General features: G+C 37.5%; 2 protein-coding genes and 2 pseudogenes across 11 annotated transcripts; 3 read left to right on the top strand and 1 right to left on the bottom strand.

The window, feature by feature from the left end:
- The first annotated feature begins 28,806 nt into the window (after window positions 1-28,806).
- Window positions 28,807-62,534, top strand: GPR160 (G protein-coupled receptor 160). 2 transcript variants are annotated; one of them, XM_033125647.1, is made up of 3 exons: window positions 28,807-29,091; window positions 55,970-56,263; window positions 58,378-62,534. In XM_033125647.1, exon 3 carries the CDS (start codon window positions 58,448-58,450, stop codon window positions 59,462-59,464), a length of 1,017 nt encoding a protein of 338 aa, XP_032981538.1. In that variant the 5' UTR covers window positions 28,807-29,091; window positions 55,970-56,263; window positions 58,378-58,447; the 3' UTR covers window positions 59,465-62,534. The 2 variants fall into 2 exon arrangements, with proteins under 2 accessions (XP_032981538.1, XP_032981532.1); XM_033125641.1 differs by lacking the exon at window positions 28,807-29,091 and having other exon boundaries at window positions 56,191-56,255.
- On the top strand, window positions 46,894-47,437 carry LOC117032848 (60S acidic ribosomal protein P0-like; annotated as a pseudogene).
- Window positions 62,535-62,922: 388 nt separating the features above from the next.
- On the bottom strand, window positions 62,923-134,446 carry PHC3 (polyhomeotic homolog 3). Of its 9 annotated transcripts, XR_004424880.1 has the most exons (17): window positions 134,403-134,446; window positions 131,769-131,934; window positions 127,910-128,065; window positions 126,723-126,800; window positions 111,076-111,234; window positions 108,895-108,993; window positions 101,605-101,848; window positions 95,447-96,318; window positions 95,113-95,160; window positions 90,981-91,131; window positions 86,668-86,921; window positions 83,052-83,211; window positions 78,822-78,936; window positions 75,121-75,253; window positions 74,795-75,026; window positions 74,489-74,617; window positions 69,555-69,678 (listed from the first exon to the last, which is right to left on the bottom strand). XR_004424880.1 is itself a non-coding variant. In XM_033125571.1 (16 exons), the coding sequence occupies exons 1-16, from the start codon at window positions 134,414-134,416 to the stop codon at window positions 69,524-69,526; spliced, it is 3,036 nt and encodes a 1,011-aa protein (XP_032981462.1). In that variant the 5' UTR covers window positions 134,417-134,446; the 3' UTR covers window positions 62,923-69,523. The 9 variants fall into 9 exon arrangements, 8 of the variants coding, with proteins under 8 accessions (XP_032981462.1, XP_032981469.1, XP_032981476.1 ...); XM_033125571.1 differs by lacking the exon at window positions 74,489-74,617 and having other exon boundaries at window positions 62,923-69,678; XM_033125578.1 differs by lacking the exon at window positions 74,489-74,617 and having other exon boundaries at window positions 62,923-69,678; window positions 127,910-128,053.
- LOC117033474 (transcription elongation factor A protein-like 4) lies at window positions 86,798-90,448 on the top strand (annotated as a pseudogene).
- Window positions 134,447-144,179: the final 9,733 nt, after the last annotated feature.

Genomic DNA, 144,179 nt, shown 5'->3' with positions numbered 1-144,179 from the left:
TGTCTTTTTCTGGTTTTAGGATCAGAGTAATAGTGGCCTCATAAAATGTGCTTAGGAGCCTTCCCTCCTGGATTTTTTGGAATAGTTTGAGGAGAATAGGTGTTAATTCTTTTTGGAATGTTTTGTAAAATTCACCTGTGAAGCCATCTGGTCCAGGGTTTTTGTTTGTTGAGCGCTTGTTGATTACTGATTCAATTTCTTTGGTAGTAATCGGTCTGTTTAGAGTTTCTGTTTCTTTTTTATTCAGTTTTGGAAGATTGTATATGCTTCTAGAAATATATCCATTTCTTCCAGATTGTCTAATTTGTTGGCATATAATTGCCCGTAGTATTTTCTTAAAATTTTCTGTATTTCTGTGGTATTTGTTGTCACTTCTCCTCTTTTTATTTCTGATTTTATTAATTTGGGTCCTTTATCTCTTTTTTCTTGGTGAATCTGTCCAAGGGTTTGTTGATTTTGTTTATCTTTTCAAAAAACCAGCTCTTGGTTTCATTGATCTTTTGTATTTTTTTTTTGTCTGTATTTCATTTATTTCCTCTCTGATCTTTATTATCTCCTTCCTTGAACTCCCTTTGAGCTTGTTTTGCTGTTCTTTTTCCAGTTCCCTTAGGTGTTATACACATTTTAAGAAAGGAAGATGCTGTATTAAAATTGTAATACTTCCTGGAAGTAAAATCAATCATTCCCAAAAACATCTTTTGAATGAATGTCATACTGCACATCGCTACCATAATTCAATTCAACTTCTAAAAATAATACATAGATAGCATCACTTAAAATGTGTATACATGTTTTTGGCATCCCCAGTGTATTCTTCTAAACCCTTACATGTGTAACTGGTCTGAGGTGGGGAAAGGTATTAAATAAATGGGATCATGCCATATGTACTGTGCACTTGGAATATGCAAAAATTGATGATCTGGACAAAGAACGTGTTCAATGAAACGACAGAATTAACATTTTTCAGGAGAACAAATCATTGACCAGCTTACAATTTTAAATTATATTTCTGCTCATCAACTTAAAGCTTCAAAATGTAAACTTATGCAAACCTTAGATTAAATACATGCCCAATGCATGTTACAGACAGATTTCACATTACAGTGTGTTTGGTAATCAACATGAGAAGGGATTAGAAGAGGAAGATTTTATGATTAACTTTCCCTTATCTTCAAATATATATCTTCACCTATTACAATTATGGCACTTAACCCTGCAAAAAGTCAACAGCAGTAACAAGCAAATTAGTCTACAACTGTGCAATGAGTATGTAGAAATGTTTACATAGTCTCTGCAATATCTATCAGACTTCATGACTGTTAGAGAGCTGTTTGGATGCTGTGCAAAGTAAGATATTGCATCTTCATCCCTCCTCTGTAGTTACATATAATCTGAAAGGTTTACAAGATTGAAACTTAACCTTTAATAACTTTTTGTCTCACTAATCTTTACTAAAAGAAGCCTCAGAGCTCTCCACTTCTCAAATTTCTGTGTACTTTCTTGTACCTCACCTTCCATCCTACCCCCAACTTAGTCTCTTTCCAAAGGATGGGCACAAATTTTATTTCTTGAAAACAGCATATTGCAAGGACTCTGAAGATGTCTAGTGCTTCCCTCTGTCTCAAACCAAAGTGACTCATTAAATAACAGTGTGGAGGGGAGCATGGAATGTTTGTTTCAAAGGTTCCATCGATGCCACGCCACAATTTATAAACAGATAATTTCCCTGTAGGAGGGGAACCAACTCTTGGGAAATAAGCTCAAATTTTCAGGCCATTGTCACCTCATCTTCCTGATTGAGAGGAGTGTGGTGATCACAAGGGACAAAAGAAATGCCACTTAGACTCACAATATAGACCGTAGACTGCTTTTTCAAGAGGTAATTACCGTTTTCTGCAGCTCTCAGGAGGCAGGTCACCTGAAGAATCTGGAAACTGGGAGACCTGATCCACCATCCCTTCTTTTCTTCAGTCAGTCAACATTTACCAAGCCCCTACTATGTACCAAACAGTGGAAACACAAACCTGAGGAACCTGTAGTCCCTTCCCCCGAGGAGCTCACAGTCCAGGGAAGAGCAAACAACAAGCTCTGCCCATACACGACCAAACGTGGTGCAGAAGGAGACCCATCTTCTACCCCAAGAGGTGCAATCAGTACCACTTCAGGTTTCCAGACAGACGGGAATAAGGCAACTACAAAGCCGAAGCCTGTGTGCCCTAGAGACAAAACTGGTGCTGTGGGGCTTTGAGGGAGAGGTCACGCAGGAGAGATTGGGGAGGCAAAAAGAGAAGAGTGACGAGATAGCGCTTACCCAACAAGCAAGAATTTTACAGCTGCCATCACTCATTCCCTGTGTTTCCTTTTTACTGTTAACAAATGATTTCCAGAATTGGGCATGTTGCCCTCCAGGAGTTTCCAGATCCGACTGTTGGAATAGAAAGGAAGGCAGCAAAAGAAAAACTCCTTGGTCCTTTTCGTGATACAGGCTTCCGGCACAGGGCCTTCACATCTGGGACAATATCAAATAAGCATTCGATTTCTCTCTTAAGTATCTTGTGTTTATCATGGTTAAAGTTAAACCTGCTTAAAATAAGATCCAACAGGATACTCATTTTGTTCACCCCACCCCCACCTGCACATTACAAAGAGGAAGCGACTCAAGACATTGTTCTATGCTGCTGAGAACAATTCCATTCCTTCCCGTTGGCTGGTTTTTTGTTTGTTTGTTTTTTCTTGATACAAACGTGTAATTATGGGAATTTTTTCTTCATACAGATTTGTGCTATAAAACTTAGTACCTCCTGTAGCAACACAAGATCCCCCTGCAGACCAAGGCGGCCAAGAATTGTGCATTTATGAGACAGTGGTTTGCTCCAATGTTGAATATGACCAACATCCTACTGCCTTTTAATGTTGCTACGAAAACAGCTTCATTGGAAAATTAAGAAATGCACACATGGTCAACGAGTATTTTAAAATAAACTTTTAATGCTAAGTGTCACATACCTAAAGAAAAGGGCACAAATCATAAGTGTGTGACTCAGTGAATTGTCACAAAGTGAACACCCCCACGCGACATCAGACCGAGAAGCAGAACGTCAGTACCTAGCCACCTGGCTCCTCCACTCCCCACCGTGCTCGCTTTTGACCGCGTGGACTAATTTTGCCTGTTTTTAACTTCCTGTAAATGGAATCATATACTCTTTTGTCTTGGACTTTTCAGCACTGTGGGATCCATACAGTATGTCACAGCAGTTCCTTCATTTCCTTTGCAACGATGATTAATCACGTCCTGGATGGGAGAAAGAACTACACAAATGAGAGCAAGGTTTCCCTCGGGCTGGGACTCCAAGTGCAGCTCCATGTCCTCATCTCCCCAGTCTCACGTTGGATGAACAGAGCCGAGCCACTATTATCCACTGAGGGTGGACCCATGGCTACAAGAGTAATTTCCTGAGAACTCGCTGACCATTGTACCTCCATCTTTATTAAGAATGTTTCCATTCCCTTCACTGTGAATTCCACTAGTATTTGCTGAGCACGTTATGTGTAAATCCTTGTGCAGTGAGTGCTGCAGAGATAATAATCACAGCCATGTAGCTCACACTAAAGGAAGGAGCCATAAGACTCAGACCCACATAACTCACTCAAGGACGTAATCTGATTAGAGATGATAAGAGAGAGGCAGGTGCTTTGGAGTTTTCAAGTCAGAGGAAATCATACTCATTTGATGAATAAGAAAAAGGCTTTGAGAGGGTGTTTGAGACCGGAAGGACCAGTGGGATTAACAGGATGATTGGAAATATTCCAGGCCAAGGCTATTATTATCCTGAGTAAAAACAAACAAACAAATAAGCAAACAAAAACAGACAGACAATGGGGCACTTGTGGAAAATGCTGTGTCCTGATTATCTTAATTGTAGGGAATATTAGGGATTGAGTCTAGAAAGCCAGGTGGGAATTATATTGCAGGGCATTATAAATGTCAAGTAAGGAAGGAATTTATTCCAGTGGCATATTCCACTGCTGTCTGCACGTCAGCCTACAAATGTGTTCAGAACCCCGTTTTCCAACAACTAACTTCTGTCTACTTTGCTTCTCTCTCTAGTGTCTTTCTCTCTCCTTTCACTCCTGTCCTTTTTAAGAATTCTTATTTTCCACTTCAATTTAACCCACTGTAAACTGTTTTCTGGACCCAACGGTCTTTTGAAATTAGTGCTGCTGAGATCTCTGTCTGTCTCAGAGTTCTTGGATGTGAAGAACCGAAGCAACTCTGGCTAGGGGAAGCAGAAGTGGGATTCGTGGGGAAGGACGCTGAATGGCTCCCAGGATTGAAGAGGTGGGGAAAGTATGCTTAGCAAACAGGAAGGAACCAAGAAATATCTGGCAGCCTAGGACCCAGCCACCAGGACAGGACTCAGGTTTTCGTTGCCATTGAGTCCTCACACCTCAGCTCGGCTTGATCGATCTGACTGCCTCAACTTTTTGCATCACTCTTTCACGAGTCAGGGTCCTGGGTGGAAGTATCCTTCTGGCTGAGCTTGGATCGTGGAGCTAGCCTCTCATCCAAGGATCAGGGAGAAGAACAATTCACCCTTATCTCTCAGCTATTTAGCGAGAGGCACAATTCCCTAAATAGTAAGGTATTCGGATAAGTATAACCTCTCCCAACTGTTAAACCAGATAGCCTCTTTCTAGCCTTCATCCCCTTTTATCTCTGCATCCTGTCACCAATGCCTCACTTCCCACGCTGTAAACTTCTCTCTTCCCTCAGCAGCCAGAATATGGCTTTTTCCTGTTTTCTTCTCTGCTTCTGGCCATTCCTTGTCTTCTATCTGCCTCTTAAAGGCTGGGGCTCCCCAAATCTCTTCTCCGTGGTCCATACTCATAATATACACTCTCTCAAGAGATTATATTTATTTCCTTCGCTCCAAATGTGACCCTAAATCTTTTGTTCTGGCCTTGATTCTCATTCTGAGTGAAGTCCCATGGACACCTCATTGTCAACGTGTCCCAAATGGAACTTTACTCTCCATCCCTGCAGGGCTGTACCCCTTAGTGACCTCAAGTAACAACTGGCCCAACTAGAAATTCAGCCATCTTCAGTGCCCATGTAAAATCAGTCACCAAATTCTATTCATTCTACTTCAAAAATGTCCCTTTATTTACTGAAGTATTTAAAAGGTCTTGGCTCTGCCATTCTGCTTCCCAATTTCCTCAAGCCTTTACCATCTCCAGTCTGGATGAGGGTGATGGTATGAAGGCTTGAGATGGGGTAGACGGAAAATGGCTAAGAAGTTGAAGAATGCAATGATGGATTGTGGAGGAAAAAGGACAGAGTCTAAGAGGATTTCAGGTTTCTGGCCTGAGCAACTGAACAAACCAAAAGACAACAGTGGGTCTTTAGAAGAACATGTACCGTGTTTCTCTGAACAAAAGACTGAGTCTCATATTAATTTTTGCTCCAAAAGACGCAGTAGGGCTTATGTTCAGGGGATGTCATCCTGAAAAATCATGCTGGGGCTTATTTTCCTGTTAGGTCTTACTTTCGGGGAAACACGGTAGTTTGGAAGATAGGGCAAGATAGTGTAGTTGTGAGCATGTTGTTTTTGAGATAGGATATCCATATGGGAATGTCCAGTAGGCCGTTGATAGAATAATGTACATGTTGAGAGAAAGGACAGCATTAGGGCCCTGGTTGTTGGAGACATCAGATCAGCCGTCAGCTAGTGGATAAAATCATGAAACTGGATGAGATTAACAACAGGGAGCAAAGAGAGAGGGAAGAACATTGAGCCAAGCTTGGACCCCGGAGATGTCGCCGTTTCAGAAACAGCAGAGAAAGAGGAGCCCATCATGGAGGCTGTCACCAAAGGCCAGGGATGGAGAGTCAGGGACCCGGCTACTAAGAGTGGAGTCAAATGCAGCGAGGGTTTGCAAAATGCACGTGAGCGTAGCACTTGCAAGAGCAATTTCATCAGAGGCTGGGAAAGAGCCAGACAGCAGTAAATTCAAGAGAGAATGAATGGGGGATGGCAAATAGTAAGTGCAATCTCAAGACCCCAGAGAAAGGAAAGGATAGAGAAGTAAGTAGGGGGAAGGCGGATTAAAGCACCGCCCCCCTTTTCTCAAGGGTGGGAAAGACTGAAACTTTTCAGGTAGAGATTGAGAGCATGAGTGCGCAGGAGAGAGAAAGCAAGCTTGAGAGAGAAACCGAAAATACATGGAGGAGATGGGCCGTGTGTGACTGATGGCGCCACAGCCAGGACAGACATAAGGGAGGAAAGCAGGAGTCCTACATACGGTCTCACCAGCTTCTGTATTTCAGGGTCTTCAAGAATATTTTCTTTTCTCTCTCTTTTGAAAGTTTAACTTTGTATTATATTCACATTGTTCAAAACCAAACATTATAAAAGGCACACAAAACACCCCTCTTACTCTGGCATCTGCCCAAGTTCCCTCCCACTCCACCCTGTCCCCGATATGTCTCCTTCCAGAGTTTCTTTATCCATATGTGATGAAGGACAAATATAGATTCTTATTTTCACTCACTTCTTTCCCCACCCCATTTGTTGTTATACAAGGCACACCCTATACCCTCCTTTCTGGATCTTACAGACTGTCACTTAACAGTCCATCTTGGCAAATCATTCCATATCATTGCATAGAGAGCTGCCTTCTTTCAAGAGCATTTTCCTATGTGCTGATGTCATCAGTGACGGAGAAGCTTGCTGTACGTCTTCATGCCGTTCGGTTGAACTACCCGTCAACCATCATATTTAGGCACTTCATTTTCTGAGTACAGCAGGTTTGACCACAATTTTCTGGAAACATTAACCAGTTCTGGTCTTTTCTATGTTCCAAATCAGCTAGAAGAGTAACGAATTTAAACTAACATCAAAGATTAATACTCCACATGGGAAGACACGATGCTGCCACATTTCAGAAAAAAAGAAATGCCCTGTTGCAGGTGGAGTGGGGAAAACGTAAAGAAATCTGTTTTGGGATTAACATCAGGAAATCAGCGGAACTACATAGCTGATAATGGTCAGAAACTTGGGAACTTGGAGGACTAGGATGGGACAGCTGATTCAGGTTTAGCGACAGGAAATGTCACTATCAGCTAAGGGCAAATGCAGAAGTGGAGCTGGTGGTGGCCACAAGTGCAGAGCTGAGTGAAAATCCGAGCTGCCAAACATGTTACTATTTCTCACCTCCTAGACTGATGACTTGAAGTGATTGCTTTGAAATATAATAAGCAGAAGCATTACCGTGTTTCCCCGAAAATAAGACCTAGCTGGACAGTCAGCTCTAATGTGTCTTTTAGAGCAAAAATTAATATAAGACCCAGTATTATATTATATTAGGTTATGTTATGTTGTATTATATTACATTATATTATTATATTAAAGACCCGGTCTTATTTCACTATTTCACTAGTATAGTGAAATAAGACCGGGTCTTATATTAATTTTTGCTGCAAAAGATGCATTAGAGCTGATTGTCCGGCTAGGTCTTATTTTTGGGGAAACACAGTAGCTGCCTCTCCAGAAATGTTTGCAGGGGAGAAGATTATTTGAATTGGACTTTGTGCTTTGACTAAATTTATAGGACTATATATCAATTTTAGCTATTGTAACAATAATACTGTGTAACAAATCACTCACAATTCAGTGGTTTTAGAAAACCAACCTGGACCTTGGATGTGGCAATGCATTTTTAGATACAACACCAAAAGCTCAGTTCACAAAAGAAAACGTTGATAAGTTGTTCTTCATTAATATTAAAACTTCTGCTCTGTGAGGACAGAGTGAACACACTGTGAAGAGAATGAAAACAAGCCACAGACTGGGAGAAAATATTTGCAAAGTTCCTATTTGATAAAGGACTTATATCCAAAATATGCACAGAACTCTTAAATGTCACCAATAAGAAAACAAACGACCCAGTTAACAAATGGGCCAAAAATCTGGACACCTCATCAGAGATGATAAACAGATGACAAACAGACATACGAAAAGATGCCCTACATCATCTGTCTTTAAGGAAAAGCAAATGAAAGCAACAGTGAGATACCACTATACACATATTCGGATGACTAAAACCCACTGACACCAAATGCTGGTGAAGATGTGGGACAACAGGAGCCTTCCTTCATTGCTGGTGGGAATGAAAAATGGTGAGCCACTTTGGAAGATAGTTTGACCATTTTTTAACAAAGCTAAGCAAACATAGGCTTGCCACAACAATCCAGCAATCACTCTCTAAATATTTACCCAAAGAAATTGAAAACTTATGTTTACACAAAAACCTGCACACAGATGTTTACAGCAGCTTTATGCATAGTTGCCAAAAATCAGAAGCCACCCAGATGTCCTTCTGTAGGTAAATGGATAAACAAACTGTAGTACCTCCGGACAATGCAATATTATCCAGCAGTGAAAAGAGATAAGCTATCAAACCATAAAAAGATATGGAGGAACCTTAAATGCATATTTCTGTGTGAAAGAAACCAGTCTGGAAAATGAAAAGCTGTTATGTAAAGACAGTAAACAGATCAGTGGTTGCCAGGGATTTGGGGGAGGTAGGGCAGTGGTAGGAACAGGTGGAGCACAGGATGTTCAGGACAGAGAAACTATTCTATATGATACTGCAACAGTGGCTGCCTGACATTATGTATTTGTCAAAATCCATAGGCCTGCATAACACAAAGAGGGAGCCATAATGTAAAACTATGCACTTTAGTTAATAATAATGTGTCTGTATTGGTTCATCAATTGTAACAAATGTACTGCACTAATGTAAGATACTAGTAAGAGGGGAGAGAAGAAGGGTAGTATATGAGAACTCTCTGTACTTTCTGCTGAGTATTTATGTAAACCTAAAACTGTTCTTTAGAAAAAGTCTATTGTGGTTTCTTTTTTCATAGTCAGCCTGTTAGGTACGTTTTACGCGTCAGATGTGGATTGGCTTAGCGACGCTGGGCTTGGGTAGGTGGCTTTGCTCCAAGCTGTGAGCCTGACTGGGCTTCACTTCTTACTGTGGGTTGGACTCAGGTCTACTCCACAAATGCTCATTCCAGGGCCCAGGCCAAAGGGCAGCGGCCATGCAGGGGAAGCTCTTTTCATGGTGTTGGCAAAAGCACAAGAGGGCAAGCCCAGGCATTCAAAGACAGGTCAGGCCACAACCACTAAAATTCCATTGGCCAAAGCAAGTCACAAAGTCAATCTCAAAGTCAACCTGTGGGAAATAGTCAATATCTCTAGTGGAGTTACGTGGCAAATGGCATAGTTACAAGGAGGCGTAAAGAATTGGAACCAATCATTCTAATTCTAACCCACAGAGACCTTCTCTTTTTAGATATCCCCTCTGTTTAGTGGCCAATAGACATTATTCTTCTGCCTTCACCCTTCACATGTACACCACGTATTTCACTGATTTGAAGAAGCCATTAGTTGTAAAACATATCCTTATTTTGTGTACCACTGAGAAAAAAATAATGCTGCCAATTAAGCTATGGTACAGTGCTTTAACAATAGGCCTGTTTTGCTCTGACATTCCTTTCATCTATTCTTAAAGAATGGTGATTGATTCTGTTTTCGGTTGCATGGCTTGGTGTATGATAAGCAGTCCCATTGAGCATGTGCAGTAACAAGATGTAACCCAGCTTCATCCACTTGAGGGATCTTCCTTTCTTAGGTCCTGGAGAGCATCTGGTTCCTGCTTTGTCCACAATATCAAATTTACAACTCACTAGTATCACCATACACGTTTCCATACCTGTAACTTTTCATTCTAATGCTGAATCATAGCATAATCACTTTGAACTTCCTTAAAGATATAAAGTCAACTCATTAAAAACTAACAATATAAAAACTCAGTTGACCTTCTAGCAATATGAATAACTATGGTCAAATTCACCCATGCGTACCGTGTTTCCTGGAAAATAAGACCTAGCCGGACAATCAGCTCTAATACATCTTTTGGAGCAAAACTTAATATAAGACCTGGTATTATATTATATTATTATATTCCAGTATTATATTATATTATATTATGTTACATTACACTATATTATATTAGACCCGGTCTTATGGTAAAATAAGACCGGATCTTATATTAAGTTTTGCTCCAAAAGACACCTTAGAGCTGATTGTCCAGCTAGGTCTTATTTTCGGGGAAACACGGTAGGTAATAATTAATTATATCACTGATAGTTCTTTCAAGACACATCCTCATTTGTGAGTTTTTAAAATGTGAAAACATGTACATGCTATAACAAATAAAGCAAATTTATACATTTACATATATCATGCACATTTGTAATATAGAATTTGATTCACCAGGAATGCTCCAAAGGAATTTTTTTACAAGAAAAACAATTAGAGAACATCATATTTCCCAGAGAATATAGGGGGACTTATATAATAATGAAATGGAAAAGTGTCTAGAAAAACACAATTTATCAAAATGAACATGAGAAAAAAACAGAAAATCTGATTAGTAACATAGCTTTTAAAGAAATTTAATCCCATTAAAAATGTTTTTTCCCACAAAGAAAACTCTATGGTCAGATGACTTCATAGAAATGCTTTCAAATATTTAAGGATAAAATAACACCAAGTTTTTATATTAAAATTTTCTTTTCTTAAAAAAGTTTCAAACATATGGAAAAGTTGAGTAATGAACCCAAGTGTTCCTTTACGTAGCTTAAATAATTAACAAAATCTGGCAATCTCATTATACTTTCTTTCCAGTGTTCCAGTGCCAAACAAAATGTGTATATTCCAGTATACCTAGTAAGAGTCTGTGACTTATACCTCATCAGCCTGGCCTGACGACCTTTCTGTCACTTGAACCAATCAAGGTCAGAATATCAGATGAGCCAGGTCTGGATTCTGTGCCCACTCCTGCTACTAGGGTGGGTCAACTCCTTTTAATCCAAAGGGACTTTTTGCACCAATATTATACAAACTCTTCCAGAAAATAGAAAAAACATTTTCCAACTAATTTTATGAGGCTAGTATAACTTGACATAAAAGTCTGACAAGGACATAAGAAAAAAGGGAAAGTAAAGACCAATTTTTGCCATGAACGTATATGCAAAAATCCTAAATGAAATAATAACAAATCAAATCCAGTGAAGCATTTTATATATATGTTTTTCAAAATGACAATTCACCCTTGCATTTCCAAAATAACCATACTCGTATGTGTGTGTATGAAACTGTACACACACATAAACAAGGTGAGTTATTCTAGAAATGCAAAGGTGATTTGTCATTTGAAAATAAGTCAATGTAATTCACTACTTTCACAGAAAAAAAGGAGAAAATCATATCATGTTTATATATTCAGAAGAAGCATTTGATAAAAAAAAAACTCTAGTCATAATTTTTGAAAATACTCTTAGCAAACTACAAATAGAAGAAAATTTTCTAAATCTGATAAAGCGTACCTACAGCATGATGGCTATAGTTAATAATCCTGTATTCTGTATTTGAAAGGTGCTAAGTGAGTAGACCTTAAAAGTTCTCACCACAAGAAAAAAAATTTGTTGCTAGGTGTGGTGATGGATGTTAACTAGACTTGTTGTGGTGATCAATTCACAATATATACAAATATTAAATCATTATGTTGTATATCTGAAATCAATGTTATGTCAATTATATCTCAATAAAGAAGGAAATAATACAAGTGAAAGGATAGGGAGCCACACCTTTAAAACACTAAAATAGAATACTGCCAACCTAGACTTCTACTACCTCAGTGAAAATATCTGCCAAAAACCAAGACAAAATAAAGACTTTCAAACATATAAAAGCTGAAAGAAGTCATTACCAACAGACCCACGTTGCAAGAAATGTAAAGAAAGTTATTCACACAGGAGGAAAAAATGATGCCGAATGGAAGTATGGATCTACACAAAGGAATAAAGAACAACCAAAACTAGCAGGATTGTTTACCACGTGCTCTGGGAACTCTGGGTTGTCCCCTTCCTGGAGCGCTGCACAGGCAAAGTATTTTCAAACGCTAAGATGTGATTGTCTTTTCATACTCATTCTCTCACAGTGTATAGTGGAGTTTTCTAGTGTGATACGGCAACAGAATAAATGCAAAGGCAGATGTGAGGATCTAGCTTTCTTCTGTTAAGCCAGACATTCAAGAGATTTGTTAAAAACGTAAAATAGTGCCACTCTTGTCATATTTTTTTTGAAAAATATATTTTTCATAAAAGCATGTTATTTATGTTAACCTGTAATCTCTTCCATTGTTGTTTTTAAATTAACACATATTACTAAATTTTCTGCCTTAAAGAATTTCTAATGCGGTAAATATTGATATAAATAATCCACAAAAACAGAACCTTTTTAGCATCCTCCATAATATGTAAGACTATTTAAGGAGTCCTGAGACCAAAAACTGTGAAAGCTGCTGTTCCAGAGCAGCTTAGCATTTAAAGGCCTTCGACAAAGATGCCTGGGAATAAGGATGGTTTGGTGACACATAGAGCCATGTGGTTTAAAAAAGGAAAAAAAAAAAGATGAAAGAAGGGCTTTAGAAATGGAGGCAGAGAGCACAGCGGCAGAAAACCTCAGTCTGGAGGTTTATACAACACGGAGGCGGGGCGCAAGCTTTGGGGGAGATTGTCCCGGGTGTAAATCATTTACCGGCTCGCTGTGGACCAGTTGTATCTGGCAAACATAATTGCCTAGCAACTTCAGCGACTAGATGTTTGAGACACAGATATGATTGCAGAGTATGGGCTGCATTTAATAATAATACCATGTAAGTTGCATCTGGTACCTGGGGACACCGTCCAAGTCCCTGGAGGCCTCACTCACGGCTACCTTTCTGCCGTCGTGTACCCATTTTACTTATAAAGAAATTGCAAACGTACAGAAAAAAGGGTGTGGACTTTGGATTCAGAGAGCCCTGGGCTCAAAATCTTGCCTAATTCCACCTTCCTGTAGAAATTGCTTGTGAGATCTTAACCATTTCAAGCTTGCACTGCCAGAAACAAACGTGCCATGACTTCAGTTAGACCTCTCTCCTACACCTCCATATGAGGATACAATGAGAAGACAGCCACTCGTAAACCAAGAAGAGGGCCTTCTCCAAGAACCTGACCACACTGGCCCTCGAATCTTAGACTTCCAGCCTCTAGAACTGGGAGAAATAAATGTGTGTTGTTTAAGCCTCCCCATCTATGATATTCTGTTACAGCAGCTTGAACAGACTAAGGCAGATGTGAAACATCTTTTCTTGTATTTACTGACCCTTTGCACATAGTTTTTTGAGAAATACATACCCTTGTCCATTTTTAAATTGTGTTGTCCTTTTATTGTTGAGTTGTATCTGGCAAGATAATTTTGAGGTACATGTTCTCTGCTGTCTGCAGAGTTCTCCATTTGGGATTAAGATCCATTTGTTCACTCTGGTAACTTGCTTGACAACACATGCTGTATTGGCACCTTCCCTTCTGTGTTAGTTTGCTAGAACTGCTGTAACAAAGTCCCACAGACTTTGTTTTAAGGGTGGCTTAAATAACAGAAATGTATTGTCACACAATTCTGGAGGCTAGAAGTCCAAGATGAAGATGTTAGCAGGGTTGGTTCCTTCTGAGAGCTGTGAGAAACAAATCCGTTCATTGCCTCTAACCTAGCTTCTAGTGACTTGATTGCAATCTCTGGTGTTCCTTGGCTTGTAGAAGCATCCGCTCCGATGTCTGCTTTCAAGTTCACATGGTGTTCTCTACCTGTGTGCCTGTCTGTGTCCAAACTTCCCCTTTTGATAAACACATCAGTCATATTGGATTAGGGCCCACCTTACTCCACACGACCTTATTCGAACTTAACTAATTACATGTGCAATAACCTATCCCCAAATAAGGTTACATTTTGAGGTACTGAAAAGTTAGGACTTCAACATGTTCATTTAGTGGGAGGCCGTATGTCAACCCACAACACCTTCCTTGTTTCAATTTCCTACTCCCCATTTCCTGTTTCCTGAGGTCACTGTCCAGTAAACAGCATACATTCAAATCCTCATCTTAGGGCCTGCTTCCAGGAGAGCTAAAGCCAAGACAGACAATCAGGAACTTGCTAAGTTTAAAAGCAAACATCACTCTCAAGTCTTCCAATCATCCCCTTCCCACAGGGTGGAAACTTTCCTTTCTAAAAGGATCAAGAGTTTGAACTAAAAATACTAAGTCTTTGGCTACTTTTCCTAAGAACTTAATGTAACTTGGTAACTCTAGGGGTGGAAGTCTTTGTCAATCAAGCTTTTGCAGTTTATTTGGTGATATTTTTAACTCATATCAAATGAGGTAGGTAGGTTAGAAAGAAAGGTTTTTACCAAAACGATGGAGATTGGGTCTGGAGATTGGGTCTAAAATTCTGGATAAAAATTGGGGACATTCCTCCAATGCCCACCACACATGCTTCTGATGCACTGGGGTTTCGGATTTCCCTACACACACCAAGCTCTCATATATCTGTCTGCTTTTGCCCAGGATATTTCCGCTGCCCCACCAACAATTCACAAGTTCTTACACTCCCTTTAAGTTCCAGCTCAAATGTCATTTCTTATTTTATTAGGTTGGTGCAAAAGTAATTGCGGTTTAAAAGGTTAAAAATAATTGCAAAAACCTCAACTACTTTTGCACCAACCTAATAAGTCGTTCCCAACTTAGTCTAATCAGAGTGATCACAGGACCTGTGGGGCAGCCAGCAGTCCAGATAAGCTGGTGGCCTGGAGCTCTTGGCAGCCATCTTGCCACCATATGGCACCGGAGAATGAAGCCAACATGTAGATGAGCAGACAAGAGAGGTGGAGAGCAGCCCAGTCTTGAAGACACCATTGAATTCCTGGATCAAACTACGCCACACCTTGCCAATCCCTTGACATTGCAGTGTCATGTGCCAAAGTATTTCACCTGCTTGCTTAACTCAATTTGAACTGGTTATTGCTTTTTAAACATGAATCCTAGAGATCTAAGACTGAATCATTCATGAGATACAACTTCCAAGACATGCACGGGATAGCTGTGGGGACTCTCAGCCATCTTCTTCACCACAGCAGGGGTCCTAGAATGACACAACACTTACGTCCTATGTCAAGTCTTTTCTGAGTAGAACATTTTGTTAATTAAGTCACATAATTTAGAAGTTCCTTTTATATTATAAACTCAAAAACAGCATTCCCTAATGTTTTAACCAAGGAATTTGGGGAGTCTAACATTTTCACAGCACTTAGTGGATATGCAATTAAAAATCTTGAGATATGATTTTTCCACTTCTTAGAATCTAGAATTTTAGAACTGGAGATTTGAAAGGTACAGAGTCTGCCCCTCTCATTTTACAGTTGGAGAAACATTTGCACAGACAGTTTAAAGGGCTTTGCAAAGGTCATGGTGCTAACGCAGGGGTGAGCACACAATGTGATATACAGATGATGTATTACAGAATTGTACACCTGAAACCTATGTAATTTTACTAACAATTGTCACCCCAATAAACTTTAATTTAAAAAAAAAAGTCATGGTGCTAGCTAATGGTGAAGCCAGAAGGATGGAACCCAGGTCTCCCACCCCCCATTCCAGGGCTGTTTCACTCCACTTCTAGCATAGTACTCGGCACATGGGAAGTGCCCAACTGATGAAGAAGTGATTGCTCACCCGGCGCTCACCTCAGGAGGGGATCTGAGAGCATCAGCTATGAGACTTCTCCAAAAGGACAGGGTAAGTGTTGGAAGAGCCTCCTAGCTGCAGGACTCCTGAGCTTAGGTGGCCTGTATTAGCTCCCTTAGCGCTGTTTTTTTTTTTTTTTTTTGTTTTTTTTTTTTTTTTTTTTTTTGTACAGGAGCTCAAATCTCAAGTAAACTGGTTTCTTGTAAGTCAGAGCTGATTCTCCAGAGTTGCTGCTGGCAAAAACAAACATCCTGGAAGCGACTGGGATTGAACTGGTGCTGCCCCCAACCCTTGTCTTGTATTGCTTCTCTGCAGAGCTAGGAGATCCAAAGAGCTGGATTTCTTGCTCTAAAATAGTAACATCCTGGTCTTTTGGGGAAAAACCACATCACCTCGAAGACTTTGGGTGGTCAGATGGAAAACAAGCTGACCGATGAGATGTCCCATGTTGAAGGATTGAAGGATGTATTGTTTTTAAGCCACCCTATCCCCTGAGTGATAGGAGATCACAGCCCTCCTGACAAAAAGTCCTGACCCGCGAAACTATAGTGTCCACCTCAGGAACCAAAAGCTCAGACCCAGACTAGACTTCTGACACTACAATTAGCCCCACTACAAAAGGCTTCTTGCGTGGCTTTTGGACCCTCCTCTTCTACTCTATTCCTCATTCTAGGGCTAAAATTATACCAGTGCATTTAGGGAGGGAGAAAGTGGCCTGCTGCAGACTCAGTCACCAAAAGCACTTGGAGCCCAACCCCAAATCCCTCCTTTTTGTTCAAGGAGTCCCAGCGGTAGCTCACAAATGCTCCCCAGTGGCCACAACAACGGTCCTTCTGTGCCTCTGCCATGCGACTTGCCCCTCCCCCATGCTCGGGGACCACTTGTGCCCTGCATGCATCCCTCCCTTGCCATGCTGCTGTCTCCCTTCCCACCATAGTTGCTGTCCTCATCATCACCCTCCTGCTGTCGGGTTGTCTTGTCCTGACTGCCCTTCTGCCTGGGTCCAGCAGTCACTGCTCTGCCCCTTGGAGCCTTCTACTCTCTGGTTTCACCACTTGTCACTGACAGGCTGTTTCATGAAGCATCTCCCTCTCTCACAGGATGTGACACCAGGCACCTAGTGGGTTGGACTGGAAGGTGAGGAGAGGGATGCACAGAACACTAGGCCTTCACACCCGTGCCCATCCAGGTGTCACATGGGTGAAGTCCTTGCTCATCAGGCACCCCCAGAAGGCTAAAGAGTAGTAATGACCCAGTTAAGTGAGGATCCAGCTTCAGCCCTACTAGCCAATAATTCATCCATCCATCCATCCATTGTTCAATACATATAAATCATTGATCAATATAAATGAGGCAGGCCGTTCTGAGAACTGAGGACACCGCTTTTAAAAAATGAATCCAGAGATCAATACAAGACAGGTGTAAGACAGACAAGGTCTCCAGGCCCTTAGAAGCCTATTTCCCAGTGAGGTGAAATAGACAATAAACAGATGCACAAACAACATAATTTTGGAGAGTAATAAATGTCCTCGAATAAATTATAGGGCTCAGAGAGCAAGGGAAGGGCGAGGTCAGTGCTTTGGATCAGGGTTAAGGAAGTTGCCTTAGAGGAGGTGACCTTTAAACAGATGCTTGGTGGAGAAGTGTTCCGTCACACAAAGAGTCTGGGAAATAGCTCCAGGCAGGGGACCGGCAGTGCCAGGGCTACAGGCAGGAAGGAAATCTGCCTGTTCAGATTGAGGCATCGTGAGTAAGGGGGAGGCTGGTGTGGATGAGGTGGGAGAGGCCAATAGGGCCAGAGCTCGAAGGGCTTTCTATGCCAGGTGCAGAGGGGAGGCTTGAAGCAGAGGAGCTGTACGGAAGGGCTCTGATGGAAAGGCCCCTCCGGCTGCTCTGGAGAGTGGACTACAGTAACAAGACTGGCAGAAGAGACGGGGGTGGCATGCGTTAGGTGACAGTGTGCAGATGGGGAGGGGCAGATTCAGAATATAGTATTAATAAGAGACAACCGGATTGCCTTAGGAGCATATTCTAAACACTTTCCATAGACTCTTCTATGCCTTGATTTGTAGTGGCTTCATCACTTAGGTGCAAAAAAAACTGAATCGGAGACTGTCCAAACTTAGTTTCCTAAGGCTGCTGTAACAAATTATCTCCAGTTTAGTGGGTGAAAACAACACAAAGGTATCATTTTACTTACTACAGCTGTGGAGATCGGAAGTCTGAAATGGGTCTAGCGCTGAAATCGAGATGTCAGCAGGGCTGGTTTCTGGAGGCTCCGGGGGAGAATCTGTTTCCTTGCCTTTCCAGCTTCTAGAGGCCACCTGCATTCCTCTATCTTCAAGGCCAACCCTGGCATCATTCCAGCTTCTGCTTCCATCGTCACATGTCCTTCTCTGGCTCTCCCGCTTCCTGCTTTCATTTATAAGGACCCTGCTGATTACACCGGCCCACTTAGAGAACGCAACATCATCTCCCCTCCTCCAGGTCCTTAACTTTTCCACTTCTGCACGGTCCCTTTTGACGCGTAAGGCAACCTAGTCACAGGTTCTGGGGATTAGAACATGGACATCTTTGAGGGGGGCATTATTCTGCCTACCACACTCCCGATAGATTTTTATTTCCTTGCTGCTTTCTTTATTGTCACATAGAAAAGTTTCTAAAACTCTGGCATCCTTTCTGTTAGCCATTCATTCCTTTCTTCTTCCCTTCCTTTATTCAACAAACATTTTCGGCACATCTACTATGAGCTAAGCACTCTGCCAGACATTGTGGGGAGACAACTGTGTATGCAGCCTCTACCCTCAAGTAATTTACAGTCAGCTTTCCTGAATAGCCTTGTTACTGGTCCAATTAAAGTGAGCTGGCTGGCCGGGGAGGAAACTGCAAAGGGTGCAGTCACCACGTTGCCACCTCCGCTGAGTTTCTGCCCTGAGTGAGGTCAGTAAAACACCCACAAAGACGCGGGAAGAAGCATCAGTGGATCCACCCAAAAAGGGGAGAGCTAACAACAAAAAGTGGGGGCCAAGATGTGAAGTTGTGGGTTTTGACTCTCCCTGCGTGGGCGCTGGTGCTGCAGGGGCCACTCACACACTCACCAGTGTCCTCATCTGCGACCTCTCGCCACGCCTCTCCTAGTGCAGCCTTCTGGAAAACACCTGAGCCATTTCTTGGCAACTCTTCCTGAGACTAAACCAGTCTTAGGAAATGCTTGACAAAACACTTGGCTCCCAACGAGTCCTTATCTCTTCGAGATACATACTGAAATATTTACAGATGAAATGATACACGTCTGGGATTTACTTCTGAATAAAACATGTGAGAGGAAGTGGGTGGGTATAGATGAGACAAGCTTGGCTGTGAGCTAATTGTTGAAGCTGGGTGATGGGAATGAAGGGGTTTGTTATACTATTTTTTTTGCATGTTTAAAATAAAAAAAAAAAGTTACGGGGGGCGGGGAGAAGGCCCCACATTTCACCTTATGTCCTTGAAACAAACTTAACATTTAGTTATATTTTACTGTTTAATAATTGCCTAGATTTAAAAAAATAAATGCAGGCATACAAATATTTGACAGAATAGTCCTTTTCTACAGTCACTAGAGTCAGAGCAAGGAAGAGAAAGTGCTAGATCCTTCCTGCTGCTCGTCTTGAAACAATAACGGTACTGTTCTTCAGAGAAGAAACCCATAAAACTCTGGAACATTATTCCAGTAATTGGATTTGAAGGGCTAAAGATATCATCTGGGAAAAGATAGTTTAACTTGATTAAGAGATCGTGGTGGCTCTCTACGATGGAGGCGATGAAGTGCCTTGACCTGTCTCAGAATTTTCATAATGGAATCCCTTTGGATCATGAAACTGTGGTTTGCAGACTCTGTACAAATCTGAGAAAAACAACCGTGAAATGGATCTAGCATTATCTTTGGAACACCTTCACCTGCTTTTTCAGCACTCCCATGAGGCGTATTGTGTAGTTGAAAGACCACAAACTTTGGAGCCAAAGAGTTGACTTACTTGCATCTCAGACACCTGCTGTGTGACTTTGGGCAAGTTACATAACCCCACCAGTTATATAACTTCACCAGACCTCAGTTTCCTCATCAATAAAATGGGCCTACTAACATCTACTTTGCCAGGAGCTGTGAGGATTATTAGTAATGTGTGTAAAATGCCTCTCCCACCACAGAACTCAAATTCATGGTAGGTTATTGTATTTATAATTGCATGGTCCTCTTTACCCCACTCCACATCTCCCAATTCGTAAGTGCCTAGAACATAGTATGAATTCAACAAATATTTGTTGAATAACATTAAACCTTGAGATGGTCGATAGAATTAATGGGAAATGTTAAGATTATACCAGAATTCTCCCCTTTGCAGGTCACTCATCCTTATGAGAGCTTCTCTAGCTAATTGCTCAAGCCAGAAAACAAAGACCTATTTGTGACAACTCCCTCTTCCTCCTTCTCACATCTAATCAATCACCAAATTCTGTTTCAGTTCTCACTTATCACTAGAATCGATTCACTTCCCTCAAATTCTACTGCTAGCACCTTAGTTCAAGGCTATCTTCTTTTTCATCTGGTCTGTAGCAAAGTTAGCTCTCCTCACATTTGTTCTTACTCGTCTATAATCCTTTCTTTTCACTGTAGCCAGACATATTTTTTTCTTTTTTGTTAATTACAGAAAAGTTTAAATGGTCACAAAAATAAAGGTGTATGGTAAGCTTCCATGTACCCATCATGCAGCTTCAACAATGATCAATGATTGGTCAATTTTGTTTCATGTACACCCCACCCACTTTCTCCAATATTCCTGGATTATTTGAAGCAAATTCCAGGAGTTGTAGCTTTTAAGGGGGATCTTTTCATGCATTCAGAATAAAATTCTAAATCCTTACATGACTTGCCATGATCTGATTCCTGTTGACTTTTCCAGCTATGGATCACAATTTGCTATTCCCCATCCCAGACCTGGACAAACCAGTCCTCGCTCAGTTCCTCCAAAATTTTATGTTGTCTCCTTATGGTCCTGAGGCCTTCAGGCTGGGCTGTTTCCAGTGTCCAGAAAGCCCATCTTTTCTCCTTGCTCCTCTTTCACCCTCTTTGCTCGGCTTCAGCTGCTCCTGCTCCTGCTATCAGCCTGCACACCATGGCCCACAAGGCCCCTAACAGACAGCTCTCTCAGTACCCTGTGCTTCTCCTGCAACTCTACACATGTCATTGGGGAAGTAGTTCACGCAAAGATGTCTCCCCTGTTAAAAATAAACTCTGTGGGCATAAGACTGTGTCTTATTTCCTCATGAGGCATCCTGCAACAGTTCAATACCTTCCTTATAGTAGGCACTTAATAAATATTTGTTGAATAAGGCCCCCAAGAAAGGTAAACACAAAAGCCACATCTATTTCATATTATAAATTGCTAATAGAACAGTGTCCTAAACCTTTTGTAACCACAAGGATAATGCTCAGACCTTTAATTCTAAGTGTGGTTTGTTATAGTCAATATGACTTTTTAAAAAGACTATGAGCTGAATTATGCTAGACACGGAGGATTCAACGAGTGAATAATACATGATCCTTCCTCCAAGAGGCTGAGTCTAATGGAAAAGACAGTCATTTAATTATTTGAAATTGGTAATTTCGCATGTATTATATATAGATGCCAGAATATTTAATTAGCCAGAGAATCTGTAAAGAGTCAGACAACTAAGGATAAACAGGAGTTAACTGTAAAAAACAACAGCTAACATTAGTAGTTCCTTCTTTGGGCCAGGTATGATACAAAGCATATTTCCATGTGATTTCATTTAATTCTTATGAAACCCTTGGAAATATGCCTTATTATACCCATTTTGCAGATTAAAAGGGGGAAAAAAATCACCAAGACATTAAAAACTTAGATAACTCTAAGTCACCCAGGATTTGAAAACTGGAGTCTAACCCTAAACTTTATGCTGAAGCTGACAAGTACCTGCTGACAATCTATGAGTATACTGCCTGCAGGAGAAAATAAAATAAAGGACACTTTGCAATTCATCAGTGCTTTCCACTGGGAGTGCTGGTTTCAGAGCTCTGTGTGCAACGCTTTCATAGGAAAACAACAGCTGTTGAAAACCTGTTACTGATAAGGCCATATTTCTATGAGCCAAAGCACTAACCACTGAATTTGGACTTTGTACCAAATTTTTCCTATAAAGAGAAATTAGCTAGAAACCCTCAAGCTGTGAAGCCACTGCCCTGCCGTGAGGCTTAGCCTATCTTCTCCACCAGATGGAAAGCTCTGCATTGTTTTCTTCATTGCACAGTATATCTTGTCTGCTTACCTTCTACACATGGGTACTGAGCAAGAGATTTTTTATATTTTAAAAGGGAGAAATTATTAGGGTATTGCAACGTGTGGACCTTGAAGCATGAGAAGAGTTTTTTGTCTTAATTATGCACATCTGAGAATTGTTTTTAACTTTTTATTAAGGAAAACTTTAATCATGTACAAAAGTAGACTGACTAACATAATAATCCCCAAATAACCATCACCCTGCTTCAACAATGATTAACTCGTAGCCAATAGTTTTCATTTACATTGCCTTTGACTTTTCCCCCTCTTTGTTTCATTTGAAGCACTTATGTTTAGGAATATTTTGAATGTTATGTTCTGTTGGTAAAATGTAGAATGTATGAAAATCAATAGACCAAATAAACATGACTTGGTCAGCAAGGTATTTGGGAAAACAGTTACAAGAAAGAGGAATAGGCTGTGCAGTGTTTTTTTTTTTTTTAATTAAAATTTATAGGGGTGACAATGGACAACAAAACTTACCTAGGTTCAAGTGTACAATTCCGTACTGCACCATCTATATATCACATTGTGTGCTCACCGCCCGGAGTCACTTCTCCTTCCATCACCATATATTTGACCCCCTTCATCCTCTTCTACCATCCCCTTACCCCCTAGGTTGTGTAGTTTTGATCACAGAAAAGACGGAGGACTGGCACAGATTATTGGGGCATTTGTACAGGCGACAATAATACACCATGAATGGAAAGTTTTGGTTACAGACAAGAAATGTGGTGGGTCTACCTGTCATGTGTCTTAAGCATACCATCTCTGTATTTTGTCCCCACACCCACCTCAGTAGGTTTACAAGCAACGTAGTTAAGTCATTTGTTTCAGGATCCAAATTGTCCCCCACCACAACCTCATCCCATCTTGCCTAAGCCATTGCTGCATGAAAAAAACAAAGACAAAACCCTAGAGGAGCACTGTGTGCAATCGAAATATGTTAGCCACATGTGTAATTTTATATTTTCTAGTAGACACATTGTAAAAAGTAAGAATAAAAAAATGAAATTAATGTTGGTATTATATGTTCTTTAACCTAATATATCTAAAATAGTAGCATTCTAATATGTTATCAATATAAAAATGATCATCAAGATATTTTTTACTAAGCCTTTCAAATGCAGTATTTTACAGTTTCAGCATATCTCAATTTGAAGCTAGCAATATTTTAAGTGCTTAGTAGCCATATGTTGACTAGTGGCTACTGTATTGGGCAGAGCAGGCCTAGAGACCCCAGGATAGGGAAGTCAACAGGTACTTTGCAATTTACTTGAAAATAATGCTACTAGAGATTTCTGGTAAAAGTTAAAATACAATGTAGAAATACTGGGCTTCTCCAGGAAATCTACTGAAATGAACAAGAGAAACAACCATAAAAAGATTAGACAAGTCCATCTACAAACAAAAAGAAATAAACTGCAAACTCCAAATCCAGGCTATGAAGAAATGTGCGTCTCTTCAGATCTCGAGCAAGATTATAGCAAGTAGAAAGGAATGTTAGCCATTCCTGAGAGGTTCTTTACTTACAGCAGTAGTGGTCAGTTCAGCAGCTCTGAGGACTGAAATCCTGCTTCTGTTATTTACACACTGTATAGCTTTGGGCGAGCTATTTCAATCTTCCTTGCCTCCGGTTTCCTCGTCTTTTAAACGGGGGTCATAAACTCTAGGCTAGTAATAAGGATTAAAGGAAGGAACACACGTCAAACACTGAGAACCCATGTTCACATAGCCCATGTTAACCTCTCCATAAACGTTAACCATGAAAAACAAAAACAAAACAACCCAACAGCAACTGAATTGGTGGGCAGACAGACGAATGTGAGAACTGAGCACAGTGGGGCTGATGCTAAAGCAGAATTCATAAGACCTGTTTTGTCTTCTCTGGGGTCTGTGTTCTATCTTAATGAAGTTGCCTGGGAGTGGGGAGGAGAAGAGAAGGAAACCAAAACTGGTTTTGCAGGTGCTGCCCAGAGTCCCATTACACAAAGTGAAACACAAAATCACTAGACAAAACACCTGTTATGTACGAATCAGTACAGTTGCCCGCAACGACAGCCCTGCTTGTGGCAACCCGCTCCACCTGCAGGGGAAATTATCCCACTGAGAAAAAGAACAACATAGGTAACCTGGAAAGAGCATTCTGAGCAGCATCCTCATTTTGAAGTTGTAAACTACAACCAGTTTCACTCCACTGACCCTCTCCAAATTGTTTTTGAACAAAAGGCAGACCCAGATACATATAACTGTTCACATATAGAGATGAGCCAAATACAGAAAGAATGCAACGTAAGCCATCCAAGAACCTATGCTTCATTGCAAAAGAGCTTCAGGAGGAGATATGACAGGACAGAGAGGAAGATGAAGTAAAATGGCATCAACCAGGAAAGACATGAAATGTAACATCGAAACCATTTTGGAAATAAAAATCACAATAGAAGCAGAAAGAAGTATAGATGTGTCTGAAAATAAATCAATGACTTGGAAGATGAACTTGAGAAAATATAGAAGCAGATGGAAAGAAAAGACAAGACATGATTAGAGATGGTAGATATGAGGAGAGATAACCCAGTGGTACCCATCAACCCTTCTTGGAAGTTACTTGCAAAATCTAGACAATCAAAAGACAGTTCAAAGTAAAGAATTCACGAATGGGAAAGACATTGCCTTAATTGACAGTTGGTGAGCAAAGAATCCATTTAAATATCAAACTAAGGTAAACAATAGCAAGAATGATCACTACAGAGCAGAATGTGTGGCAGGGCTGACAATGTCGATATAAACAACCAATCAGATGGTCTAGGAGGGAAAGCTGGGCATCTGGGCCCAGAGGCACGAGCGGTGGGGCCTTGTGGAGCAGCCATCAGAGTGTGGTTTGGGCACTCGTCCTGTCTGCAGAAGCACACCTGGCTGTTTGGTCTGCCCAGGAAGTCTGTGATCTTCCCTTTAAAAAACAAAAAGATTTTTTTTTTTTGCTTAAATTAGCCACAGTGGAGTCTGTTGTCATTAAGACTCTGACTGATTAACCATTCAAATAAAATTTAAGGAAGACAATACATGTGGTCAAAGTGGTGCGTTTGAGAGGAAACTGATGCTCATACACCGTTGGTAGGTATGTCGTTCCAATCTTTTAAAAGGGCAATTTGGCAGATATATTTAAACATAAATTTCTGTGACCCAGAAATTGTTCTTCTAGGAATTTAGCTTACATATTTAGACACACTTTAATTTACTCAACAAATATTTACAGACCACTGTGCTAGCTGCTAGAGATATTGCAATGAGCAAAACAAACAAAAAGTCTCTACTCCTCAAAAAAATAAATCTTTATTCTCTTGGGGTGGAGGGCAGACAGTAAACAGACAGTAATGAAGGTAAACATTTAAAAGATACGGTGTGTTGGAAGGTGAAAAGTACTAAGAGAAAAGGAAAAAGCAAGGATGGGGGACCAGGAAGTGTCAGGCACTTTGTAATTTCAGTGGTCAGGGAAGACTCTTATGGGAGTAAAGACCTGAAAGAGGTGGAAGATTAAATCATATGGTATTTGGAATAAGAGATTAAAAAAAAAAAAAAAAGGAGACAGCAGTGCAAAGGTCCTGAGGCAGAACCTACCTGGCACATGAAAACAACAGCAAAGAAGCTAGTGTGCTATGAGCAGAGAGTGAAATACGGAAGGAGGTGGTTCAGAGAGGTAATGGCAATGGGCGCAGACAAGTGGTGTGTCTGGCTTTATAGGCCAGATTTTTACTCTGAATGAGAGGGAAACCACTGGAAAGTTTTGAGCAGAGAGGGATAATTGACATTTAACATGACTATTCCAGCTGCTGCATTGCAGATGCGTTGACTCAGGACAAGGGCAAATACAGGGAACTGTTCAGGAGGCTGTTCCAATAATCCAGTCAAGAGATGGATGATGGCTTGGACCAGGGGTGGGAAGCAGTGGAGTGGGGAGAAGTGGTCAGCTTACATGAATGGACAAAACTGTAGGGATAAAGATGTCTAAGGTAATCTCATTTGTAGTTGAGAAAAACTAGAAATCACCTAAATATCCATTAACAGAATTCAGGTGAAATACATTATGTTACTTGTTTTTTTAACTTAAAAATTTCTGCAGTGATTGAAAGCATGTATTATTTTTTAAATTAAAAATCTAAGCAAATAATATTAATTTTTAATGCTATTCAATTTTAGCATAGAGGAATATGTTGAAGTTGCGAGAAAAGCATGTTTCCTGAACATTAAAACATCTTGTTTGTTTAAAAATACAAACCTGTAAGTATTGAAATTATAGTTTCTTATTTAAAAAAGTCATACAGAAATATGCGTCTGTAACTGTTAAACTAATGTGTCAGTAATTCATGACTAATCACTACAAAGCATGTGCTTCTCTTCTTTGTAAAAATTTTGTTAGAGTAAATATAGTCTAGGAAATGAGGAAACAAGAGGCTTTGTGACTTGTGGTTTTTAGTGAAACTTTAAGATTGACTTGCTGTTACCAATCATCCAAGATTTGAATATGCAAAAAAAGATTGTTTAAGGGGAAGTGGATATGTCATTCTGAATCTACATGTTGCCAAATATCCATTTGGTGGAGGTCAAAAACTGTTAGATGAAATTATCTCATTTATTAATCACTCACCACATGCCAGGCATTGTGGTTTGTGTTTTATGACAACTTCTAATTTTAACATAATCTAGTTTCACAAATTTACCCAAGGTCATTAGCTGAAAATATGGAAGAGCTGAAACTCTTACTCCGATTATCTCATGCCAAAACCCACCCTCTTTCTGCTATGACACTTTGCATTAGGTAGAGTTGGCTAGATTGAATTGTGAGGCCTTTCTTTGGAAAGAATAGTGTATCTATTAGAATTGCATTCAATTGCTTGTAACAAACCCTGACCAAGGATGATTTAAACAAGGGGATTATTTTTCTCATGTAATCAGACGTCTGTAGCTAAGCAGTTTGAGTACTTGCTGCTCCTTTTCTCTTTAGTGTTGCCCTGTGGTCATAAAATGGCTGATAAAACGGCCGCTCCCTCTCCAACCTCACAACTTCACAATCACCAGGCAACAGAAGGCCCGGCGGTGTCTGCATCCGGGAAGCAAAAACCTTCTCAGGACCCTCTAGGACCCTCCTGCATCTCACTGGCCAGAATTGAGTCATGTGACCGCCCCGCAAGGACTTCTGGGAAGGTGAGAATTTTAGTGCGGCGCGTTGCCTCCCTGAGCAAAATCTGAGTTCTCTTAGAAAAGAAGGGGGAATGGATATTGAAGAGGCAGTAAGCAGTGTCTGTCCCATAAAGAATACCTGACACATCAAGGATGTTAGGGGAGGAAGAGCTGCCTCCGAGGTGCTACTGGATTAAGTGGATTGTAGGGGCTCTGGGCACCACTGTTGATGAATTTTGCTTCAAGAGAGGCAGGGCAATGTAGTCTGTGTTCAAAGCAGCCCTGGGTTCAGCTGCAATTCTATTGAATTGCATTCTATTCTATTATGAAAGGAGAGAATGGGTATTGGGGAACAAGCAGGGGCTCTGCCACAGTCGCTCTCCCAGCCCCTGAGACAGCGTTCCCCTTGGGACGGAGTCTGATGTGCACAGCCGTATACTCCGTAATCTTCTAGACAGGAGGGGTCTGAGGGCAGTTAGTGACACGGGCTTTGTGAATGGGCGAGAGCAGTGGGCTTGGAGAATACTTGGGGATGCTAGGAGCATTTGATGACAAATTCGGCCTCCTGGATTGGCTTGGAAAGAGGCATTAAGAGTGCAGGCTGGCTCCTCAGAGACATCTCCTCCTGGCCCTGTCACTAGCAAGGCACCTCACCTTTCTGGTCCTCCGTTTCCTCTTCTGTAAAGGCGAGAAAACCTTTGCTGCCTTGTAGAGTTGGTGTGAGCCTGGGTTGAAGCGATGCACGTCCAGCTGCTGTTTTATGCTAGACACTCCATAGATGGCAGCTGTTAGTTTTGATAGAAACATGATCTGAACCCTACACGCCCCCGCTCTAACTCAGCTCGTATCCTCTCCTCAGCTATATTCACTCATCATTATGCTGTCAGAGAGCATGCGCACCATGTGAATCCTGCGGTCCTTCTTGCCTCAGCTCACCTCTTCCCTTCTCCAGTAATTCCTCTTTGACCTCCCCGGGTTGAGTCAAGCCCTTCCTCAGTCGCCCTACAGCCCATACTTAATTCTATCCCGGTTCTTATTGCACCCTCGGGTGGGCCTTTACTAAGTTCCTGTCCAGGTCAGTCCAGGTTCGCTGGGAGACTAAGAAAGGCCCAGGCCATTCCTCTTGTTCAACGCTCTGCATGAAAAGGAGGAGGGGGAAATTGGGCCCTATTTAAAATGTTTAAATGGCGAGTCCTAGGTGCTCAACAAATACCTGTTGAATATCAAATTAGCACTGTTGACCGAAAAAAGAATGCAACGTAAGTGTGCTATTTGCAGATTTTTATTTGAAAATCTGAATTCATAGTGCACTACAGGCGGACGCTTAGTGGCATGCACGTTTCAAGTTCTGTCACTTTGTGTATCCCAACCTAGAGACAACTGCCAATGACCTCCTTAACCACGTTGCTGGGGTGACGGAAGCTCCTTGGGCTGGGGCTGGAGCTTCAAGGCCTGGCACGTGGAGGGGAGTCTCACTGAGCGCCGAGCGCCTCCCACTCCTCCATCCCTCACCTTGGTGGTTTCAGTGGCGGTTTCGTCGGTTTTCGCTGCCCCGCCAGCAGGCGGCGCCCTCCGGCCGATCTGCCGCCGGGGTCGCGACGGGGCGTGCGCGCTCGAAGGCGGCCCACTGCCGACGCCGGCACTTCCTGGTCGGAGCTAGCACAGCGGCGGCCGCGGTCGCAACGGGGTCTTGGGGGCCGTGTTCGCCGCCCCGGCCCCTTCTCCCGGGAGCGCGCGGGGCGGGGCGGGCGTCCTGGCTCCTGCCCCTCCCTCGGCGGTCACCTGGGGCCGAGCGCAGCAGGTTCCCGTGCGGCCACTTCGTCGCTTGTCTGGTGGGGCGCCCAGCGTGGGGGACGCGGAGCACGAGCCGGAGCTGCCGCGCCCCGGGTGAGTGCGGGGAGCTGACGCCCGCTGCCTGTCGGTCCCGGGTCCCGGTGGTCAACGGCACCCGCCCGGCTCGCCGCTTCCCTGATGGGCGTTCTGCGCGTCGGGGGAGAGGAATTTCCCTTCCAGGGATTCAGAGGTTGGGGTTTCTCTACTACTTAGGGTCCTGGTGTGTATGTGTGGTGGTAGTGGCTGTGGTGGTGGGCGGGAGGGGGGGGCTTGACTGAAAGCCCGAGCTTGACAGGCGCCCGAGCCAGAGCGTTCAGTGTTGGGGGTTTTTGTGTAGCCTTCGCTCCTAGGGCGCCCGTGGGCTTGGGGCCTCGCGGGGATCGCAGATGGAATCTAGTGGTCTGGTTGGGCGTATACTCACACCCAGACGCTCGCACCTTCTGTTTCCAGGGATGATAGCTCTTAAACATGATAAGAACAGGTGATGTTTTACAAATAGGTATATGTAATATTTCCTCTCCTTTCTCGCGCATAGAGTTGAGTGTATACACACACTTGTATTCATTGGGGTCGGACTTTGCGCCCTCTCGCCTGGCCTTGGGAAGTTGGGGACTCTGCCCCTGCGCTCGCAGGGCTGTGGGATTAAGCCCTAGGGCTTTGCAGCGCTGTTTGTTTTTGGAAACCGTGGCGCCACGGTTGGTTCCTCTATGACCAGCCTAGGCTAGTTCGAAATTCTCTCCAGATAACCTGGGACCGCCCTCTGGAACTCGTTGGCTGAAGCTCTTTTTCTCACCTGGGCTTGTGGCCTTGGTAGGTGGCAGCAGGACTCGCCCCCCGCATTCCGGAGGCGACCGCGAAGAACGGGCTTGCAGGGGAAAAGTCCAGCTGGGAGGAAACGCGTTCGCTTCGCCCCACCCTATGCAAATGACTGGGGTGAGGAGCTTGAGGGGGTCCCTCAGACCCCACAGGTAAATCCACACATCACAACTGCAAAGGACGTGAATGAGTGGCTCTCAGAATTACTAATTCCTTTAAGTGAAATCGTTTTGCTTGTGCTTTTCAGATTTTTTTTTGGACTTATTGTATTATAAAAATGACTAATTTGTATCTGGGGTGCCAAAAAAAAATGTATACACATAACTTGTATTCATCTTTTGTTATCGGTATATATTATTACAATTTTAATACAATTTTTTCCTTAAAATGTGTATACATTTTTTTGGCACCATCTGTATATATCAGAATAGAATTATTGAGAATTGCCAGTGGGGACCAGCCTGACTGCTTTGAGAATCAGGGATTGGGAACCTGTGGTTTAAAAACTATTTAAGAGGCATAAGAGGACAGTGCAATGTGTGAGCCTTGGTTGGATCCTGATATGAGGAAAAAAGTTTTCTAAACATTGAACCAATAGAGGAAATTTGTGCTGGTTATTTGATAGCATTAAGGATATTAGTTTTGTTTAGTTATTTTAGGTAATGGTACCTCGATTACACTTTTTCAGAAAATCCTTATCTTTTAGAAATACATACTGAAATTGAAATATCAGTTGAGGATTTGCTTCGAAATAATCTGGTTTTGGGGAACACTGCTAGTGGAGAAGTGAGGGCGAACTAGGTGAAAGAAGATTGGTCATGAGTAATAGTTGAAGCTGGATGAAGAGTATGGGATATGAAATTCCTTACACAATTGTCTCTACGTTTGTGTGTTTGGCATTTTCCTTTAAAAGTACTACCACCATGTGTGAAGCTTTTTTGTAAAAGGTGGGTTTGGAAGGCACTGCTAGTGATTCTAGTTTCAAGGCCTTCCACAGACACTCACTCTTTTTAAATTGAGTGTAAAGCCTGCCTCTCCAGACTCATAGAAAATCTGCTTTCTCTCCACTCTGGCATGTCGCTTTATTTTGCTCAGAAAGCATAGGGTGTTTGCTGAGTGTGACAGAGCTGAGAGGATCAAGTTGATGCAGGTGGATGCTGGGTCAGCTTTTTTTATACAAAGGGCGTTAACAAGCCTGGGGGTTGAGTTGTCTCCAAACGGACAGGTTGTGTAACATGTGTTAGCAATTTTTCTGAACTGCCCAAATCCTTTCCACGTTATGCTCATGAAAAAACAGAGCTCAGAGTAGTGAGCACATCCATATATACGTAGGATTTGTGTACATTTCTGGAAGCATTGTATACATCAATAAAAAGTGTACATGATAAAACAAATCACAAGGTAAGTGGAGATCTACTTATTACCTGAAAGAGATTTTTATCTGTGTGCGGTTTTTTGTATGTCTGTACCTTGTTTGCTTCAGGCATCATGACATGCACATATTTAGCAAAGAACTGACTCCTAAAAAATTCTGTGCTATTCTTTTCCTTTCCAAGAACCCTACTTTGAAGAAGAGAGCCATGGGGAGTAATATCTATACTGTATGCATCCTACTTGCTCACCTCTGTCCCCCAGATTTATCATACAATTCCTACTGATTCTGTCATGCTTGATTAGTAATTTGGAAGAGTGATGATTATTTGAGGGAGCTATTAAAGTTTAGCAGAGGGAGGAAGGGGAGGTGTGCTCCTGCAAGATAAAGCCATATTTCTTAGTAGCTTCAGTGGAACGGATTTTAATGCCTTTTTGCTTGTAAGAGGAAACAAGCCAAGTGAATGTTGTCTGTGACAGTTGAAAGTTGAAGTCTCTCAGCCTAGACCTTGCCTAGTGCACATTTGCTAGTGTAAAAGAAAGTTGTAAAGGTGTTTGAAGAATTCATTGGAGGAAACACCAAAGCACACCCCAGTTTTCTCTCAATGTAGGGCAAAATGAGAGAACCAGTGAAAGTTCCTGTACAGTTGGAAAATACCACAGTGAATTCATGATGGTACTTAAGTGAAATTGTTTGGCTTGTCGGTCAGTTTTCTTTGTGTGAATAAAAGAAATATGCACCTGTTCACCTGTTAAGTGACATTTTTTTCTGCCTCGGTTCTCTAAAACAAGAGCATGGAGACAGAAAAGAAACTTTCCTGGCCCTTAAGTGACCAGGCAGTGACCTAACAGTGTGTACTTGCCTCTGTGTGAGGATGGTGGAGTTGGACTCTGGAGAGTAGGTGGCTAATGGCCATTTTAAGGAATTACCACAAATGTGACACCATCTCCTCCCTCCGTCGTTTTATTTAAGGGTATGAACACATAGAAAAGCAAATTACTTTTTGTTGACCTAGAAATGAGAGGAAAGGGTGTTGGTGATCAAGTCGGTAACCTAATGTGTAAGCGCTCTGCTTTCATCCACGTCACTTCATCCCATCCTATGAGCTGGAGCAGTGGAGCTGAAGGATTGTTTTAGTTTTTAACAGACGGGAACATTGAAATCTAAAGAAAATAGGTAAGACTTGTCAAGTCATTTCTTTAGAGACATGGGGAAGGAAATTTCACATTTGTTGAGCGTTCATAGTAGTCTTCACACACACATTTTTAGTTCTCACAAGTTGGGTATTGTCAGCCGAATTTTGCAGATGGAATTGTAGCTAAGAGTGGCTAACACGTAGTTCACTTGAAGTTTTGCAGCTAGTGAAAGTAGAGCCAGGATTTAAATTGAAATCTGTTGGACCTTCGAGTTGACGTATTTCCAGCCTCTGTGCTGTTGCACACACCTTTAGCAGACAGCAGAGCTACACACCCAGGAGTTGGTTGGTTAGTCTAGGCAAGCTATCTTTCTGCCACTCTCACCTGCCTTGGTTACAAACCCGGGACGTGGGCCACCTTCAACCAACAGGTATGTTTTATCAGGCCAGCATAGAGTTAAAAGGAAAACTGATCCAACGTAGAAAATTGGGAGCTTTCAAATATTCACCCCCAAGAATTCCTGAAGGCAGTACTGGAGCACGGCCTTCTCTCTAGAGAAGGCTGCAGTGCAGTGCCCTGGTCTCTCCCACTCCGTCAGTGTCCCCTACCCTTGAGGCTGGAGACTATAGCTCTTACACTGTTGTTCCTCTTGCAGTCAGAGGTCTTTGTCCAAAAATGGGATAATGAAAGAGAGGTTGAGAGCCTCTAGTTCCAAGAAAAATGGAAAAGGGCATATTCCTTTGAGGGAATGAAGAGTCTTGTGTTTACTCTGCAGCGCTTCCATGTCAGAAAAATATCAGTACGAGGTATTTTTCTCACACCCTGTTAGCTTTACTCATTTACATAGAACTTGAGAGTTTACTTCTGCAATACAACACAAATGGAGGACACGTGTGGGCCAGCCGCAGCAGAGAAGAGGAATGCCTCCAAAATCGCAACCCACTCACTGAGAAGATGGGTCTTGTGCACCTTGGGAGTTCCCCGGTGTCCCGTGGGGATGGGGCACAAAGAAGCCCTCTTTCTTGAAGCAGCCTGAGATTGGGGTCCAAATGGATCCTGAGCGTGTGCGTTGGCTCTCTGTAGCTGCTCTGAGGGTTCCCAGGACTTGTGAAGGTACTTGTCACTCTTCCTTCTCTGTGCACCCCTCTCGGTCTGTTGCTACGTACTGTACGGGAATAGCCGCCTGAGAGCTCTGTGGGAATAAGGAACTGAGGGCCTGTATTCTAGCCTTAGGGAGCCTTCTGTGATGCAGCGGCAAGGATGGCCTAATTTCCTCATCTTGAAAGGGGGTGCAGAAAGGGAAGAGGAGATACCACAAATGGAACCTTGTGGAATGGTTTTGAGGAAGTGTCACTAGAACTGGCAATCTAGGGATATACATTATGATGAAGAAAGAAACTGACTTCTGCCCTTCAAGGTTCTTTCAACTGTTCTAATAATTAAGTCTACATGAGACAGGTTATCAAGAGAAAATAAGCAAATTTAATTATACACATACACACGGGAACCCCACCTCCATGAAAGAGTCAGAGACCAACATACATGAGAGGTTTCTTGGGAGCCCACAGGCTCTTGATTGCCTTCTGCTCAAAATAATTCCCATGCCCAAGTAGCACATCTTGGGGAGTCTGGTTCTGAACCCCTTCAACATACCCCAGTGTGATAAGAAAAACAACAGCGGACGTCTGTAAGTGCAACGCCTTGTTTGGTTGAAAGAAGTCAGCTTAGGGACTGAGGTGTTTTGTATATTCGGAGCCATTGGTTGATTGAATCCTTTCAAGGAGAACTCTGGGATTCAGGTCTGTGGGTGCATGTTCCCTCAGGTAGGTGATCACTAACTCCCTGGTCAAATAGGCAGGTGGCAAGGGAAATTGGGCTGATTGATTATCTGCCAGAGCAAACAAAGTTGAGGGAGCCATCCTGAGTGTGCACCCCCAGCCAGATGGCTGGATTGCTTCTGGTTCTCCCACCACCTACCTGTGTAACCTTGATTATTTTTTTCACCACTCTGCCTGAGGTTTCCCCTGTGGAAAGCGGAAAGTACTAATGAGTAATACCTACTGTGTAGAGCTGAGGATTAAATGGCACTTCAGTGCCTGGCATGGAATAAGGCTTTGCTATGGGTTAGCTATTACTGTTGTTAGAGCGCTGCTTCCTTCACTTTTGCCTTTATTGGGGGGTTCCCCCCAACACTCCCCAAAAATAACTTTAGAAGGAAGGCTACAGGGTAGAAATGCTTTCCAGCTCTGACCTCCCTGTTTTTGGAGTGAGCCATGGGCTGCCGAACTGAGCTGCCTCGAGGCTTTAGGGAAATGTTCTCTGTGACAAACACAGGGAGTTTGGAGCAGCTGCAGCTTTGGACTGATGAAGAGAACTGGGCTGGAGCCCAGGGCTTTGAACCCAGAGCTTTGGCTCTGTTGTTTGGGGATTAAAATCCATACTGACTTTGGAAAAGAGGTCGAACCCTCTGGCATTCCGTGTGGGCACAGACTCCACCCTACTGTGGAAGAGTAAACTGGTGTTGGCGTGGAATAGCGGCAGACGCGGGGGCACGCAGCCCGTGGAGTCCTGTGCGTCTGGAGCATCTGCTGTCAGCTGAGGATCAGCACACCTCAGGAATGTCGTGAAGGCCTAATGAAAATGTTATGAAATCCTGACACAAGCACAGGGAAGTATTGTGTTCTACTTGCCTTTTAGTGGTGAAATCATAGCACAGGTCCACCGGCAGCTTTACGGATGCTGATAACTAATATTTACGTGGTATTTTACAGATAGTTTTTAAAAGGGCTGTCTAATTTGATCTTCGACCAATGGTGCAGGTTTATTTGTCTGCATTTGTGTCTACTGCCTTCGCTGCCTGTCAGAAGTACAAAAAGGAACTGAGATTCAGGCCAGAAATTAGCTCAGGGATGGGCACCTAGGAATGGGCTCTTCATGTTGCTGGTGGGAGAAGGCGTCTGAGTTTGTATTCCTTCTGCCCCCTAAGGAGTCGGGGGAGCTGCGGCACCCTGGGGAGGGAAAGAGTGAGAGCTGAGGTGTTCCCAGGAAACCGAAAGCATCCGTTGTGTCCGGGGAGGCTGAATGGAGGGGCAGCCAGTCCCCCCTGAGCAGCCAAGGCAGAGCTCACACCCCTGTTAGTAGCTCCTGCCCAGACCCATTGGTAGAAATGCCAGCCGGGAATCGGGAATTGGGGGAGGAGGGGCTGTGGTCTATTGGACTCCTTCCTCCTCTGCCCCAGGACCAGACGGTACTCAACCCGTTGCTTTTCTCCTCCCCCGCCCCAGCCAGGTATTCCAGTGAGATATCAACAGCCCCCTGCCTTTACCCCATCTCCCAGCTACCATGTTTCCCCGAAAATAAGACCTAGCCGGACCTTCAGCTCTAATGCGTCTTTTGGAGCAAAAATTAATATAAGACCTGGTCTTATTTTAATATAAGACCCGGTCTTATATAATGTCATATACTATAATATTATGTAATATATAATATAATACCGGGTATAATATAATACCGGATCTTATATTAATTTTTTTTTAATATTAAGTTTTGCTCCAAAACATGCATTAGAGCTGATGGTCTGGCGAGGTCTTATTTTCGGGGAAACACGGTATTAGGCCCCCAAGTCCTGCTCCCTTCTAACCAGCCCTAGAACGGGTTTCTCTCCACTGCCTCTACTGTTTTCAGTTGATATCCGTGTCTCTGTTGCCTCCTAATCCTCATAGGCTCCTTCCCTCTGTTCAGTTTATTTTATTCTGGAAAGTTGAAGGAGGAAAAAAATCATCTGTGATCCCAGGATCCAGAGATACTAACATTTTGGCGTATTTCCTTCTACTTTTGTTTTTTATAAATTTAATAAATTTTTGCATTTCATGAACCTTTAATTCATTTCATGTTAGCACTTTCACAAAGTTGTTACACTGTGATTAAAATTTACATTGTGTTTTTCCATGTCTTTACAAATACCATTTGTAATAATTGCATGCTATTTCAACCTATTTTAGTCCTTCTCTTAATATTAGGGAACTAAATGGTTGCTCTTTTTTTGATGTTGTAAATCATTCTAAGTCGAATATACATAAACCTTTGATTCTGTGATAGAATATATTTGGTCTTCATCCCTGGTTCCTGGTACAGAACTGGTGAGAGGAGAATCTTTGGTTATTCATAATAAGCCTCTTTCAACCTTATCTGAGTTTATGCTAATGGGGTGGAGTGGGGTGGAGGGCTGGTTGCCAGGGGAACCAAGGAGATGATAGGAGGCCTGGAGCTTGCATTCCCACCCGGTGACCTCCAGGATAGGGAGAGGGGCTGAAGATGGATTCAGTCACCAGTGGCCAATGATTTAATCCACCATGCCTATCCAGTGAAGCCTGTATGAAAACCTGAGCAGTGGAGTGTGGAGAGCTTCCAAGTTGGTGAGCACAGCGAGATGCTGGCTGTGCCCAGCCAGGCCATGGAAGCTCTGCACCCGTCCCGTACCTCGCCCTGTGCATCACTTCCGTTTGGCTGTTCCCGACTTGTCGTCTTTGTCATAAATCAGTAATAGTAAATGTCACCAAAAGCTCCCCAAAAGAATATTAGAAAGTGGAGAGACTTTAATCATGCGAACAGTTTGCAAACTGGGGAGATGCAGCCTCTGGCAGAAACCAAAGATGTGCTCTGCTGTGACAAAGGGAAGGCCACCTTTTATAGAGGAGGTTCCCACTCAGGTCCCCAGCTATGTTTTATGTAAATGAAGTATCCAAATCTGTAAGGTTCTGATTGGTCTGAATCACGCAGTCCTGATTGGTCAACATTGGGCGTCCTGTTTGGTTGGGATGAGGCAAGTATCAGTCCATAGGTCAAAAGACAGGACCGGGAGCTCACTCCCTTATAATAGTTGACTAGGCCTGTATAAACGAGCAGGGCATAGTGTGGGAAGGCCAGAGTTAAATCTGAGGTTTTCCCTGGTACATAAGAAGCCCCTGTCAGCAGCTGGCCGCCAGACTCTCATTATTTACAAAATTTGGGCCTTAAGTAGACTGGGGAGGCCATCTCAGCAGATAAATTTTTTTTCTCGGGGTCCACATCAGTTAAGTGTTTCCCTGAGTTCTGCGAGCCATTAAAGCAAATTATTGAACCTAAGGAGGGGGTCGTGGGAATTCCTGATTTATAGCCACTTGGTAGAAGTACAGCTGATAGCCTGGGACTTGGGACTGAGCCCTCAATCTGTGGGGTCTGTTCTAACTCGGGGTAGTTTGTGTTAGAATTGCTTGGTGTAGAAAAACCCACACATTTGGTGTTAGAAGTGTTGTGAGTAGAGACAGTGATTCTACCTTTTGATTCCATTTTACATTATTTGGGACAGATTCCTATGAATAATTACTGAACCAAAGGTTTTGAATCCTAAAAATTTTTCTTTTCATTTTGGAAAATCTGGTAAACAAAGGAATGTAGAAAGGAAATTCACACGCACACTCTCACTAATCAGAGGTATTCACCGTGACTAGCCTGGCGCTCTCCCTCCGGGATGTGTACCACCTACTGCCTGGCTTTTCCTGTGGGCCAGTAGCACAAGCATCACCTGGGAGCTTGTTAGAAATGCAGAACCCTAGGCCCATCCCGGACGTCCTGAATCAGAATCCATCTTTGAACAAGAGCTGCATTCAACTTTGAGAAGTATTGGTCTACAAGGCCATGACCTTACCAATCTGCTTACCAGGCAGGGGGCCTGGCACTAATTACCTCTGATCTGTGTAGATACATACATTTTTTTTCTTCTTTACTTGATATTGGGATAATACATTTTCTCCTCATTTCCCTTCAAGTTCTTCTGACTGGTCGAATAATTCAAACGACATACAGCAGGTGAACAGGAGAAAATCAAGTTTTAATACATTGTTACAGGGAATTCACTTAAGGGTGAATATTCCAAAGACAGTACGGCAAAATGAGGTATATACGCATATGTCCTTCAGAACTTAGGAGATGGAAGTTAGGCAATTCACAGGAAGATGAAGACTTACTGTCTAGTAAACAAATGTGTATCTATTGGGTCATCTTGAAACAGTGGGACAACAGAGAGCACTTTGATCAAATGGGCCTTGCTAGGTTTCTCCATGTTCGTCACCCCTAGTTCATATTAAAGTGTAGTCATTTTATGATGGTAGCTTCCTTCTTGAATCAAGTCCTTTGTCTGAATTCTTTCAGGCAGTGAGGGGAAAAGTCATAGGTTCTTCCTGAGCCCTTTGGGCCTTGGTTGTTTTCAGGTGATGTAATCTTCATGCCAGAGTGGCACATTTTGGGGGTGACTCTTCTGCACCACTGGTTTTCAACCTCCCATCCCCCATTCGGTAAGACTGAGGAAGAGAGCACATCCCCTCAGGAACCCTGATTCAGGGATCAGCAGAATCTCTGGGAGGCAGGGCGATTTCCATTATGTTCTCCTGAGAGAAGCCCTGATGTATATACAGCTTTATCTTGCTTCTGTCATTTAACATTTTATGTCAGCGTTTTCCAGTCCTTTAATTTTTCTGACAAGCTTAGTAGTCCATGTTAAGACTATTGTGTAATTCATTTGATTAACTTCCCTATTGTTAGGCATTTAGGTTGTTTTGGTTCTTTTGGGGCAGGAGAGTGTTCTGTAGACTATTGTAAGTATGCTGAAGTGAACTGCTCATGCAGTAATTACTTCCTTTAAGTCTGATTATTTCCTTGTGATAAATTACTGCAGTGGCCATACTGCGGCAAAAGGCATGAATATTTTAAGTGCTCCCTAAAATGTACCAGGAGTGTAGGAAGGGCCCTGGGCCGTGTGGTCTGGGCCGTGTCTTGCTCGTCATCACACCTCCAGGCCTGGCTGAGAGCAGACTAAGGTGTGAGGCTGAGGGAGACCCGAGTGGAAGGGAGTTACCAAAAGGGTGGATGGCTGCCTGTGCCACTGATGTTTCCTTCCTCCAGGCCTGAGTCCTGCGTTGTAATAAATGCCGCTGACCAGGCAGCAGCTTCCTTCAGGATGTGTTCCCGCCTTGGCCTTGTCTGCCAGTGGCTGGGGGGCAGGAGGTGGAGCGGATGGACCTACAGTTCATGTCTTCTGGAATCAAGTGTGACTCATTGATTCATAGTTTGTCTCATAGTAAGTCTTTTTTTTTTTTGTATTTTTAATCATTTAAAAATTTATTGAGGTACATATAGTAAAATGCACAGATCTTAATTGTTGCATTTTGATAAATGTATACACCCATGTCAACAAAATGCCTGTCAAGATAGAGAACATTTTCATGCTCCAGAAAGTTCTCTCGTGCCCCTTTGCAATCTTCCTACCCCAGAGCTTTGCCTGTTCTTAACTTCATGTAAATGGAATACAATACAATAATACAAAAAAGAGTAGACTCTTGTAAATGGAATACAGTATACAATAGGAGAACAAAAGTGGTGGCTTCTTTTGTCAACATGTTTCTGAGATTCATTCATCTTGTGTATTTTAGTAGTTTATTCTTTATTAATAGCTCATATTCCAGTCTTTGATTATACCACAATTTATTTATTCATTCTCCTTGGAAGACCGTTTGGATCGTTTCCCTTTTGGGGCTATTATGAATAAAGCTGCTCTGAACACCCTAATACAAGTCCTTTAAAACAAAACAGTTTTATTGAGGTATAATTTACGTGCCATAAAATCCTTTCATTGTAAGCATACAATTCTATGATATTTGTAGACTTGTACAACCATCACCACAATCTAATTGTAGAACTTGGCTGTCACCCCCAGCATTCCCTCATGCCAGTTTGCAGTCAGTCCCCACTATGCCCAGGCAGCCATTGATCTGCTTTCTGTCTCTGGCCTCTTTGGGGTATTGCGTATAAATGGAATCCAAGAATATGTAGTGTTTTGTGTCTGGCTTCTTTCACTTAGGATAATATCTTTGAGGTTCATCCATGTCATGTATCAGTACCTTGTTCCTTTGTATTGTTGCATAGTATCCAGTTTTATGGATACACCACATTTTGTTTATTCACCACTTGATGGACGTTGGAATTATTTCCAGGTTTGGGTCTTATAAATAAAGTTTCTATGAACATTCATGTACCAGTGTTTGTATAGACCTATATTTTTCTTTTTCTTGGGTAGAGTCTTAGTAGTGTAATAACTGGATCATGTATATGCTTAACTTTAAGAAACTCACACAAAAGTGGCTGTGTGAGGGTTTTGATTCCCCACATTCTGGCCAACATTCAGTATTGTTAGTTGTTTTGATTATAACCATTCTAATGGTTGTGTGGTGGTATTGCACGGCAGTTTTAATTTACATTTCCCTAATGATTAATGATGTTGAGCACCTTTCCATGTGCTTATTAGTCATTCATATATCTTTGGTGAAATGTCTAGTTAAGTCTTTCTCCCATTTTTAAAATTGGGTTATTTGTCACTGTCATCTTACTGAGTTTCAAAATATTTTAAATATTAAAGTAAAAATATTTGAATAAAAATATTTGAATATTTTTTAAAATTCTAGAGGCAAGTTCTTTATCGGATATATGATTTGCAAATATTTTCTCTGAATCTATGACTTTTTATTTTCTTAATGGTGCCTTATAAAGAAAAAAAATTTTAATTTTGTTGAAGTCTCAGTTATAAATTTCTTTTATAGTTTTTGTTTTTAATTACGTATCTAAGAAATATTTGCCTAACCTTGTATAAGTCTTTTTTTTAAATAGACTTTATCTTTTTTTTTTTTTTTTTTTTTTTTTAAGGAGGGCACAGCACACAGAGGGCCATGCAGGGATCGAACCGGCGGCAACCTTGGTCTTATTAGCACCACGCTCCAACCCACTGAGCTAACCCGCCACCCCTAGACTTTATCTTTTAAAGCAGTTTTAGATTCACAGCAAAATTGAACAGAAAATACAATTTCCTGAAGAGATTTCCCATATAGGTATATCCAGCCCCCACGCACGCCCCCACGTGTGCTCCCCCGTTATCAACATCCCACATCAGAGTGGTGTATTGGTTACACCTGGGGAACGCATGACACATCGTATCACCCAGAGTCCATAGCGTACATTACCGTTCACTCTTGGTGGTGTACATCCTATGGGTTTGGACAAATTTGTGACATGTACCCATCGTTCAAGTATCATGCCCAGTATTTTCACTGCCCTAAAAATCCTGTGTTCTGCCTGTTCATCTCCCCGCACTCCAAACCCTGTCATCCCAACCAGTGTCATCCCTCCCCACCAGTCCACAACATGATTGGGGTAGGTTGTCAGCCGCCACATTTGCTGTCTAGTGTTCTCCCTAGTCATAGGTCACTGGCCCTAATGACATGTATTCACGAGTAATTATAGTGCTCTACAGAGTGATACTAAATATCTCTGTGCTCCACCTATTCGTCCCTCCCTGGCCTCTAACCCCCGGCAGCCACTATCTTGGTACTGTCTCCATCGTTTCTTTTCCAGAATGTCATATATTTGGAAAGATACAGTAAATAGGTTTTTCAGATTGGCTTCTTTCACTTAATAATATACATTTAAGTTTCTTTCATGTCTTTCCATGGATTGATATCTGTTTGTTTTTTTAAGTGCTGAATAGACACAGTTTATTCACTTTCTGAAGGACATCTTGGTTGCTTCCAGCTTTGGGCAATTAGGAATACAGCTGCTATAAACACTCATGTCCAGATTTTTGTGTGGACATATTTTCAGCTCTTGTGGGTAAATACCAAGGAGCACGATTGCTGGGTTTATGAAAAAAAAAATGTTTAATTTTGTAAGAAACTGCCATACTGTCTTCCAAAGTGGCTGGACTATTTTGCATTCCCACCAGCAGAGAGTCCCCTTTTGCTCCACATCCTCTCCAGCATTTGGTGTGATGTACAAGTCTTCTTGTGGACACGTATTTTAATTCCTCCTGGATAAAATACCTACGAGTGGAAGTACTGGGTCATAGCATAGGTGTATGTTTAAGGGCCAAACCTCTCCAAAGGACTGTACCACTTTACATTCCTGTGTCTTTCCTAGTACTTGATATTGGTCTTTTTAATTTTAGCCATTTTGATGGATGTGAAGTTGTATGTCATGGTGGTTTTAATGCACCTTTTCCTGAGGACTAATTATGTTAAGCACCTTCTCACGTGCTAGTGACCATCTGTACATTTTTTTTGAAGTGTTTTCAAGTATTTTGCCCATTTTGTTTTGAGTTGTTTGTCTTTTTACTATTGATTTGTAGACATTGTATACATGTAGTCTGGTAGTATGGGCACCAGGCCTTTAAAGGTTAGATATATGTGTTGTGAGTATTTTCTCCCAGTGTGTTTGTTGCCTTTTCATTTTCTTATGAACAGAAGAGTTTAATTTTAATAAGTCCACTCTATTCAGTTTTTTCTTTGATGGTTATGTTTTGCTTAAGAAATCTTTACCAACCCTAAGGTTGCAAAGATATTTTCCTTTGTTTTCCTTCCAGAAGCTTTAGATAGAGTCTTAGATTTTATGTTTAGGCCAGTAAACCATCCTGAACTAATTTGTGTGTATGGTGCAAGGTGGGATTGAGGTCCTTCTTGTTCATACAGCTATGCAGTTGGTCCAGCATCATTTATTGAAAAGACTTTTTACTCCATCGCATTGCATTGGTACTTTCTTGTAAATCAAGTGGACTGTTTCAACTCTCTGCTCTGTTCTTTTTGTTCTTAAGCCAATAACACGCTATCTTCAGTTCTGTAGTTTATCAGTCTTGAAATTACGTAGTGTAAGCCCTCCAACTTTGTTCGTTTTCAAAATTTGTTGACTATGCTGGCTCCTTTCATTTCCATGTGCATTTTAGAATCAGCTTGTCAATTTCTATAAAAAAGCCTGGTTGGATTTTGATCAGGACTACGTTGAATCTGTCGGTCTGGGGAATACTGACGTGTTAATATGAATCTTCTTTAGGTCTAATACAGTTTTTCTTAGCAGTGTTTTACAGCTTTTAGCATGCATGTTTTATACATATTTAAAAAGACTTATTTCTATGTATTTTGTGTTTTTGAGTCTATTATAAATAAATGAGAGGGTGGCAAAAATATGTATACACATTTTAAGATAACATCGCTTAAAATGTGTATACATTTTTTTGGCACCCCTGGCATATCGTGTGTGTGTGTGTGTGTGTGTGTGTGTGTGTGTATGCAATTTTTTAAGTTGATCTGATCTGTGAACTTACTAAAATTAACTTATTCCAGTAAATTTTTGTAGATGGCTTGGGAGTTTTCTGTATATATAAATATCATCTACAAATATCTTTTCTAAACTCTATGCCCATTCCTTTTTTCTTACCTTACTAAACTGCCTGTGACATTCTAAAATGTTGAATAGAAGTGATCAGAGCAGATATCCTTGCTTTGTTCCTGATTTTCATGGTTCAGTTGTCAGTCTTTCACAATTAAGTATGATAATAGCTGTAGATTTTTCATATGTCTTACGTCAGGTTAAGGAAATTTCCTGCAATTTCTGCTTTGCTGAGAAGTTTTTATCATGAATGAGTGTTGAATTTTGTCAGAAGCTTTTTCTGCACCTTTCTAGATGATCATGTGGTTTGTTTTCCTTTATTCTGTTCATGTGACTATGTCTCTTTTTAATCTGTTGGGACTTTCTCCTCACCACAAATTAGGGAAGAGACGACTATTATTCATTTTTAACACTGGAACATCTTGGCATCATTCATAAAATGTGGATAGGTCCAGGAGCATAATTTAGACACTTTGAATCAGATGATCTCCATAAAACACTTTATAAAATAAAAAGCAGTGTTTGTATTTGGGTATAATTATTGACTTAGGCGGCCTATCTGCCCCCTAAACTTCTCTTATCTCTGAAACTTTCACCGTTGGTCTCCTGCTTTAAACAATCAGTCTGAGGATATGTGTATATTTTGCAAATCCTGAGGCAATAGAAACAGAACAGGTGACTGTTGTGGTAGCAGAGCGAGCGGGCGTGGGTCTGGGATGCAGTTGTAGAGACGTAAGGGAGACCCAGACCCTGGTCGCTGGGTAGGCTGTTCCAGGTGGTGTGAGGTGGGCACACGGTCTCCGTCAGGTGGCTGGCCTGGTTTACCTTCTCCGAAATGACAAGCAGAGCCATGGTTTCGGAAACCACAAACAACTGAACTTGAGCAGTGTCGCATCTCTCTGGTTTTGAGCATTCCAGGCGCCATGTTCAGTAGCTTGGGACTGCGAGTGAGGTCTCAGGAACTGCTGAGCACAGATTTCTGAGAGGCACTTTCTAGGTCCTTGGATGCTTAACCCCTTCCTTTGCTCAAGTGCAAGACTAAAGTTGATGGTAATCACCAAGGACTAGGAAGTGATCTCTAGTTCAAGTGCCCTTTGAAGACTAAACCTCTTTTATACGCTTGTTTGCTAAGCAGTCATTCCATATGTATTTGGACCTTTCTGGTGCTAGAAACACTAGCTTCCAAGCTAACGCATCGTACTTTGGAACAACTCGAATTCTTAGAACCCTTTAACTAATTTTCTTATGAAGCCCTTTCTCTCATTTGTTGACTTCTTTAGGTATATTCCTATTTACGAGTATTGATATCTATCTTAAAATTTGATAACAAAAACCGAACGACTAGTACAAGGTGTAGAGATGCCTTTCTCGTTAATTCTGAACATTGTACTTGTATTAATTCTTTTCCCACCAAAATGATGAAGAAGTGAATATATATGTACAATTTGTAGTTAAATAAGGCGACACAGTTCACAGTGTGAGGGAGGGATATATGAAAATATGCATCCCTACAATATCTCAAGCAAACATAGGGCACTGGGTAAAAATGAATGGTAGCTATATGGCAAACAGAATCATATCTGTGTAACCTAATTTTTTCAGGAATGTTGTAAGGATCTGGAGGAAGCAGGACGCATACTATATCTTGAGTTTCTCCAGCCATTGATTTAATTAAGGACAATGTAATCATTGGCGACCCAGGAAATCAGCAGCAACCCATCAGTTTAGCTCAGATGATACACCACAGTCAGATGGTGGGAGGTTATACTGAGACATCATCAAGGAAATGGTGCCCGAGTGGGACAGCTCTTTTCAGCTAACCTTTCAGAGTTCAGTCTGGGACCCAGTTTTGTTTAATCTGTTTTCATCCATGACCAGTAATGTATTGTGTGTATGTGCTGTTTCCAGAGATACTGGAAACAGAAGTCAAAATAACCTGGATAAATTGAGTACTTACAAATTGGACAAAGTCAAATGAAGGCTAATTCCTTTTTTAAGTAGGAGGTTCAAACTGGAGAAAGGTTGGCTTAGTGCCTGTTCCTGGCAGAAAACACCCCTGGGCCATGTGAATCCCAGTGTAGCTGAGCCGTCAATAACTGGGATGCAAGGACATGCAGAATAGCACCTCTCAGAAGTCAGTGCTCTGGTTAAAAATCCTCAGATGAGGCTGAGAGCAGGCAGAAGATACGGTGAAGGTTACGGTGGATTACATTTTGCGATAGGAGCCGGGATATATGCAGTAAGAGGAGAGGGGTATGAAAAAGAACTAGTAGAAGTATCTTGTATTAAGTGGGATGGGCTAAAATGCTGTAAAAATAGACCAAAAATGTAGTGGCTTAAACCGAGTACAAGTTTATTTCTCTTATGTAACAGTCCGAGATGGATATGTCAGAGGACCCAGGAGCCAGCTTAAAGGAACTCTGAAAGGACGCATTTGGGAAAATTGAGTCATTCAGGTGACAGTGGATTATAATACATGGAATAAAAATAAGTCCATGAATCCATAATACATGTCCAGGGGAATAAAGTTGGCAGCTCATACAAGCAGAATGAATCAGAGAATTAGAAAATCACTATTGGGGCAGCCGGATGGCTCAGTTGGTTGGAGCGCGAGCTCTTAACAATAAGGTAGCTGGTTCAATTCCCACATGGGATGGTGGGCTGCGCCCCCTGCAACTAAAGACTGAAAACGGCGACTGGACTTGGAGCTGAGCTGTGCCCTCCACAACTAGATTGAAGGACAGTGACTTGACTTGGAGCTGATGGGCCCTGGAGAAACACACTGTTCCTCAATATTCCTCAAAAAAAAAAAAGGAGGGAGGGAGGGAGGGAGGGAGGGAGGGGAGGGATCCTTTATAATTCCCAATATGGTAATTGATTTAGGCAAGGATGATAGATGGATGCTAAAACTCTTAGGTGAAACTTTGTTGTGGAACAGCATAGTCCAACATTCTCAAGGTATTACCCTAGAGGTTATTGATTACAAAAGGGAAAAGGCACCCCATAATAGAAAAATCTCGCAGACACTTCCTTAATTAGGTGATCTAACGTCACATGACCAGTGATGAGACAAACTGACATAATGAAACGCATAATTCAGAAAGCATTCTTGAGGAAAATGTTTATCTAGTACTGAGGCAACAATTACATGGACAAATCTAGATTGTGCAATGTTCTGCAAGACAATTGGCCTAGAGTCTTTAAAAATGCCAGTGTTGCTCTTACTAGGCGTCCTCATGAGAGTGCCATCATCCCTAAACCCCGCAGGGCAGTCCCCGACGCACCGCCGTGATGCCCAAGGAAGACAGGGCACCTGGAGGTCCAACCACTTACTTCCTTAGGATCATCAACTGTTGGGTCATTACCCAGACTGCCTCACCGTGGGAGCAGACAGTGTGGGCTCCGGGAGATGCCGCGGGTCGGCACGTCCCCCCTCGAGACCGATGGGCACAGGGCCATCCGAGGGCATCTGGAAAACATCCCAGCTCTAGAGACATCGTGGTCTCATATCCGGGGAGTGTGAGCTGTGTGTTCCCAAAGGAGGACCTCACTGAGATCAACGACGTGCTGCTGGCCAGTGAGGTGCCCTAGAAGTCAGTGTGCCAGCCTGGAACACTGCTTGGGGGCCTGAGAAGACCTCCTGCGTCCAGGCTGTGGGCATCACCACTAAAATCTCCACGGGCACCACTGAGATCCTGAGTGACGTGCAGCTGAGTGAGACGGGGGACAGGGAGCCAGCGAAGCCACACTGCAGGCCACGCTGAGCATGAGCGGGCTGGGCGTCCAGAGGTGCTCACAGTTGAAATTTCTGGGTTTGAAAAAAAAAATTTTATGAGCAATGCTGACCATCTTTTCTTATGTTAAATAGCCGTTTATCCTTTTTTTTCTAAGAATTGTCTCTTCAAATCCTTTGCTCATTTTACTGTTTCACTATTGGGTTTTTTATCTTTTTCCTGTTTGATTTCGGAGTTCTTTATAAATGAGGGAGATTAATATTTGATAAAGTTTTCCCAGTTTGTTGTTTTCTTTTGATTTTGCTATGGTTTCTATGCCAGGAAGTGGTGTTTATATTTGAGCTTACCAGTTCCTTAGAGTTGGTAGTATCTCTGGTTTCCAGTGTCGTGGAGGAGCCTGACTGCATTCTCATTCTTTTTAAATATCTTTTTACAGAAAAATAAGACACAGAATCAGAAAGCCTACACAACAATGTGCAGCTTAATGAATTATCATGAGGCAGACACCCTTGTAACTACCTCTCAGATAAGGGATAGAACTCGGCTCCAGAAGCTCCTTTCGGGTGACCTCTCCCAGAACCAACCCCTCTTCCCTATAATACAGTAAGCACTTGCTTGCATTTCAAAAAAATAGTTTTAGCACTCAAATATGTACCCCTGCATACTTTAGTTTAGTCTTACCCTGTCTTTTAAGTCTCTTTTACTCTGTAGATTACTTCTCCATTCCTTTTTTTGCCCCCTTGTTGTCCTATTGAAGAACTGGACCATTTGACCATTAGAGTTTTCCTGTGTGAATTTTGCTGATTGCACACTCATGCAACAGCTCAGTACGTCCTCTGTATTTGTGTCAGTATGTGCTCTGTGCTCTCTATTTCTTTTCCTTTTTTGAAACATAGCTTTATTGAAGTATGAGTGACATACACTAAGCTGTATGTATTTAATGTGTACAGTTTGATACCTTTTGCCATATGCCTACACCCATGAAAATACCACCACCGTCAGGATTGTGGACTCATTTATTATCCTCAAAGGTCCTTGTGCCCTTTGTGATTTCTCCCTCCTGCCCCTCCATATCTCCTTGGCAACTAATGGTCTGTCATTATAGACTGAGTGTTTTCTACGATTTTACATAAATGGAATCATGAAGCATGCATTCTTTTTCAGCCTGGCCTCTTTAACTCAGCATAATTATTTTGAGATTTCATCCGTGTTTTTGCATGTATTGATAGTTCCTTTTCATTGCTGAGTAGTATTCCATTGCATGGTATACCACCGTTTCGTTTATCCATTCACTTGTAGATAGAAATCTGGATTGTTTCCAGTTTTGTGTCCTCAGCATTTCTTGCAAATTGGTAGTTGAATCCAGAGATTTGATCGACTCAGGTTTGGTCTGGAGGAGGCACAAAATGTCTGGTTTCTCTCCCATTGTAATGAAAATAGCAGTAGTAATGAAAATAGATAATGTCTGCATCTATTAATTCATGGGTAGGAGGTTGGGGGAGAAGAGCTGGTTGCAAAATGGTGGAATTTAGAGTCTGCAATTTATTTTTCATTTACAAGTTGGAACACCCTTTGAAGAGGTACTTCTCCTCACCTACTACTTGGTTACCCAGTGGTACGTCTCCTATAAGTCAGGGTAAATGTGTTATTCTTTCCCTTAATTTACCCATTTTTAATTTATTCTCAATTCTGTATATGAAATCTTTTTTTGTTTTCTCTTGGGAAACTGGTAATCTCTTCTCTTTCTTATCATCGTTTTGAAATTTCTGATTTGCTTTGGTATGGGTCTGTTTTCTTCCGTTGAGATGACCACTGATGGACTTGTTCACTCTTGAAAAACCTTCAGTTCTAGAGAATAGTGTAGCTTTCTCTTCTTTGATTTCTTCCCCTTCAGTTTTTCTCTTTCTGTGACTTCCATTATTCAGATTTTGCACCTGCTGAATTGGTTCTCTTACCCTCTCGATTTTCTTATTGTGTTTTCTTGGAAATACCCTAAATTTTATTTTCTAACTCTTTTGTTCAGTTTATCATTTCTGGCATCATATTTTTCTTTCCTCGGACAGCTTTAATTTTGTTTTCTGTTGTTTTAAACAGTCTCCTTGTTTCATGGATGCAATATTTTCTCCCTGGAAACAATGAGTTTCTAAATAAAGTTTTCTTCTAGCATTGTATCTTTTTTCTCCAAGTTATTTTCTGCTTGCGGGTTTTGATTTTTCATAATAGAGATTTTATTTGAATGTCTGGGGATCTTTGGATGTCGTGTCATATTTATGGATAGGATATTATCTAGAATGTTTCCTTAGGGAAGACTCAGTATCATTCTCTTTATATATTTATTCCTGGGCTGATCACTAGAGAAGGATTTTTGGATCTTTATGTTTTGTGATAATGGTATTCCTGAAATTCAGGTGAGAAAAAGAAGGCTGGAGAAGTCTCAATTTCTAGTATGTGTATTTTTCCTCCGACTGCCTGTTTGCAGCATTGTACTCGTCCGTCTTGAATTCTTCCCACAGTCCAGAGACCCTGTTTTAACGCTTTCCAGGAGACAACACCTCCATTCTTAGTCCATAATTGGGGAGAGACAGTCACTTGTTGCACTGAGTCAGGGAAGGAAGACAGTTCAGCCCATCACAACAAAAATACCATTATCATGCCCCAAATTAATAATTCCTTAATATCCTCAAATTTCCAGTCACTGTTCAAATTTCAAGTTGTTGTCATTTATAAATGTAATGCTTTGTTCCAGTGAATTCAGATAAGTTCTACACATTGCACTTAGTTGCTACATCTTAAGTCTCGGTTAATATTGTGTGTTGTCGATACAATTTGAAGAAATACGTTGATTGTCCTGTAGAATTTGCCATCTGGCTTTTACTTACTGCATCCTGCGGGGTTAACATGCTCGTTTGTGCTCTATTTTTTTGTGGATAAATAGTTGAATCTACAGGCTGATCAAGTTCTAAGTTTTTGGCAAGTCTACGTCATGGCAATGGTGCGTCCTTCCTTCTCCCCCGTGGATGTTAGTAGCTGTTGATCATTGGCTGCCTCCATTAGTACGTCAGGGGTTGCAAAATGGAAATTTTCAAATTTTATTATTCCTTGCTCACTCTTTGGTTAGAGTACTTCTATAAAAGTAAACATCTCCTCACTTACTATTTTATCACCAAGTGGTACAGTTAGTTTATAAAAGGCAGGAAAAATGCTTGATTCTTTCCCTGTATTTACCAGTTTACAAACACAATGACTTGGTTCCTTGGTGTCCTCAATGACAAGTTACGTTTGCATGTTCATTTCAGAATCAGGTAACAACTCAATTTACTGTTATTGTAGTGGTATTATGAGAGGGAGTAAAAGTAATTACATTTATTCAAAAAGCCATCCTTCATTGGAAATTGTATCATAATTTATGTAGCCCATTTCCTGTTGTTGGATATTTAAATTAATCCCAGGTTTTTAATTGTATATCCAGTATTGTGAGATGTATATCCCTTAAAAATTTAGTAAAATACACTATTTTCAGTGTATAGTTTGAGTCCAAATATAGAACCTTTTAACCTCTATAGAAAGTTCCCCGGTACCCCTTTGCCCCCACTTGACCCCAGATTTCACTGATGGTTCATCTAGCCTTACAGATTTGTTTTGCTGTTCTAGAATTTCATATAGTTGGAATCACACAGACTGTATTCGTTTGTGTCAGGTTCTTTTCATTCAGCATGTTTTTGAGATTTATCCCTGTGTAGAATGTATCAGTAGTTCGTTCCTTTTTATTGCTGAGAAGTAGTCCATTGTGTAGATGTACTATTTGTTTATCCATTCTATTGATGGACACATGAAAGAGTTCCAGTTTGAAACCATGGTGAATAAAGCTGCTATACAGATTTGTGGACAAGTCTTTCTGTAGACACACGTTTTCATTTCTCTTGGGTAAATACGGAGCAGTAGGATTAATGGATGAAATGGTAGTTGGATGTTTGACATTGTAAGAAACCTCTGAACTGTTTAAACTGTGCCTGAGAAGTCTAGTTCTGTTTCTTTGTCTACACATGTATTGTCTTTTAAATTTTAGCTATTCTAATAGGTTTGCAGCAGTATCTCATTGTGGCTTTCATTTGCATTTCTCCAATGTTTCTGTTCAAATCTTTTGCCCATTTTCTAATGGGCTAATTGTCTTACTGAGCTGTAAGAGTCCTTTTATGTTCTGAATCCAAGTCATCGTAAATATGTTTTTCCAGATTGTAGCCTGCCTTTCCATTTTCTTAACTCTGCTTTCAAAAAGAAGTGTTTGTGTTTTAACAAAGTCCAGTTTGTCAACCTGTGTAATTTGCACGCGTGCACGTGCCTGTCCTAAGAAAGCGAGGCCTCTTGTAGTGAGTTGACTAGTGTGTCCCAAAATTCATGTCCATCCAGAATGTCACCTTATCTGGAAATAGATGTTTTGCAGATGTAATTAAGGTAAGGTCATGCTAGATTAGGCCATAAATCCCATAACCAGTGTTCTTATAAAAAGAGGAAAGGACACAGACTGAGGTGCACAGGGGGAGAATACTGTGTAAAGATGGAAGCAGAGATGGGTGTTCTGCTGTCAGCAGCCAAGGAATGCCAGGAGCCACCAGAAGCCGCTAGAGGCATAGAAGTGTTCTCCTCGAGATCCTTCAAAAGGAACACAGCTCTGCTGACACCTTGATTTCAGACTCTGAGACAATACATTTCTGTTGTTTTGAGCCACCCAGTGGTAATTTGTTATGCAGCCCTTGAAAACTAATACATCTATGGAGGATCAGAAAGATTTTTCTCCTGTTTTTTTCTGGAAATGTCAGTTTCACTTCTACCTTTGGTCTTATGATCTATTTTGAGTTTATTTTTGTGTACGGTATGAGGTAAGGGTTAAGGTTAATTTCTTCCCATTTGGATAATCACTTTCAAGCACCATTTTTAGGAAAGACTGTTCTTTTCCCCCACTGAATTACCTTGCACTTTTGTCGAACAGCAATTGGCGATAAATATGTGGGTGGGTCTACTACTGGATTCCCTTCTGTTCCATTAATTTTGGGGACTATCCTTATGTTAATAACACCCTCTTTATTTCTATACCTTTATAGCAAGTCTTAAAGTCAGGTAGTGTAAGACCTCCAACTTTGTGGTTCTTAAAAATTATTTGACTCTGCTAGGTCCTTTACGTTTCCATATAAATTGTAGAATCAGCTTGCCAATTTCTGCAAAAAAAAAACAAAAACCTTGCTGAAACCTCCAATCCATGGTATTTATCATGGATTTAGATCTTCTTTCTACAGTGTTTTAAAATTCCAGAATACTGCGCTTACATGCACTTTGTCAGACTTATCCCTAAATGTTTCATATTTTTATGCTATTGTAAATGTTTATTTCATTTCCCAATTGTTTATCATTAGTATGTAGAAATATTTTTAAAAAATTAATCTGCAACTTTGGTAAATGCACTTGTTACTGTAGCTTTTATTGTAAATTCCTTAGATTTTTGTAAGTACATAATCATATCACCCATGATTAGAGTTTTACTTTTTTTTTTCAGTCTACATGCCTTTTATTTCTTATTGCCGTCTCACACTGGACGGCCAATAAAATGTAGAGCAGGAGTGGAGGGTGGACACTTTTGCATTGTTCCTGCTTTTAGGGGGGAAATGGCCACGCTTCATCACTAGGCATGAGGCTAGATGTAAGTTTTTCACACATGCTTTTTATCTGGTTGGGAAGTTCCCCTCCATTGTTTGTGAGAGTTTTTATCATGTTGGGCTTTAAGTGCTTTTTCTGTGTCTATTCAGATATCATAGTTTTTCTCCTTTATTCTGTTTACATGGTGAATTCCATTGATTTTCTAATGTTAAACTGAGCTTGCAGTGGCTGTGATGTAGTAGGATATATTATTCTTTTTATAGGTTGATGGATTTAATTTGATATTTTGTTAAGGATTTTGCCTCAGTGTTCTTGAGGGATGTTGATGTACAATTTAGTTTTCTTGAAATGTCTTTGGTTTTGGTGTCAGGGTAATTCTGCTCTTATAAAATAGCGGGGAGGTATTTCTGTCCTCTTCTGTTCCCTTTAAGTTTGGTATTTCTTCCTTAACTGTTTGGTAGAATTCATCAATGAACACATCTGAGCCTAGAGTTTTCTTTGTGGGAAGGTTTTTAAGTTCAAAATCATTTCCTTTAGTAGGGATTTTTTAAAAATGAGTTTTGGTAGTTAGTGTCTTTCCAGAAATTTGACAGTTTCATCACATTTGTCTCATTTGGTAGAATATTCATAATAGGCAAATATTAAGAAAATCAGAACAAAACAATACAAAAGTAATTAATGTATTGGAAATTAAAATTGAATTTTGATTTTACCATTTTCCTATACTTGCATTGTTGCTTTTCATAGTTTTTTTCTACTATAGCTTTTTTATTCTGATCATAAGTAATTTTAATACAATTTATATATAAAATTTATTAGTAATACATGCTGTTAAAAATTTGCAAAGAGTACTGAGAATTATAAGAAATTGTATTAGTCAGGATAAGCCGTAATAATCAGAAAATTTTTGCAGCTTAATGTAACAAACTGTATATATGTTCACACTATATATCCATTGTGAATCATCAGGGGCTTTGCTCCACACACTCAAGGACCCATGCTGACAGGCTGACCCCATCTGGAACACATGGCCTCTTTATTCCGTGTGTCAGGGGAAGAGAACACCGAAGGGGCTCTCGCCTGCAATTACAAGCTTTGGCCTTGTAGCCCATTGCCCAGAAATAGCCACATGGGCCCACCTAATTGTAAAGGTCAAGGAAATAAAATCTTCCTATGGGCTTAGAGGCAGAAAAGCAGCAGGTATGGGTGAGCACTAGTATAATTCTGTGCCCTGGGTTAGTTACCTGTTCTCCTCCTCTGAGATAATCCCTGTCTTCCTGCCTGGCTCCACTGACCTTCCTCGTGGCCAAGCTCGTGTGCGTTGGTGGAAGTTACTCCGTGGTCTGGCCGCTCACTGATGCACATTTTACTGTGTTCTTCCTTTGCAACTCTTATCTCATGTTATCATTATGTAAATGAGACCTGGGGAAGGACAAATCAAGAATCCCTTGCTAGTTGCTTTAGCAACATGAAAATTTCAAATTTCTTTTTAAAACTTTGTTTTAGAATATCACTGAAAGATACACAAGTAACTGGTAACAGTAGTTTCAACTAGGGATGGAAACTGGACTGGATAGTGAGGAGTGGGGGTGAGGAGTGTTGAAAGAGCAGGTAGGATGAGTAATTTTCATTGTATGCACTTCTGCAACTTGAGTTTTGTATTATGTAAATTATATTACCTATTTTTAAAAATAAGTTAACTTTTTTTCTTAATTTTCTATATTAATCTAATTATACTCTGTAAATGAAAACAAAACATCTGTTCAAAAGTTGTCATACAGTTGAATGACATTTTATTTTTTCACTGAATTTTGACATATCAAAGACCACATTTTGAAAATTAAGAAAAAAACTTTGTATTCACTTTTTGGAGAAATAAAATTACGTTCTCCAAACAGATCAGTTAGTTATGGTCCTTTGGGTACCAGTAATCAACAGAGTCACTGTCATTTGGATGTTGCCTTTTTGGAAAGCTCTTTCACAGACGTAAATTGGGTCCCTTTCTACATTTCCAGTTGTGAGTTGAGCCGTAATTGAGGGTTACTGGAGAAATGAGCTTTGAAATGAGACCTGGGACTAACACTTTAGCTCCAACATTGCAGCCTCAGGAAATGTGCTCATTAGCCCCCAAGCCTGTTTCCTCCTGGGAAAAGAATACATAGCCCTTAGGTGACTGTAAGGATTAGAGGACAGGCACGTCAAACCCCTGCCCAGGTCACTACATTCTCTCCCCCAGGCTCTCTCCAGTCTTCAGCGTCAGCAGAAGCTGCAGCGGCAGTGCACTCGCCCTTCCTGCACAACAGACCAGAGCACTGTTAGCTGTGCTCATCTTCCATCGTGTTCCCAAGCATGTGGTTTGGTTCAACTTTTCTGAGATTGCATAACACAACTATTGATTGTACTACTACTGTGAAGTTACCAATGAAGTTTATTACCTATTTAGAAAAGGTATTTTTTTCACTCTCAAACTCTCGTGAATGTAGAGGACTTTCCAAAAGCTCCATGAAGTGTGATATCTACAACTGATTATAGATAAGAATTCAGCTGTCTGCTGTTGAGCCACAGACACTAAATCAATTTATGAAATGGGAAACAGTGCCACTGATTTTTCATTCAAAAAGTTATTTACGTTAACCTGCAACAAGTGTCAAAGGGTCCTGTTAACCAAAAAAGATTGAAAACCGCTTTAGACTTCGGAGTTTAGACTCCAAAGCCTGTGGGTGAAAACTGCAATGTAAGCAAGATTGCTCTAAATAGATGCCATGTTATATGCACCCGTATCTCAGTGTACTTGGTGGGCTTTCAATCTAAGTATCCCCTCCCTTCCTTTTGCTAAAAAGGTTATAAGCAGTTTGTTACGGGCTCCAATACCACAGAGAGTGACAGCTTTTCTAAGCAGAGACCTGAGCCAGTTATACTGAAATCCAGTTACTAAGATAGCTGTTCATGATGGTTAGTTTTGTTGTTTTCTATCTTTTACATAGACCTTCGTGTGGCATTTTGGTATGCCAGGAACCAAAAGGAAGATGATTGAAGGCAGGGAAACTGAAATAAAATAGGAAGATCATCAGCCGAGAAAGACCTACTACTAGAAAAAAGCACAGTAAGTATGTTTTGTTTTAAGAATTAATTGGGTTGTGAGTAGAAAAGCAGAGGCTGGGTCAGTGAAAAGAAATTATGGTTTGTTTTCTTCAGGCCCCGCTAATAATTCTAAATTGGTCAGTCAGCTCACAAAACAAGCCGAAAGATGCCCTGAAAAGGACTTCCACTGTAAGTCTGTAAGTTGTGTATGAAGCAATATGAGTTGATTCATATAGTTTTTAAAATTATTCAGGAAGAGAAATGTATCTTATAAATCTCTGAATCCCTCGAGTTAATGTGAACATTTTTCAAGGGAAAATTCGAAACAGGTAGCCTATTAACGGATTTTTATCTCGTCCTGGGAGGTTGTTTAGAGAACAAAATGTTGGAATTTTGAGTAATTTTAGTGATTTATAGAAGTGGGATATAAAATTGGTATAATTTAAGCAAGTTTTGATGGGCTTCCATGATTATTACATTTAGAACTGTTACAAAACGACCCAAACTTCATTTTCCAATGTACTTCCTTTTGATTGTGTTTCACCGCCTTCAGCTGCGTATCTTTCCTGGGCCGCCTCCCCCCCAGTCGCTAAAGCTTCTTCCAGCTGTATGGTTCTTCCATATTCCATCCGACCGCTCTTCTTTCTTCTGAGGGGATTCTGGCTCGTGCTTTGGTGGCTGTGGCTGCTCCTCCTCCTCTCCTGGCACCTTGGCTGGCCTTCCTTAGCCCCCAGGAGACACTCAGCCGCCCTTTCAAGGCCTAGCCTGCTCTTCTGGCCTTCCCATTGACCTCAGCCTCAGTGAGGAAGTGGAAACTTGGAAAACAGCCCTTCGATGGTGCCTACTTTAACATGGAGTCCCTAGCTTTGCTTATTTAATTTGAGGTAGGAGTTATTAAGGATAAAATGATTTTATACAGATAATTCTTTTATTTTATCCTAAAGTTTTTGTTTTTTTTTTTAAATGGGTCTTCATAACTATGAACCCACACTATTTCCCTCCCTCAACCCCATTCTAAACCAACATTTGCTATTTAAAATGAAGCCTGTCTTTTTTCTTGGCTCAGGAGGGCTTCATGTCGTCTTACTACTCCATCTATACTTCCTTGTCCAAGTGACACCACTTACAAGGCCAGTGGCATTTGTCAAGGTGGTAATCATGACTTAATCTATGCCTGTGTACGCATGTTTTTAAAACACGCAACAGATTGCAAAGGCTTAACATTTAACAAGTATAGAAAAGGTGAACACCAAGTCTTCCTAACTCAAGAAACACTTAATGGCAAGATAGTACATCATAAGGATGTATGTACCATGTAGCATTTTTAACTCATTTCCAGTTGCTGGAATTTATGGATGGGTTTGTTTTTATTCTTTGAGTTTTATTTTGCTATTTATAAAGACTAGTTGAGCAGTCTTGCAGAAACAATTTTGGGTCAGCTGTGATTTTTTTTTTTTTTTTAAGGATAAATTTCTCGAATTTCCTTTCTTCCATCCTTTCCTGATTTCTTCCTCTCTGACCTTTCTTTCATCATCTTCTCTTTTTCCTACCTCCGAATGCATTTATCACCTCAGACTTCAACGCCTGTTCCTTTGCCTTTACCTAGCACTTCTTAATGTTCTCAGGTATCCTTACTCAGTCCCTATTCCTTCCCTGTATTCTCTTGTCTCTCCAGGTACCATACTTGAAAGATCGTGTGCAGAACATAAATATTTATTTTGTTTTTTCCTTTACCAATGTCCCCATTATTTTCAGCTGAACTATGTTATATTTTTGAGCTTCAGAAATTTAATTTGAATTATTATCCTGCAGCTAAAATGTTTTGAAAATTGCTAAAGGGCCCCATAAGCATTACCTCTAAAATTCCCTGACAAAGAGGAGGGTTGAGGTAACATCGTCTGGAGTCTGTGGGAATGGGTTAACTGCTATCAGTGAGCATTCTGTCAGGCTGCTATTTGAAGCCTGTGTTTTGGCTCTAGTCAGTAAAAGTATTTTATCTTTTTACAAGTCGTTACAAGCTGTGCTTATTAGAAGTTTCAGTAATTATTTATATATAATATTTTGCTTATGTATCTACAATTTCTGGACGTTCTGAGTCTCAAAAACTGACCAAAGTATACACATTGATTCTTCCACATCATATTCTGTATTCTGTAAGTATGAGAAATATAAATTCCTGTTTGTATATTTAATTTTGGGGAGAAAATGATTGGATTAGATGTTTGAGAATAGAAATGCTTGCTTTGTAGTTTTAAAATAGAGATAGCATCAAGATAACATCGGGTTCTTTTTTTTTTACTTTTCTTTGCAGTGTTGGAAAATAAAGCAAAGCAGTTTTATCATATATATTTCAGCAGGCCTTCTGAAAATTCACTAAAAATATGACTGCTCTTTCTTCAGAGAACTGCTCTTTTCAGTACCAGTTACATCAAACAAATCAGCCTCTAGATGGTAACTGTCTGCTATTCTTGATTATACTTGGAAAAATATTATTAAATATACTCACACTAGGAATGAGAAGAAAAATCACCTATCAAAATTTTATGGACTATTTTTGCATTTCACTCGCATTCATTGATCTTTTACTTTTGGTAAACATTTCCATTATATCCTATTTCAGGGATTTTGTACTATTAGGTATTAGGTTTACTAAATACCACATCTGCCTGTTTACTCAAATTATTTCTTTTACTTACGGCTTTTTGCATTATCCAGTTTTCCTGATAGCTTGTATAGATTATTACCTGAATTTTTCTAAAACTGCCAAGCTTCCATTTAAGTGTCAAAAATTATTTTATTTCTTTACAGTGATTTTAATTTGGATTTCAGTCTTTGTTTATGTTTTGGGAGATCCATCTATCTACCAAAACCAGAAGGCACAGAATGTTTATTCTTATCAATGTTCTTTCTACATCAGCATTCAAAGTTACTGGCTGTCCTTTTCTATGGTGATGGTTTTATTTATGGCTTTTATAACCTCTTGGTCAGAACTTATTATTTTGGTACAGGCTATTAAGATAACTTCCTATATGAATGAGACTATCCTGTATTTTCCCTTTTCGTCCCACTCTAGTTATGCTATGAGTTCTAAAAAAACACTCTTGCCCAAGCTCATTATCTGTTTTCTTGGTACCTGGTTACCATTTGTACTACTACAAGTAATTATCCTTTTACTTAAAGTACAGATTCCAGCATATATTGAGATGAACATCCCATGGTTGTACTTTGTCAATAGTTTTCTCATTGCTACAGTTTATTGGTTTAATTGTCACAAGCTTAATTTAAGAGACATCGCATTACCTGTGGATCCATTTGTCAACTGGAAATGCTGCTTCATTCCACTTGCAATTCATAATCTTGAGCATATAGAAAAGCCTATATCAATAATGATTTGTTAATATGTTGCCTTGTTAAAACTAATTAAAACTTAAAACTACAATAAGAGTCGTAATTTTACAAAACAGGAAAAAATGATGACTCGGGACATATAAAGAATGAACTTTCACACCTTTTCAGAATGTGTCTTTTGGGGCAATGATACTGTTTGTTTGTTTGTTTTTAACAAAATAATTCCAAGAAAAAATTTTATACCTGTTCAGGAAAACTGCCTATTACAAATATTAATTTAACACAAAAGTGAAGAGTTAACATTTGAATATACTGATGTTCGTGTTACCAAAAAACTACTGGATGCAAACTGTCATGTAAATCTGAGATTTGCCACCAACGTTAAGATACAAACTTAAAACATTTTTATTAAATTCAGAGCAAGAAAATCGTTTTCTTGAAGTGACATGGGATGAATATTCTTTAACATAAGGGGAAGATTAGCTCAATTTAAATTTAGCTAATTAAAAAAAAAATCTATCTCTGTTCTTAATGCAGATATTCCTGGAAGCCAAGTTTTGGTTGCTTACCTTACAGAATTGGGAGTAGTGACTAGGTGTCTTTCCATGACATACCAGATTCATTTTAAGTTATAACTTGTATGTCACTTGCATGTCAAATCATAATTACACTGGCAATGTATCACACTGTAAAAGTAAAGTAGAGTTCTTATTCTTAGCAGTATTATTTTGGGTTGGATAATTCTTTGTTTTGGGGAGGCTGCCTGTGCATTGTGGGATGTTTAGCAGAATCCCTGCCCTCTACCCATTAGATGCCAATAGCACCTCCTTCCCCAGTCAAGATAACCAAAATGTCTCCAGACGTTCCCAAACCTCTGCTGGTAGGCAAAACTGCCCCCGGCTAAGAACTACTAGAGTATAGCAATTTGAATGGCAGAATAATCTGAAGTCACTTTATGACTTAAACTATATAGACATTGTCTAATCTGTCAATGTCTAAACCTGGCTCTCTCTACTTCTCTTACTTTTCTTCGAATGTATTGCTTTTTAATTGGCCATAACATGGGACTAAGACAATTAAAAAATATATTGTACTTAATTAGTAAAGATTTATATTCTGTGGATTTTAAATCAGGAAAATTTTATAACTATTTCAAACCCTTCATTACGCTTTTTGTATTCCACATGCTTCATAAGCTTAAAGAAAAAAAAAGAAATTATTCAATAGACCAGCCAAATGGAAGAGGCTTTTATTTGTAAAGAAATGAACTTATCAGCTGGTCTACAATATATTATTGAATTATAAACAATATAAATAAATGATCCTGTAGGCCCACTAACTTCCATCCAGACCCACATGAAGCAATGTTACAACAATATTCTATGTGAAAATATGCAGGTAACAAAGGTGCAATTACAAGCAAGTTTAAGCAGCAGAGTATAAGGTGCTTTAATTTAACAGTTAATGTTGCCATCAACAAACATTTGAATGCTTAATTTTTACTGAATACAGACACAACAAATATGAAAATCTAAAATTCATACACATGCTACTTGTTAATATGAAAGTGCCTTCTCTTTTTTAAAAAAATACACCAAATGAACAGTCTTTTTACATAGATCATGATGTGCTCTTAATAATGCAAAATTAACTTCATTTTCAGGTTATACATTTTAAAACTGTAGCTATAGACACCAATCTAGGAATGCTACTGATGCTAAGAGTGCTAAAACTAGTTAATTTACTGTAAGGAGGACTCTAATACAATATCCAATGTAAAGAATACATCTATATATAATAACATTTGTTTTCTGTAAAGGTAAAAACTGTTTTTTCCCGTTGGTGATTCTCTGTTCATCCTGGGTGGATCAGCTTTTGAGGTTTTAAAAATATGAAAGTCCTACTTTAGAACAATGGGAGGAACCAAAAGGAGGAATTAAAAAAATCAGTTAACATGTGCTTGAAGCATCAAAACTTAGTATTAAAAAAAAAAATCACAATTTGTTAAATCAGTTTAACAAATTTTTTTAACACGCAAGAAGACAAACAGCACTAATTCAGCAAATAAGCCTGAAACGCCTGCCGGTACCGACCCTGCAGGGCGCTGGACTACCTGCAGCTCAGCCTCCACCAGCTCGCTCCTTACTCTGAGGACAGTTTTTGGAACCTACTTTGACTTTTTTCCATGGAAAAAAAACAAAAAGACCAACCTTTCGAACTAGGTGATTGGGAATCTAGATTAAGTGTCTCGAAAGTTAGACATCCAAAATTATACCATCTTTGCACACCCCACTGACTTTTTAAATTTTAAGAATACATATACAAAAAGTATTTATGCAACATATATCTTAACAATATAAAACATTTGAAAAATTGGGTAAATTAAAACATTTTAAAAGTAAATTTTAACCAGTGCCATGGAAAAATTTTTTAAACCAAGACTATCATAAGGTTAATGCCAGTGTTTGTTTTCGTTTGTTCTAGACTCTAATCTAACCTGTATTTGGACATTTTCCTGGTTCATAAAGAAAGCTATGACTGATGCATAAAAGATCTTTTTAATATTAGATATTTTCATTTTTTATCTTTATGGAGAATGTTATATCAAGCAATGTTAGTTTGTAAAGCTGTGTCAGTTAAGAATTCACAGAATCCTCAAGTGGTAAGGAATCTCTACCCAATTAATAATCGATCCCATTCAATGTTTACTCCCCAAATAATTACCAGTTTAAACATGGAACTGTTTTATGTTTACCAGTCCTGCAGTTTAAAGGAAACCCTTTTCCTATGTAATGTGTGCTTTCTAAAAAGTAAATATGTGGAATAACAGTAAAATTTATGTAATCTTTCTTGCTTTAGAAACAAACAAAAAACCAAAATAAAAAACAAACCTGTTCAGCGATCTCCTTTGAGGTTTTTCAATTTTAAAAAATTACTTCTGTCAATACTGGGTGTAAAGCTTTTGTAGTTGAAAAATGTATAGTCAGCACCTGCTTCTTTGTATTGTTCTATCACACACTCTGCACAGCAACACCTCTTGAATAGATTCAAGTGTCATAATAATTCTTAGAAACACGGGCTATCACAACGTCTCAAAATGTAAATCCTTAATGTTAGGTGCCCTTATCAGGTATATGGTAGATTGATGTTTAGTATGTGAAATGGTATATGAATTGGTGTGATTCACTCAGACCCACTAGATGTCATCTAGCCTAATCTTTCCTCGATGCATTAAAAATGCCAACTTTACATGCAGTACATTAATAATGACGTCCATGTTTGTTTAAACGACAATCAAAATTTTGTTTGGGAAGATTTTGTTTACTTATTACTAGTTCCATAAGTCATGTATACCACACAATTGCACATACCATGTTTCCCCGAAAATAAGACCTAACCAGACAATCAGCTCTAATGCGTCTTTTGGAGCAAAAATTAATATAAGACTCAGTGTTGTTATATTATATTACATTATACCCGGTGTTATATTATACCCAGTCTTATATTAATTTTTGCTCCAAAAGACACATTAGAGCTGATTGTCTGGCTATGTCTCATTTTCGGGGAAACACAGTAGTAAGTGTTCAAATGGTGTGCTAAATGAATGGATAAATGCATAATAATATTCAGATGTATTCACATATCCAATGGTTAACTAGAAAGAAGCATTTAGAAAAATGTCCTCATTTGCTTGTCTGTATGAATTTTCTACCTTTTCTTTAGAACAAAGACTGTAAGTGACCCAGGAAATGATGCTTAATAATTAACTTTTAGCAAAAGCTCTTAAGTATGAAATGAACCATTAAAAAGGAAATGAGAATTAAGTAGGAACAATTTTAAAACACTGCATTATGTGGCCTAGAATCATAGTTTTAGATCTGGAAGGTACCTTAGAGATGATTTAAACCAAAATCAACATTTTGAGTAGTATAAGCTCCATACTGTGTATTCAGAAGAGGAAAGAGGTTAAAAGTTAAGTAACTTGCCTAGAGTATCACACACAGCTAATTCACCAACTGGATATAAAACCCCAGTCATTCGTCATATTAATGATTATGTTCATCTATTATTTACTATTGAAGTAGATTATTTAGTACTACCTAAAACAAAAAGAATTATGACTTTTAACATAGCATTCTAAACAAAGGTTTTTTTAAGCAGTGGATACTTCTGATTTGCTTTAGGCAAGACTGGAAAGTTCCTTGTTTATAAAATAGGTTGATGTTCATTTCACCACCACCCTCATAAACACCAACTTCTTCACCTCCATCAATTAATTAAAGCTCCAAGTAAAACATGGATTTTAACACGGATAATATTCCCTAAAGCATAACTTTAAGCCAATAATGATGGCTACTATCAATCCTTACGAAGATTACTGGAGTCAATTTAAATAGGTGGTCAAAAGGACTTCCTATATTACTGTTAAATTTAAAACTATGCCATGTTAGCATAAGTTTTAAATTTATATTGATTTTTTCCCCCAAAATTAAAATTCACTCATTACTATACTTCTTTTAAACAATACATTTTAAAACCTTTACATAGGTTTTCTATGGATTCATATTTAAGCCACCAGTATCACTGAGCACAATTATACTTCTCAAAGGCAGTAGAAAATAATATTTTTCTAGTGTACCTCTTCTCTAACATCTGAGATTAAAATTGTCATCTTTAAATAAAATTAATGTTCGTGAGCTTTATAAAAAGGGAAAAAATTAAACATTTGTGGACATTTTCCAAAGGCTCCATAAACATGGAACTTAAAAGATAATGTGTTCATGTTAGAGTAGAATGGGAGAATTTTCATTAGAGAATCTGGGCTTCAAATCTGAAAAGGAGGGAGTTCACTCCCTTCTAATATATGTGTACTAAGCCAAATGTTTTGCTCTGGAATATGATGGTAATAATTATATCTGTATCGGTGCTTTACAACTTTGAAAAAAATTTTCTCATACTATTATTTTAAAATAGATTAAATAATAAGCTCTAAAAATAACATGTAAAACTTTAGAATTCTTTAAAATTTAGGAAACATTTCCCAAAGAAAATAATACAATGTTTAACATGTTTTATTAAAGAAATGGCTTATATTGCTGCTCTGAAGGAAATTATATAATAATACATTTTCTGAACTTCTAACAAAAGAATATCCTCCCAAAAAATTCTTTGAAAGATGTACAGCTTTTAATACGTTGAAATTAAATTTTAGTAAGATTGCGTATTTACTTTTCTTAATACTGCATTTGTGCTTATCTAAATTGAATCACAATCTTTAAGACGAAATCAAATGTTCTAAATAGATTCATAAAATACCAGTGTTAATGAATGTGTATTAAAGTATGTTTCTTAATCCACACTATTGTCCATCAAAGAAATAGAGGTAGGCTTGTGTTTACTGAAATCCACACCAATAAACAGAAAGCTATAGCTCTTAGTCATCCAATTCTTAGACTGAGACACAATCCAGCAACTAAAATACAATCTTAAAAATGCTTTTCTTTATAAAAATCTACAAGGTTGATTCAACTGGTATATATGAAAGTGGATACTCTATAATTTTGATAACCCAATTACAATTAACCTTTGAGTTTTTGACAAATATTCTCCAGCTATAATAGTTGTCACCTTTTTCAGAAATCAAAAATCACTAATTGTGTATCACTGGAACTATTATAAAAGATGCTCTTAAAGACAGGGTCACTTGATAAAGAGGGTGAAAGAATGAGTTTGATTACAGGCAAATCTTGACATAATAAAAACTATGAACTGTTATTGCTGTAACTGGGATCCAAACACTATAATTATTTTGAACTATTGAAGGCTGTATCTACACTACACTACACGACCTCACTCAGTGAACTGTCCTACCCTATTGCGTCTGGAATGCTTCTCCGCCTGTTTGTCTCCTCCTTTACTTCTCTATCCTCCCTGCTTGAAAACCTTTCTCAAGGCCCAGCTAGTTACACATATGGTGCCCAGGAAAGCGACTGAGCAAACATTGTGCATAGATGGGTCAGTATATGGCTGTTACATATTAGAAAGCTGTTCCAGTTACCTCCCTAAAATTAACCCCACTACAAAATCCTCTCTATGGATTTTCAGGCAAAAGTCTCAAAAAAGAAAGTGTTCACGCTGAGTTTTCTTGGGGCTAGAGGAGGCTTTACAGGAAGTAAGGGGTGAATAATGCCCTTTCATGCTATTAGGTCAGTCTCAATGCCAGGAGCACATACAGTGTGTGTTCTTGCCATTCACCAAGGGCGAGAATCTTCAAACCACAAAATATCACGAGGCTATTCTGGTTGAAAATAGATCTTTAAAACATTTGAACAGTGTGTCCAGTCAGGATTTTATCCACTCGTAACGGCTGTGAGTATATAGCATCGTTCACATACATCTGTAACCGTTCAGTCTTTCCAAAATTGTTTACACACATGTAAATACAACCTAAGACAATACAATCTATATATGGCCTGCCTACCATACCCGGGCCACGGTGGTACCAAAAGCCTGCAAATACAAATAGTGGGACTTTGTCACATTTAATAGAACAAGTCAGTGATACGAGGCACTTTGACAGATTTCAGTCTAATACTGGAATTTGAAGAAACGTCTGACTATAATTTCACACCGGATATATGAAGATTAGCTCTATCAAAAATTATTCAAAGGCATCGGCACAACACTACTGATTTCATACACCAGGAAGCAAAAATAAACAGTGAGCTACTGAAGAAAAATTTCTATTTAAAACTAGGTAAAACAAGAATATTAACTTCAAAAGTGCAGAAATTTGTTCAGTGTTGAAGTGGGATAAACAAGGGGCAGTTCTCCTGTCTGCCTCTTTCCCATTAAATTTCTTCACTAACATTTCTTTCCTCCCACACTCCACCTTCTCTACTTCTAGGTGACAGCCCTAACACTGGGGACTAAAAATAACGTCTGTTTAGAAGATGCCACAGCAAAATAAAAGTATCATAATGGAAATACTTAAGTGCCACTTAAAAAGTGATGTTTTGGGACAGCAGTCTGCCTCATGCTATACTAATTATATCAGAGCTGCATAGCTACGCCAGACACATACATCCCTACACAGCTTGATGAAAACCCACGTCATGCAAAAAATAACTTTTACAAACCAGCTTTCTCAGTTTACTTGTTTTGCAAGTAAAATTTCAAACTTGTAAGATTTCTTTTCCTCAAGAGGAAAATAGTACATCAGTTTAAAGAAGTCAGAAAATGCAAACTTAGGTAACAAAGGTAGGAAGAACTTCCCATACCCTTTTTCTGCTTGTCATTCCCTCTCCTCAAAATCCTAAAAACAATTAGTAATATGAATGAAAATGAAAACAACAGTACTCTCCCCATCTATATTACAGTAAAGCTGCTTAAAGCTCAGGAGAGGTAGACACCAGTGTTATCGTCTAGATCCATTATATGTAAGTGAAGCTTGAAATTAGGATGATTTATCTAGAGAGAATTAGCTTCATCAATGGTGAGAATTACCAGTAGAAAGCAAATGAGCCATTTCTAAATAAAACAACTCACTTAAAAATAGCCAGTATATTTTCTGGTATGTTTTAAGGGGGGACAACAAAAAATCTGGACTATTAAGATTAGAAACAGACAATAGTTTAGTGGTTACCAAAGGGTAAGGGGGGAGGGGGTGGTACATGAGAGTAAACAGGGTCAAATATATGGTGATGGAAGGAGAACTGACTCTGGGTGGTGAACACACAATGTGATACATAGATGATGTATACAGAAACCTATATAACTTGACTAACAATTGTCATCCCAATACACTTAAAAAAAAAAACCATTATAACATTTAATATAAGGTGCTCTCAAACGGAAACCCCTCCTGTAAGCTTTCTTGAATGTTTAACACAGTGCTAAGCACAGGGGCTGTTAGTACATAACGACCTATTAGAAGAGGAAGTAAATAAAAGAACCTATAACATAGTTCAAAGTTAACACCTTAAAGGCTATAGATAACGTAGTTATGGGAGGTAATTATTATTGCAAGGGGAATCTATTCCCAAATACTTTTATATTAATTGGGGATTATCTAGGATAAAGTTTTAATTCCAAGGGAGATTTTTCTTTATGCCCCCTACCCCCAATACTGTGGACCATCTAATGCTTAGCCTATACTTGTGTTCTGAAATTGCAAGATGAGGGGAAAAGTCAAATATGACAACTGTGTCATATTAACTGCTAATAAATGAAAATTGACTATAGAGTACTTACCTTTCCTTGAAACTTCAATAATTAAAAATATGATGTAAAGAAATATGTAACATAGACTATAAGCTATTGTAGGTCTGGAACATGAGCCTTACACTATATTACACATTCTAATCCTACACGTAACTATCAGTAAACATCTTTTTTTAAAACACTACACAAAAGAATCCCACAAAGCATACATTCAAACAAGAGGCATCTAAAGATTAAAAAAATTACCCGCTGTATTTTTGTATAAAAATAATCAACATTCTCTAATGTACACAAAGCCAAAAGATAAATATCTGTGATGTCTTTAATGACATCTTTAGTCTTCTACTAGCTCAACACAATCTTTTCGAAAAGAGCAGTGGCAATGACTGAAACCCATGGACTCTTCCCCACTTAATGAACTTCTGTCAAATGTCTGTGGTTGTTCCTTCAGTTATTAAAACATTTCCACTGTATGGTAAAGATACAATAAAGATTAAAACAAAGTTTTGATCTCCAGGACTATAAAGCTCTCAGGGCTCCCACAGCAATTTTGTTGTAGTGTCATAATTCTAACAGAACACTAACTATTCAGTGAAAGGTTGTGCTTTAAAAATGTTTCCCCTAAAATATGTACATACAAAATTAGATCTGATTATCCAAGACATTTCACTTGCTAAGTGCTTTGCAGGAAGGATGCAAGGGTTTAGTCAAAGAAAAAGGAATATGTATTCTAGCTAGACCCAGCATGTTCAACATTAGAAAAACATCCAAAGACCAAGCACATATCTGCTACAAACCACTGCCTTGCCAGCAAAGGCTGTCTACTGGTTCACAGGGGATAATCATATTATGCCTTCATCAATGCAGAGGAGCAGATATATAAAAGATAATTGATATGAATCTACTGCTGAGTCAAATTATCTGTATCCCAGTCCTTATTTTATAGGCCAATTTAATGGGTTTTGCCCCCTTTTCTAGTATGCATAAACTGGGAAAAATACTTCAGCAGAACATGATGCTATCTGAAATACTTCCATTGTATAATGTATCCCTTATCATGTCTCATCTTTTCAAAATATTCCTGTGGGTGAAAAAGAGAAACATTTACCACTCCGACATCAGGATTTCTCCACCTTGGCACTGCTGACCTTCTGGGCCAGGTAACGCGGTGACTGCCCTGTGCATTGTGGGCTAGTTAGCAATATCCCTGTCCTCTGTGTTTAGATGCCAAACAGAAACCTGCTCTCAAAGTACAAACACTAAGTGAAACTTTCTCAGCCACACCAAATTCTTGGTCAAGTCTGGAATAGAAACCAACTCTTCTGACTTTCAGATCAGTATTATTCATGCTAGAATGCAAACCTTTTTATAGACAAAGCAGCTAACAGACATGTTTTTTAAATGTGTACTGATAACTCATTGCAAACAATTCCAATCCCTGGACTCCTAAATTATTCCTAAATTATCTCTCATGACAACTTATAAAAAATTTATAGGGTAGAAAAATGTATAAGAAAACGGAATCAAAGAGGAGAAATGTAAATCATTAAATTACTTTTAAAAGGATTCTTTATATTAATGATAAACACCTTTTAAAAAATTATCTACTATAACACATTTCTTTGAAAAATATCAATGGCCTTCTATAATAAGTCTTTCAATGTTGCATGTTGTAACCTGTAAAATTAATTTCACCAATGTTGGCTAATTATGAAAATGTATGATGAATTATATCTGTAGAAGAAATGTCAACTTTTGATGCAGAGATCCCAGTGTGCTTGGCTATCCACCATAAGTGATAATATCCTAGGCCAACCTGAGCCTTTACCTTACAAGTTTGTTTAAGAAGAGTAAAATTGCTGTTATCTCAAAGCCTCATGATCCTGTTAAGATTCCTTCAAAGAGTTGATACGTGCACAGATCTTTAGGGCTGGGCCTAGCTTGATATTCATTGCACTCATAAGATGGTCTTCTTTTAGCAAAAGAAGTGCCTGTCCATCAATCTCCTGTGCTCTGAACTCATCTGCGATATCCTGGCAGCCTGGAATTTGATCAGAGGAAGTTAGAATTAATACACAACAATTAGACATTATTTCTAACAGTCACAATCATGCTCTCACTGGCTCTGAGTAGCTGAAATACAGGCTGAGAAACAAATGAAATTTATTTATGGTAGTCTTGGGTTCACTCCTGAAGAGAGTATTTCTTGGCATTCTGAAAATAAAAGTTAATATGAAATCCAGGTAAAGAAATTTACTTGGAATTCTTGTTCTAAAAATAATATTATAGAAATAGTAAGAGTCAGGTAAAATGTACAGATTATTCGGTCTAGATAAAACATACCTTCACAAAAAGGACGATGGTGTCACCTCAAAGCATGCCACACATGTAACAAGTTTGGATTAACTAGTTATCAGATGTCATGAACTTATCGTTCTATAAAACATCCTTCACATATAGGTAAAAGGAGTAAAATATAATGTTCTACCATTTAAATAACGATTTAGAAACATTTTCTGAAGTACCAGAGCACGACTTTCATTATCATTTGCCTTATTCTAATTTACAATCTTCAATTGCCAAGCATATCTAAAACATTTTTATTGTTGACTCAGGATAGAACCAATCCATCAAGATTGTATCACACAACTCGATTTGTAATTTCAACTTCAAATCTTAATGTCACTGGACTCATCTCCACTTTTGACAAAAAAAAAACCCCATAAATTCTCATTGAAATTGTGAGTTTGCTGGCTAATCTTGCCAAATAACCAGTATTTTTGCTCTCAGTCTAAACCAGGTGCTTTAGCAGGTAACAAAAACAATGCTAGCATCTACTTGAATCTCAAACGTTTTTATTATCTACCAAATTTTGCACAGCCAGGTTACTTACTAATCTTCCTCACTAAGGATAAAGAAATCAGCAGGGAAGGTAATTAACCAAGGAACCAAGAGAGGAGAGAATACAAAAATGTAAAAAATTGCTTAGACAGTAAAATTATAAAAATGAATTTTAAGAATGCTTAAAGTCTTTACTCAAATCAGCATTCAAAGGGACAAGAAGAAAAACATAATAAAAAATGGAAATGCTTACATTATACCTTTGAATACCACAACTTCGCCAGAATGATTATCTTTCTATTGCAAATGTATCAATCATCCTCTTGTTTATATGAAATAATGATGTCATCCCTACAGCCCCAGCACCAAGCACAAAGCACCGTAGGTGCTAAATGTATATATTTTTTGGATAAGTGAAGGACTGAATGAGTGAATAAACACACAATAAATAGAAAACAAAAAACAGAATCTGCTACAGGGGAGCTATCTGTAAGAGGAATACAAACACTTTTTCTGTATTCAGCTATGTGGTCATCTTTTCTCTTGGTTAGTTAATTTGCCAACTTCTCTGTTGGCTATATCTTTCCTGTTTCTTATACAACAGCCAGTTTATCAATTTCTCTATTTTAATAATTTCACACTTTTAAAAAATGACCTTTCAAAAGTATCCAATGCAAAATTTTTATGGTTTTTGCACCTTTACCATATAAAATAAACTAGTTAAAATGGGGTTACTCACCATAGAAAAGCCCCGTTTCTTTTCCCAGAGGTAGCTCTCAAAACTGGGCAGACAAAACTGACTAATCTTGCATCTAGTTGTGACTTCATCCTTTATATGAAAGAACTAATGTTCTTCTCTCTTCAGTCTTACTTATAAGAACACAGGAAAGAAAAGAAGAGAGAGAAAGATGGGATAGGACTTACTGAGATTCAGAAAACAGGAGCAATGAGAAGTAATGAGGACCTTAAGAGCTACATTTGGGAATAGAAACAGGGAGTTCTCCATGAGGAAAATATATAGCATGTCTTGTTCCTCTGCACTATGAGATCCCTCTTCAAATGTCTTGTAGGTGGACAGTAAATGTATTAGCAAAATAATAAAGAACAAAAAGTGTTTTGGGAAAGAGCATGATCAAATATGAATGAATGCATTATCTTCAGAATTTTAGATCACAACTTTCTTAAACCAACCACAAAAAAGGTGGTTATACTATATATTAGTGTATATTAGTATGGAAGTGAAAAAATAAAGTAACTTAAAAAAGAAAAAAAAAAGCATAAGCAAACATGCTTCCAGAAAATCGTTAGAGAAAAATGAATTTTTAAAAAATTGTAGCTTTTCGTGGTACACTGAGCTAAAGTTCTATGAGTTTCTGACATTAGAATCTACTTCTGTAAAATGGCTGGCATCCTAGGGATATGTACAAAACATATCCCATCTGCGGCAACCAGCCAGAACCAATTACCTGGATGGATGGAGACCTCTGCACATAGACATGGATCCCAACTAAATTTTGCAAGCATCCAGGTACTTTTCCAGCTAAATCCACCCCACACAAAAAATGACCTCAGTTAGGTTGGTGAAAAGATACCACCTGCCGCACAATACTACAGAATAATCAAGTCCTAATATTATGAAAACTAGTAAACAGCCATGTTTTTAGATGATTCTTACTTTATATGCCTACAGAGAAACCAGATCTATTGCAGATTCACAGATCCATAAATACAGAATAAACTGATCTTTGCAAAAGGCACACTGTATCAAGCAAGAATTAAAGATGACTGCAATTAACTGAAAATAAAGAGAGTCACTTCTGTAGAGAACTTTTTAACGCACAAAAGTTTAGAAGAACATTTTTACTCTGGTAACAGCTCTGAGATTTGGGTGTACTACATACCAGCTCTGGTCCCACCAGGATGGCTGGTTCACAAGATGACATACAAACGAGAGGAGAAAACTCTAGGAGTAAATACAGGCCCTGATAAAAGAGGGAAGCCTATCCTCAACTGGAAAGAAATAAAATATGAGATTATAAAATTTACAAACTTGTTCATTTTATGAAAAAACTTGGCAATAGACTATCTGGAGGGGGAAAAAAAGAACAGCCCTGAATGAGCTGAAAGAGGTTCAAAAAGAAGTTTACAAAGGCCAGAGGAGCATTGAGAAATGAAGATAAAGGCATATTCTGATAGGAGATTTTCCTTATGCTACAGGCATTATTCAGAGAAAATCTTTAAGAAAGAAGACAATAACGATCACAAAAATAAGCTCATTATTTAGCCTATCAAAGCAGTTTGGAAATACCACTATTTAATCAGTAAAAGAAAAGCAGATTCTTAAACAGTCCCAAGCAACTCTTAATCATAAAGCTGTCTCCTTTTAATGAAATGTAATGTTCTCTAAACAACTGGCAACAAAATTTGATGAACTCAGTAAGACAACCATCTCAAGTTATAATAATTTATTTTTCTTTTTTACTAGAAGCAAGAACAAGACAAAGGAGTTAATCTTTGTTCTAACAAAAGCAGCCAAGAGTAGCCTCATGACAAGTAGATGCTGGGGAAAATTAGAAAATTAGCCCTAAAGAAGAGGACATGAAGTCACAAGACTCAGCTCTATCTATTACGTGTAAATTATTTGGCTCACTACTTTCCTCAATATATGAACCAATCCTCCTCCCCAAAATAAAAGAAACATCCTCCCCTTCCCCCCGCCCCCACCAATGAGAAATCCTGCTAACAGCTCACATGTCCATTTGGAAGACTGAGACTACTTCTGAAGATGACAGAATGAGAGTCTAGCCTAGAGGATCAGTATAGATTCCCGGGTTAATTCTGAAGATACCTAGACTGGTCTAAACTCTAAAATTTATTTCATCAAATATTAAAGCCACAAACAGTAAAGACTCACCATCCTCTAACTCATCAGTTTTAAACCAGATTCTAAACCCACGTAGTCAGCACTTAACTCACACCTAAGTTTTCTTAGGTGTTAAAAATCTTCTCATGATGAGAAACCTTAGGTGCTTAAAAATCTTCCCTTGAAAAATGTAACCCTCCTTAAATAATTTTAAAAGTGACCATATCTTGTTTTTCTAAAAAAAAACCCCAACTATTTAGCATTTATAAAACAATCTACTGAAAAAATAATTTAATAAAATCTCATAGAGTTCTGTATATAAGGTAAAATGGCTAACAGATTTTTTTTAAAAAGCAGTAATACTTCTGAATATACTTTCTTCACTCACATAGCACATTAGCTGTAAGTTTGCTTCTGAAACAGTGGTCACCTTCATAGAAAGGTTGATTAGCAAAAATAGCTGGATTAATTTTAGTAAGTTCAAAGGGGAAGTATTTTTCTAGAAAGCTTGTGTCAAGAGAAATGGTATGATTCACAATGAAACCGAAATGGAACAATTTAAAATCTCCTTGTCTTCCATATTCATAAGGCCAAAGTGAATGATAAGATTTGCTGACAAAAAAAGTATATTGTCTAAACATATATAACCAGTGTGGGTCTCATGAGTAAAAGGTGCAGCTGTCTTTAGTAGCCAAACCCTTGGAAAGTGGATATAAAGGATTATTGTTGCATTAAAGAAAAAAGATAAAGAACATAAAGACTAAGCTGAAGGAAAGAATACCAACATGAGAGAGCAGAAAAACATAAATAAGAAAGTTACCCTTATTGGAATGGAATATTATAACTGAATGTTAGTTGTCTACTTAAAAAAAATCAAATTTCAGAAGTATTCTTGATGTATATTTATTACAAAGAATCAAAGAATGCAGCTTCCTTTAAAAGAACCAGCTTGATTTTTTTAAAAGAAAACAAAATTTTATCATATTCTAAAAGGTTTTAAAAAATTAGTTTTCAAAAATGTAAAAAAAATTATAGCCTCTCTTATTCCTTTTTTAAAAAAAAGTTAAATTAGGAAATAAAGAGGAAACAGAATAGAAAAATAGAAGAGCAGAAGGGAAGAAGTGTCTGACTCAATCTCTCTACTGACCTCTCGAGAGAAATCAGACTGAAGAGAAGAGAGCACCTTTAATATCTTCACCGGCTGAGATGTCACAGCAGAAGCAGGACTAGTCAGTTTTTATCGACTTGGGGGGGTATGAGAAAACACCCAGTTGTGCTGAGGGAATAAGCAAGAGGAAACAGATCACATTTCAATAGCAAATGCCATTTAATTAATACATATACATAAGCACTTCTCTAGTCCTTTCGTGCAACAGGTGTGGATGGATCTAACATTATTCCGGTGTGTGAATGCACAAGAAAAATCTTAAGGCCAAAGTGCTCAATTACATACCAGGCAAAGAATGGATGAAGGCCCAGACATCATCAACTGTCCATATAGAGGGCTCTGTTTGTGCAACTGGTAGCAAGTCACTGTTTTCAGGCATTTTCCTAATTCTCACATCCCGGAGCTCACGCTCTCTTTCCCGCTCACTCTGTCTGCGCAGACGTGTTGTCATAGCAGATGGCACAGAATCTTCATGAGAAGCCAAGTCTTCTTCTGCAGATGGATAAGTAATTGGAAGCTGGAAAATGTAGTACAAGTAAAATACAGCATTGCACTTCCCTTGCATTTCTGAAAAGGGTATTATTGTACATTGAAGCAAGGTTTCTACAGACCTGCCTAAGGATATGTTCTCTTGCTGCCCCATCAGGGCCACTTGGACGACGGCCACGATGCCCAAGACTTTGATTATCAGGTTTACGATTCCAACGACTAAGTGCAAATTTTTTAGAACAGCTAACATTGTACCTAAGAAATTCAAGTAAGAAAAAATATTAAGAGATTTATGGGACACTCCATTTAGTAGTTAATTATGACTTTAAAGTGAATTTGTGAATCAATAAGTGCCATATAATTCATTAAGGACTATACTACCTCAGAAAGCGAACTATAACGTTCAGTGGATTTACTTATGCTAACAGGCAAAAATTGGCCTCTGCACAATATCACAATATAGCTCTCAATATAATACTGGACACCTATAACAAGGTATTGATATTTTCTCCTAATAACAGCATGATACTGGGACACTTTCTGCAAAGTAGAGAGGGTAACCAATTTTTATAGCAGCAACATAATTCAAGGTTCCAGGAAAAAAAAGTTATGGATAAACTATTTAGATATTCATCCAAACTGATATTAGCTCAAGTAATAATTACTGAAGAGGGATTAATAAAAAGAGGCTAATATAGTTGAGAAGAGGAAACCTCAAACTGATAGAAAAAGATTTTTCAAATATTAATGAAATCAAAGAGCAAAAGTATAAAGTTGAAATTTCGAAAGTACACAAGGAATTCGTAGCTCTCACCCTTCAGGAAACTTAAAAATACATAATTCTTTAAATCTGGCTGAAAGATTTTTCTTTTATCAAAATAAATGGTCTAATATTTCTGAATATAGACCTTTGTAAGACATAATGACAGCTTAAAAAGAGTCCTACGCCATTTATTAGGTTCCAAGGCCCTAGAACGGGGCAGGCAAACTTTTCATAAAGGGTCAGATAGTAAATATTTTAGGCTTTGTGGGTCATTCAAGTCTCTGTCACAACTAGTCAACTCTGCAATTATAACATGGAAGCAGCCATCGACAATAATGAATGAGCATGGCTGTGTTCCAATAACACTTTATTTAATAAGACTAAAATTTTAATTTCACATAATTTTCATGTGTCATGAAATATTCTTTTGACTTCTTTTCAACCCCCTAAAAATTTAAAAACCATCCTTAGACTAGGGGGCCATACAAATATAGGCAGGCTACAGGAATGACTCGGCCTGGACATATGTCACGCAGAGTGTCATGCGGGGTCTCTCGTCCTGCTCCCCGCATAAGAACACAGGATATGGTGAAGCCAAAAAGGAACACCCACGGAGCCACAGATAGGGGGTTCATACCACTATCGTCTCGCTGGCGGCTGGGTTGGAGACACAGGAAGCAGGAGCCACACGATCTGCAACCTGCCGTCCACTTGTCTCTGACAACCCACCTCACTTGCTAGCTGCAATCTTCCCTGCAAACTGTAATCCGCTCTTGCTAGCTCAGCCACCATCTGCTGCTAGCGTAGCCACGGCAGTTATATTAGTGGCCAATGGCTCACTGGTTACAGCCGACGGCCAACTAGCCACAGCTGATGGCCATCCAATCACAGTTAATGGATGTGTACTACCCGAGTCAGCACATTTCCACGTGAGGCTGAGAGCCTGGAAATTGCACTCCTGGCTCTGTCCCCACACCCTCTTCCCTAGAAGAGTGAAAAGAAATAATCTAAGAAACAAATTTTAAAAAGCTACAGAAAGGCTAAGAAAACATGCAGTTCCTCTTTCTTACACATATAAAACTGCCATCATAATTTATTTTCAAAACTCTTTGGCTCTAAGATAATGTTTCAGAAAAATGACAAGAATAAATCCCAATTAAGTTCGCTATTGATAACTGTTCTAGGACCAATATACAGATACTAAAATAAATTTTCCTCACCTACATTTTATGACAATATCAGGAGGCAGCAATAAGGAGAACTATGAGAACGAATAGTCTTCCCCCTTCTAAAAATATAAAAAAGAAGTGTCCTGATGGCCACTTCATTTTACCCTAAACAATTTAACAAGCGCCTGCTGTGTTAATTATGCTCAGCTGTGGGCTCAGCTCTGTAGGGTTCTGATTTCCATTCATATCAATTGACAAAACTTCTTTCCCCATTGACTAAAAGAACAGAAAAGAGAAACTAACATTACACTTGCTATTTCGTCCGTAAATATTTAGATCTCCAAGACAAACAGCTAGGCAGTCAGGTAAACAGCAGCAGTTCTTCCCTGACCTAATTTATCCTCTCTTCTCCACTCTCTCGCCTGCATTTTCCTATGTTAGGACCCCTAACCTTCTAAAAAGGTTCACCTAAAGATGTAATAATGTGATAACTCAGCAATCATCTCTGGGAGAAGAGTGACGGTAGGGTTAAATGTCCTGAAACATTTCTCAATAGTCAAGAAGTTTAAAATATTCTGAAAAGCAGTCTTTTTCCCTTAGAGTTTTGAATCGCTTGGAATCAAAGAGCCACTGTTCTTTCTTGTGGTATATGCAAACTGGAAAACTCCAGAGTTAAACAAAAGTCACAATTTGATTAGGCCTATCAATAACCTGAAAAAATACCTGAATAACAGATTGACAAATGAACCCATTTTCGGAGGAAAATACTTCTATTACTTATTTAATAGTACAATGCTTATACTAAGTTTTACTATTTTAGTGGCACCATGCTAAATAATATATTCAAGCAAGAAATTCCCTAGATGTATACAATTAAGATCTTAAAACTCTTTTTGGAACAGAGAACAAACTTCAAAATAATCAACCTGTGCATACACTTCATCTTTAGTGGTAAATACCTGTATTAGGATTTATTATGTTGACTGTAAGCAAAACATCAGCCAGATAGTTCTCCAGCAAAATGAGTTTATTCGAGAACAATTAAGGAATTTCAATCCAGTACATGCAAACCTGAGCCAGTAAGACTCAGACATTTCTTCCCTTTTGTTCTTCTACTTTTCTATTCTATTTCCTCAACAAAAGAGAGGAAATTCTTTTATATAAAGGAAAAGTAAGTTGGGAGGGGTTATCCCAGTTTTCCCTTGTGCCTTTCGAACGACATAGAGCATAAGAGCTCCCCCTTCTGGCCTCCCTACTTCACTGTAAATGAGGTTTCTGTTTATGAAATTTTTACAATTATCAGAATCAAAGGGTTTTTTCAAATGTAAACTAAATTTAAGACAAGATCAACGAAGACACTAAAATTTCTTTTGTTATTAATACTGTTTACCTGTAATATTATTATTGAAAGTACAGACTTAGAAAAGACAGACATTTTGGTGATGATGTAACAACGTGGAAAATTTATGCTATAGCTGTCCCACTTAGAAACCTAAAATTAACGGGACATGGTTAAAACAAATGAAAACATTTTAAAATAAAACAAAGTAAGTCCAGGTATTTCAATATTGATTTAAAAATCAAGTGATAAAACAAATATTGTTTTGATATTTACAGGAGGGATTCTCCTAAGTATATTCTAACCACTAAGATAATGCTACTTCAATACTAGAATATGCTGTGAAACTAATTTTAAGTGTTATGAATATATAAGTTTCACAGAGCAAAACTTTTCATTAAATACCAAAGTAGCTCCAGATAATGCCTATTTGATATTAGTCCTCTATATTATAGTATCTAGTTTTGACTACTGGTTAACTCTACAAGTGTTCTGGTTTTGGTAGAGAGGTTGTTGGTTGATGCTTTAGGAAATTCAAGAGAATAGAAATACCTTTTGGCACATGACATGGTGCAGAATCGTTTTGACCGTAGAAATTCATTAGCATATCCCATCTTCCCACAAAATTCACACTTGAGCAACTCATTGTCCATTTCTTCTAATGTCTCTAAAAAAGAAGGAAACAAAGGAAAAAACTTACAAAAATTGAATTGTGGCAAATTTTCTTTTAGCCTCAACTTTGGTTGGATTCTGCTAGTTCAAACCCTCCAGGAAACTTAAAGGAATGGCCTTTTAACTTTTCAATCCACAGCCACTTTAGCAGGTCAAAAGCCTCCAAAAACAGCCACCTCCACTAATTTCCTCTTTCTCCTGCATTAAAATTTTACAGAGTTTTCTCTATGTAAATAAGCAATACATTGTAAAGGTTCATTTTTCTAAGAATCTAACATGTCAGAAATATGCAAATAACTTCATTAAGCACTGTAAGAGAAACGAAGACAAATAAGACAAAGTCCCTAACCTGAAGGAGGAATACTTTCCAAACACACAGTGTGGGGTATGAATTTTGGTACACTGTGCAATGGATATACACAGCGGAAAACACTTAATTCTAACTGGAGAACACAAGGATGACTTCAAGAAGAAGGTAACATGTTGATATGTATTGTTTTAGAGGATCATGTTAAATAATTAACATTCTCATATATCTACAGTGTACAATAGACTATATAAAGAGATATACATCTAATTATAAAAGTCCCTTTTGGTTATATCATAGTAAAACAAAAATCATTCATAATAATCTTTAAAATCTCAAATAGTTCTATAATTTCTAACCTCTGCTCCTTTTTGTCAGGATTTACTCTATTAATTTAGAATGTCCTTCCTCCACCTCTATATCCATAACTTTCTTTGAGCCATTCCACATGACCTAAAGAAACTTCCTACCTAAATGCTCAGATATTCAGCAGCAGTCACCTGTAAGCAAGCAACTTACTCTTCACGACCCACAGTTTTCTCATCTGTAAAAAGTTTATAATACCCTTCCCAAAAAATTGCAGTGAAGATTACATGAGTGCCCAATAGGTAGTAGGCATAAAAAGTTACCGAGTTTCATTTCCTATTTTCCACCTAACAACTAAGAGTACCAAGACCTGTAATAAGTGTTTAGGAAATACTTCCATGAAAACTGTAAAACTCTTAAATCCACCATATTTTTCCATTTTCTTGCATCTTCATAATTCCTATGCCAACTCACATAAAATATGCAAAAAAAAAAGCACTCTACTAACTAAAGCTTCTCTCTGTGAGCTCCATATGTGGTTTTCTGTTATGCATTTAACCAAGACTTGATAAAAATGAAGAAAGGGACTCTGAAATGTAGACCTGGTAACATGTATTCATTAAGTTCAAGCATTCACATTATCCTAGTGTTATCCCAGAAGCAAATGGCAAAGTGCTAAATCACGTGAGGGCAGCAAGAACTAAAATAAAATACTTGTGAAATAATATCTGAAGTTCCAGGGGACATCCAAACACATTGTCATGACTCATCAAATCACAAACTGGCAATGGCAAGTGATCACTTTAAGGAAATTATCAAGACTACCTTCATAAGCAAAAGTCATCTATTTAGTAACCATGAGGAAGAAATAGTCTCAAAACAAGTAAAATAAAAATAGCTCCTTACAGTGACCTAGAGATGGCTTTCACACAGTTGTGGCTCAATAATACATTCCTGGGACCTGATGTCCTCCTAACTTCCAGGAGTATTGTTTTCAGTTTGTTATGCTTGTAACTTGATCTGATCTTGAAAAGACTGTACTAGAGACAGAATCTCTTACTCAACCACCACTGACATCAATTCAGCCCCGAGAGTCCAATCCTCAAGTTGTTCCATTTTCAGACTATACTGAAAGTTTTATTTCAAAAGTTTTTATTAATTAACAAACAATATGCAACACTTGATAACAGAATACCTCACGAATGAGAAGGAAATGTTTTTGCTGGTAAGAGAAGGGAGATCCCAAAGAGGTCTAAGGGTTACAGTCTAACAAAAACACAAATCCACAGCCACTAAGTGACTTCACCATTTCACCCTATAGTACTTTCCATAAACACTGAAGTCCACTAAGAGAAACTAATTGAAGTACAGTAATAAAAACACTTTATAAAATTACGTTGGTAAATGAAATTATGAAGTATTTAAAATTTTGGCACATTTTATGTAAAAATATCTCCACTATGAAATAGATTAGTCACTTTTTACTGAATATACATTTAACATGCAACACTGTAAATTTAAGGTGTATGTGTTAATTTGGTATATTTATATATTATAATGATTGCCACTGTAGCAGTATTTATCACCTCTATCACATTACATAATTGTTCTTTCGTTTTAGTTGTTGGGATAATTAAGTTTTACTCTCTCAGCAAGTTTAATGATTCTAGTACAATATGTTGTCTATATTCATTATATTGTGCATTAGACCTTTATGGTTTATTTACTAATCATTGCATAGATGAATCATCTTTAAATCTTCCTTTTCCTTACGCTCGTATGTTGTCCTATTAAACTACCCTTTGTCTTGCCTCTTCCATCAATTCTTTCCTTCCTCTTCCCACGACTACAAGTATCAATTACATGCCAAACCTCTATACTCATCCTACAGACAGATGACAAGCAGCGTGTCCAAAATCACTCCTGTTCATGTCACCTGCCTAAAAATCTTCAGTAACCATCCTCTTAACAAGGTAACTCCTCTTTCTTTAGTCGAATACCCAAGGTACTCTAGAATCTCACTGCCAGTCTTACCTCCTTCCCACTGCTTCTCCAACCCAACCTGCTCCTCTTCACTGCCCCCTCCTGAAGTTACCTGGCACTTACACATCCTTTGTGCATTTATTCATGGTATTCTAACCTGAAACGGTCTTCCTGTTTGTTACATTAAATCTGTGCTTTATCATTTAAGACCCAGGTCAAATCCCATCTTCATAGAAAATTCACTAAGCTGGCAATAAACTCAACCAGTTTTAAGTTCTTACTATCTACATAATTCATTTAAAACTTACTATATGTTCCTCCTTTCTAGTTATCTTTCTATTACAGAGATTCGCTAATTTCCTATTAGATCGAAAGCTCCTCTCAGATTCTAGCACATGCTCTATGTCTATTATATATAAACCACGAGTATCATGAAATATGCTGTTAAGCTTCCTAAGCAGTTTTCCACTTTTCTCCAAAGTGTACACATAAGAGGAACAATATACATGCTTTACAGCCTAACACTTTCATTTATGCACTCCTTGTAGATATAGACAAGATATTCCCTGCACATTCATCTTTACTACTCTTCACCTCAAATGAAAATTTCTCTCAGATAAAACAGTATGCATAATCAAAAGCAAATATTCACTAATTAAATGAAATTAAATTCATAATAACAAAAGGCAAAACGTAGGCATTGTCTGGATCCTGATTTGAACAAAGTAACTATGAAAGGACATTATGCAATTTATACAATTAATTTTCAATGAAATATGCTAATATATTGAGGATAATTACCTAAGACACATATGTTAATTCACTACTATAGAGCCCTGACTATACTAAATGTTACACAAACTGAATTGTATCAATTGCAGGGCCACAATCTGAATCAATAAAAGATAAAATATATCACGTTTTCATTTATTTGTATTTGTTTTCCTGTAGTCATTTTGTATACCACTTGACTTTTATGGAATATTCACTATTAGAATAAAGTCTATAAAAAAAGATTCGTTGCCATTAAAGAGATTTAGTGGTATTTTTCTCTTTGAACATATTTAATTACCTCTTGATTGAAGAGTACATCCTTCCACCTGATATCAAACATCAGATTATGGAAAGTCTAAAACCAAACATCCCAGAAACTCTCAATTTTTAAGCCAATTCAATAAAATAGTCATTTATTTAAGTCTGCTTGAAAAGACAGAAAATTGGTTGTTTTGATGCTAAAATCCTGAATTATTTTCATATATAATGGAATTTTTCCCATCTACAGGCTTTCAAAAGTCAAACTGACATATGCAAATTAACACCAATCTTGCTATTTTAATTATTTGGCCATTAAGAGTCTGGTTAACTTTCCATTATTTTCGTCAAATAATGTATTATATGAGAATAAAAGGGAATACTTCCAACTGAAAATCTGTGTAAAATAAAAATCCATGTACTGTTTCAAGCAGTAAAAGTTAAAGTTAATTTAACAGGTATCTTGAGTAAAACCCACAAACCTTCAGCAATCATGTCTTCCATCTCTGTGTCAGATGAATTATCTGCATGTTTTGTATTATTTTGTAGCTCTGGCTGAACACACACAGAATTTATCACCTGATTATCCAAAAGAGGCCTTTTTTTCACAGGCTGTTCTATTAGCAAAGATGAACGACTCACCTTTAAAAGAGAAAGAGAATAAAATGAAATAATCTTTTAAAAGACTTTCAGAAATAAGTTGATTAAAAAAACCTCTTGAGAAGAATGGTATCTGTGATAATTTGCTTGTTCAGCCGATCAGACCCAGTCATTAAGTACTTTATTGCCTGAGAAAAGGTTAGGTAATCTGGATATAAACACTTTATATTTCAGGTTATCAGCAATATGCTTCAAAGTCTCTGTCAAATAGAACCTAGCGTCCTAGTTTGGGCAAGTTGTTACGAAAAAGTCTTTAAAAATCGGTTAACATTTTGATTAGCTGGTATCCTTAATTTTTTTTCTATAACAACTTTTAAGATTTATTTTTCATGTACAAAGCTTTTCATTTGTAGGGTTATCTCCTCAGGATAAATTATTATGTGTATTTTAAAGATAAGGGCCAAAAATGGGCAGAGGACATAGACACTTTTCCAAAGACACACAGATGGCCAACAGACATGAAAATATGCTCAACATCACTAATCATCACAGAAATGCAAATCAAAACCACAATGAGATACCACCTCATACCAGTCAGAAAGGCTATTATCAAAAAGTCAACAAATAACGTGTTGGTGAGGATGTGGAGAAAAAGGAACCCTTATGCACTGTTGGTGGGATTGTAAATTGGTGCAGCAACTATGGAAAACAGTATGGAGGTTCCTCAAAAAATCTACAACTAGAACTAGCATACAACCCAGCAATTCCACTCCTGGGTATTTACTAAAGAAATCCAAAACAGTAATTTGAAAAGATATACGCACTGCTATGTTCATTGCCACATTATTTGCAATAGCCAAGATATGGAAGCAGTAGGTGTCCATCAAGAGGTGACTGGATAAAGAAAATGTGGAATATACACAGACAGTGGAATATTACTCAGCCATAAAAAAGAATGAAATCTTGTCATTTGTGACAATATGGATAGACCTAGAGGGTATTATGCTAAGTGAAATAAATCAGAGAAAGAAAAAGATTGTATGACTTCTCTTATATGTGGAATCTAAAAAAACAAACAAAACAAAATAAAAACAGACTCATACGGTAGAAACAGATGAAACTGATAGTTGTCAGCGGGGAGAGGGGTAGGGGAATGGGTGAAAAGGTAAAGGGGAATGTAGTCAATGATATTGTGATAACTGCACAGTGACAAACGATTACTAGATTTAGTGTGGTGGTCACATACCAAGGTAACAAATGTCAAATCACTATATTGTACACCTGAAACCAATATTAGGTTGGTGTAAAAGTAACTGCGGTTTTTGCAATTTTTAACCTTTTAAACCACAATTACTTTTGCATCAACCTAATATAATATTGTATACTAACTATACTTAAAAAAAGAAATAAACATAAGTGAACTAATGTTCAAAGTATTTAAGTGATTTTTTTACAAAAGCAGAAACAGGACTACAACTCAAGTCTCCTGATTCTTAGTTCAGTAACCAAATCTACTATAATCACACAAAAATATGGAAAAATCCACAAACATTAATATTGAAATCAACAACAAAAAATTCACTTATGTTCAGTATATTTGGTTATGTCATGAAGAATCCTTATTTTCGAAATGTTTTTTAGCAAAAACAATCCAGACCAAAAATATTTACTGATTCACTAGCAAACCCTCAGGAAATCTGGAAAAAACAAAACCTTTTATTCTATTTAAGAATTCTGGTTAAGTCTCCAATATTTGCCACACATGGTGAACAACAGTTTACTAGAAATTTCTACATTTAACCTTAGAGAATAATCTTTTAAATTAAATAATCTTTTAAATTTAAACTAAACTTTTAAATTTTGTTCATTTCAGTTAGTATATTTAATATGCCTGAAGTAAAATTGATAAGTTATTGCTGAAAAAACTGTAAAATTCAGTGCTGCTAGGGGTATACACTTCTGGTGTAAGAATAAATTTAAATAATCATTCCAGAAAATAATTTAGTAATATATATTGAACCTTATGAATATATATGTAATGTAATGCAATATCTGTACTTATAGGAATTTTTGCTAAAGAAATTATTTAAAATGTGGACATTCTATATACAAAGATATTCCTTTCAGGAGTATTTGAATAGTGAAAAAAGGGAAACCTAATTGTCCAACAACAATGGAAGGATTATTTAAACTATAGTTGCACATAAAGTGAAATATTATGTAACCTTTCAAAACGTTTCCAAAATATTATTAATTATGAGAAAATAAAAGCTCAAGATAGTACACTAAGTGAAAGAACTATAATAATATAATAATAATCTTGATCAAATGAAAAAATACATAAATATACACACTGTGGAATTAGTGGGGATTTTTCTGTATTTTCCCAAATTTTCCATTTAAAAAATAATATATTACTTTTGAAATCTGAAAAAAACTTGTAACTGTAACTAGTAATAATTGATAATAATAGCTATGGCTATTAGGTACCAGGTAGTACACAGAACAATTTATGCATATGTAATCCTTACAACAACCCTAACAGCAAAGTATCATCTCCACTTGCCCAATGAGCAAAATGAAGATAAAAAAGACTGAGTGACTTGATAAAGGTTAAATAGTCAGTGTGATGCAGAGTCAGGATCCAAACACTGAGGAGTAGGGAGAAGAGATTGTTCTTCCACTCACTAAATCAGGACTCTTATAGGATGGCCAACGTTAATACACAGACAGTAAATGGAAAACAAAGGCAACTGATTAGGCAACCAACTATCACAATGCTAAATCTTCACTACCCATGAATCTGAAGAATGAGATGATTCAAAGGCCTTCAAAATAATCTATTTTGCTTTTGGCCACTTGCTTTTGATTTATTTTCTCAGGAAAAAATGTTCATCTCTAGATATTAGCATATAAATTATGTACAGCTAGTCTCAAATTATAAGACTTAGTGATAGATATAGCACCCCCATTTTGAGGTGAACATTTTAAAGCATTTAAAAAATCTGAAGACCGAGACTTAAAGAATAATGAGAAAGTCTATTTGATAATTATAAACTATCAACTGGGTAACTTCAGAAGTATTAAGTTATTGGGAAGTTATTATTTTCTGTACTCAAGTTAAAGTTCACAAAGTGTCACATTATACAAGAAACACCATTTAAAGAAAAATGAACTTTAGGTGTGATTTCAGTCCCCTTAAAAAGAAAAAATAGAAAAGTTTATTTCATTGGAATAAACTTCGAACTACCTTTCTCTAAAAATTATAAAACTGACATCCTTATCTCCTAAACTTTTTCTCCTTAGTTTACACATCTAAATAGCTAGCATAAAATTCTAGAAGTATATTTGGAATATACAAATATATGTGGAGAGATGAATTCTACATAAAAGAACAACCTTTTTAGAAAACTTCAAGCTTTTTATTAGCGAATAGACTAAATTTTAAAATAATGTTACATGAATAATTCTAAAGACACAAATTTGCTTGTTACTTACAGGAAATGGCTCCAATCCCTCCTGAATCACAAAGCCTTCAATAACATGGGTCAAGATCTGTGGTTTAACAATGGCTTGTGGAGGTTTGTTTTCTACACTGGGAATGCTAGTGGGCATAGACGTGCTATTATTACTCCTTGTGGTAGCAGCTGGAAGTAAGAGTGGAGGAGGAGGAACAGAAACATGTGAAGGATCTGAAGGAGATTTAATTACTGAAGCACTGACTGAGGCCACAGCAGGTAATTCCACTTGCTCTGGAAAAAAAATCATTTTTTAAAAATGGTTAGCATTCTGTCCAGGCAAATATGAAAGAAAATTCAAGAAAAATCATTAATAACAATAATAGTTAATATGTGGTGCTTTAAAAAAACCATTCTAAAAACTTCACATTTATTATCTCATTTAATCTGCACAATAACTTTATGAGATAGAAACTATTCTCCCCACTTTACAGAAGAAGGGGGTAACTTGCTCAGTTATCATTCCAACAGTGGTAAAATGTCAACTTAAGAATACTGAAATTGTTACTTTTTATAAATGTTTAAGCTACATAGATATTAAGTTCCCTACTTGTTTACATATTCCACATGGTATGGGGTGGAGTACTTGGAAAGTATGCTTAAATAAAAAAGGATCATGAAATCCATAGAATAAATAGATTTAAATGAACTACACAGGTCACATCACCTTTATTTCAAGCAGTGAGTCTAATCCAAATCCATGCGTAAAGGTTCTTTGTTTTGTCTTGTTTTGATACCTCTTCAGTGGCACTGTCTATGTCAGGGGGAACACTGTAGCACCAGGCAGTTGCAAAGTGTTGGGCTGGACCACTGTGATTCCTCCCCTTCAAACTCTTGAGGACCACAATAAGATAAGACCCAACAGCCTGTGGTGGAGACTTTACCTACCCACTCAATAGCTCTGAATCTTTACTGCCGGTACTAAAGTGGAAAGATGAAACCGGCTGATAGCTAGGAATATCAGTGAGTACACTTATCTGAGAAAAATTTAAAAAGAGCAGAGATTTATGAAAACTGAATCCTAGATGGAAAGAAGTCCTCGTTTTTTGCAGGTTAGTTTATTTCATGATTTGATGAGCATTGTTCTAACTACAGTACTTGCTTGCTTTTCCCCTCATATACTACAGAAGAGTAATGAGTACGAAGTAAATTACAGGAAGATTCAAAAGTCTACATTGTACTTAGACAATTTAGCCAGAGGGATATGCTTGACAGGATCTCATACTATATTCCTGAGGGGAAAATGTTTAGATATTCTTGTGTTCCAGTATTTCAAAAATGTTTAAATGTCCTTCAATACCATTAGTAATGCTTATCAGGCAATTAAATCACAGTCAAAATGCAAAGTTGGTATCTAGTTACTGTAAACTGCTGTTTCTGTCTTTAAATCAAAATTCCAGAAAAGTTGCAGCAACATACATCCATTCTTAGTATAAAGAAACTACAAAGATTTCATACTATAGTTAGATTTTCTTAAATCTATCTTTTGAAATATTATTTTGAATAAACAAAGGCAATAATAAACTTGTCTGAAATATTTTATATAATTTTATTGACTAAATGTTTTCTATTTTTCAGGAAGGGGAAATATTGGAAGAAAATTGATTTTACCCCTTCTATGCTTCTCAGAGATTCATATTGGTAGTAATGGAATAAAAGCTGGGGAGAACGGAAGGTTTAGGGATGTGGCATGTTGAAGAAAAAAGAGGACAAGCATTGCTTTGGTAGCAAAGTCAATGTCTCATTACAATTTGTTTGCATGCCTGTTATAGTGGCTCTTTATCTGAAATGATCACAAGGGCCAAGAGATATTCAATAGAACAGAATACTAATAACAAAGCCTGAACCAACATTAGTATTATCTGGGTCAAGGGTCAGCAAACTTTCTATAAAGAACGATATGGTCTTTGCAACTACTCATCTTTGCTGTAGAAGCACAAAAGTAGCCACAGATAATATATGAATAAATGAACATGGCTGTGTTACAGAGAACTTTATTAAAGGACATGGAATTCATACTTCGCATAATTTTCACATGACATGAAATATTACTCTTTTTCTAACTTGTTTTTTGCAACTATTTAAAAATTTTAAGACCATCATGCGCCATACAAAAAGAGACAGCAGGAAAGATTTAAAGTGTGAGCTAGTTTGCCAAACCCTGACCTAACTATTGGTAAATTAAAAAAAAAAAAAAACAGGTTAGTCACTATTGGGGAGGAGGGAGAATTCCTTAGTAGAAGGAGGGCCTGGAGGAAGACGTGCAAATGCTGAAGTGGAGCAGACGGAGCCTGCCTTCTGATCCACCAATTACCGAGCCTCACTCTCTCTGGACTCACTGTGATTCAGCCCCTGCCTCAATTGAGAAGCCAAGCAAGAAAATTGAGTTACGTGATTAAATCTTCCACATTGTTTGTTTGACTTTGAATCATAAGCCAAGGTATCCTGCCGAAGCCCCTTGGGGACTCTGAGCCGATCAGTCAATTCCCTGGCTAGTCAGGTCTGCGTGGAGGGGACATCTCAACATGGACAAACTCGGCAATGAAAGTGAAGCAATACCTGAGAACCAAGTAAAGATGGAAAACCAAGAACAACCACAGGATGCGGGAAAGCCAGAAATGGCTTGTACTCTGGAAGACAAGGAGAAGTTAGAAAAAGAGGAAAAGATAGAAAACAAGGGAAAGACAGAAGATGAGGAAATACTTAATGAAAAGGATAAGCCAGAGGAGGGAAAGCCAAATGAAGAGGGAGAGCCAGAGAGCGAAGGAAAACCAGAGAGCCAGGGGAAGCTGGAGAGCCAGGGAAAACCAAAAGAAGAAGGAAATCCAGAGAATGAGGGAAAACCAGAGAATGAGGGAAAGCCAAAAGAGGAAGAATAACCAGCCAGTGAACCAAGGGCTGCAGTAAAGTGCCCAGCTGGAGATGATATACCCAAGAAAGCTAAAAGAAAAACCAACAAGGGGCTGGCTCAGTGCCTCAAGGAATACAAGGAGGCCATACAAGATATGCATTTGAGCAATGAGGAGATGATAAGAGAATTTAAAGAGATGGCTAGGGTAGAAGATGAGGTGAAGAAAACCAGACAGAAATTGGGGGGGTTTACGTGGATGCAAAAAAGTTTACAGGACCCCTTCCACCCGAGAGGCCCAAGGGAGCTCAGGGGTGGCTGAAGGGCTCCACAAAGGGGCTTTGAAGACATTCCTTTTGTGTAGTGTCCCCGCAGACATTTGCCAGACCCTGGGCTGTAACCTTAGGCTAATGTTTTGCTTTAGGGTCACTCTCATTATCCAGCTGCAGCCCTCTGTGTTTCAGCAGCAGATTTTCATCCATTGCATGGAAAAATGTCTATGGTGCATTGTAAAACTAAAAAATAAAAGATTGCAGAACCATATATATGGCATTAGTCCATTTTTATAAAGCTGCAAAAATATTTACCTTGTGATTTATGTACAGAAAAAACTCTGAAAGCTGGGTCGACTAAAAGGTTAACTGGTTGGAAAAACAAACAAACAAACAAACAAAACACTAACACAGAATGTATCTTTTTGAGGACCTCAACACTGAGCAATAGCTTATACTAATGTTTTAGTAAAATACCTAAGATTCACAGTCACTTTGATATTGTGAGGAGGAGCGAACAAGAGATTTACTTGAATTTATAAGTAGCACTGAAGTAATGAATAAAAATTTGACTGCTTAAGCTCAAGAATTTTTTTAATCCATGTCTCCAGTAAGAATTAGTGAGGCTTAATTTAAGTACTGTCTGGGAAAACACAGTGTTAAAAGCATTTATTCAGTCTGGATTATAAGCAATTATTAGGAAAGTCAGATATAACTTAGAATGCTTTGTGATTTTGGAAAGTGTAACTGAAATCTTTTGACAGAACTTTGATTTATTCCAATTTCTAAGCTAGAAATAGCTTGACACATGAATCTGAATAGGCATATGAAACACATCTGTACAAACCACTAAAACTTAGAAGGCTACAATGTCTTTCATTTGAGTGGTTCCTCATCAATTGTCCTAATTATTTCTAATAAAAAAAAATCGTGAGTTCTAATCTATTCTTTACTACAATTACATAACAAAGTTATCTAATAGACAAATACATGGTGATGGAAGGAGAACTGACTCTGGGTGGTGAACAAACAATAGGATATATAGACGATGTATTATAGAATTGTACACTTGAAACCTATGTAACTTTACTAACAATTGTCACCTCAGTAAACTTTAATTAAAACAAAATTTTTATCTAATAGAAAACTCCCTCAATTTAGATATTTCCTCACCTAACAATGGATGTTCAGAAGTCAAATCTTCTCTCCCCACAGTTATTGCTGCTGGAGACAATGTGGGTGGCGGTGGGGTTCTGTCCATCCGGACACATTCATCTGACTCTTCTGGCATTTCTTCTTCACACACGTCTTCTACTTGATAAACCTGCAACAACAAACCACACGGCCTTAAAATGTTTCTAAAAATACATTTAATAAGGTGCTCCTGACTTAATTTTTAAAAATAAATTCTAAGTGTTTTAAACTCGAAAACAAGGCAAAAGGACTATTTGACAGGTTGAAAACAAAACCTTAAAAATCACTCAAATGACGTTTTCATAATACTTGATATTTTAATAAAAGCAAACTGTGGATCAGTATCTAGGCTACAAATCAATAAGGTTTCCAAAAAGGTGACAGCCAAGTCAGGACATATTTTTAATTTTGAGAATTAAAAGAAATGTTTTCATTTTATATACTCTATTTTGGGAAATTACTATTGTTTCCGTGAACTTCCAATTGTCATAAGTCAAAACAGATGGTATTTTCCACAAACACACTAAGTAAATCTCCAAAATGACACACGATATCTCAGGAAATGTACTGACTTAAAGGACTACATCCCAGGATCCTTATATTTATGTGAATTAAAAATTAAATTATGAAAAGTAATGTCTGAGTATCTACAAAAAAGGTATGCAATTACACCTTTTCTTTGTCTTCTAATCTACTCAAAAATCTAAGTTTTTTACAAGCTAATATCAGGTAAATAGAAAATATCTGTCCTTGGAAATAATACAAACACACACACCATTATAAGCCATTTGAGATATTAATTTTTGTTCTTAATATTGTTCCATACTTACAGAGGAAAGTTTTTAAGTTTTTAATTTAACTACCTTGTTATCCAGTGGTAAAGATTATACTTAAGAAGAAAACATGGACTCAAAAGCACTCTGAGAAGGAACCACACAACTAAAAATAATATTATTAATTTTTCATTAAAATTAATGCTGAATTTTCAAAGTTCACTTCTAGAGACTGACACAGGTATTTTAATTTGCCATCATTATTTATTTAACCATTACTTTTGAAAAATGATAGGTTACCAAAAAAAGCCACAAAGTAATTTACCTCCTTTCTTTTTATGTACAAAGCTTATTACTTAAATTTACAAAGGTTGTGAGATTTTCAGATTACTTACCCAAACTGATTAATACGTCTAATAAATGTTAAAACAAAAAAATCTTTCAACAACCTTAAGAAAAAACTTTAAGTGATATCTAATACTGTATTTGTAATTGAAAGGGTTTGATGATTTGAAGTACATGTGATTAAATATAAAAATGATCTCAAGATTTCTGAAACTAGCATAAACCATGTGTTACAAAAAGGACTATGAAGTTTCACCGCCAAAGCCATACCTAACAACAGCAATAGTTCAAAAAAAAAAAAAAAAAAAGACTAACTTTCTAAGCCTCTACTAAGAAATCTTTTCTTTTGCTTTAAAAAAAATTTTTTTAATTCTATTGTTACTGGTAATTTTATAGCAAATATAATCTGCAGAGTTGTGATCTAAATCAGCTACTAAGTAGACAACATTTTTAGAAGTATTTGCTCACAACCCTGTATCTGGAAACCTATTTCTCCAAGAGAGATTCCTTGCCTCATATCTGGATCCTCAGAAGTAAAAGCATTTGTTGGTTATTGTACAGTGCAACAATGATAGCTGCTAATATCTGCTAATGATAATTTTTTTTAAATGATGATAATGTCTAATATAGGGAAAGTCATCCAAAAAAATTATCCTGGAAGTAAAGGAAAAAGAAAAAAAGACCTTCTAAGTGAGGGGCATTTACTGTAGTAGTGGTTACCTCAATTTGGTTGGAGTGGTGGAGATGCTGATTCAGAGGGAATTAAACTAGTATGGATATATCAACCAGTTCAATAGTATCTGTGTAATATTCCTTTCTTAGATATTACTTTTCCTCCAAAGATCACTGTCTTTTCTTAAAATGTTGAAACTCTCGTTAGTATTAATGCTGTCACAAGTTTTTCAAACACCTACTACAGTACTTTTTAAGGAATCAAAGTTTGATCGTGCATAAATTCTGATTTTTTAAAAATAATGAGTTTTAAATCATAAAAAGAGGCATAACATAAATAGCATATTCTGAAATAATCCATCAAAGAATACTATGTAATACTATATAATACTTTTCATTCTAAGCCTAAATATATATACTGTCTTCCAATCTTCCATGTAAAGACAAAATAAGTTAATGAATAGAAGTAGGCAAAAACAGATCTATCACTATCAGCTTAAAATCTAAATGCAACAACTGAAATATTGAACGCAGCAAAGTAGAGGTTTCGCTCACAAGATCATTAGGAAACTGCACATCACAATTTCTGTTTAGCTTATAACTACAGCTATTCTAAAACTAGCAATGCCTGCTAAACTTACTTTAATGAAGTATATCAGTCTAATCTGTCTCTCTTTCCTAAACAAACCTTGGAACATTTATTAGTTCTAAAGTATCTATTCTCGCCACATCTTACTATACCCAAATGTCAATGAAAAATCTTAGTTTCGTATATATACCTTTTTAAAACCATACTGATTTTACTGATAATTGACTTATCTTTCAAAATTTCACATCTCTTAAGAAATATATCTCTATACCTTTAAATATTTGAAACAACCAAGAAATTGTGAAGAAATGAGTAATTCGTGATAAAATTCAATTTGATTAAAAAAAAAGATTTGATCAAAGGTAATAAAAGAAAAATACAGCAATTTAATAAATAGGCTGTGGTACTCAAAGAAAGATAACATGGAAACATTGATAGCAAGTATGACCATACCAGTAATAGCAGAGGAAGTTGCTATTTTCATGGGAAAGAAAAACTTCCAAAATTTTTTTTAAAAAACATTTTTTAAGAGATAACAGGAAGTAACAAAATAAAACTTTAAATATTTTAAGTTTCATTTAATTAAAGTATTACTATGTTTTTGATATTTCTATCCCAAAAATGTTCCTTCAACATTTACTCTAAGAAAAACAATTAGATAAACATAAAGCATATAAAGACATTTAATTTTGTACTTGTTAAAAACCAATTCACCAAACTAGAATGTGAGAATACAAATTTAAATTAAATTTGATTTCTTTGAAGGTACTGTACACTTCAAAGTCTGTTTTTATGTGACAATATCCATTGTAAATTCTTCAAAACTCCATTAAAAGAAAAGACATAACAGAGACATGATAATTGAATGACAAACTTATTTCTAGATGCCCCTTTTTGTTTTCTCAAGTTCTGTTTTTAATAAAAGTGAGTAGGAAGTGGAATTCAATCTCTTTATGCCTATTAAGGTCAGTCTGAATGACAAGAATAAAGAATCTATAGATTTGCATCCTGAGAACCAAAATGTTTCCCATTAAGGAACAGACTTTAAAACGTCTTTCCTTTCTGAGCTAATGGTTATTGGTCTTTAAGTGATAAAATTTCTTGCGTGAAGTTTGATAAAAAATTTCCTTTGGGAAGACTGTTTTCCTCAGTTAGAATTTAATTATGAATTTGATCATTCTGCCTAAACATTTAAAGACCTTATTCAATTTTTATTGTTAATTATTTTGTGAATTTTAAGTCCTTTAGAGAATGTTCAAAGGAAAACATTTTTCAAGATAATTTCCCTTTTTTAGGCAACATACCATTTTTAGAGGTTTATTCTGACAAACTTCGCCACAATCTCAATTATTCAAAACTTTTACTCCTCCCAATGGATTTTTTCATCCTCAGTATTCATTCATGTACTGAGATTTTCTAGCTTTTTAAATGAGAAACATTTTAAGTATATATTTTCCCTTACTAGAAATTTAAAAATCAGATATTTAGTCATTCTACATTTAATCTTTTTGGCAAAGTTGGATTCTTTCCTAGAATAAATGTTTTTACAAAATTTTAATTATAAAATATAATTTTCCCAAAAAAGTACATCGTACAAGCATAAGTCCACCTTGAAACAAAAGTCCCTAAAGGCCCAGGACTTCAGAATTCACACAACCAAAAGGGTTTGCTAGATAAACCATACGTTTAAGAACATACAAGCCAATAGAAGGGATCTATGAAGGATAATCACCTTAAGAGAAAAAACTTTGTGCAGATGACACTGGTTCAAATGCATTCCCTTGGGGAAAAAAAATCAACTCTGTAAAGATAGCAGATGGATTTGTTTAAATAGTAATAAAATTAACGAGGGACTTTAATAACCATCACAAATTATCAAGCATGCAACCATACTACAACAAACGGCAATTTTTTTGCCCATACAGCATGTTTGTCAGACACTGACAGATGGAAATTTCAAGCTTTTTATATTCATAGGCATGTAGATCTAGCGATACAACATGTGGGAGAAAACAGTTTTTAACTTTCATTTCAGCAAGAAAGTCAAAGAGCTTCCAAGGGCTTACCACTGGTGGATCAACAGGTGCTGGTGGTTGTACTTGGAGGTTTACCGCAACAGTCTGTGGAGGAGGAAGAGTCTGAAATGGCAACTGGACCAACGCTTCTGCAGCTGGAAGCTCCTCTTCCGACACCAAAGCATTCTGCACCAAAACCTGGCCCTGGGATAGAATGTCAGGCTGCACTTGTAAAGACTGCATAGACTGCAAGGGCAGTGGAGGAATCTGAGCTGGAGGAGATGCTGACATCTGTGGAGGGGTGGCGATTGGGATTGGAGAGGACTGCAGGGTTGAATATTGCTGATGTGATGCTGGAGACACAATCTGCTGACCTGGGGACACCAAGGCAGACTGCTGAACTGGGCCAATGTGTACAACAGGGGAAGCTGGAAGTGGAAGATGAGATGGAAGATTCAGCTGTGTTGCAGGCTGCACCTGATTAGCAGTGGACTGTTGTAAGTTTGGCCCTGGCTGGAGAGCTGATGACACAAGAGGGTGCGGCTGGATAAGTGCTTGTGGATGAATAATTATAGTCGGAGACTGACTTGGCGAATGAGGTGGCGGAGGAGACACCACGACAGACTGCTGTGCAGACTGTGACTGGCTAGGAGACATTGTGAGAGGAGGGGCATGGCTCTGAATTGGTGAACAATGCTGTGCCTGGGCACTACTGGGAGCTGGGGGCAGGCCGTGGTTTGGGAGAGGTATGCAGTGCTGGGATGCGGGTGGATCGTGACTTGGATTCTGAAGTGTGATTGGCTGAATTTGCTGTTGCTGCTGCTGTAGTATCAGCTGATGATGGGAAACCTTGGGAGGTGGTGAATGAAGAGGAATCTGCTGATGTTTTATTAGAGGATGAGGCTGAATTGGAGGATATGAAGCTGTGAGAGAGAAAAATGACAATTAGTATTTATTTCAAAAATATAGAAAATTTTAAATAAATCTAAAGGAGGAAAGTTTTTACATCAGAAGGTCATAATCATCAGAGATCTATTAAAAGCCTTCCAGATAAGAGCTACTTGAAAATGTAATGACAAACTTTTCCTTGGAAAACTATAAAGAATTCAGAAAATAAGCTGTGCTGTGACAAGTTCCAAAAGAAAATTGCCTAAAACAATTACTTTATAAATCTGAATCTCCACATGATTTATTCTTATTAAATTTTATAGGTCCCCAGAATATCTACATTAACTTTCATGTTTTTTAAATTTTATTAAATTTATTGGGGTGACATTGGTTAATAAAATTATATAGGTTTCAAGTGTACAGTTCTATAACACATTAACTTTTAACAAAGTTAATCCACTTGAATTCCTTCTTTGGGGAGAAGAGGAGAAGTATCACTGAACAAGTTTAATATATATAAAGATAATGTCAAAATCATAAAAAATATAAAATATATAAAATAAAGGCCTCATCCTTCAAATCTGTGTCTAAACATTCTTCCAACTAATAGTCAAAGTAATTACTTATAAAGCTTCCCAAATAAGTTTCCAAATTGAGCCAAGATGAAGAGTTGGTATAATTTGACCCAGGAAGAAAAAATGTTTTGTTTAAAAAGTTAATTCAGTTAAGCAAAAACAGATGTGTGAATCCTAGAGCACGGTTAAATAATCGCTGTAACTAAGAAATGAAATTTCAGGGGCCCTTCAAAATCTAGCAGAGTACTAGTTTTACTTGCAGAGAAAATGAGGCGATCAGAAGTCAGTGCTGTCTAAATAAAGGACTTTGTTTTACTTCTCTTCCCCTCAACAAAAACAAACAAACCTACATTACTCTATAAGTGATAGTACAGTTTTCTCCACAGAGGAGGACTCACAACAGGGATAATATATATAAGAATTAGCAAAATCAAGTATCCTCATCATTATGCCACTTCTGCACACTAGTGCATATGTTTACACAGAGGGAGATGCTGGTGAAATCCTCTCTATCTGAATAAGAATGAAAACTGGATTCACTATATATAAATGTGTATCAGTATGTTGTACACCTGAAACTAATATTGTATGTCAACTGTAATTGAAAATAAATTTAAAAATAAACTGGGTTCACTAGAAGACAAACTGACAAGATTGCTTAATATTAATACCATGTAAAAATTACACACATTTAAAATAGATCTAAAGACAAGGCAAAATTTTTTTCTTAATCTCAGAATGTTAAGATAAAGACTATAACGTCTTGCATCTATTTTTATATTCAACCACATTTGTGACAAAGGCCTTATAAAAACTCCTAACAACTTCTAACCAAATTTTTGCATTTCGTTGGTTAGTATTTAAAATTTTGGAGATCCTTTAAGGAAATTAACATCTGATTAACATCTCAAAAAAGAGGAATTCAGAAGTTTTAACAAATATCCATGAATTGTTAAAAAAACATGGAAATTAGGTCTAAAATTTCATGTAACAAAATAATTTTCACATAACTATACTAGCACTTCAAACTAAGACTGAAAATTTATGTCAGCATTTTATAAATGTGTTGATAAAGACTCTATATTGAGTACTCAATAAAATCTTGGATTTCTATAGATTGCCTTGCCTCCAAGGGGCTCAAGGTGCTTTTATATGCCTCCCATTGGTACAAAAAAAAAACAAAAAAATGCCTGTGAAGTAGGTAGGTATTATAGGTATTATTATTCTCCTTTTTACACATAAGGAAATAGTGTCTGCAAGCATAATAGCAAAGGCCCCATTTAATTCAATTTTTAAAATTATAATTAAAACTTACTATATTCTTGACATACACTGGATATTTATTCACAGGAATAAAAATTTTGGTGCTCTAGCAAGTAAGCAACCTTTTTTTTGTATTCTAGAGCTGATAATTCAATAGGTTAATAATCTATCCTTTCACCAAAATTAAATTTTTCTTTTATCAGAAATCAAAACAAGTCCATAAGTCCAACTGAAAAGCACATATATTAAAGAATAATTATGAGGATATCTAAAACAATACTTCTGTACAAGAAAAGTCCTAGTGCTCTGGAGAATCATATATGTTTGTTTATTTCTCTAATTTTAATAAACACTTTATCATTGTCGGGGGGGCTTATAATTGGAAGATTAATGATTGGTATCATCTCTCACATATGGTAGAACTCTTTAATTCTTGTAGGTAATTAAAGATATTATTGTAAGTTATTAAATACATTATTTCATTCAATAGTTACACAACAATCCCATGAGGTAAACAGGGTACTACATTAATCCAATATACTACAGGCAAACTGAGCATTAAGTGACTTGCCTAAAATCACAAGAACCCATAGTCCTAAATAAGGCTGGGTTCCTACAGACGGGGTATTTTTGTCCCCTAAAGTTCATATGTTGAAGCACTAAGCCTTAATGTGACTGCATTTGGTAACGCGGTCTCCAAGGAAGTATGAAGGTTAAATGAGATCAGAAAAGTGAGACCCTGACCTAGAAGAATTAGTGTCATTATAAGAAGAGATACCAGAGAGCTCGTCATCCTTTCTCTCCTAGCACTCAGATGAAAGGCCATGCGAGGACAGTTAGAAGGCAGCCATCTGCAAACCAGGAAGAGAGCTCTCACCAAAAACCAAACACTGCTAGACCTGGATCTTGGGCTTTCCAGCCTCTTCCAGACTATGAGAAAACAAATTTCTGTCATTTAAACCAGCCAGTCTATGGTATTGTTTTTATAGCAGCCTGAACAGACTAATACAGGCTTTCCACTACACACTGAATTAATGTTGGCAAAAAATGGTATGTGTTTTTTCCAACTAAATTAATTTCATAAAAGCTCTAAAAACTGCCATAAAAAACTTGAGCTCCAATATAGTTAATGATAATTTCCAGACATTTGGTTAACGTTTATCTTTATATAGTAAAAGCAGAATTATTAACTATCAAGTGGGAATTGCTAGTTAATGAAGAAATGATGAAAACCAAATGATTTTATCACCCTAGAAATACATATAAGGACAAAATAACCATGTCCATTGTAATAATTATTATACCATACTATATTAGAACACAAATAGATTTTTTAATATTTGAAAGTGACCTGCAGGAGCAAGCATTTTTCTAACTGAGGAAAAGAACCAATTACCAATTCAAGAATCTCCAAAAAAAATCTTATCTTCAGACCAACTTCCCAGAGCAGAAAGAACTAAAAGGGTGGCAAAATACAGCTTTTGACTTGCCAAAAAATACAAATTGCTTTGAATAACTGCAGTGTAAGGCTTGAACAAATTTTAACGAACTTGTAAGTTTGATGGCTGCAAAGGTTTATGTGACTTAGGATGTTCCATGGTTTAGTTTCTAATCAACAACACCATGGAATACCGCAGTTTGGTTAATACACATAAGATCTGAATTTGGAATTACAATTGTCCTGAGATTCTTTAATGGTTTTAGCTTACTGGTCTCCTCCACACCTACATAAATATTATCACACTATCAATGAAAGGAGGAAGAATAAGTGTCAACTTAGAACCAAGTACGGGAGTTCAGGGAGACTGAAAATCTAAAGCAGATCTCCTCACTTGAACTAACCCTGAAAGAGTTCCTGGCTTTCTCTGAAGGTAGCATTCCCTTTGGAAGGAAATTAGCCTTCCCTCCATTATACTCGATCCAAACTATGGGAATCACTAGAAGCTGTCCCCTGAGCAGTCATTCCAAGCACAGTGGGTTCTTGTTGCCTCCTCAGTGATTCCTATCAACACTGGCCAGAGACTGTTTTGAGAGTGAGAATACTCTGGACAGTTCAATATAAAAATCCTGTCGTCAAGGCGTACTGAGAGCAGGACCCGGCACACAAATGTTTATAAAAAAAGAATTCAGATCTAACTATACAATGAATGAATTTATGAATTTATACATTGTAACAAAGCCTGCACTTACCTAAGATTCAGATTTAAGAATTCTAAGCAGTGATACCTAATTAGTACAAATGGAAAAAACTATGCTATAACTTCCACAATTCAAATAGGAAAAAAAAATCAACTATTAATCCACCAAAAATCAGTACATATAAGGCACAACTTAGTACTGTCAATATAAAAGGAACAAAAGGTGAATCTGAAAAAGGATTAAAAGAGTTAATAAATGTAAACTGCCTGACACAATACTGTTGTCCTACTTGCTCAAAGAGCTTACTGTCTAGTAGAAAAGCTAAGATCAGTAAGTATATAAAGAACTATAAAAGTACGATAAAGGAGCATTAAAATGCTATACAAATTCACAATAATGAGAGATTTCTAACTAGGGGAATCACATTTTGAGACGGGGTGATGTAGAGAATGTCAGCGATATTAGCAGAGAGGAAACACGAAAAGAGAAATCGGTTTAGGTGGAGAAAGTCTTGAGAAACAAAGGAAAAAATCCAGCATGAGGGAGACAAAAAATGTAATAGTAACGAGAGGAGGTCAGGAGCTGTTAAAAAAGATGCAATCATTGACACCAGCAAATAATGCTTACTTTAAAGAAGAAAGGAAATAATTCCTTATCTTATTAGACATGAAGAAAGCTCATCACTGAGAAATTCTGAGATGAATAGAAGGGACAGTAAGGAAACTCACTCTGAATGGCCCCAACATTTTCAGCATGAGAACCATGAAGCAAAGTTATCTGTAGATAGCAATGAGCACACGTGGAATTCAAAGGTTGATGAGAATGAAAATGACTTAGTTGATTCCCTGACATCTTCCTCTCAGAGATGAAATCAGAGATGGAAAAAAGCAATATGGTAAAGAAAATCATTATGCATAATTCTTATTTTTAGAAAGTGATAAATTCCTCCCACTAATGACAACTTTAAACAAAAAATATGCTTGCTTTTTTAAAGGCTTTTAGTTTTTGTTCCACTAAAGCATATGAAATAAACTACTGGCAAATCTTGTTTTTAAAGCTTAAAGGTTTTATTGTAAAATGAGAGACCAGCATATAATGAAGATGTTAATCAAATGTCAGCTGACCAAAAAAAATTTCTATTTTATTATAATTTGTTTTAGCTGTTGGGCTCTTTTGATTTCTTTCTTTTTCAATATTGAGATGTCCTTTTTTTAACTTACGAAATTCACATTTTAAAATCTTTTTAAAATATCATTCTTGTTCAAGTAATGCACATCTTTTGTTTTGCTCTGCCTGCTAAGAAAATGAATAATGCAACTATTTTCAACAAAAGTTTTATCCCACCTGGTGCTATTAACTGGTGAATACTAGATGTCCGGGTGACAGCTGTGCTTCGTGATTCCAGACTTGGACTTTCTCCTTTCTTACTTTCTGGAGAAGGATCTCGTTGGCTGATTTTAGAACTGGTCACTGTTGTTTTGTTATGACAAATTGTCAATGACTGAGTTTGACTAGTGCTTTTTGGCGGACCATTCTGTGAGCTAGATAATACACCCAACTTCTGGCTGCGTAATGTTAAATTCTGAACCTAAGAATCACATAACAAAAAATAAGGATAAAACAGATGGTATTAATTGATGTGGTAATCATTACCATTATAACAATAATGACAACACGTTTATATATGTTTTCATACATAAAGCTCCAACCACTTGAAACAACTGATTAATCCTAATGGAAAGGGGAGTTATTATTCTAAATAATCATATCTTCAATATTAAGGGGCATTTTTAAAAACAGACATTAAGGGAAAGAATCATTAAGAACTAAATGAAAGTGGAATATATATATTCATTTGCTATATACACACACACACACACACACACACATACACATATATAATACTATGTTTGCTATATACCTACATACACATATATACGTATATATAGCAAATGAACTATGATTATGAGTAAATTACTCTGCAACATACTGCATTTTAAAGTTACCAACTTGAGGAAGTCAAAGAGAAGGAGAAAGAAGCAGATCTTTCCAGGTAAAGGAGAAAACTTGAACGAAGTTACAAAGGTGAGAGAGCCCGGGATGTGTACGGAATAATGAGCAATTCCTTCAACTTCAGTCTGACTTCTCCATGCCAGGACTGTGAAACATTTTAAGGTTACAAGTACCTTATAAACATGTAAGAAATTACTACACATAATTAGGAGAGTATGGATACAATATTACTTTCTTAATAAAGATGAGAAAGAGATAACCAAAAAAAGTTACCAACTCTATAGAGATTTTAAGGGAATACTAATCTTGTAAGAAAACTAATTTAACAAATCACCTACCCCATTGTGATAATTATATAAAGCATTTCCCATTAACTCCTTTTTAAGGTTAGGTTTTGTTGTTGTTGTTGCTGCTGTTGTTGTTATGAAACACTTCCTTGCCTTTGAGAACCAGACCTCATGAACTGAAAAGATTGTGCATGGCCTTGAAATGGTTTCTGTGATGGCACCTGTCTACACCCGGGACTATTCTCAAGATACTACCAGTCTGGATGGTGGAAAGGCTCAGGTTTACAACATTTCCAAACAGCAAGGCAGAAAAATGCCTCTCCAACAGTTGCCTAACTTTTTGCCTATCTGGAATGAATGCACCAGATACATTTATGCTAGCACTGGCCCTGGGAGAGAAACTGAAGTAAAAGAGTCTAAAGTAACAAAGCAAATGATATACTGCTGCTTTAGGAATGCTCTTCTGTTTCATGTGTGTTCTGTCTCTATACAACAGGGGTGTCCAAACTGCAGCCCGCGGGCCAACTGCGGCCCGCAATCTGTTTTTAATTGGCCCGCAGCAAATTCCAAACATATATTTAGTTTACTTAAATAAACCAGGTGAGGCAATACGTACTTCACCTCGAGTGAGTGGCCCGGCTGTTTGTGTATTTTACCGCATATGGCCCTTGGTGAAAACCGTTGAAAAAAGTTTGGACACCCCTGCTATACAACTATGTCTTTAACTGATGCTCAAAGCTATACTTTATCGTTGCCAGTGCTCAGCCAATAGCAAGTGCTAAACAAATGTTTACTTCCAGTGTAGTCAAGGTTTTAATCAGTTCTATTCTAAGCTACTAAAAGAATTTTCTAAGTGAGACCACATGGAGCATTTTCTGTTGTTTTGTTTTTGTTTTTTGTCAAATATTTCATAGCAATATAAAGTGGACTAAAAACTGCTGTATTATTGAAATTTAATACAAAAGAAAAATATGCTAAATTCCAGATTTCTCAGCTTGCCACTCAAAGCCCTCCAATGTCTAGGCCCAAACTACTTCAAGCCACATTTCTACTCCTCCAGTCCACAATACTCATATTCAAGCCAAAATGTTCTGCTCACACTTATCCAAACTACCTTGCACTTCCTTCATTTAGAGCCCTTGCTCAAGTTCCTCTTGCCTAAAATGACTTTCTTCCTCAAAGCTCCTTCAAAGCCCACTAAAAATCTCACTCACTCTCCCAAAGAAACTTCCCCGAAGTCCCTGGTTAGAAATAATTTCTCCTTCCTATGTAATTTGGATCATGTTGGTCTATAGCACTGACAAATGTCTAGCTTATTTTAGAATTACTCATGTCTACCGTGTTTCCCCGAAAATAAAATCTACCCGGACCATCAGCTCTAATGTGTCTTCTGGAGCAAAAATTAGTATAAGATCCGGTCTTATATTATTATAAGACCTGGTATTATTATATTACATTACATTATATTACATTACATTATATTATATTATATATTATACCCAGTATTGTAATATATTATATTGTATTGTATTGCATTATATCATATCATACCCAGTCTTATGTAAGATTTATATTAAAATAAGACCGAGTCTTATATTAATTCTTGCTCCAAAAGACGCATTAGAGCTGATGGTCTGGCTAGGTCTTATTTTCGGGGAAACACGGTATGTCTGTGAAATACTGAAACTCTGTTTGGTAGGCTCCCACCTCTGACATTCATTTTTGTATTCCCAACACTTCAGTGCTGCAGACATAACAGAAACTCTCCAAGTCTGAAGTAGTCTCCTGTATTTGATTCTGAAATATATATTACGTGGCTTTTTTTTTGTGTAAATATTTAGTTCTATTTATGGTCTTCTTAGACTAACATTAAAATCTGTTCATATTTAACCATAAAATCTCAAATACCTCGTGGAGGCACATTAAAATCTTGAAAATTTGAAACATCTTCTTCAAAGGAAAAGCATAGTCACAATGTAAATGAAGATTTGACACAATGAACCCTAAAACCTGCAGCATTCCATTTCTATAGAATAATATACTCTTTTCTTCTATTTCCTTTTGTTTCCTGAAAGTCTGAAAGAAAACGAATTCTGTGCATTTTATGTATTTATTATATACTGTATATTATTTATATGAACAATTTAATTTTAGACAGTGGCTATATTTATGGTGATCTTGGCTTAAATATTTACAATAAATTTCAAACATGTAAACTGTATTTCTAAAGTATATTACAAAGTTATTTTAGCTATTAGAAAGGTGGCATATTCAGGTTTCCATGACAGAGCTTCACTTAAGAAGAGAACCTACCCTCTCTAAATAAAGAATATTAGGGCACTCTAATGTCCAACTTTCATTGTATCTGAACTTTTCCTATGATCAAATGATGGAAACTTTCTGACTTTTGAAAAACTCTAAGTTTCATATGAAGTAGTTATGCTAATTTCACACCTTACATATTTTTACAGTGGATTACCCAAATACTCTCATACCAATTATTTAATTTGTACCTAACAAACACTGTGTGAATTACTGCAGCATTCCTTTGCATATGAGGAAACTAAAAGTTAATAATGTCACATTGCTGGCAGTAGAGCTGAGTTTCTAGATTTTAAAACCAAAGAGCTGTTTTCTCCTCAATTCTAACAGCATTCCCCAAATAGCCACAGGAAGATTTCTTACTTCTTATAAACATACTTTTAGCCCTATAATACCTTCCCGAAAATTAGAATTTTTTAAAATTGAAACATTTTTTTTTGCATGGTGGGGAGAAGAGATGGCGCATTTAAAATAGTAAATTGGGATAAGATATTCCAAATTTCTAATTTTTGACTATGTTGTAAATCAATTTTAATACTAAGGAAAAGCTAACTGTTATACTGACTTCTACCACTTAAAGATTATTAAAATGAAACTTAAAATTAGGTATTTCTCAATTACAAACTCATTGTTTTAAAAACTGCAAACATAAGCTTTAAAATTAACAAAGTGGAGCACAAATTTTCAAAATTAATAGCCCTGAACTTGAGGAAAGTTACCACTAGAATATTCAAAGTATTCGCATCACCTACTACTGCCAGCCTCATTCACTGCCATTTCAAAAGCACAGCAGAGAAAAACATTTGTAGAGAAATTCCTAAATGTCAATCCATTCCTCTGGTTTCTCAAACTCTATCTATCCTTGAATTAAGTCAGATTATCACAGAGCCACATATCTGGATCAGATCAAACTGAAGCCACTTTATAAATTACTTTAACTATGCTCATTATGCTATTAAAGATACTATACAATGCTTTCTCCATGAGAACCCAAAAGACAGACTGTGCTCTACAAAGCATGTTCGTTGTATTTTCCTAACAACTGGTTTATTTTACCCTGAAAACTGTACATCCTTTAAATGGTTGTGTTTCTCTTCACTATTAGCTATTTCAAAGCTAAGAATCAAATTTGTGACTCATCTTGAGACAATGTGTAACAAAAATAGTAATTAATGGCATGTGATATTTTACGTGCCAGGCAGTATGTTAAGTACTTTATGATTACTTTATGTCTCATTTATTCCTTGTAACAACTCTGAGCGATGATTTCCAGTTTACAGTGAAATTAAGGCTTAGCACAGATAAAAACAGCTAACTTTTAGTGAGTGCTAACTATGTATTAATCCTCACTACAACCCTATGAAGTAAGCATTATAATTATTTTATAAATATTTATTTTATCTTATATTTTTTAAACTGAGGCAAGAGATTAGGGGAAAGTGGTAGAGCATGTATTTAAACCCAGAGAGTCCGGCTTCAGAGTACAGACTTATAAACACTATGCTATACTATGACCTTGTCCAAAATCAACCAACTAGCAAGTGGCAAAGCTGGCAATTGTTCGGAAGACAGAATTTGAACCCAGATCTTTTTGTTCCCCTCCCTTTGCAAAACAAGTACTAATGAGTGTCTATAATGTTCTAGACACTAAGTATTCATATTACTCATTCTTCGACTTACCCGCAAGTGTATGTATGACTATTAGAGATGTTTGGTAACTTGTCTAAAGCCATACAACTAATAAATGCCTGAAGTGGGAATTCAACTTAAGTTCATGCAGGACTTCATGCATGTAATCCGAATAGCAACCTCACTCCTTGCTCCATGCCACTTTATTCATGTGTTTTTTCTTTCATGTTTTCAATTTATTTTATCTTGTTTTATTGTATGCATCTTGTAAATCAATTAAAATTTTAGCTGGAACAAAGTATAAATAAGATTTAAAATATTCTTGAAGTTGCTAATAATCTAAGTCTATTAGGTTTTAATAAACCAAAACAGTAAGATCATTACTTTAACGAATCCATTCCACAGAGACATTATAAAAGTTTAGAGCTGAAAAATCTTAAAGTTAACAAAGACAAAGGTCTCATTTTGAAAATACAGAAACTAAAATCCAACAAAGTTAAGGAATTATAAAGGGTCACAGAGCACATTAGGAGAAACCCAAGTTTAAATGATCACCATCTTTATATGCTGATATATAAAAATTGGCCTTTATTATTTAGTAAAATAATATACAAAGAGGTTCTATGAAAAGTGTCAAAGAATATTATTACTATCTCACTTTTTGCTTTTTACCAAAAGACTGAGACAATTAAATTAAAAATAAGAAGCCAAGGATGACCCTAAGACATATCAATTGCTACTATATGCAATCTAAAACATTAACTATAGAAAAATACCAAAATCGTATCATACAAAGTAGTATTAAAATTTACTCAATTCACTTTTATCAACGTTACTAAGGTGTAACTTACAATAAAATGAACCAGTTCAACAAGTTTTGACATATGTATATACCATATTACCACCACGCCAATCAAGATACAGAACATTTCCATCACCCTGAAAGTTCACTCATGCCCTCTCCCCATCAATTTCCCCCACCTTCTATACAGGTATCACCAAAATGGATTTTTTTCACTATAGATTAGTTTTGCCTATTCTGGAGTTTCATATAACTGTAATCACAGAGTATGTACTCTCTGTGGTATCTGGCTTCTTTTGCTAATTATAATATTTCTGAGATGCATCAGTAGTTTGTTCTCTTTTATTTCTGGGTAATGTATCACACAATTTGCTTATCCATTCACCCGTTAAAGCTGTTTCAGTGTGGGGCTATTCTGAATAGAGCTGCTATGAATATTCATAGATATGTTTATGTAAATATATGTTTTCAAATCTCTCACAGTTAACATCTAGAATTGCTGGGTCATATGTTAAGAATATGTTTAACTTTATAAGGAACTGAAAAACTGTTTTCCAAAGTGGTTGTACCACTACACTCACCAGCAATGTATGAGAGTACAGCTGCTGCACATTCTTGCCGGTCTCCTTCATTTCAGCCATTCTAGTGAGTGTGTAGTGATATTCATTATGATTTTGATTTGCATTTCTATAATAATTAATGACGTTGTGCATTTTTTCATGTCATTATCTGTATATCTTCTTTCATGAAGTGTTCAAATCTTTTCCCCATTTTTAATTGAATTGCTCATGATCTTATTATTGAATTGTAAGCATACTCTGTATATTCTGAATACAAGTCCTTGGTCAGATATATATGTATTGTGAACATTTTCCCTCAGTCTATAGCTTGCCTCTTCATTTTTATTTGAAGAGCAGTTTATTCGAAGAACAGTTTTTAATTTTTATAAACTCCAATTTATCATTATTTTCTTTTATGATTAGTGCTTTTTGTGACCTATCTAAGAAAGCTCTGCTTCCCCTATAGTTGTAAAGATATTCCAGATGTTTTTTACTACAGGTTTCATAGCTTTGGCTGTTACCTTTAGGTCAACATTTTACATCTAGTTTATTTTTATGAATGGTGTGAGGAGAATGTTAAGGTTCATTTTTTCCATAGTACCAAACAAAGTAATATTCTATTCAAATTTTTAATTTAAAATTTACCCAATTAATTTTTAATCTTAAAATCCATCTTGACTTAGTTATTATACACAACTGCTTACAAAGGAATCTACACAAAAGAATACATCTCACATAATAAGAGAAATAAATCTGCTTTATAATAAAACTAAACATATAATGTCATAGCAAAAACTCATTTTCACTGTCAAATAACATAAATATCTGTTTAATGGTATTATAATTTCTATAGGGAAAAAAAAAACTTTCTTGAAGTTCTTATTGTATTTTATGAAATTTTAACCTGAATTGTATGACAAAGAGCACTGAAACCATCAGTAACTTAAACACAAATGTATGTTTATCTTTAACCTGAAGATCCAGACCTCAAGTACCACATTATGAAGCTAGACAAGCTCACCTGAGTAGCTGCAGACTGACAGGAAGATGACGATGACGACGAGACAACAGGAATGTCAGACTGTACAGCAGCCACAGTGGTAGCGGGTGTGAAAATCAGCTGTACAGACAGAAAAACCAAAAAAATACTCTAAGACAAAAGAACATGTCTCACAGACAATGTATAGCAGGCAAGAGAGACTGAAATTTGTGACGAAAGACAATGCAGTTTAGGACTTCCTCCTAAGCAAAAGGGTTTACACGACAAAGAGAAGTTTCTGATAATAGAGAACTCAAAAAAAAATAAATAAATCATAAACATTTTTGAAACAGCTCATGATTCTGATGAGTAGAAAAATAAATCAATGCTCAAAAAAGAATATGTATTTTGGTAACATGAAATCCTCATACAAATTTTGCCCAAATAAGCTATTATACTTAAACTTCTCCCAAATCAAAACTCCATGGCAAGATGCCTAAAACAGAAGTTATAATAAACAACCATAGTCACTTCTCTTGAATACAAATTAAATTTCAGTGAGAAACATGAAAAGAAACACCAAAAAGTCTTTTCAGTCCTCTTGACCACAGAGAATAGCTATGCCACAGACTATACTATTTCATTCAACTACATAGGACCTTATAGTACAAACATACGTTCTGTCTTGATTTTAAAACTATCTGTAAAGAAAAATTCATTCTAAATGTAAATGCCACAACATGTCAAAATTCAACAACAAAACAGCCTGTAAAAAAGCTTCACATCAAAAAGAATAATAATAATAAAGGAAAGAAAGATATACTCAGTTTATTTACTTATAATCACCATCTCTTTTCAACTGCTTTTTTCAGTATTGAAACAGAATGGCATTAATTTAAAAAGGCAATATAATCCACTCAGAGATTAGTCAACCATATTTAGTAAACTATGAGTTATTTCAAAGAATGTGTATATTTTATTTCAAAATTGCCTAGCGTTAATCAGTTCCTCAAAAACTATTCCTGTTTAAATTAAAATTACCAATTACGGAATCTTTTAAACTTCAGTTTTTTTATATACTAAATTTAAGTGAATTAAACAACGAAGTGTAATTTTGTTTCATGAGAAGGTAATTTCCAATATAAACATCTGAAAGCACTAAACCTAAAGAGAAGATGTTCTATTTAGCTTGAACCATATGAAACTGTTAAGGGGTCAAAAATGGTCAAATTACAACCATTTCAAATGGTTCAGGCTAATTTTGAAGCATATTATTAATTAAATTGATCTCATGGGCAAAAAAACAGAAGTATGGTAATATCTACAGAATAATCGGTAAATAAAAGGTGGATTATGTCATTGCTTTCTGTAAGAAATATGATGGGAAACTTTCTTTGCAATTTCAGTAGTGATCTGGGCATCCAGACATATATTCAGTACACTGGACAAAAAGAATAGAAATAAAATATATATTAGGCCAAAGCTTTTGTCTAGCTATCTCTGTTAAAGACATCAAATAAAATAAATGTCAACCAATTTATACATTCCTTAAAGAAGCTCAACAGTTAAATTAGAAAATCAGTAGGTAATAAAATACAGTCTAGCCAAATTAACATTTCCTATATGAATAAAAGATCAAAGTGAGAATAAAAACACAAATCACCTTTCAGAATTTGAGATGGGAATAACCAAAGCTAAGAATCATCTGGTAAATTACCAGGAATTCCAATCCAAATTTCAGAAGATTCCACAATATAAATTCTAACTTATGTTAAAACAACCAAGTTTTTAACATTTCTAACTATTTCATCAAATCTAAGATGTCAAAGATATACAATAATTTTATGTATCACTATAAGGACCAATTATAACTGTAAGATGACATCACTTATAAAATGCATTTCAGTTTCAGAGATGTTAAAATGTGAAAAAAGGTTTGAAATCAGTAAAATGTGATACTAAAAAATAATGACTCCTATGATACAGAATCTGTTAAGCTTCCCGATGTTGCTGATTACTATTTGATACACCAAGAAGGCCTACCAATTAAAAGTAGAACTTTTCATGACATAAATGTACAAGAGCTAAGCACATGCACACACAAAAAAATGGTTAAAACATTTCTTCAATATTAAAAATGCCTCTTATTGCATCAAATCAAGAAATATTTTGATCTATCTCAAGTCCTTAAACACTGAAAAAATTTGGTAGCTCACATCTTACCATTTGAGCTCGGAGATACATTTGAGCTTGGCTTGCCGTTAGGGTGGGGGAGGTACTCCCTAGTAACATAGTCTGTTGGGTAATACTGCCGCTGGTGGAACTGGAAGCCTGGGAACGGCTTATTAACTGTGCAGGTGTAGGAGAAGTGGAGAGGTTGATCTAAGGAAGAAAACATATTAGGTCATAGGCTTCCATTTCTTGCTTCCAGGTCACTGAATGTCACCAAGCTGCACTCAGGCAATCGATGGTATATACAGTGGCTAAGGAACCTGGAAGAGAGGGCTTCATCTTTAACAGACGCCCCTCACTTCCTTGGGCAATTATTTGCGTATAGGCAAATGACAGCATTTACTGGTTAGTAATTAGAACAATTTTGAAGGATATCCTCAATGTGTTTCAATAAGATTCCAGTATCTTAAAATATCATTTCCACTACCTCCCAAATATTATGGCTAATGTTCCATTAATTTAATATTCCACATAATAACTTAAAACATTCAAATCAACCGTTTACACTAATTTGTCAGTTTCTGTCACATTCTGAGGGGTTTCTGAAGTGAACAAAAATTAAAACACAGATAATCCATTCATATATATAAAAACACATGCAACATATAATTAGCAAAAACATTCTCCCCCAAAAAGCTCTCAGAGAAGAAACTACAATTGCTACTTGTCAAACAGACAGAATTAAATTATAAACACTATTTAAAGTTTAAAACTACTGTTAAAGAATAAATTAGTGCATAGTCTATTTCTAGGATACATAAGAGATTAGTAACAATTGTATCTTTGAAGGTAAACCAGGTGGCATAGGTAGGGAACAGGGCAAAGGCAAATACGTATACCCTTTTTATCTTTCCAAGGTCATACCTTATGCATGTAACACCCATTTTAAAAATAAATAATATTTTTAATGAGAGTAACATAATCTGACCTCAAATCCTTTTTGTGGACAAAGCAGAGAATAAAATTAAGAAATTGTTTATTAGACTTTTGATTCAAGCAATAAGGCAGACTGGACTAATACATCCTGTGCCAAATACACTAACTGCAATGATAGATCAACATGAAAAATAAGAATATATAGCTGAATTCAAAAAAGGGAAGGGGAGAAGGGAATTTCTGGGTGCCAGAAAGGAAGAAACTCAAAGATGTAAAGCTGCAGCTGACTTCAAGGCAGACTTGGGGGGTACTAGCTTACAGATACAGAAGACCTGATTTTGAGCCTATTTCGGGGAAGAGCTGGAAGTAAATACGCTATTTTGAGCCAAGATCCTCAAAAGGGCTGCTTAATATATGAAAAGGGAGCTGGAAAAGCTCCACCCATATCCTGAGAAACAGCGAGGAAGTTTGCCATCTGCCCTGCTCAGTGGAGGGAGAGAGGCTTCTATGAGAATCAAAACACCAGGCTTGTGCCACGTGGGGGTACAGAATCCAAATTTACACTGCCTGTACAGTTCTATAATCCACCCCAAACATTAGCATTTGCACTAGTCTAGGACATTTGTTAAACTGAAATGACTGGAGGAAGCTGAGTGAAGGCTATACAGGAGGACCTTTCTGTACTATTTTTGTAACTTCCCATGAGTCTATATTTATTTTAAAATAAAAAATTAAAAAAAAAAACTATACAGGGGGTATACAAGAGTTGGTTAATTAATTCCCTAAATTTAGCTGTATCGTTTAAGTATTTAATTTTAATACGTAATCCTGTAGTTCAGTACATAAACACAAAATACAGAATTAGTCTGCAATCTGTTTTCTACTTCTAGCATACCACTAAAACCCCTTTAGCAATAACCACCAATGCCTTCTATCTGACAAATTCAGTGGATGCTTTTCAGACCATTCCCTTTCAACATTCTTTACCAGCTCTTCTTTCTGGCCCACCCCCAAAATGTTCATGCTTTGTCCTCAACATTTCTCTTCTTGAATTCCCAGATTATCACATCTAATCCTATAGTTTCAAAGGATTGATGACTCTCAATCCTTGATGACACTCTTATTCTGAGCTCCAGATCCAAACATCCACAGAACACATCTTTCTGGATGTCTCTTACCAACCGAAACTCAACATGTTCAAACACCAAACTCATTATTATTCCTTCTTAAACCAGCTCCTCCTCAAATGGCCACTGGTATTTTTAAACCCCCCACAACAGATTATCTGGGAGTCATCCTGATTCTTCCCTCTCCTTTACCACACACATCTCATTGTTTCTACACCTTTATTCTCCTTTTCATTGTGATTTTTAATCACTTAGTTTGAGTCTGGGCCTACAGCACGTCCACCTGGGTTACTTTAACAGATGCAAACTGATCTCCCTACTTGGAATCTTGCCTCTTCCTACTTGCCAGATAATCTTTCCCTGATTTTATTAATAATTAACCATTTAAAGACCTTCTGGATAATGTTCAGCCTCCCCTGACTCTAGCATCATCTCCTCTCACTCCTCCACACACACCCTTCTCACGAGCCATATGACGCTCTCTGCAATGTCGTGATGTCTCAGGCCTACGTGGCCCCAGTAACAGTGCTCTGGCCGGGCCTGGTCATCCTCCTCCTGCCTCATCCCATCCCCACCTATGTAGCGAACAACTTCCTTTCAAAAAGCTTCTGCTCTAATAAGCTTTTCAGGCATCCCTACATCCCATAGAACTATTCCTCCTCCTTCTTGCCTGTTAACTTCCATATACTTCTAGCATATATTTCTATCCCTCCCTTCTAAATAACAATTTAAGAGAGTGGGGACCACGTGTTATTCATCTTTATATATCCAATATCTATAAAAATGTCTTCATTCAGTAAGTTTATTAAGTTAATGAATGCCAGGTTATTTTAAGGCATACTTCATAGTTTTAATGTAATATAATATATAAGCCCATCAAAGAGCATGAGTGTGTGTATGAGAAAAAAAATGTTTTGATATAGACCATAACAAAATAGAGTAAAAATGCAGACAGTGTGATATCAGTACAACTGTATTTTTGATGCTATATAATAAATTACTAATAAGTCCCCCAAAAAACTTATTCTTTTTTACATCACTCTATAAACAGACACTTTGGGGAAAGCCTTGCTCCAAAGATTAAGTCACTCAGCAGTATAAAACTGGACCCAGGTTTTCCAACTCATGTATTTTGGCATTCAGGGCTTTCCTATATCCTGAAAGCTCGCTGATTTGGGTCACTCTGCAGTAATAATGCCTTGTCACTTTTTTCCCAGTCAGTGATGAAAGAGATGGGGAAGGAAGGGAGGAAAGAAGAGAAAGGCAAAGAGAGGCTGAGCGACTCTAGTAAGGATAGACCACACACGATTTAACAAAAACATAATAAAAGTCTTTTTAAAAAATGACTGGCTGATAGCCAAAATGCTTGAAAGTACTCTTTAAGGAAGTAGAACACAAAGTACAAACAGAATGCTTTTCTTTTTCTTAAAAAAGAAAAAAAGGAAGTAAGAAAACTTCTTAACCACCTGCATTCTACTTTGTCTAAGTTCTGAGATCAAAGAACAAATACCATGTTTATTTTTAAGCTCCATATAGTTAGTAACATTTCAGGCAATGTCTACTAATGAGTACCCAGTGGTCAGGACCACCACTGCAAGAGGCCCATCTCCACAGCAGGCCTGACTGAAAAAAAAATCCTCCTTTCCTTTCCACAACTGATCAGGCTCTCCTCTATTTTCTGCTTTGCTCTGCTGACCTGAACCAGATGCCCAAATTGTTTCCATTATTTTCTCTGTCAATTCCGTCCCAACTCTCCTAATGCTCTTTCACTTTAAAGGCTTGGCCAATCCTTGCACTTCATACCACAAGCCCCACACTTCATAAAGAAACTTACTCCCTGACCCTATTACTAGAAGCTCTCTCCCCACTGGCACTAATTCCAAGAGTCAGCAGAGAAAACCAAGTCTGCCAAGAAAAACCACTTAGCTCTCAACCATCTCTTGGTGCCCCCAAAAGGTTCACACAGGCTCTCTGGCCCAGAGTAGTCCCTAGAGCCAAAGCCCATTTGAGAGCCACTATGGCATTTGATTAATCAAAGTCAATCAAGTATATCTACAGTACACAGACATTAAAAGAATGATGTATACCTGTATTAAATGGCATGAAAATATCTTAATGACCCACTGTTGAGTGAAAAAACTATGGAATAACATGTAGAGTATTATCCCACTTCTTTAATTACATACAAATGTCTCTGTGTATGTATATGTACATATCACATGAGAAAATATATTGAGAGAAAAATGACTGTACTGTATACAGAGGGTGCCAAAAATGTATACATATTTTAAGAAATGGAAAAACTATTAAAATTGTAATAATCAATATATACATACCAATAACAAAAGATGAATACACGTCACGTTTGACTTCTGCAATTACAAGAGGTGCTCAAAGTGGTTAGTTACCATCAGCGGCCAGACACTTCTGGTTATGGCAAGCTGCTGCTTGAGCAGCATTGACCAAAGTGTCCACCTATATACATTTTTTGGCACAAACAATAATGCATACAGTACTCCCCCCTTATCCGTGGTTTTGCTTTCCATGGTCAACATAGCCCAAAAATATTAAATAGAAAATTCCAGAAATAAACAATTCATAAGTTTTAAATTGCATGTCATTCTGAGTAGCATACAGAAATCTCGCACCATCCTCCTCCGTCCTGCTTAGGACGTGAATCATCCCTTTGTCTGGTGTATCCATCCTCTATGTGCTGCCTGCCCATTAGTCACTGAGTAGCCATCTCAGTTACCAGGACCTGGGGCTTAGGTGAAAGTAACCCTTATTTTACCTAATAATGGTCCCAAAGCCATTCATATAACTTTTATTACAGTATATTGTTGTAATCGTTGTATTTTATTATTAATTATTGTTGGTAATCTCTTACTGTACCTAATTTGTAAATTAAACACTATCATAGATATATATGAATAGGAAAAAACCATACATATAACATTCTGTACTATTTGCAGGTTCAGACATCCAATGGGTGTCTTGGAATGGATCCCTGTGGATAACAGGGGACTACTGTACTCACTAAACTGTTTATAATTAGATTCGATACACATACACACACCCTGGAAGAATAGTCCAAATGTTAAAGATGAATAATGCCTCCTGGGGTAAAATCTGGAATGACCTATATTTTCTTTTTCAAAGGTTTTGTCTGTAGGAATTAACATTAGTATAAAGGGGAAATGCTATTTTCCTTTTCAATGTTTATTTTGCTATATTGTTTTGTTTTTATCCCTTTAGAGCAGCATATGAATTTCCTTGCCTCATTATTCAGTGGGAATTTTTATGTAATTCAAATATCTAGACATATAAAACTATATAGAAATTTCAAGTAATAGTATCTACCCATGAAGGATTCCTTAAGAAACTACATTTTTAATAATGAAATTAAATGAAATGCCTACCCTATTATAGAAACTATTAATTCTACTTTCTTCTATAAAAGCTATAAAAAAAACACAGCAAAACAATCTCACCATTTCCCAATTGCTTTCAGATTTTGACACCCTAGAAAAGCTGCAATGCTAAAACAATGAAAACATTAGAAATAACTTAGATGTCCAGCAACGGGGGTAGTTATCTAAGATAAAGCACATCTATACTACGCAATACTACACAGTCGCTTAAGTAAGTGAGACTGAGCTCTGTGTACTAACCAAGAAAGATCTCAATACCTACTGTTAAACGTAAAAGACAAAATGCAGAACACCTCCCTGTGTTTACCACGTGCAGAAAAAACCGTGTGTTAAACATATACATACATTTCTTTATGCCACGTATGCCCATGATGCATAGGCAAAGATCTGGAGGGATATCCCGCGAATTAAGGAGACAGAAGGACTGTAGGGGAAAGGAGGCTGAAGGGACTTAACATTTTTTTTTACTTTTTACTTGGAATATTTTACAAGAATGCAGTAAAGCTACTCATGACCATAAAAATATTCACAGCTTTATTTTAGACTAGTATTAAATTTTGCAATAGGTTTCTAAGCTCAATCATTTGAAATTATATATTTTTTAAAATCCTTGAAAACAATGAGTTTTAAAACTTAAAATATTCCCTAAAATAGTAGAGAATGAGTACCTTAGCAATAGGACACTGAGAATGACTGGTTACAAGCAAGAAATTTTCTCTCAAATTAAATCATGATGAATTCATTTGATATGTGGTTGATCTGACTTAGACATTTTTAGGGAAAACTGAACATTTTTGAGGTTATTGATCTAAAAATAATCTCACTGACACAATAAGTGTACTTTTCTTAATAAATTAAGAAAAAATAATAAGTTGAAGAGATCACAACACGTCAGTCCTAAGTACTTTCGCATGTATTAACCCAAGAAGGAGACTGTCCTATACAACCACAGTAATATATCACACCTAAGAAATGTAATATTAAGAAATAATAACTAGCATATGCTCCATATTTGGATTCCCTCAGGTAGTCGCCAAAATACCTTTTATGCCCTTTTCTCCCATCTAGAATTTAATTAAGGATCACACAATGCCGGTGGGATGTCCTGTGTATCTTCGTTTAATACACAAAGGTCTTCTCTCTCTCCCAGGAAAACAGTGCATATATAGTGGATAGAGAGGGAGATATAGCACATTATGACAAACTTAATAATTGGCATAAATAGCTACATGAAGGGCATACAAGGGTCACTGCTTAGTCTTTCCATTTTTCTGTAGGTTTAAATATTTTTTTAAAAACTTGGGGATAAAAGAACATCAAACAACAAAAACACACACCCATAAAGCAAAAAGAAAGAGAGAGGAGGGTGCCATCTGTATCAAGATACTTCATCACATTTCTAGACCCAAAGAAGATGGCATCGTACTGACAGAAGAAACAGCTGGAAGCTGCAGTCCAGAATATAGGAAGAAACAGACCAAAGCGGATTTAGACCCAAGATTTAGAGGCTGGAAGCAATGGGGCCAGAACCTGAAGGATTATCTGCAAGTCCACCCAGGATACAGACTCGCCAGTCATAACACCATCCCTCTCCCACCTAGAACAGGCACTGAGACCGAGAAAGAAAGGTCTCCTCTAAATAAGTCAAAGAACTGCCAAGGAAAAGCTAGGCTTCTAGCATGGACACTCGTATCTTGAAGTAAAATCCTCCTTATTCTGAAACTTGCTCATCAGCCTTATGGCCAGCTTCTTACCTGCATACCTTCAATTCTAAAACCTGCCAAAAATATATCCTTTCCACTGTCACAACCTCTGCTATTCCCACATGCAAATACAGAAATTCTTATCAGACTTTCCACTAAGGAAAGAGCTGCTGGGGGCAGATCTATTTTCAGAGCAGTGGAAGTAATGCACCTTGATTAATTCTAATAATCACTCACTCTCAAATATAAGCAGAAAACCAAGTTTTTAAAGAAGAAACTGCTTTCTCTTATAAGAGAAAAACCAGCAGCATGAAAGAAAAAGACCACGACAGTTCCTAAGGAAATAAATTATTCAGGAAACAGACGAAAAGTATTTTAAAATTAGATAAGTATCATAACAGAAATCTAAAATATTTCATCCATAATAGAAAAGCAGTATACTATGAAAAAAGAATGAGAAATGCTCATAGAAATTGGAAATACAACGGCTGAAATAATTTTTTTCCTAAATATAAAAGGAAAGCGTTTTTTAAAAGGAAGGAAATATCCCAAAACAAAGTAAAAAGATAAAGACAGAAAATGAGTAAAAAGCTAAAAGAAATAAAGGATCAATCCAGAAAGACCAACATCCAACTAAGGAGCTCTAGAAAGAAAGAACAGAGAAAAGAGCAAGAAATAAAAAAATTTTAAATCCATTTTAGTTTCATACACATGAACACTGAACACCTGGTTTTCACACTACGGGGGTCCAATAAGTGTCCTGCATAACGACATCTGCACACATCCTCATGAAACTCCAAAAAACTAAAGAAAGACAAACCTAAAATACAAGAGAGAGAAAGAACCAATTACCCCCAGAGGAATGCTAATGAGACTTAACATCAGCCTCGTCTTCAGCAATACTAAGAGTTTGAAAACAATGGTGCTTGCTTTCAAATTTACTAAGAAAAATTATTTTCAATGTAGAATTTATGTAAAAATAATTATTTTAAAAGGTAAGGGGAGGGAATTTGCAGATCTATAAAGATTCCAAGTTTATCTTCCATATACCCTTCACAAGTAGTTATTAGAAGATACTCCAGTAAAACAAAACTCGTATTACAGTGCCCTTTGACTGTTTATATTTCCATATCCTGTAATACACTGTACCCTAAAACCTTTGCTCACTTTGAATTCTCGGCACCAAACAGCATGCCTGGAACCACGCTGGCATTCAGTAAGGCCGTACTGGCACAGAAATGAATTCCTGGAAGTAAGTTCTGCTGTTTCAGGATCATGAGCTCATGGTAAGTCCTCTTCTCTGCAAACTCTACATATTTTTTGAAGCTCTGGTTAAATCCCATACAAGAAGTCTTCCCCAACTATCCAACCCCAAAGACCTCTTTTCTGTTAACTCCCACGGCATTTATCACTTAATTATACACTGTTATGTTATTGACTGATATGCCTAGGCATAATTCTTCAAATGCGCATTACTGTCCCTGGGGGAAGGGACTGTCACTCATCTGTATGCCCAGTACCTGCTAACTGGCTGCCTGTCCATAACTGGCAACAAATGAATCTCATCACTGAGGTCAGGGTATAGATTCTCTTCTATAACGCAATTTCAGGCAATCAGAATATATCCTAAAATGATCCTTTGAATTGCAGATAATCGACTTGCAGTAATCAAGAATTAAAATTAATATTATGCATTACATATTCTAGTTGATGATTATAACACCTTTAATTTCATTTTCAACAAATATTTATTACACTCTTACTATGGGACAGGTGCTTTTTTATAATACATATAAACTATTTAAGAAACCCAGACAGAATCTTAGGTTAACATCTAAACTACTGGTTCTCAAACTTTTTTTTTTAATAGAAACCATTCTTCAAACGCAGTCTTATTCTGAACTCCCAGATTCAAACACATCATAGAACTGTTTTGCCTATAGCTTAGGGTAAGGTCCAGAGCCCCAGGTATCTTAGTCTGCTCAGGCTGCCATAACAAAGTACCACAGACTGTGTAGCTTAAACAACAGAAATGTATTTCTTACAGTTCTAGAGGCTAGAACGTCCAAGATCAAGTGCCAGCCATTCAGGTTCTGGTTAGAGATCTTGCTGGTTTATAGATGGCTGCCTTCTCACTGGGTCCTCCCATGGGGGGAGACAAATAGAGCGGGAGGGAGGTAAGGAACTCCGACATCTCTTCCTCTTTTATGAGGACACCAGGTCTACTGGATCAGGGCTCCACCTCTATGACATCATTTAGTCACCTCCTTAAAGGCCCTGTTTCGAATACAGTCACGTAGGATTTTAGGACTTTCAACACATGAATTTGTTGAGATGCAATTCAGGGCATAGCACCATCTCTTGCAATTTCTCCATGATCTAGATCAGACGACATCTGGATGAAAGGACTGAAAATCACCTAAACACCTCAGTTTTACATAAGGACATTAAATGACTTGCCCTAAGACATGTCACCAGTCAGTCATAGAATTAACACTAAAACCCAGGTCCCTTATTTCCATCTACCAAACTTTCGCTCATGATTTCTACAATTGTCAGTGAAGTCACCATGCACTCGGGACTTGAATTTTCCATGAGATGTACAAGGCATCACTAATCACCAGAAGTCCCACATGAACTCCAAACTCATTTATCCAAGTCTACTCACCATCTACAGGTGAGTGTCTAATATACATCACAAACTTAAAATGTCCAAAACCAAACTCCTGATTTCCTTCTCCAACACCTGCTTTGGCAGATCCTTCCAGATGCTCAAGCCAAAATACTAGTTATCCTCAACACTTTGCCTTTCTTCACAATTCTATTCAATTCATCAACATATCCTGTTAGCTCTACTTTCGAATTATATCCAAATTCCTATAATAAAATACTGGAGAAAAAAATATTCAGAATCTGGCTTACCACTTCGCATCACACTTGTCACCATCATTGTCAACCAACCAATATCTCTGTCTTGGATTATTACAAGCACCACTTAACTGGTCTTCCTGCTTCTATCTTTGCCCCTTAGATACCTGTGTGAGATCATGTCATTTCCCTACTGAAAAAACTCTCCAATAGCTTCCCAACTCATGCAGAGTAAAACCCACAGGTTTTATAATCTCTTCATGACGAGATTATAATTACATCTCTAATGTCATCTCTAAGTCATACTCCTGCTCATTCCACTCCAGCCACACTGCCCTCTTTTCTGTTCCTTGAGCATGTTTGCCTCCCTCACCCTCCTTCAAATGCCATCTTTATTAGCAATGCTTTCTCTGACCACCCTTGTTAAAAATAGCAAATTCCCTCATCCCATTCCCCTCCTTTGCTTGATTTTTCTCTACAGCACTTACCATCACATGACATTTTATATACTAGCTGACTATCTATCCCTAGCTCCATAAGGACAGAGATTTTGTCTGTTGTGTTGCTGGATTCCCAGCACCTAGAAGGATGTCTGGCATGTATTAAATGCTCAGTATATATTTGTTGAATGAATACTCATATATGAATGAAGTCATAAAACTAACTGGGCTTCAAAAGCTCACCTTGTCTAGCACAATAGCTAGAAAGCTATTAAAAATAAGGTTTTCCCCTTTTTTACAAAATAGTACCGTGAATTATAGTCAAAACATTTGGGAATAATGTAGATTCCAGGGCCAAAAAATAAAGAGAGAGAAAGGGAATGAGATACAAACAGCCTTTGAGTCATTCAGAGATTTACGATTGCAATTTCCAAACACAATCTTTTGCAGCTGAAAATGCCCTAAGACTTAGGAGAGAATTATGGCACTTCACTTACAGTAATACAAATAAAATTAACCATAGGCCTATCTATTTACATTTATGTATAGAAATGAACAGTAGTAAGACAAGAAAGCTTCACAAAAAACTTTGTCAGGGCAAAGGGGACTATTTACTCTATACATTTGTATTGTCTGTCTCTTAGACAACAAAAGTATATTTTTTTATTTAGGCAATATAAAAATTGACAAAATAAAGCTCTTTAATCTACTTCCTCAGAGAGAACCACTGATGAACAGTTTGTTGTGTATTACAGATTTTCTTCCTGCATAATCAGACAGATACATAAATATAATTTTAAAAAATTAAGTTAAATGACAGGAATTCTGTTTCTAGGACGATGAAAGACATATGTTTCCCTATTCCTCCCCCTAAGTACAACTAATAACCCTGTATGTTACATATAAAATAAACGTAAGATGATCCCAAAGGTGGAGAAAAGCAGACTGGCTAGGGACCTCAGGACCCAGTGAACAATGTAGTTGTGAGCTCCTTGGGTTTTCATTTGTCTCATGTAATCAAAACTTGGAGTTAAAGAAGTCAGTAACCAACCCAGAAACACCAATGGGTGCAGACAAAAAGAAGCCCCAATGAAAGATTGCTCTTTCTAGAATATAGGACCAGGAAAAGGATGGCCTAGCAACATAGAAAACTTTTAGACAAAAATTGCTGTACTTCAGCCAAACACCACAGAAAACATTGTGGCCACGCCACATCCATACCCACACCAGCAAAGACTTAGACTGCCACCCTCGCCAGGCTGTAATGAGGCACCCCAAGCCCCCCAGTCCCTCCAAAGGGTTAGTGTCAGAGAAGGCCAGGTATGTAGCCAGGACTTTGATCCCAGCCAGGCAGTAACACCACCGCCAACCTGCCCCATCCCTGCAGTATGAGTGGGGACCATGTGGGGAGCAGTAGCAGGCAGTCCGACCTCCCAGCCAGGAAGGCATTCATGGAGGCCTACTGAGGAGCCAGAAATCTCACCTCTACTCAGCAATTCTGGGGAGCACCTCCTTGGGTGTCCATGGAGACCAAACAGGGAACCTGGACATCTACTCCCATATGGCAGTAAAGAGGTAACACATGCTCCATTTCAGAAGCCAACGAAAACATAAAGTTTAAATAAGATCCACAGTCTCATAACATAATACTGAAAACATCCAGGTTTCAATCAAAAATCACTCGTCATACCAAGAACCAGAAAGACCTCAAGCTAAATGAAAAGCATTCATCATAAAAACGCTTTGAACAAGCTGTTATGAGCCCACTTAAAACAAATGAAAAAAAATATACTCTCAGAAAAGCAATAGAAGATATAAAGAAAAACCAAATGGGAAGTTTAGAACTAAAAGAAAAATAGCATAACCTAAATAAGTTAAATGAGATCATACTATATATTCTTGCTTTTTTTTCAACGTAATGCCTAATGAAAATCCAAACACACATAGAGCACTTTTAGTAGCTATCATAATGTTCTAATGTATGAATGAACTATCATTTATTTAATCCTCAAATAATGGACAGTTATATTGTTTATAATTTTTCACTATTATAAACAATGCATAACTGCACAATTATTTGTCATTTTTACATAATTATCTGTAATTTTTAGTAAATTACATCACTAAAAATGAGAGCGCTATATGAAAGGGCATGCACAGTTTAAGTTTTCATATACATTGCCAAATAACTCTCCAGAAAAACTGTACCAGTTACATTCCCTCTAATAGTGTGAGTCTACCTATTAGGTTGCTGCAAAAGTTATTGCGGTTTTTGCAATTATTTTTAACCTTTTAAACTGCAATTCCTATTGCACCAACCTAATACTTTCTCACATCCTTGCCAACAATGGGTATTGTCTCAATGCTTTTGCTTTGTAATTTGATAAGTGAAAACAGTACATCATTGTTGTTTTTACATACATTTCTTTATCATTAAGAAGAGAAATACATTTTCATGTGTTTAAAAGCCAAAAATAGTCTTTCTTTTGAAAATCACCAATGCAGGTCTTTTGTGAATTCTGTTTATCTTACATATCAAAGAGCCCAAACATAAGCTGGTTGGCAAATATGGTTTAAATATATTTTCAACCATTTTGTTGTTTTTTAACTTTGTTGATAACTTTTTTTTTTTTGCAGAAGTTTTTAATGGGTTTATATTTCATTTTAGCAAATCAAATTTAACTAAATCTTAGTGCCATTCAGTTGAAGTACATCTAAAGGCTCAGTCCCACCTAGTTTTACAGCGAATTAATCATAAAATCCCCTCTCACTACTGTTAAGAATCCAGAATTAGTCTTCGTGCTATTGAGGGGAAAGAAGAGGATGCTGGCACCCGCTAATGACCTACACATTCAATTAACAACAGCTTTCTCCACATACAGTCTCCCCAGGTGGTATGATTGGACCCTGGCTCCATTTTTTAAAATAATTTTCCATTTCCCCATTGGGATCTCACTCCTACTTTCAACCTCAAAATTATATGGCTAGTGACTTGACAACCTACCTTGTAGCCCTTTCTTCTACTGAAAACCATTTCCCATGGCTTTCACTGTTCTCTGGAAACTTACCTCAAAAAAACCAAAACTCTGAAAAACGACTAGACTGCCACCTGACAGATCATCATTATCACTATCGAGACATTTCTGCCACCATGCTCTGCCTCTTTTTCAGAGGTTGACCTAAATTTACTAAGCTACCTTGCGTATCATAATTTGAACTGCTTAGTTAACTCACTTGAGCGTATTGCTCAGCTGAGATAGAAAATAACCAAAATTAGATATATTACTCCTTTTTTTTCTTGAGTATCTGTTCTTCCTACTTACTTCTTTTCCCCCACCAGCCACTCACAGGTTCTGACATACTTCATTACACAAGGGTGCGTGGTTATGACAAGTAGCACTAACAATGTCTAAAAAATAAGTACAATCACTAGAACTGTAATTTCTGTGAAGGTCACATGCATGAAGTCATAATGAGAGAAGAAAAGTTTAAAAGAATACCTTTTAAAAATGTGAAGGGAAAAAAATTTAAAATACTTATCTCTGTTTGCCAGTGTTATTCCAGAATTTCACAGAATAAAGAATTCGTCTATAATTTTTTAACCAGCCCACAAAATGTTTACTAGTCCTTTCCTGAACTACCAATATATTAATTAAACATATATCTGACATCAATAACCACAGCTATAGTATAATGCTTAGGGTCAGATTACATTACTTAGATTTTTCACTTTCTTCACTTTAACATTTTCAGTCTAAGAAATCAAAAGTTAATTTCTTTTTCAAAAGTTATTTTGATTCATGTTCTAGGATACTTCCATGCTAAAAAGGAATTTTTTAATTAAAAATACCAGATCAATACCTAGAAAAACAACTATATGCTTCCCATACATGTACTTAGTCAGCAAAGACCATATCCTTAGCTGAAGTAAATAGAGCACAAGTTCACCTTCAATTTTCTGGCAATCTACAAACTATACTGGACTCAATTTTACAAAATATTAAATTATTACTATTTTGGATCAGGAAAAAATAAAGGACATTATAAGGTTAACTCAGTGGTTCTCAACCAGGGGCAATTTTGCCCCCAGAAACATTTGGCACTGCCTAGAGACATTTTTGGTTGACGCAATAGGAGAAGAAGGAGGGCCATAGCCTACTGGTATCTAAATGGATAGAAGCTAGGGATGCTGCTAAACATTCTACAATGTACAAGACAGCCCCCACAAACAAAGAATTATCTAGTCCAAAATATCTATAGTGATGGGGTTGGGAAGTCTAGAACATGTGATGAAATTTTAATATGGACTGCATGTATCAATAATAAATTTCCTGAATTTGATCATTTTCATGTGGCTTCAAAAAAAAGACGACTTTGTTCCTAAGAAATACATATCAAAGAATTTAGGAGTAAAGGAACATGTCTCAACTTACCCGCTAACGGTTCAGAAAAATATGTAAATATGCAGAGAGGGAAAAAAAGAATGATAAAGCAAGGAGCCAAATGCTAATAACTGGTGAATCTGAGTAAAAGGTATAAAGAAAACTTTTTTCATTCTTGCGATTTGAAATTATATCAAAATAAAAAGTTAAACAAGTATTACCATGCCTGCAAATTTCTTTTAACCAGGAAACTCAGCACAATTTCCCAATATACTATATGTGCAATATAGCAAATCGGCTTTCTTTTACTCCTTTCTCAAAATAAATTACACTATCTTGAGCGGATACTTGAAAATTTGACCCATATAACTCAAGTAAGCATAAGCTGAAAAGTTAATTTATAAAATGCCAATTTCACAGAAAAAGCTAGAAACATTTAGATGTCCACCAAGGATATGACATTCTTTAGTATATTACAGTAAATGCATGGCGCAGTACCCCTGCATTGTATATTTCAGGTTTTCAATACACACTGGAAACTGTAATCACTTAGAACCATAAAAGATCTGAATACAATCAATGGGAAAGCATGTATAAGAAATAATACAAAAAATACTTTTAATACTCAGATTTTCAGAAGTTTAACATTGGTTCTGAGCTCTTGGACCTTATCATTCCTATGTCTAGGTACTTGTTACTTAAATAGCATTTCAACAAATATACAATAACAGCTTTTTAAATATTAACAGTTTACTTTTGAAAAGCAGTAATAAAAATTTTTTAAATCCGGGAAAAAAATTAGGGCACTTACAGATGTCTGGGACATACTTGACTGTTGTGTGACACTTCCTGTGGGGGACGTAGATGGTCTTCCACTGGACAAACTTGCCTAAAATAATAAAATCTTTATGATATGTCTATAAAAACCCTGAAGTTAAAAACTGTCCAGTATTATAATGCCACAAAACCACTATACAAGCCAAAAACTCTATTTATAAACAAATCCATTCCACAGTCAACATGGACCAAGCTTTGGCCAAATAGATTAAGAAAAAAAGAAGCAACTGAATGGTGAAAACAGAGGACCCAAAGGCTAGTCTTATCTTAATAACTACATTCATTGTCAGTTTTGCTCTACAGGTCTCTGTCTTCTTTGAAGTGGAGTCACCACTCCAACGTTATAAAAAGGAATTGAAGCTACATCGAGTGCCAGTGGGTTTCAGTTTCCTAACTCATATGAACACGATGTTATTTAAAATTACACTACCAAAAAGAAGCAACAGCTGGGGATGTGTTTGTAACAGGAATAAACCTTTTTCAGGTTCACTCAACTGACATCTTCCTCTAATAAAATTTATGATGAAATCTCACTTACAGTTTTATTTAAATAAACAGAATAATGAAAATCTTTTTTAAAACGTAAGCATTTAATCATAAAATCATCTATTATCAGTAGGTACAGTATGATTAGATTTTAGAAACATGCATATGCATATTTATATAGAGAATTTCTAGAGGGATACATAGTAAACTGTTAAAACAGAAGCCACCTCTGAAAAGTGGAAAACAGCAGTGGATGATGAAAGGAACACCTATACTTCACCTCTTATAAATAATTTTATACTATTTGACTTTTTAATAAATGTAAATTATTTGCATACAAAAAGACCTTTTTTGTTAAAATATAAGTATAATTCATGTAACCCTAAGTATTCACTGTTGTACCTAGAATTTTATACACAAAATCATGATACCAGTATAGCATTTCTGCCATGTAGATAAAAAGCAGTGGAAAAAAGCTAGCAATAAAGTAACATATAAAACATATCCATTTTTTAAAATTAACTTCCATGTGGCAGACTATTATATTTCCTCAAGTAAAAATAATCACAAAACATCTGAGAACTCTGAAATAATACCCAATGTGTTTATTTTCAGTAATTATCCACAGATAATATCAAATTGGCCTCCTAATTCTTCATTCCGTTTCAGTCTTACCTGAACAGCAGCGAGGCTCTGTAGTTGGGAGCTGCTGAGGTGCTGCTGCTGCAGAGCTGCAGTGTGCAGCATTAAGTGCTGCTGTTGAGCTGCGTACATTTGCTGAAGGTACTGAGCCGCTGAGCTGGGGGGGCGATGCAATGCCTGTTGAATTACCTGTGATAAGTCAATTGAACCAATGTCAAAATCACAACCTTAGCCTTAACCTTCACCGTGAAAAAAGTGGCAGTTTGAAATTTCACTACTTTAATATTCAACATCATCAAGCTTATTAACATAGTTCTCTCCTAGTTATGTATCAGTAGGATTCACTAATCTGTACAAATTAACATCACCCAGTATGGGCAAAAGAAAAAACTGCCACCAAGCATTTGAAAAGATCTTCAATCTCATTAGTAATCAAAACTTACAAATTAAAACACAATACTATTTTCCAACTTTCAGATGGATAAAGATTTAAAAGAATACTACTACTAACTGAGGAAACAGATACTCTCACAAATGTTAGTAAGAATGTAAATTAAAAGTTGGATAAAAAAGAGAGGAATCTGTATAACCCTGCGGCCATCACAAATAGTAACACAGATCAGTGCTATCCAACACAGCAGCCACAAGCCACATACACCTCCTGCGCACTTACAATGTGGCTAGTGCAATGAAAGAACTGAGTTTTTAATTTTACTTTAATTTAAATATAAAGTCATATGCAACTAGTAGTTCCTATATTGAACAGCACAGATATATCTATATTTATTAACAAAAAAATTCCCAAATATATCATACGGTGAAAAAAAGCAGGTTACTAAATAGTATACAGAATAAAGATACCATTTTTATGCTAAAAAATCTGAAAAAACATTCAGGAAAACATTAAAAGACTACCGATGGGTAGCTAGATTAGAGGTGATTTTCATCTTCTCATTTGTACTTCAAATGTCTGAAAAAACAGAATGAGTAGGTATTATATGAATAATCACAAAAATTACAAAGAGATTTCATTTTTAGAAAATTACTAATTACTTTTTCAAATGTAATTTTTCAAATGTTTTAAAATGTTTTTTAAATGTCAGATTCCTTGTTTCAATTGTTTCTATTCACTGTTAATTACTGTGAATAGTTATTAGTAAAATATAAAATCTCAGCCTGAAACTTCATAAATAGATAAATGTAGAAAAGTCCAGTATTCTAACAGAAAAATCCTTTTTCTGTTCCAACCACGCCAGTCACATGGTCTGCAACCACACCCCAAAGTCACCTCCTGCCCACAGTGACTCTGACACAGCCCAGAAGCCTAATAGCAGCATCAAACCAGTTTGCAAAGAACTAAGGGAGTAATAGAGTCATCTCCTACAGCTTGAGGATCTAAGACAGGACACCTTGAACTACAAAGCCATGAATCTCTTTATCCAAATTCCAAGAAAGCATATTTCCTTGTGTTGTTTGCTTTTATAATATGTATTCCTATTTCATCTTTCCGACTATAGATTGCTAGACCTGCTACAAACCCTTGTCACAAAATCAATGTGGGCTTCTAACCCCTTATTGCAGGGGACTACAGATCAGCATTAAGTAATTTAGAATTATAACAATATGTCTTTTTGGTCAGGTAAATCTACATGTTCTTTTTTTGCATTTTTTAAATATATATTTTAATTTTTTTTGTATTTTTTAAATATATGTTCTTCTAATTCCATAACAAAATTCTAAAATCAAACCAAAATAACAAATACATAATCTATTTGATGGATATTTTTGTCAGAGTATAGTAATTTTTTCTATTGTCAGCATAGTCTTTCTTTACCATTCAATGCCATACTCATGGGAGAGAGACTTTTTAAATACAAGTTAAAGATACAGCACACTGTTTTCATTTTGTTCCTCTAAAGCAGGGGTGTCCAAACTTTTTTCAACGTTTTTCACCAAGGGCCCTATGCGGTAAAATACACAAACAGCCGGGCCACTCACTGGAGGTGAAGTACGTATTGCCTCACCTGGTTTATTTAAGTAAACTAAATATATTTTTGGAATTTGCTGCGGGCCAATTAACAATGGATTGCGGGCCACAGTTGGCCCGCCGGCCGCAGTTTGGACACCCCTGCTCTAAAGGAACAAGGAAGGTACATAGAATTCACAGGACTGAAAAAGAAAGCTGGAAGGTATTAAAAAACTACTTAAGTAGTTCAATAAATACTTGACTACATTTTAGGGGAAGCAATTCTGTGATCTCATAAAAACTAATGTTAGTGGTATTTGTGAGATTTATCTGTATCTATACATCTGCAGTAACACTTCTTAAAAAATTTTTTATTAACGTATAGCTGACATACAATATAATAGTAGTTTCAGGTGTACAACATCGTGATTCAACATCTATATATCTTGCAAGTGGTCACCCTGACAAGTCTAGTAACCTTCTATTACCATACAAAGTTATTATGATATTATTAACTATATTCCCTATGTTGTACATTATATCCCTGAGTAACACTTTGTTTTTTACTAACACATCCAGCTTAGATAAAAACTAGAGAACGAAATGGCATATTAAAATACTATATCATCTGTATGCTAAAAGATCTAGACACTCTTCCCTATATCCCTTGCCTCAAAAAGCTGAAGAACATTTAAAACACTTTCTGCATTCCCAGTTTGAATTTTTCAACTACCTGGATCTCCAACAATTCTGATTGTACCCATGATAAGTTTATAATCCTAAACCATAGAACAGTTAAATAGCCGTTATACTTAGATATCCACTCTACAATAATGAATGGGAAGAGTACTACATCACAAACAGTTATTTTCAGGGTAGAATGCAACTGTGGGGATTCTATAGAGAGTAAGCAGGTGTAACGGAAAAAATAAGACCTCATAGAGTGGTTAAGGACATAACTCTAAAGTCAGAGAACCTACTGGCTATGTTAGTTTAGGAAAGTGAGTTAGCCTGCTTAAAATACTGGTTTTCCCATAGATAAAATGGAGATAATAATAGTATCTACTTTATAGAGGTGTAGTGAGGATTAAAAGAGATGATCCATGTAAATTATTTATCAAATGCTTGGCACATAGCAATTGTTCAATAAATATTAGCTATTATTATTTATCGGGTATAATTTAATGCTCTACATGCTTCCTTTAATCCTCATAGTAACTAATGAAGTAGGTAGTCTCACCCTCATTTTATAGTTTCCTGAGGCTCAAGATTGTGCCTCTCACCCAAGCCTACACAGCTACTAATGATAAAGAAAATGGAATTCACACAAAGAACATATCAGACTGCAATGCCCATACCATTTTTATGCAATACTACCACACTGCCTCAATTTTCATTACTGTAAAGGTTAACTAAGTAAACTTCATTTTCTCAACTAAGTGAAGAGCCAAAGACTTTTCCTAAATATCCCTTTTCCTTCTGCCCCTAAAGAGCTTTAGAATGAAACTATCTGCTTTTGGACCACTTGGGTTTAAAACGAACCTCTTTATGCATCTACAGCCCTGCATAGATCTCCCTAATAGTCTGTATTTTGGGTTCAAATATAAAGTAACCCAGAAAAACCTAGAGTCATTCTGCTGCTGGGTTCTAGATTGAGTGTCTCCATTGTAGCAGCAGCTTAGAGACCTTCCAATTATAATTTTCCTGACATATCACTGTATAAGCTACACGCCAATACATGGAAGCCCCCTCAACAGAATGATTATTAGATAAATTTTTGCATGTTTCACACATTAACAATTCTAACTGTACTCACTTAGAGGACGTCATTTAACTTATTGAAGGATATGAAACAATAGATTAATCTGGCTTAAGCAAAAACTAATTGCATCCTAAGTCTTAGCCTACCCATTATAACTGAAATACCTGTACAGCATGTCGGTCTGAGCCACTGTAGACTGAGATCTGCGGTTGCTGCATTCGAGAGGAGGAAGTGGTGATGGTGGTAGTGGTGGTGCTACTGGTTGTTGTCGAAACAGAGGATGTTCCAGGGTTTGGTTCACTATCCATAGCTGTACTGTGATCCTTAAATCTGGCAGATAGCAAAGGGTTTGTATTGGCAAAAGTATTATCCTCTGGGCTTTAAAGAATATTTGAATTCCAAAGAAATAATCAGCAACAGTCTAAATTTCTAAGGCCCTCAAAATACAGACAGCACCTAACAGTTAGAAAAAGTACTTCATAAATATAAATATATAGTATATTTAATACTTAATACCAACAAAATTTGAATTCAAATGATTCAGGATATGTAACTCACATAAAGCTTGGCCTGAAGTTTATCTTTTCGTGATTGAAAGAAGATGAGAGTTTTGAAACCAAAACAGGTGATGAGAGAATACTAAACTACCTAATAAAAACTCAAGCAACACCAGAGTACTTTAAAATATTTATTAACATTCTTTTGACCATATTAATTACAAATTAAGGTCATTCTTATCTAGACATTAAATAGGATGCCTAAGGACTTGTGCTAATAAGCTTAGTTTTTGGCTACCATATATACTTTGCTTTAAAAATCAGTTCTCTTAGAAAATAATAATAATTTTATAAAAAATCACACTGGCTTTTTCCCTAATTAGTCTACTTGGTCCTTAGTATATCTAATAACTCTGAGTAATACTTGTAAGCAGATTACTCTGGGTAAATAGAGAAGCAGCTGACAACAATTTCTCCACTTCTTTACTAAAAATCTTTTTCCGAACAATTGCCTGAAATTTCAAAAACAGCATAATTATGCCACTTTCTTCAGGTATGGACAGTAAAATACATTTTTGTACAAGACTTCCCGATGGTTTGCTTTTTTTCCCCCTCCACTATTACAAACTCACTTCACTGTTATGGTACAAAATTCCACTAAATACAGAATCTGTATCTGAATAAATTCAAACAATATTTTATTTTAAGTCAATTTTCAGGGCCTCCATATTGTTAAAAAGCTAGAACTACGAGTAATTGTTGTAGGGTTAGAAATGCACCACAATGGTGAAAAGCACACTTGAGAATATACTGATTTTATCTGCCTTTCTTATTGGTCTTTTCTTCTGCGAAACAAAATCTAACCCACCTCATGTTAGCAGCATTGACAAAATGTAACAAGAACACTTTCTACTTCACCAAAAGACAAAGGAATTTGGTCCTAATTGCACATGCATACACTATTCCCATATGGTGTCCTTTTATGTACAAGTTTTCTTTGTTCTTTATATCATTTCTGTAAATATTTATATGTTCTGCAAGGAATCAAATGTTTAAAAAAATCTCAACTTAATAAGCAGAAAAGTGAAAGGAAAAAAGTGTGGGAGGGGACTAACTCTTCCCTTACTTTTTATTAGTAAATGACTCATTCACCTTTATGCTTCTCTGTCGGTTTTTTAAAATAGTGTTTCAAGCTGCCTTCCAATTATCAAATCACAGCATCACATGGTAACTGTTCATCCTACAGACTTAGTGGTCGATAAGGTAAACTTTTTCCAAATTACTGGCTGTCATAACACGTCTGAACTGTGTACCAATGATATGCACAAAGCCGGCTTACATTCTTTTAGAGTGCTATTCTGCTCAGCCACATCCTCAAACCCAAACTCAACGGTAAGCAGTTTAGTAACTAACCAAATATGATCACAGAGAATCCAAATTGTAGGCACAAGTCTAAACATTGTGAGTGGGACCGGCCAAACCATTGAAATGCATTTGGATACCTGGCACAAAAGAACAATTTCTGTAACTCCACTGTCTCTGCAGAGTAATGCCTGCAACATACAGCCGGCAGTCCTGCTACACCAGAGGCCTACCCAGAAAACGCTAAGTTTGTGTCGCTAACTAAGCATGCCATCACACGGCCACACAAGAATGTGGCCCCTCTAGGGAGGTATCAACTGCAGCCAGAGACCCAAAGGAAAGATCTTTCCTTCCAGGGTGTTTTCTGGCTGACCAGACCCGCAGGATCCCCGCCGCTCTAAGGCCGGCGTTGGGACACCACCTCCACGCCTCCCCGGGGAGGGCGATGAACAACCCCACGTCTCGGGTTCTCCCATGGAGCGGTGGGGTGGCGCCGGGATCAGGAAGAGAGGAGCGCGAAGGAGGCCTGGCAGTACCCGCCCAGCCCTACCCAGCCTCCGCGGGGCCCCCGGCGCCGGCAGCCGTGACAAGGCTGCCCGCGGGGCCCACTTGCAGGAATGACAGCGCCTGCGAGGCCTACAGTAGCTCATCCCCCGGAAGACCCCAGCGGCCAGCGTCCCAAGGGTGACCCTGCGTGCAGGGCTCCGCTGATCCGGGACCAGACGGTTGAAGGGGCGCTCCCGCCTGGAGGTTAACTGGACCCTTACAGTTCGCCTCCGCCCCCGACACGGGCCAAGCGGGCTCCTCCACACTAAGGAAGCTCTGGGGTCTCCCTTTCCCCGCACTGCCCACGAAAGAGCCCAGAGCTTTCCCCCTGGGGATGTGTCGCTGCGCCTACTCGCCCCCCGTTACGACATCAGTCACCAGCAAGTCACTCACTCCGCTTCCGCCATCTTCTCTCCTCCATCACTAATACGGGCTGCGCATGCGCCCCCCGGCGGCGGGCGGAGGGGCGGGGTCGGCTCAGCCCCGGGGCCCCAGAGGTCACGTGGGGTCATCAGCTTCCAAACCCCCCTCCAAACTCTGGCTCTGCTCGTTCTGGGGAGTGACCAGGTTTCCCCAATTTAAATACCAGTGTCTCACCTCCAACCCCTCGCTTTCTCTTGCCTACGGTCTTCTTGCTCTTGGGGAAGGGTCTGTAATCAAGATATGAAAAGTTCTGCTTAGATTGTTAAATTAAAAATTTGAAAAACATATAAATACTAAAGCCTGTTCAAACTGTAAAGAGTGGGATGAAAGAAAATACCAAGAATATTGGATGCTTAGGTCTCAGAGAGAAAAGAAATGCTCTGGTGACTGCAAGGCTTGTTGCCTGGGACACATTGGAGTTTGAGGGTAGGAACTAGCAGTCCTTCTCTCAGTCTCAGAGATGGTGTTCTGGATGCCAGTGAGGAAAGGGTTAAAGAATCATCCTGATTATCCCATGAATATCATTCATGTCTTTGACATGAATTTACTAAGTGCTTAGTTAGGATTACAAAACTAGAATACCATTGACGAGGTGGCTTAAACAATTATTTCTCCCAGTTCTAGAGGTGCTGTCAGATGAGGTGTCTGGAGAAGCGCTCTTCCTGGTTTGCAGAGAGCCACCTTATTTGCTAATGATGTTTGCAAACAAGGAACAGCTACCAGTTTACTAATGTTGCTATATACATAAATGCGTATATATACACACACACATACACACACACACACATATATACACATATACTTATATATGTATATATGACAACTACTGTGAGGCAAGATGAGACAAACATATAAAGATGAGTATAAAAAGTCTCTTTCTGGGGTAGCCAGTTGTCTTAGTTGGTTAGAGTGCAATTCTTGTAACACCAGGATTGCCGGTTCGATTCCCGCATGGGCCACTGTGAGCTGCACCCTCCACAATTACTGTACATTGAAACAATTACTTGACTTGGAGCTGGTGGGTCCTGGAAAAACACATTTAAAATAAATGAAAGTTAAAAAAAAAGAAAGGCTCTTTCTTCTAAGAAGTCTTAATCTGGAGTGTGGAGTGGGTTTTACAGAGACATCCGTACAATCTAATAAGTGTTCTGAAACATCCATTAAGTGCTTTGGAAACCTTAAATTCAAGAAATAATAAACCTTTACTGCCTTTCACAGAAAAAAGTGTAATGATCACAACAATGTCTTCTTTTTGCATTCCTTAAGATGGTGGAATCACACTTATTTCAAGAATTGAGAAATAAAGCACTGACAGAAATCCACCATAAAGTGTAATATGATCTAATAAAAAGTATACTTAATCTTAGAAATCTTGTTTTCCAGAGTCTCCCCAGGGAGGGGAATAGAACACCTCCTATGTAAGCTAAATTGTCCCTTTACCTCCTTTCCTCATCTCATAATATTGTTTCTTTACCTTATTTTCCTCTCTGAGAACAGTACCCTTCCTACTCCTCCTAGGAGAACTCACTGAGAAAGTCCCCTTTGAAAGTCCCTGTAGATGCTTAAAAATAAGATATTACTACTTTTTCTTTCTTTTTTGACATGCTCATATGATGTCATTGTCATTCAACTCTCAAGAATCAACTGTTCATTGGTATTGCTGAATTTTTTGTTTAGAAAAACTAAAGTGAAAAAAGCAGTGTTATACCTAAGATGGAAAGTGCATAATTCAAAGGACTATTTGGAATAAATAGGCCGAAATTGTTCCTTTTCGTCTCTTTTTCCCTTGAATATCTAAGGCCTATTATCTATATTGTCACCTTATACAGATTGTCTTTACAAGTCAGAATGTTAGGTAAAGTCAGACCAGTATTGCTTTCTAGAAACATTTCAGAATTTCAACCCTAACTCTAACCTAACCGATCACCTCATCTCCATAAATCCCTACTCTGACTGGTGGACCACAGGGATGTTTTGGGTCTCCTAGAATTAGTGTCAGATCAGGGCCAGCGTCCAGTAGTCACCAAAAGGTCTGATTGTTTCCTTTTCCCCTGTGCACAGTTACCCTGGTAAAAGGTTGAAGGTCCCTTAGGTGAAGGCTGGAGAAAGATTAACAGTATAAATTTTTTGGCAGTGTGTCAGTGTCCTGCCACTTGGCCCCTGCCACCCAATTACTCCTATTGCATTTAGGTTTCCCAATTCAGTGGTTGCAGTTCCCACTGTAAGTTCTGACCTATAGAGAAGAGTGATCTCAGAGCTATTCAAGGATGCCAGGGTTTCCCTCAGAAACTGCCATGGACTGAATGTTTGTGTTCCTCTTAAATATGTAAAAGCCCTAATCCCCAATGTGATAGGGATTTGGAGCCCTTGGGAGGTAATTAGGTCATCAAAGTGGAGCCTTCATAAATGGGATTAGTGCTCTTATAAGAAGAGACATGAGAGAGATGTCTCTCTCTCTCTCTCTCTACCATGTGAAGATACAGCAACAAGTTAGCCTTCTGCAAAGCAGGAAGAAGGCTCTCACCAGATACCACACCTGACAAGCATCTTGATCTTGGACTTCCAGCCTCTAGAACTGGGAGAAATATTTGTTTGTTGTTTAAGCCACCAGTCTATGGTATTTGTTACAGCAGCCCTCTTTAGGGTGCCCTGAGACCCAATTTCCAATTTGGGGGGGTTGATGGTGGTTCCCACACCAACAAACAATTCTTGGATACTAGCAGGGTATCCAAGTATTCAACTCAATTCTGACACTATCTACCTGGTTAGATTCCGCAGATTAAGGGTTCAATCCTACAAGACTGTCCCCTCGGCCACACTTGAGACGCAAGTCGAAAGCCCAGGCTACTACCTGTGCTTCTGACCAATAAGCAACAGATTGGAGATTTCAATGACCCTCTCCTTGGACTTCAGGCTCCAGTACCAAGTCTAGGTTGTTACCTGTGCTACTAACCTAACGGCTATAAATCAGAGGTCCCCACGACCCCTCCTCTGGCTCAATTAATTTGCTAGAGCGGCTCACAAAACTCAGAAAAACACTTTACTTACTAGATCACTGATTTATTATAAGAGGATATAACTCAGGAAGTGCCAGATGGAAGAGGTGCATAGGGCAAGGTTGTGAAAAGGAGCACCGATCATCCATGCCCTCTCCATGCACGCTACTCTCCAGCACCTCCATGTGTTCACCAACCCAAAAGCTCTCCGCAACCCTGTCTTTTGGGGTTTTGACGGAGGCTTCATTATATAGTTATGTTTGATTAAATCATTGGCCATTGATTCAACTTCCAGTCCCTCTCCCCTCTGTGGAGGCAGGCATGGGGTGGGGAGGCATGGGACTGCAAGGTCCTCCTGCCAACCAACTGGAACCCTTAAGTAGGGGTCCAAAAGTCACCTCATTAACATGACAAAAGACAACTTTATGGCCCTTATCCCTTAGGAAATTGCAAGGGTTTTAGGAGTTTTGCCAGTAATGGTGTCAAAGACCTAACATATATTTCTTAATTATAAATCACTGTATCACAAGCCCAAACTGACTAACACAAGCCTACAGGCCAAATATAGCCCGCTACTTGTTTTTGTCCAGCTCTCAAGCTAAGAATGGTTCCTACATTTTCTAATGATTGGGGTGAAAATAAGAAGAATATTTTGTGACAAGTGAAAATTATATGAAATTTAAATTTCAGTGTCCACAAATAAAGTCTTACTGGAACATATCCACACTCATTCATTTATGTGTTGTCTATGGCTGCTTTTGTGCTACAAGGGCAGAGCTGAATAGTTTCAATAGACACGACAATGGTCCACTTTCTATCTGTCCCTTTACAGAAAAAGTCTGCTGACCTCTGTTCTATGTTCACCTCTGTTCACTGATCACCCTGTGCTGGACACTTTCAGGGTAGTTAACACAGCACACAATGTCCTACGCCCCACCTAGCCAGTGATTGTCCTCATAGGATCCTATGTTGGAGACAAAAAGTCCAGCAGACCCAGATTTGATTACTGGGCTCACTACATTACCAAGTGAGCCACCTTGGGAAGTGATTGAACTGCTTCAAGTTTTAGTTTTATAACGTGAAAAAAGAGGGGACAACAACACCTTACAAGATTGTTGTAAAGTCTTAAAAATTAACACGTAAAAATCTACAAAAAAAGTCCTCTTTTTCTTTCTTTAACTTTTTATCAAGGTCTTTCTTTACCTAGATTTGCTCAGGAGATTTTATTGAGTATGCCTAATATACAATAAGTTTTAAATGCTTGTTGAGGGAATGCGTGCTTGAATATATGAATGAATGAGGCATACAATTTCAGAATATCCCGTAAATTGGAATGACACAATGTGTAGACTTGCTTTTTCTTTTCCTTGAAAGTAATATACCAAAACCAAATACTTTTACTAAACCAAATATGATTGAAACTGAAAAGACAATCTCTAGTCCTGCCACCTCTCATGTACTTTAGCAATAATCAGTATGTTAATCGCATGCTTATCTGTCTTATCTTCCTTTGTATACCTGTGGGCGGCACTGTACATAGTCTGTTCTATCTCTCTAGGTGCTGTATAGTACCTAGGACATTAGACGGCACGTGATCCACGTTGAGGAAGAATCCATGGCAAAAGATGAATTTAAACTCTGATTTCCTACCCTCCCAGTCCAGTTTTTTGCCTTGTTCCGCAAAGCCTTACTTCAAGTATATAGGTGCTCAATAAACACCTAAAGATGCTATGTACTTTCACTTCCATTCTGCTTTTATATTTAGTGTTTGCTTAGCATTGCGGCAGCCTAGAAGAGTTCTTATAAGAAGGGTTTTAGAATCAGACACATTTAGTTATGAACTCTGGCTCTTCTACTTGCTAGCTGTGTGATCTCTTGCAATCCTATCTGCTCCACCTTCAAATTATAACCTCATCTCTGGCCACACTACCATAAACATGCATGAAATCAAAATGTAAACCAAATCTGACACTTCTCACCACCTCCACTGTTATCAGCCTAGGCCCAGACACCATCGTCTCTCTGCTGGACCACTGCAATAGGCTCCTGACAAGTCACCCCGCTTCTCTATTCTTGTTCCTCTACAATCTGTTCTGCACCCAACAACTTAAGTAAGATTTTAAAACTGTAAATCAGATCATGCCACTGCTCAAATCCTCCAATGGCTTCCCATCACACTTAGCAGAGAGCCCGGAGTTTTCTCTTGTTTACTCTGCTCCAACCGCACGGGCCTCCTTGTTTTTCTTCTTTTGTACTTGCTGTTTCCCAGCTAGGAGTGACTTTCCCACAGATGTCACTTCTTTACTTCATTCAGGACTCTGCTCAGAGAACACTCCCTACTTACCACCTACCCAACATGGCCTTCCCAACACTTTCTTTCCCTAGCCCACATCACTTGTCTTTCTCTAGCCCACATGGCACTGCAATGCACCAGACATTATATTATGTACATATTTGTTTATTTAATCACTACTCCCGTCAACCTCCAGGTTGTAAGCTCCACGTTTTGTGCACTGGGCTGTATTCCCAGTTCTTAAAACATTAAGTGCTTAATAAATATGCATTGAATGAAGTTACTTAACCTTTCTAATCCCGTTTCCTAATCTGAATAATAGGGATATTTACCACAAAATTGTTCTGAAGTTAAATTTAAAAATGAAATAATGTATACAAAGTATAGAGCATAGTAGAGCAATGCTCACTAAGCACAGCTATTATTATTGTTCACTTTTTTTGTTATTTTGCCCATATTATTATGCTAAAAATAAAGGAAAATAATCCTCCTGTTTTCAAATGTTATGATTCTTTAAAAATTATAAAGTAGTCCTTACTTTTGAAAGTTAGTTAACATTGTACATTTTTTAATTTGCATCTGTATTTTAAAATATTTAGTGACAGTATCTGAGAATAAATTTTTGCCTGGATGCTCCTAATGTATAAATCTTAATTGCGATGATCTATTTATGATAGATACATCTCTCATAAACACATAAAATGCCAGAGATAACAGGAGGCAGAACAAAATATAGAAAACAAGCGAATCTAGTGAACAGGGATGAAATTTTAGGGAAAAGTTATGAGACACAGGCATAAAAGATACAGAATTTGATTTTAATATTTAGCTTTAGTAAATCCTGAATACAAAATTGTGCAAAAATTTAAATAATGCAGAAATATATATGAAGTAGAAAGTGAAAGTCCACTAAAATCCATTCTTTCTATGCCCTTAAGTAATCATTAAGAGCCTATTGTATATTTTTCTTGATTTTTCATGCACTGACATACATGAAAGTGTATGTATCTGTCATGCAGGGTGTCATGCGGGGTCTCAGCTCCTGCTCCCCACATCAGAACCCCAGGATATGGTGAGGCCAAAAAGGAACACCCACGGAGCCACAGACAGGGGAGTCATACCACTATATTCACGCTGGCAGCTGGGTTGGAGACGCAGGAAGCACAAGCCACACTATCCGCAACCTGCCGTCCACTTTTCTGCAATCCGCAACCCGCACTCCACTCTTGCTAGCTCAGCCACCATCTTCTTGCTAGCCCCCATCTGCTGCTAGCGTAGCCACGGCAGTTATATTAGTGGCCAAGGCTCACTGATTACAGCTGACGGCCAACTAGCCACAGCTGATGGCCATCCAATCACAGTTGATGGCCGTTTACTACCCGAGTGAGCACCTTTCCACGTGAGGCCTAGAGCCTGGAAACTGCACTTCTGGCTCTGTTCCCACAGTATCTCTTTTATCAAAAATGGTATTGGACTATACATACTCTTCTGCAAACTTTTTCACTTAACAGTGTATCTTTCCATGTCAGTGTGCACGGTTTTCTCTTAGTTCCTCAAACATACCAAACTTTGCTGACTTTGGGTCCTTCCATACAACCCTGGAATATTCTTTCCCATACTTGGTAAATCTAGTTCCTTATTTCCTTTAATTTTCTGCATGAATGTCATTTCTTTGGATGGATTTTTCCTGAGCAATTTATGGAGTCCTCCCCACCATTATTCTCTATTCACTACACCATATTTATTTCCGTTGGACCAGGTACTACAGTTTCTAATTATGTGTTTGTTCACTTGTTTTCTTGCCTATTTTTTCTCTCTAACCTGTGACTCTCACAAAGGCAGGGACCAAACCTATTTTGTTCATTACTGTACATTCAGTGCATAGCATGGTGCCAGGCAGATAAGAAGCTCTCAATAAATAAGTGTTGGAAGAATAAATAAACTTGTAAGTAATGTACTGAAAAGAAGTATTTGAACTTTCACTTCCTGTGCATGATGGAAGGAGCATTCCCTTCTTTTTTCTTCAGGTCTTTATTTATTCATAGTTCAGAAACAATACTATACTTGTCTTTTGATTTGTGCCTGGGATTTATTTTAATCAGGTATGGTAAGGTGACTGACATAGGGACATCTGCCTTTGAAAGAAGAGTTTAGTATTTACAGTTCTCAAAAGAAGGTGGCATGCCACCCCTTGCAGAGCTACATGGGGAAATACCAGGGTCAGTCAGAAGCAGAAGGAGTGCATGAGAACGAATGGTCCAGAGCCTTTATTGTGGTATCTGCAGAAAGGAATGGGTGGAACAGTATAGGAAAGTTTGAGCAATTTGAGATTGAATAGTTTGAATAATTTTGGCAGGTTCTAATCTACGAAGGTGGTCTCTAGTTGTCCAATACCTGGCCCTGGGGTTATTTAGGGCAGGTATTGGCTTGGTGTGTGAGAGTTAGGTAAAGGACGCTGTTGTGGATATGAGTTTTGGATTGGTTGGTTTGCATATGACGAGCATGTTCACAGGAGAGTCATTTGCTTTCTCTAGGAATTAGCTAGCTCCAGGATGGGCAGTCTCTCTCTGTCAGTAAGACCACCAAGATGTCAAAATATCGTAAAATATAGCAGAAAAGCATGTTTTTAATACATTTCTAGGCTTATTTAGGTATTATGAAGGTTTATTTCCTGATTAAATTCTTCAGATGAAAGACAAAAAACCATTACTATGTGGTATTTTAAATACACTATATACTTATACAAAGCATAGTATGATATACATTGATTTCAGAATGATTTTTGCTATGATGATTTAATGTATACCTAGTTTTATTCAAATAATTTGTGTAATATTAACATATTTTGAGTAATGCTTAGGTTAATTATTTGAAGTGGTTTTATGGGGAAAAAACATGTAAAAGATGATAATTTTCTCTTACCTGGTACCATACTATTTAATCTCAATCTACAATAAATTTTCTCAATCTTAATATGGTATATTTAAGAGCCCAGAAGCAATCTATTCTTTGTAACAGCATGGAATATTTTGTAGGTAATTAAGTGTGTGTGTGTGTGTGTGTGTGTGTGTGTGTGTGTGTGTGTGTGTATGAATCTTTGTCTACTTCAATGCTGGAAGATAGGCAGGGCCAGACATTTGGAGTTAAAAACGTAAGTTTAAGCACTGATTCTTGCCCATTTCCAGCCAGTGCTCTTCAGCAATTTATTTAACCTCTCTGAATACCAAGTTCATCATCACTAAAGCAAGAATAACAGTAATCTTTACCAGATTAGCTTTTGGGAGAAATCAATTAACCTAAATGTGATTTATTTGCCAAAGTGTTTTATAACTGCAATGCATAACGTGCATGTTTTTAAAGTTTACTCTTACTGCAATATTCTGTAGAGACATTTTTTCAGAAAGAATTCAGAAGGTTGTAATTGTAGAAATGTTCAAGGGCAAGACCAGAGGGGGGAACACTAAAAATTGATTCAAGAAAAGAATAATAATTTACTATTTACATAGTGAGATTTTGCATTTAAAGGAGTATTTTCCATCAATAAACTTCAAAAAGCTTTGAAATGCTTATTTATTTTCATAATATTTTGAAGTCAGTTAGGTTAAAGCTGTCGTCATTTGCTCTCTGAAAGGGAAATAAATACAGAACAAGTTATATAACCTGCTTAAGTCAAAATAAGAACAAAGGCTTTCAATTTTGCCACATAGTACTCAGACGGGAGATTGAAGTACTCTCCGCAATAAGCATGTTCTTTTGCTGGAATCATCTAAAGTGTGGTTTTCATCAAAATACTTGCTGGTGCAAGCAATTAAAATATAGAAAACCTGTTGTCATATAATCATTAGCAACTCAGTATCAGCAAAAGGATGTATCAAGTGTCTCTAAGATGAAGGCCTTGGGTTAACACTTAATGAAGTTAGGAATCTGCATCCTCTCCTGAGGTCCCAGACCTATGATTCTTATCTATTCTGGGCCACCCTTTTTTCTGCCCTCATTTAAAGAACAAATATCTTCAATTCCTCTTCTCCCTAAAATTTCAGCTGATTTAGGACTAAATCATAGGACTAAATCCAAAGCTCCATCCTAGGCTTACAGAGTCTTTATTTTCTGACTCTAAAATACCTTCCTCTGCTTCCAACTGCCTTTATACTTAAGCCTCATTGAATTTCTCATGATTCCAACACAACCTAGGCCTTTTCATTGCTCTACCTTTACATTCAACATTAATTCCATCTAAAAATAGCAAAAAGAAGAGGTTGCGTGGAGAAAAAGAAGCTACCCTTGTTGAATACTTACTGAGTGTTCTACGCAGTATCCTATCTAATTTGCACAGCAAACCCATAAAGTAGGTATTATTATCCTCCGTTTTGCTGACGGGGATACTCATTTTAGTGGGATTAAGTAACGACGTATCCAAGGTCACACAACTAGTAAGTGGCAAGACTAGCTTTGAAACCA

Source organism: Rhinolophus ferrumequinum, chromosome 2 (assembly GCF_004115265.2).
Source record: "Rhinolophus ferrumequinum isolate MPI-CBG mRhiFer1 chromosome 2, mRhiFer1_v1.p, whole genome shotgun sequence".
NCBI classification, from domain to species: domain Eukaryota; kingdom Metazoa; phylum Chordata; class Mammalia; order Chiroptera; family Rhinolophidae; genus Rhinolophus; species Rhinolophus ferrumequinum.
The sequence above is the reverse complement of the archived record's forward strand: the minus strand, read 5'-3'. Positions and strand labels throughout refer to the sequence as shown.

Coding starts and splice junctions, on each gene's coding strand:
- GPR160 (XM_033125647.1), top strand. CDS start 58,448: ATGACTGCTCTTTCTTCAGAGAACTGCTCTTTTCAGTACCAGTTACAT.
- PHC3 (XM_033125571.1), bottom strand. Junction 128,066..131,768: donor CAGACCGACATGCTGTACAG/GTATTTCAGTTA, acceptor GACTTATCACAG/GTAATTCAACAGGCATTGCA. Junction 101,849..108,894: donor GTCAGTCTGCAGCTACTCAG/GTGAGCTTGTCT, acceptor TGTGATTCTTAG/GTTCAGAATTTAACATTACG.